This window comes from Vipera ursinii (assembly GCF_947247035.1).
Source record: "Vipera ursinii genome assembly, chromosome: 2".
NCBI lineage: Eukaryota > Metazoa > Chordata > Lepidosauria > Squamata > Viperidae > Vipera > Vipera ursinii.
The window spans coordinates 110,992,960-111,114,855 of NC_139513.1; the positions used below are offsets into that span (position 1 = coordinate 110,992,960).

Here is a 121,896-nt window from a genome sequence, read left to right on the forward strand (position 1 = left end):
AGCTCCCTTTGTAGTACAGCTAATTATAAAATGCTAGGAGTTCAGTCTGGCACTGTGGCATACTGGTTAATCATTTATCATGAGCTGTAGTTTATAGGTTTCTTGACTACCATAAGCTTCTTCCTTGTAGCACCTGCCAGATCTATGCCTTATTTTTGAATGGCAGGTTTAAAAGCAATGCTGTAGCCCTAGCAGTCTACACAAAGGTATCCTTAGGTGTAGATAATGTTTTCATACACAGCCTAGCCACACTTTTTTCATCTTTCCAAAGATACAGGACTTCCAGGAATGAATAACAATCTGAAATGGAGATTTCATGCAGCCAGAATACTTCTAAGCCTATACTAGCTGAGAGTTGATTTCACATTTGTTTATTATAGTGAAACATTTCAAGCTGCTATAGAATATATAATTAAATTTAGTATTTGATAATATAGTAATTTGGGACAGTGTGAGGTTTTAAAACTTCATTCAATTCATCTAGGCATACCCACAAGTTTCCACAACATTAAAATTTAGAGAGTAAATCCACAAACAATCTTGTATAGACTTAATCATAGATAAAGTCTGATTTAGTCCTGTGAGGCTTATCCTAAGAAAAGTGGTATAGCCTACAGCTTCTTTTCTGCATGTCAGATCATAATATGTGTAATATATATGTATTATTGGAACATCTCTTACATTGCTCTCCTACTAATCTGAATTTAGGGTTTCTCTTTCAAGGGGCACCATAGTGCCTTTCAGATGTAGATTAGAATTCTTGTAAGTCTTGCATCAATTAGCAAATTTATATCAATTTTCCCCACCAATCAAGTATCATTACATAGGCTTATCATAAAGAAAAAGTGCTGCTTTTACTAAGCATTTGAATTTTTGCTTTCTAGATATGAATACCTAGGCCAATAAGAATTGTGAGGATTATACTCCAATATAGCTGAAAAATATCAGATTATATAAGGCAGGTCTTTAATATTTAAAAGATATAATGCAAATTCATATAATACTTCCAAACAATGAATATATCAATCAAACATACCTTAAGATAGATTTCTGTATCGATTTAATATCTAATATATAAGGCAGGGCTATTACTACATACTGGATTTATTGAATATACAGTACAACCTCTATTCCCGCCAAAACCTCGCTAGCAAAAACTATAGCACTTATATAAATTAAACTATGAACTATGGTGCTGGAGAAGACTCCTGCGAGTCCCTTGGACTGCAAGGCGATCAAACCGGTCAGTCCTAGAGGAGATCAACCCTGACTGCTCTTTAGAAGGCCAGATCCTGAAGCTAAAACTCAAATACTTTGGCCACCTAATGAGAAGGAAGGACTCACTGGAGAAGAGCCTAATGCTGGGAAAGATTGAGGGCAATAGAAGAAGGGGACAATAGAGAATGAGGTGGCTGGATGGAGTCACTGAAGCAGTAGGTGTGAGCTTAAATGGACTCCAGAAGATGGTAGAGGACAGGAAGGCCTGGAGAAACATTGTCCATAGGGTTACGATGAGTCGGACACTACTTCACAGCTAACAACAACAACAAAATTAAACTATGAGCAAATGTGTTCTTTAACAGGAAACATTTATATTTACTGGAAGTATATACCTAGACATATGTATACTCCATACAGTAATAACACAATGCTATTATTTATTGATGTGCATCTTTGCTCCTGAACTAAGCAAGGATGAACCAGGAATAACTTGGAGATTTCCTGGGAAACGGACCCTTCTGCTCAGCAGTGGACCAAAAGCATCATCATGTCTTTAGGGTACTTTGTCCTCGGTGCAGAAATGAAGAAGCCACACAAAAGAATGGAGAAAAGGTTAAACAGATAGTATGGCTGCAGCTGTCTATTTGTGTATAGCATTTACAGCTTCCCGCTGAAAGAAAACAGATGATTTTATTCAGAAAGCTTTTTTTTCCAAAAAATTGCATATTATTATAATGCAAACATAAAATTCAAACAATAATTTGGCATGGCAGTCTTCACCACCTCACTATAGTTCACTCCCTTTCTGGGCTGACCTGAGTTTTTGGGTGGAAGCAGTGAATAGACAACTGCAGGAGAGCTATGTATATGCAAAAAGTAGAAAGGGCCGGTACTTGGGTGACTTCTTTGCTGAACTGACAAGGCAAAATTCAGCTTCTAGAATACTATGTGGGATGCTAGGACACTGGATGGACCTTGATAGCCTAGAATAATCAACAGTACTTAATAATTGGTCTTGAACTCTAGACATTCTTATACACTCAATATCTTTGGATTCTCTGATAAAAGATACCAATGTTTCTAATATCAAATTAAATATGAGGAAATAAGGGCCCACCTTCATGAAGTCCATATGACACCTTGATGGGTAAGAAAATATTTCCAACAGTGATAATCCCAGCTGAAGTTTAGACAGCATACAGTATTTTAATCCAGTGAATGAAAAAATGCAGATTATTTAGCCAAAGCGTACTTCCAAACTTTGATTATTTCTGCATGCAAGGAGAACACTGCTGCTAATTTCAGATTTTCTGAAAGTATATTCAATATATCAATTAATAATCTGGGATTATCCAAGACTTCTTACTCATTTTTAAAACTACTGTACATTGTAAACACCGAAAAGTAATACTGCCTGTAGTCTGTATAAAAAGGTTGGTGTCCACATTTTAGCACTGGGGTTTAACCTTCCTTCCACCCATTTTTTTTTCTCCAAACAGCAGAGCAAAGTAGTTTTGATTAAGAATGGCTGCCTCAAATTTAGCCAATGATTGTCTCTGACTGAGGAAACCCAGGTCTTCTCAGTCCTAGTCCAGCACCATCACTGTTAATTACTTTTGAGCTAGGATTACTTTTTCCTGTTTTCTTCCTGCCTTTCAGATATTCAGAAGAGAGTCAAACACACAGGATACTGCAGCAACATGACCATGTTGGTTGACTGCTTGTTCAACCTGTCCCACAGCATTCTCTGTCCCATGATCTGCTTGGCCATCATAACTGGTGACAGCAGGTTTGAAAACAGAACTATTACAAAATCCTGTGTGATATCTCTGGATGGTCATTTGGCACAGAGACTTTCTCAAGTGCTAAAACCCAAAGCCCTGCCTGTACTGTGTCACTGGGATGAAGGGGAAGAGAAAAAGAATGGATTGATATTTTTTTAATTGAACAGGGAAAGGATTATGTATTCTGAAAATAGTGAAACATAAACTTGTTGCATCTGGTGGAAGTTGTGAGTAATACAATTGCTTTAGTTAGAAAGCCATTAGAAAAACTCAAAAGATTTATAGTACAGCAATGACGTTCCAAAGAGGAGATTTGGTTGAAGATATTCATCAGATATGGCAAGCTCCATTTTATAGGGCATATGTGGTTATATTGGAAAGATTCATTTTGGTCAGCCCTGGTTATCTGTAGGCTCAGTTCAATTTTCTACAATGCTCTAGAGCAGAGCTCCCCAATCACTGGTCTGTGGACCAGTCAGGCCACAGCATGCCAGCAACTGGGCCGCACAAACAAGGGAAGCCCCATCCGTGGGATGCAGGCAGCATACAAAACCACGCCCCCTCCAGTCCATGGAAAAACCTCTCTCCACAGAACTGATCCCTGGTGTCATGGTTCCGACTAGTGAAACACTTCAAAGAACTTTCAGACACTGGATGTTTTTGCTTTGACACCTGGTGCCTAAAAGATTGGGGACCTCTGCTCTAGGTAAAGGTAAAGGTAAAGGTAAAGTTTCCTCCGCACATGCGTGCTAGTCGTTTCTGACTCTAGGGGCCGGTGCTCATCTCCGTTTCAAAGCCTAAGAGCCAGCTCTTATCCAAGGACGTCTCTGTGGTCATCTGGCCAGCATGACTAGATGCCAAAGGCGCATGGAACGCTGTTACCTTCCCACCGTAGTGGTCCCTATTTTTCTACTTGCATTTTTTACATGCTTTCGAACTGCTGGGACAAGTAACAGGCACTCACTCTGTTACGCGGCACTCGGGATTTGACCCGCCAAACTGCCGACCATCTGATCGACAAGCTCAGCGTCCTAACCCACTGAGCCACCACGTCCCTACCTCTGCTCTACAGGAGCTTTAAATCCAAGAATCAAAAGAAGAGACCAGAACCATTTGTTGATGCTCTGAGACTCTGGAGATACTGTACATGTTACAGTATTGGATGAAGTTATGATATGTCTAGACATTTTGAAAGAAATGTTACTTTATCACAGATGAACTCTTGATAAGTGATTGATTTAGACCTCTTTGAAGTGATCGGTACCTTTTCCACAGCTTGGAATAGAGGAGTGTGTCTAAGAAAAAAATGGCTGTAAGAAAGAAAGAAAAAATGTCTTTTTCTTATGGCCCTGGCCCCCTCCGAGTCCTGCTTCAGCCCCATCCTGTTTTGGCATGTTGTCTGCCATCTCCAAAAGAATGTTGCATTTCATCCTTTAAAAGATTGTCCGTTCCTGTTAAAGTTCATTGGAAAAGGCAAGGTTGGTTCCTTGAGATCAAACAAGTATTTCAGAAGAAGCTTTGGGAGATTGCATTCTCTCATAATCTACCTATTTACTTGCTGCCAGGATCAAAGAAGCTATCATAACCAGTATGTGCATGAGTAATATATGCACTGTGTCCATACTGGGCTCAAGCTAATCATTGCTTGACACTGCCTTCACACTAGCAACTTTTTTATCATTTATGGAGTGCAAATATTAGATTAGGAGGGGAAGGAAGCTTTGATACAAATCATTCTATTTGCGGCCATTCAGAGACAAAAGCAGCAGCTGCATAAATGTGCATGTTGGAATTGCGACTGTGACTCATGGGCTGATTCATGAATTGTGGCATGCTGCAGATCAGACCGGTTTACTTCCTATCATATCATGTAGAAGATTTCGTGCACTGGACTCCCATAACAACTTCTTTTTTAAAAGCAACAGATTGTTGTGATTCAGGGTCAGCCTGTGGGTTCGGCAGTTGGGTCGGACAATTCAGAGGAGGAGGAGGAGGGGGTGTTGGAGAGGTTGCTGAGGGGGTTGGACAGCTTGCTGATGAGAGCCCTCAGCCAGGCCCCTCCCACCTGGTCACGACGCAGACCCAGCTATGTGAGCCTGACAGCGTGGATGAAGATGACCCACAGCTGGCCCTGTTTATTTATTTATTTATTTTATTTTATTACATTTCTATACCGCCCTTTCCCGGAGGACTCAGGGCGGTTTACAGGGTAATTAAAAACCAAAAATACAAAAGTTAAAAACCAAGTTTAAAAAAGATTAAAGTTTAAGGACGCCCGACGCAGGAGGCAGTCAATCAGGAGTAAACAGAGGAAGGCAATGGGGCACCTCGGAAGGAGGCAGAGAGAAGCCACGCCCTGAACTGTATAAAAGGGGAATGCGTGGGAGGGCTGGTTTGCTGAAGGCAACCGTTTGAATAGTTCCTGTTTCATGGTTCGTGTTTGCTCTCTTTGCTCTCTTTGCTCTGTTTATGTTTTTATGTTAATAAATTTGGCAGGCTTAGTTCCAGCCTCTTGCCTTCTTGTAAAAGGGGTTGTCCCTGCCTTATCTGCAGGGCCGGTAGCAGGCTGGTACAGAACACAGATGTTCTCCCTGAATTATATAGCCAAGACAGCAAGTTCCTAAAGTGAGAGAAGGAAAGGGAAAACCAAACTGAAAGACAAAGAAGCAACACACAGTTAAGTATTAATTTATTATTTAAAATTTCATATAGTGTTCTCATTCAGTTAATGTTTGAAAGAAATGATTAAACCTTGACTCCTGAAAAGAATATTTATCCATTTTTATTAACTCACCAAACAACCAGATCATTGATTGAAAGCAACATATATCTATAATCAAACACCATAAATAAGTGGTAATTCAGTCTTTCCCACAGTGAATAGTTATCCTTTTAGCTGCCTCCCTGGCCCCACCTCCCCCCCCCCACACACACACACACCAATTGATGAATCCATAATTCTTACATAGTAAGTTTTATGTTTTGGATACCTAAAACAAAAATATATTTTAATCCTCATCTCCACCCTTTGTGGACATCAAAATTAAAAGACTAATAATAGACTATGCCTATACCATAAAACTCAGTGTCAACCTATCCATTTGACATTTCCAACATAATGAATAGTTGACCCTTTTTAAATATCCTCTGGCGTTCCAGTCAACAGGACAAAATAATCTTTTATTAAATTAATCTCAGTTTAAGCTAATAAGAAAAATACTTAATATTCATTAAGACCCTCAACTACTTGCTAATATACAACATTCCAACACTATTTGTGGATTGGAATTATCCCAGTTTATAATTCTGTTGCAAAATCTTTCAAATGTGCCTTGGAGTATTTAACGCAGGAAATACACTACAGCTATACAGTAGTTAAAAACAGAGCCAAGTCTTCACCATGATGTCAAAGGGATCACATAATAACTTTCTAATTGTGCTCATAATGGTTTTTTATCTTATAATTTGCATTCCCTAAAAAATTGAAGTCCAAATGTATACCCAATGATAAAACTGAAACCTCATATAGTAAGTATAATTTAGGCAAAGTACATCTAACCATAGTGATATTATAACATCAATTATATTTCATAGTTCTTCTGATAAAATGTTTATGACAAAAATGCATTTATATTTCATTCTGTCTATGATTACATTGTGGCTCTTTTCATTCCATAATCTACCCTTTTTATTCTATTCATCAAACCTGTAAATCATAAGTTCATTTTTTTTCCATTTTCAGCAAAATCCATAAAGGGCTTCCAGTCACTGATAAATGTTTTTCCAAACTAAATAAGTCTATTTTCCCTGTTCTGCAAATTGTGTAAAGATCAGAAGCTACCTCTTTATATCTTTTTTCATAGAAACATAGAAAACTGACAGCCAAAAGAGACCTGGTGGTCCATTGAGTCTACCCTTTGAGATTTTTTAATTTTTATTTTTTTTAAATTTCTTTTAATGTTTAAAATTTTTGTCAGACGGTGGACGTGTCATGCTTTATCTTAAGCATGTCTAAACTCAATTACTGATGATTGACCCACTACTCCACTTTTCCTTTTCTCTTTCTTTCTCTTTTTTTTTCATTTCTTTTCCATTTACTTATTACTTTTCTTTCTTTTCTTTCTTTTTGTCTTTAAACTGTACTGTTTTTACTTTGCAAAAATTTCTTCAACAAGAATGAATTAAAAATATTCACCATCTGTTTGAAATAACAACGGAATATAAGCAGTTCAAGAAACAACGCCCACCCACCCAGTTATTTACAACTATCCATAAATACACTACAGGCTATAGGAGATACATGACACTTACTTTTATTAACTAAAGTCACCTAATAAATTACCAAACTACTGCATTGTATCATGAGCTTTTGTACAGCAAATACATAATTGAGAGATAATGTATTAATACCATATGGTAACAGTTCATATGCTGCCCCAGACACTTTTATGCCTGAAATGTTCTCCATTTGTCTAATAAGATTAACTACTCCAATGTCGGATTAAAAATTAGAGATCTTAATCATTTTTTTAACAAAATGAAATTCAATGGTGAAAAAAGTAAGGCTCTACATTTAGGCAATAAAAAACAAATGTACAGGTATAGTAGAGGGGGTACCTTGCTCAATAGTAGTAACTGTGAGAGGGATCTCGGAGTCCTAGTGGACATTCAGTTAAATATGAGCCAGCAGTGTGGTGTAGCTGCGAAAAAAGCCAACACAGTGCTAGGCTGCATTAACAGAGGGATAGAATCAAGATCATATAAAAGTGTTAATACCACTTTATAATCCCTTGGTAAGGCTACACTTGGAATACTGCATCCAGTTTTGGTCACCACACTGTAAAAAAGATGCTAAGACTCTAGAAAGAGTACAGAGAAGAGAAACAAAGATTATTAGGGGACTGGAGGCTAAAACATATAAGGAACAGTTGCTGGAATTCGGTATGTCTAGTAGGATGAGGGGAGATATGATAGCAGTATTCCAATATTTCAGGGGCTGCCACAAAGTAGAGGGAGTCAAGCTATTCCCCAAAGCTCCTGAAGGCAGGACAAGAAGCAATGGATGGAAACTAATCAAGGAAAGAAGCAACCTAGAACTAAGGAGAAACTTCCTGACAGTTAGAACAATTAACCAGTGGAACAACCTGCCTCCAGAAGCTGTGAATGCTCCAACACTGGAAGTTTTTAAGAAGAGGACTGGACAGCCATTTGCCTGAAATGGGTTTCCTGCCTGAGCAGGGGGTTGGACTAGATGACTTCCAAGGTCCCTTCCAACTTTATTATTATTATTACTATCCTTGATCTAGATGTTTATCGACTTTGGTTAGATCTCATTTGGGCATTAAATAATCTTAGTTGCTGTGTAGATTATTTTTACTGGGAGAGTTAGTGCATATGTGTCAACTACCCAGGAACTATATATTTACGGTTGGTTTTTTAAATGTCTCTCTTGATATCAGCAACTATGATATCTTCAGAAGGGAACTGATGCCTCTTCAGTACATCTCAGAAAGCTGTTCTGCATTGCTTGATAGAAACTTCATAATGATGGGATTCAAGTGTTAAAGGAAGGAAGACATCTAAGCAATATTGTGTTCAACAGTTACCGTCTTCTGGAATAAAGGTAATTTAACACTGAAGGATTTTCGAACCTGCCCTCCATTTGGAGGTTGCAAGTCACGCTCTGAAATGAAATGAAATGGACAAAAGCAAAAATGACAGAACAGAAGTGATGTCATTATTAATTTCTAAGTCTTTATTGCTTGAAGAACATTTGTTTTGCCAGTAAATACTTCTTTGAATTCTTGCAAGCATAGGATTGTATCATGACAGCAACGATAATGTCAAGCCATCTTGTCTTCTGCTAGCTTCTTTTTTGTCTTGGATTCTTCCAAGCTTCAGTGTACTATAAATGTAAACTTAATTAAATTACATTAATTTAATACAGAGAGCCAGTTTAATGAATATATATATAATACACACACATATATATAATACACACACATATATATAATACACACACATGCATACATACATACATACATACATACATACATACACACACACACATGCTTCTGCCAGCCTGCCAGACAGGCTTTTTGTGGTGGCTTCATCTTTGAGGTTGCATATCTATATTGTAAACCATAAAAACTAAGAATGAGTGGAGCTGATGGAAGACCTATTTAATCCAGCATCCAATTTCCCACAGTGACCAATCAGATGCCCCTAGGAAATCTCTAAGGAGGACATTCATTCATTAGCACCCTCCTGTCTATGTTCCAAATTTTTAGGACAGGGCAATTAGAGTTTACTATAATAACAATAATATCCACTAGAACAATACATCAAAATAAAGTGTATCCTAGATCTGAAAGCCAAATCAGATGTGTTAATGTAGATGTGCTGTACTTAGGCTCTCCTTAAATTTTTACAAAAAGATTATATACATGATACAGCTGACTAACTAGAGATAACAACATTAACCCATTTGTCATGGTAAATTACTGCCCATCCCTAATATGTCATTATACTTCTGTGTATAGAACAAGCGTAATTGATTGATTGATCTGGCAGGCAGTTATGCCACTCCAATTCAGAGAAAACTTGTATTCCTCTCTTTCAGTGAGAAGACTGAAATAAATAAAACCATATCATAAAAAGATAACTAAGAAGTAAAATAATAAACTATATTAACCTGAAGGGTACAATTTAGATTAGGAGAAATTGCACAAGAGTTAGCCTGCCTCCTAGATCATTTGCCTCATCAGATTTGAACTTTTTCCCTATGGGTTGTTATTAATGTATATCTGAATATTAATGACTTAATGGGTTCCTCCCTCCATCATTCTGATTTTATGCCAAAGCAACTGCTAAATGAATTCATGGAATATGGTTGGTCTCTCCATTTCAAAGTTTCTCCTGATTCTCAGCATTCTTTAGACCATGTAGCATCTGCTGTTGTGAAGTATTTATGTATAAATGCAGCTAGTTTACTTAGCTGCACGTAGACAGTTTTTACTGATAAAACACTCACACACACACACAAACAAGCACACACAAGTGAAAGCTTTGTTACAAAATGCTTTTAATGAGTAATACTAGCCTGGGCTAGTTTAAACTAGGCAGGTTTCCTTCAGAATAAGCAGTGACCTATCTGCTAAAGTGTATAGTGACTTTAACTACAGGTAGTCCTTGACTTATGACCACAACTGAGCCCAGAATTTATGTTGCTAAGTGAGAAATTTGTTAAGTTTTGCCCCGTTTTACAACTTTCTTGCCACATTTGTTAAGTGAATCACTGCAGTTGTTAAATTAGTGGCACGGTGATTAAGTGAATCTGGCTTTCCCATTGATTTTGCTTGTCAGAAGGTCGCAAAAAGGAATCACATGACCCCAGGGATACTGCAACCGTCATAAAAATGAACCAGTTTTCAAGCATCTGAATGTAAGTCACATGACCATGAAGATATGGCAATGGCACAATTGTGAAAAATGGTCATAAGTCACTTTTTTCAATGATGTTTTAACTTCGGTCATTAAATGAACTGTTGTAAGTCAAGGACTACCTGTACTCAGCTTTTCTGGCTGTACGTGAAGGAAACTCATACTATGATGTTTCAGAGCAACTTGCTACTCTGCTTACCTGCTCAGGCTGCTGTGCTGAATTTAGAACAATTTTGATAAGCAGAGAACAAATTCTTACAAGAAGTATTTTTTTTTAGCCTAAACTCATTAATATGAAGTCTTGGGCTCAGACACTAATGTAGGTGATGAAATACAGAGTGTATTTGCTATATCATTTTCCATATCTAGGATGTTGGATGTTGGCTGAGCACTGCCCTTTTTCTCCACTTGGCCTAATGAAGTGGTGATGGTTTGACAAAGACAGCATACAATTCTTTTTAGAGAAGACAAAGTATATCACCATTTACGGGTGATCACTAATATGGGATTGGCCTCCTGGTAGATGGATTTTTTTTTATTCCAGAGCAGTTTTTCTTAGATTTTTAGTGTTACAGCAACATTTTAATAAGCTATCCACCTACACCAGTGGTGGGATTTGAATATGTGAACAACCAGTTCTCTGTGTGGATGCCACTTCCGGAAGTCCATTCTGGGCCTGGGCAACAAAAAATTAGCTACCTGTTCTGCCGAAGTGGTGCAAACCGGCTGAATCCCACCGCTGACCTACACTCAACAGCAACTAAAAAGAGAAAGATGCAAAACCCCTACTAAGTATCTGTGAGCGAATGATCAGCATCTGATCAATAATAGAGGTCAGATGGGGAAGAACTTGGTTTTAAGTGCATAACTTAAAAGATTCATTCCCTTGCGAAAGAAGCGGTTGCTAGGATTGCCAACAAGAGAAGGGTGTGTAGGAGGACAAAGTTTGATCTGTTTTTTACTAGTCATTAAGGTAAGAGATAGATCAAAAGATACAAGAGGACACGGACAGGTTGAGCCAGGATCTGAGTGTGTTTGTCTGTGTTTGTCTTTGTGAGTACACACACGCACATGTGTTGTATAGACACACATACAACTAAATGGCTTAAATCATTCTTTGAAGTTCTTGTATATAAACATAAAATGTCTGTTTCAGAGTTAGAGTGTTTTTTTATGGCTTGGTTGGTCTACTTCGCTTTCTCCCTCCCTCCCTCCCTCCCCCCACCCTCCCTCTCTCTCAATTTTTTCCTATTTGAAACTGAAATAATATTTTAGGAGTAATTCCTATAATAAAACAGCGCAAAATCAAAAGATTAGATACTGCAAAACAAACATTAAGTGAACAAGGATCTAAAATGCAATTTCTTCAATATCAGTGTGCTTCTCACCTAATGGAACAAGGTATTGATGCAACCTTTGCACCAGCTGTTCTTTACACACAGTAAGCAGGTGCATATACAATCTTCCATTTTCCTAAGTCTGTTTCTCTCTCATAAAACAGTAGGAATATATCATCAATCATTTTATATTTTCCATCTTGTGATTTTCTTGGTAAAATATAGGAGTAGTTGTCTTCTCCAATTCAGTTAAAAAAGGGGGCCTGTTGATGATGCTAAAATGACCTCCCCCTCTATCATCTTCCTTCATCCCAATGCAGGTGTTTGTTTGCTTTAACCAGTCAGTTGGGATGACCTTCATCTCTTCAGTGACTCTGCTAGGATTATTATGCTGGTGGCATGCACTCCCAGTATGCTTTGCCCTCCTGTCCCAGGTATTCCTTATCTCCTTGCGAATACCCGCGAGTGTAAGTCATCTCATTAGTGGAGGCCTGGGAAAAGGCTGCCACGGAGGCACTCGACCAAGTTGTACCCATGCGGCCCCTGACCCAGTGCAGATCCCAGTGGGCTCCGTGGTTTTCCGCGGAGCTCCGGGAAATGAAGCGTCGGAGACGGGGCCTAGAGAGCTGTTGGAGGTCCAGCCGGTCTGAATCCGACCGATTGCAATTAAGATCCTTCATGAGGTTTTATCTCGTGGCGATGAGGATGGCGAGGTCTAACTACTTTGCCACCCTCATCACGTCCGCAGAGAATCGCCCGGCCGCCCTGTTCAGGGTGACTCGCTCTCTCCTGAATCGGGAGGTGAGGGAGGAGCCCTTGCAGGGTCGTGCCGAGGAGTTTAGCCAGCATCTGTCAGACAAAATTACTCGGATCCGGACTGGTTTGGACTCTGACTGGGCAGAGTCTGACGGTGAGAACATGAGTGGTCTTGTCGATGTCATCTGGGAGGAGTTCGATCTTGTGACTCCAGAAGAGGTGGACAGGATTATGGGGAGGCTGAGCTCCACCATGTGTTTATTGGACCCGTGCCCCTCCTGGCTGGTATATTTGGCTCGGGAGGAGACACGAGGCTGGCTCCAGGCAGTGATAACTGCTTCTTTGAGCGAGGGTAGTTTTCCTACCACCTTGAAGGAGGCGGTGGTGAGACCCCTCCTCAAGAAGCCTGCCCTGGACCCTGCTGTGTTAAACAACTATCGTCTCCAACCTTTGCTTTCTTGCGAAGGTTGTCGAGAGTGTGGTGGCGCAGCAGCTTCCTTTGTTCCTGGAGGAAGCTGATTATCTAGACCCGTACCAATCGGGCTTCAGGCCCGGGTACAGCACGGAGACGGCATTGGTCATGCTGGTGAATGATCTCTGGCGGGCTCGGGACAGGGGTTGCTCCTCTGTCCTACTCCTGTTAGACCTCTCAGTGGCTTTTGATACCATCAACCATGGTATCTTACTGCGTCGTCTTCGGGGATTGGGAGTGGGAGGCACCGTCTTATGGTGGTTCTCCTCCTACCTCCTGGCACGTTCGCAGTCGGTGTTGGCAGGTGTTCTGAACCAGCCTGCTACCGGCCTTGCAATAAGGCAAACCCCTGTTCAAACAGTAGAGACTGGAGAGCGTCTGAGGCTGAAAAGCGTCTGCCAAGATTTATTACACGAACAACAGAACAAGAAACAAAACACTGGAACTTGAATCCTCAAACGGAAGGGTTGCTTTCAGCAACCAGCCCTTCCTCAAACACTCCTTTTATTTAGAGATCAGGGCGTGGCCTCCCTGTGCCTCCTCCTGAGGAGTCCCACAGCCTTTCTCTGTTTGGTCCTGCTCGACTGCCTCCTGCGTCGGGCGTCCTTGAACAGGGCCAGCTGTGGGTCATCATCCTCCGCACTATCGGGCTCACGCAGCTGAGAAGAGGGCCCCGGCTGGGGGCTCTACAAAGCCTCCAAGCCATCATCAGCCAGTTCGTCTCCCACACACTCCTCCTCCCCCTCATCTGAGTCATCCGACACATCTGAGCCGGCTGCCGGACCCACAGGCTGGCCCTGAGTCACAACACTATCCCGCACCGCAGGGCCCTTCCCCCGGGTCTGCCGATCCGGATGCGGTCGGGATGGGAATTGTTCGTGAAAAGCAGTCACCAACGCAGGGGCATGAACGGCGGTCGCGTCTTCCCATGTGAAGTCCTCCGGCCCGTACCCTTTCCACTCGATCAGGTACTGAAAGCGACCTTTCAGCCAACGGGAATCCCTGATGCTGGCGACCTCGTACTCGGGGGTGCTGCCTCCATCACGAGGTCCTGATGGGGGAGGTTCCGCTTGGCGAAGTGGACAAGCCGGTTGTTCGGGGACCAACAAGGACCGATGGAAGACGGGGTGCACGCGCAGGGAACGTGGCAGAGTTAAACGATAGGCGACCGGATTGATGACGGCCTCGACTGGGAACGGTCCAAGGTAACGGTGGTCCAGCTTCCTCGCCGGCCGTGTGGATGGTAGGTTCCTGGTGGACAGCCAGACCCGATCCCCCACCGATAGTGGAGGCGTATCCCTTCTCGACCAATCGGCGAACCTCTTGTAGTCGGCCTTGGCCTTCTCCAGCTGCCGTCGCACCAACCGATGGATCGCCTGTAACTCCGCCATGAAGTCGTTCGCTGCCGGCTCCGGTGAGTCCACGGGAGAAAGGGGGAAAAACCGGGGGTGATAACCCACATTGGCCAAGAACGGTGTCATCTGCGTGGAGGTATGCTGCGAGTTGTTAAAAGCAAACTCGGCTATGGCCAAATAGTCCACCCAATTGTCCTGCTGCAGGTTGACATAGCAGCGCAGATACTGCTCTAAGATACCGATGACCTTCTCGGTACCCCCGTCAGTTTGAGGATGATGCGCGGACGAGAGGCAAACCTTAATGTCCAACGCACGCATCAACTCCTGCCAGAAACGGGCTGTAAACTGGGCCCCCCTATCGGAGACGACTCTATCGGGGAGGCCGTGCAGCCGAAACACCTGTTGGATGAACATGCGGCTAGTGGCGCGAGCTGACGGTAAGCCGCGACAGGGGATGAAGTGCGCCATCTTGGGCAGCATGTCCACCACCACAAACACTGTCGTGAAGCCGGAGGATGGGGGTAGATCTGTCAGAAAGTCCATGGACACAGCCCCCCAGGGTCTCTTGGGTGTTGGCAAAGGCTGCAGTAAACCAGGCGGGGCCCCTGTCGCTGACTTGGCCTGTCTGCATGGGATGCAGGAGGTGACATAAGACTGGACGTCGTGTCGGACTCGGGGCCACCAGAAGGTACGGGAGACCAGGTTCAGAGTCTTGAACAGGCCAAAATGCCCCGCAGCCGGGTTATCATGACACTGGCTGAGGACGAGTCCCCTGAGTGGCCCTCCCGGAACATAGAGCTGGTCACGATAATACAAAAGTCTATCCGTGACCGACCAAGGCGAATATGGCCCCACCTCTTCCTTCCGCTGAGCCACCCACGCCTCCTGCTGTTGCGCCTCCCGGATCCGAGCCCGTATATCCACCAGCTCCCGCACCGCAACAAAAGACTCGACGGGGATCACTGTCCTGGGCAGAAGCTTGTCTTCCACTCGGGTGTATTCGGGCTTCCTGGACAGAGCATCCGCTCTCTGATTGTGCCCGCTTGGTATGTACCGCACCCGGAAGTCAAACCTCGCAAAGAAAAGGGACCACCGGATCTGGCGTTGGTTCAAATTCCGAGCGGTCTGCAGGCTTTCCAGATTCTTGTGGTCTGTCCGGACCTCGATTTGATGTCGCGCCCCCTCCAGATGATGCCTCCAAGCCTCGAACGCCGCCTTGATGGCCAGCAGCTCCTTCTCCCAGATGGTATAGTTGCGCTCCGAGGGGTTCAATTTCCGAGAGTGATACGCGCAAGGGAAAAGGGTACCGCTGGGCGTCGTTGCCTGGAGTAACACAGCCCCAATGGCAATGTCGGAGGCGTCCGCCTCCACGACAAACGGCCGTTGCGGGTCAGGATGCTTCAAGATGGGCTCCTTCATGAAGGCGTCCTTCAAAGCCTGGAACGCCTGTTGTTCGGGGGCGTTCCACTGGAACCGAGTCTTCTTCTGCAGGAGCCGGGTGAGGGGGGCTGTCAAGGCAGCAAAGCCAGGGATGAATGTTCGATAGTAGTTGGCAAATCCAAGAAGTCGCTGAACATCCTTCACGCGACGCGGGGGTTGCCAACTCTGCAACGACTCAACTTTACTCGGCTCCATGGCGATGCCCTCAGGAGAAATGCGGTGACCCAGGAAATCAATGGTCACCTGGTAGAACTGGCACTTCTCCAACTTGGCAAACAGCCGATGTTTCCGGAGGCGCTGCAGGACCGGACGGAGATGCTGAATGATGCGCTTCACGCGATGGGGAGTAAATCAGGATGTCGTCCAGGTAAATCACGACAAACTGGTCCAACAGATCCCGAAAGATGTCGTTCATAAAATACTGAAACACAGCGGGGGCGTTGGTCAGGCCAAACGGCATCACCGTGTACTCGAAATGTCCATAGCGAGTACCGAACGCCGTCTTCCACTCATCACCCGGCCGAACCCTGACGAGGTTGTAAGCTCCACGCAGGTCCAGTTTCGTGAAGATCTTAGCCTCCTGGAGTCAGTCCAAGAGCTCGGGGATGAGGGGCAGCGGGTAACGGTTACGCACCGTGATGGCGTTGAGTTTCCGGTAGTCACAGCAAAGCCGTAACTCGCCCGACTTCTTTTTGACGAAGAGCACGGGCGCAGACACTGGCGAGGACGAGGGCCGGATGAAACCACGAGCCAAGTTCTTTGTCAGGAAGTCCCGAAATGCAGCCAACTCGGGCTCCGACATGGAGTACAAACGCCCCACTGGGATAGGCGCATCCGGGACTAGGTCAATGGAGCAGTCGTAGGGCCTGTGCGGGGGTAATTGGTCCGCCTCTGACTCGCTGAACACATCAGCAAAGTCGGACAGTTCGGGAGGCAAGGAAACCCCTGGGGAACCCTCCACCTGGCCGGCACAGATATGGCGGGTGTGGTCCACGCACTGCAAACTTGGGAAGGTGACCAAGTTCTGAGACCAATAGATCTGTGGATCATGCGCCCGGAGCCACGCCAGTCCCAAGACCACGGGGAAGTGCAGATCCGAAGTGATGTAGAACTGGATGGCCTCCACATGGGAACTGATGGCCATACACACGGGTTGCGTGGCGGCCGTAATAGGCCCGGACAGGAGCACTCGACCATCGATGGTCTCCACTAGCATGGGCGGATCCACCGGACACTGGGGAACAGCCCATTTGGCCACAAAGGCCGAGTCCATAAAGTTAGTGGTAGCCCCAGAGTCAATTAAGGCATGGACCGGAATCCCCTCTGGCTTGCCAGGAAGGATCAGACGTGCCTCCAAAATCAAATGCCGTGGAGGTTCACAGGCACCGTCGGAACGGCGTCGCTCGGCGTGGTCGTTGTGGGTCGCCCGATCTATCACACCGTCTAGATCGGGCTCGGGCCGTTTCCCGACAGCAAAGTAGGGGACTTTCTCGGGGCAGGCTTGGTCACTGATGCCCGCTGACGCGTCTTTTTTTTTTTTTTTTTTTATTGAAAAGTTTTATAAAATACAATTTTCCTTAAAAAAAACCCCCCCTTCCCCCTCCCTCCTCCCCTCCCTACCTCCCCCCTATCTCCCCCCCTCCCCCTCTCCCTCCTCCCTCCCCTACCTCCCCCCCTCTACTTCCCCTCCTCCCCCCCTCCCCCCCCCGACTTCCCAGAGCAAAATACAAGGTATATATCTGAAAGGCAATCATAAACAATCATATACTAACAATTATAAACTCTAAAATCCATCACTCTCTAGCTTATATAAAGTAAACCAATCCTTAGTAATACTAAATATATATAAAAAACTAAAATAAAAGAAAACTAGCATCATTCCCATCTATGTTCTTCCACAATTCACTATTACCTAGACATACTCTCATTTACACATCACAAACACCTATCCCTGTTAACCTCTCTAGCCAAAATAGGCTATAATAGATAACTCTTACACAAATTAACCCGCATTAACCCACAAAACTTCCTTCCTCTTCCTCTGTAGTAAGTTATCCATTAATTCCAAATTAAAAAAAAATCTGTTACCATACATAGCATCCCAAAACTTTTAAAAACACAACTACCACTTAACTATAAATATATTGTGGAAGTTCAATAGATTTCTACTGATCTTATTTTTTTGTCTTTTTCGAGCGTTTTAAGGCAGCACGCGTCACCCTCCGTTCTCTAAAATCATCCAAAAAAGTTGCAGCTTGAACTCCTCCTGTACCCTTCTCGTCTATCTGTCCATCTTCATCCTCTTGATGCTCTCCTTCTCCAGATCCCTCTGCAGCTTCCAGAAGTGTTGATGGGGTTACTTTCAAAACATTGTTGTAGAAATCATGCGCTTGCTTCACATTACTCAAACAGTACCTTTTGCCATCATACATGAAGCTCAGCCCAGCTGGGATCTCCCATCTGAACCTTATATCTCTTTGCTTAAGCTCTTGCACCAGAAATATAAAATCCTTCCTTCTCTTTAAAATCTTTGGAGGAATTTCTTTTAGAACCAAAACTTGTTGACCAGCAATCATAACTTTAGTATCATAGGCAGCTTGTATAACTTCATCTCTAATTTCCCTTTTTACAAAGTAAACCACCACATCTCTAGGCAACTTTCTCTGTTTAGCAATCCACGAATTCACACGAAACACTTTGTCCATACCTTGTTTTAATTCAGATGCTGGATGGTTCAATACCCCCTCAAAAGCCTCAGAAACCAGCTGCTTTAAATCTTCCTTAATATTCTCTTTTAGGCCTCTAATTCTCACAGCAAACTGCATCTGGTAAAATTGGGCCAGACTCTGTTCACTATCCATTTTGTCTTTTAAATCTTCAAATTCCAATACTTTTGCTTCTAATAAAGCATTCTTTTGAGTTAAATCTTGCACTTGATCATCCAGCACCTCCACACATTTAGCAACTTTTTGTACTGAGGACAAAATGTCTACCTTCATCTCTCTAAGTTTCTGTTCCATCCTTTCTTCCATTCTCTGCTCCAATTTCTCCAATTTCTCCTCCATCTCTAGAAATTTAACACCCATTGACTCCAAAATTAACTGGGTATGTTTTTCCAGATCCTTCGATGTCAATACATCAGGAGAATGCAACGCCTGCAGTAATGATTGTTGTTGCACCGGAGAATTTCCAGCACTCCGAAAAGCTCTAGGGGGAGGTTTAGCCGCCATCTTTTACTTACAATTGTGACGCACTTTCACTTTAAGTTTTAAGCAAAGTCCATCAAGCTTGAGAGTAAAACAAAATAATCCTCTTCATCTCTTTATCATTCCTTCTTGCACTGCTCTGCCTGCTCTTTTCCTTTCATAGTCTCTCCTTCAAGCAGGGATGGTCGCAGACGCCTGGCTCTGCTCCATGAAATCCGGAGCAGAGACGCTGGCCAGCTGGGAGCAGCCCAGGCTACGGGGGAGTTCAATCCTTCAGCCGCCCAAGCTCAAAGCTCAGGCGGCCCTGGAGAACTCTACCCCTACCTGGGGGCTCACCCCCTCCTCTTCTCCCGAGGAGGGGGCTTCAAATTCGCCCGAACAGCTGATCGGCGCTGTTTCGGGCGAAAATCACTCAGCTGAGCCGCGGGCAGCCCGGGAAGGCTGTCTCCGGCGCCGGCGGAGCCACCGGAAGTCCTCCCGCTGACGCTTCTTTGGGCAAGAAGCGGCCAAATGTCCAGGGTCCCCACAGTAAAAACACAACCCCCCCGATCGTCGTCTGTCCATTTCCGACACCGAGAGACGGGACCTGGCGGCACCCAGCTCCATTGGCTCCTCCCTCTGGACTGGGGGCTCACGCTCAACAGGGGCGGCAGGGGTCTGTGGGGTGGCACGGCGACTCTTTCGCTGCTGCAGCCGGGCATCGATCCGCAGACAAAGATGGATCAGCCCATTCAGGTCTGAGGGAATGTCCACGCGGGCCAGCTCATCCAACATCTCCTCCGACAATCCATCCTGAAAGGCATCCACGAGCGCAGCCTCATTCCAGGCGGAATCCTGGCTAAGCAGCCGGAAATCGCTGATATAGGCCTGTAGGGGGCGCTGACCCTGCCTCAAAGCTTTCAGGCGTCGGGTGGCAGTCTGCGCCTTAATTGGGTCCTCGTACATGAGACGCATATGGTCACAAAACCCCCCAAAGTTATCCAACAAAGGGCTAGGTTGTGCCAGCAGAGGCGTGCCCCAACGAGCTGCATCCCCCGACAGAAGGCTTAACACGAATCCCACCTTATCCCGGTCAGTGGGGAAATCAGCTGCTCTCAAGCTGATAAAGAGCTGGCATTGTCCCAGGAAGGCAGGAAACAGTTCTGGATTGCCAGCAAATTTATCCGGCATTGCTATCTGACATTTCCTCCTGGGTGGGGGTGCAGCATGTACCTGAGCTTGCAGTTGAGCCACCTGAGCTGCCAGCAAAGTGAGTTGCTGGGTGAGCTGAGCATTCTCGGCATGAAGCTGCTCCATCGTAGTAGTAAGGGGTGGGAGGCTGAAAGCAAACTGTTCTGAACCAGCCTGCTACCGGCCTTGCAATAAGGCAAACCCCTGTTCAAACAGTAGAGACTGGAGAGCGTCTGAGGCTGAAAAGCATCTGCCAAGATTTATTACACGAACAACAGAACAAGAAACAAAACACTGGAACTTGAATCCTCAAACGGAAGGGTTGCTTTCAGCAACCAGCCCTTCCCCAAACACTCCTTTTATTTAGAGATCAGGGCGTGGCCTCCCGGTGCCTCCTCCCGAGGAGTCCCACAGCCTTTCTCTGTTTGGTCCTGCTCGACTGCCTCCTGCGTCGGGCGTCCTTGAACAGGGCCAGCTGTGGGTCATCATCCTCCGCACTATTGGGCTCACGCAGCTGAGAAGAGGGCCCCGGCTGGGGGCTCTGCAAAGCCTCCAAGCCATCATCAGCCAGTTCGTCTTCCACACGGTCCTCCTCCCCCTCATCTGAGTCATCCGACACATCTGAGCCGGCTGCCGGACCCACAGGCTGGCCCTGAGTCACAACACTATCCCGCACCGCAGGGCCCTTCCCCCGGGTCTGCCGATCCGGATGCGGTCGGGATGGGAACTGTTCGTGAAAAGCAGTCACCAACGCAGGGGCATGAACGGCGGTCGCGTCTTCCCATGTGAAGTCCTCCGGCCCGTACCCTTTCCACTCGATCAGGTACTGAAAGCGACCTTTCAGCCAATGGGAATCCCTGATGCTGGCGACCTCGTACTCGGGGGTGCTGCCTCCATCACGAGGTCCTGATGGGGGAGGTTCCGCTTGGCGAAGTGGACAAGCCGGTTGTTCGGGGACCAACAAGGACCGATGGAAGATGGGGTGCACGCGCAGGGAACGTGGCAGAGTCAAACGATAGGCGACCGGATTGATGACGGCCTCGACTGGGAACGGTCCAAGGTAACGGTGGTCCAGCTTCCTCGCCGGCCGTGTGGATGGTAGGTTCCTGGTGGACAGCCAGACCCAATCCCCCACCGATAGTGGAGGCGTATCCCTTCTCGACCGATCGGCGAACCTCTTGTAGTCGGCCTTGGCCTTCTCCAGCTGCCGTCGCACCAACCGATGGATCGCCTGTAACTCCGCCATGAAGTCGTTCGCTGCCGGCTCCGGTGAGTCCACGGGAGAAAGGGGGAAAAACCGGGGGTGATAACCCACATTGGCCAAGAACGGTGTCATCTGCGTGGAGGTGTGCTGCGAGTTGTTAAAGGCAAACTCGGCTATGGCCAAAAAGTCCACCCAATTGTCCTGCTGCAGATTAACGTAGCAGCGCAGATACTGCTCTAAGATACCGATGACCTTCTCGGTACCCCCGTCAGTTTGAGGATGATGCGCGGACGAGAGGCAAACCTTAATGTCCAACGCACGCATCAACTCCTGCCAGAAACGGGCTGTAAACTGGGCCCCTCTATCGGAGACGACTCTATCGGGAAGGCCGTGCAGCCGAAACACCTGTTGGATGAACATGCAGCTAGTGGCGCGAGCTGACGGTAAGCCGCGACAGGGGATGAAGTGCGCCATCTTGGTCAGCATGTCCACCACCACAAACACTGTCGTGAAGCCGGAGGATGGGGGTAGATCCGTCAGAAAGTCCATGGACACAGCCCCCCAGGGTCTCTTGGGTGTTGGCAAGGGCTGCAGTAAACCAGGCGGGGCCCCTGTCGCTGACTTGGCCTGCCTGCATGGGATGCAGGAGGTGACATAAGACTGGACGTCATGTCGGACTCGGGGCCACCAGAAGGTACGGGAGACCAGGTTCAGAGTCTTGAACAGGCCAAAATGCCCCGCAGCCGGGTTATCATGACACTGGCTGAGGACGAGTCCCCTGAGTGGCCCTCCCAGAACATAGAGCTGGTCACGATAATACAAAAGTCTATCCGTGACCGACCAAGGCGAATATGGCCCCACCTCTTCCTTCCGCTGAGCCACCCACGCCTCCTGCTGTTGCGCCTCCCGGATCCGAGCCCGTATATCCACCGGCTCCCGCACCGCAACAAAAGACTCGACGGGGATCACTGTCCTGGGCAGAAGCTTGTCTTCCACTCGGGTGTATTCGGGCTTCCTGGACAGAGCATCCGCTCTCTGATTGTGCCCGCTTGGTATGTACCGCACCCGGAAGTCAAACCTCGCAAAGAAAAGGGACCACCGGATCTGGCGTTGGTTCAAATTCCGAGCGGTCTGCAGGCTTTCCAGATTCTTGTGGTCTGTCCGGACCTCGATTTGATGTCGCGCCCCCTCCAGATGATGCCTCCAAGCCTCGAACGCCGCCTTGATGGCCAGCAGCTCCTTCTCCCAGATGGTATAGTTGCTCTCCGAGGGGTTCAATTTCCGAGAGTGATACGCGCAAGGGAAAAGGGTACCGCTGGGCGTCGTTGCCTGGAGTAACACAGCCCCAATGGCAATGTCGGAGGCGTCCGCCTCCACGACAAACGGCCGTTGCGGGTCAGGATGCTTCAAGATGGGCTCCTTCATGAAGGCGTCCTTCAAAGCCTGGAACGCCTGTTGTTCGGGGGCGTTCCACTGGAACCGAGTCTTCTTCTGCAGGAGCCGGGTGAGGGGGGCTGTCAAGGCAGCAAAGCCAGGGATGAATGTTCGATAGTAGTTGGCAAATCCAAGAAGTCGCTGAACATCCTTCACGCGACGCGGGGGTTGCCAACTCTGCAACGACTCAACTTTACTCGGCTCCATGGCGATGCCCTCAGGAGAAATGCGGTGACCCAGGAAATCGATGGTCACCTGGTAGAACTGGCACTTCTCCAACTTGGCAAACAGCCGATGTTTCCGGAGGCGCTGCAGGACCTGACGGAGATGCTGAATGATGCGCTTCACGCGATGGGGAGTAAATCAGGATGTCGTCCAGGTAAATCACGACAAACTGGTCCAACAGATCCCGAAAGATGTCGTTCATAAAATACTGAAACACAGCGGGGGCGTTGGTCAGGCCAAACGGCATCACCGTGTACTCGAAATGTCCATAGCGAGTACCAAACGCCGTCTTCCACTCATCACCCGGCCGAACCCTGACGAGGTTGTAAGCTCCACGCAGGTCCAGTTTCGTGAAGATCTTAGCCTCCCGGAGTCGGTCCAAGAGCTCGGGGATGAGGGGCAGCGGGTAACGGTTACGCACCGTGATGGCGTTGAGTTTCCGGTAGTCACAGCAAAGCCGTAACTCGCCCGACTTCTTTTTGACGAAGAGCATGGGCGCAGACACTGGCGAGGACGAGGGCCGGATGAAACCACGAGCCAAGTTCTTTGTCAGGAAGTCCCGAAATGCAGCCAACTCGGGCTCCGACATGGAGTACAAACGCCCCACTGGGATAGGCGCATCCGGGACTAGGTCAATGGAGCAGTCGTAGGGCCTGTGCGGGGGTAATTGGTCCGCCTCTGACTCGCTGAACACATCAGCAAAGTCGGACAGTTTGGGAGGCAAGGAAACCCCTGGGGAACCCTCCACCTGGCCGGCACAGATATGGCGGGTGTGGTCCACGCACTGCAAACTTGGGAAGGTGACCAAGTTCTGAGACCAATAGATCTGTGGATCATGCGCCCGGAGCCACGCCAGTCCCAAGACCACGGGGAAGTGCAGATCCGAAGTGATGTAGAACTGGATGGCCTCCACATGGGAACTGATGGCCATACACACTGGTTGCGTGGCGGCCGTAATAGGCCCGGACAGGAGCACTCGACCATCGATGGTCTCCACAAGCTTGGGCGGATCCACCGGACACTGGGGAACAGCCCATTTGGCCACAAAGGCCGAGTCCATAAAGTTAGTGGTAGCCCCAGAGTCAATTAAGGCATGGACCGGAATCCCCTCTGGCTTGCCAGGAAGGATCAGACGTGCCTCCAAAATCAAATGCCGTGGAGGTTCACAGGCACCGTCGGAACAGCGTCGCTCGGTGTGGTCGTTGTGGGTCGCCCGATCTATCACACCGTCTAGATTGGGCTCGGGCCGTTTCCCGACAGCAAAGTAGGGGACTTTCTCGGGGCAGGCTTGGTCACTGATGCCCGCTGACGCTTCTTCGGGCAAGAAGCAGCCAAATGTCCATGGTCCCCACAGTAAAAACACAACCCCCCCGATCGTCGTCTGTCCATTTCTGACACCAAGAGACGGGACCTGGCGGCACCCAGCTCCATTGGCTCCTCCCTCTGGACTGGGGGCTCACGCTCAACAGGGGCGGCAGGGGTCTGTGGGGTGGCACGGCGACTCTTTCGCTGCTGCAGCCGGGCATCGATCCGCAGACAAAGATGGATCAGCCCATTCAGGTCTGAGGGAATGTCCACGCGGGCCAGCTCATCCAACATCTCCTCCGACAATCCATCCTGGAAGGCATCCACGAGCGCAGCCTCATTCCAGGCGGAATCCTGGCTAAGCAGCCGGAAATCGCTGATATAGGCCTGTAGGGGGCGCTGACCCTGCCTCAAAGCTTTCAGGCGTCGGGTGGCAGTCTGCGCCTTAAGTGGGTCCTCGTACATTAGGCGCATATGGTCACAAAACCCCCCAAAGTTATCCAACAAAGGGCTAGGTTGTGCCAGCAGAGGCGTGCCCCAATGAGTTGCATCCCCCGACAGAAGGCTTAACACGAATCCCACCTTATCCCGGTCAGTGGGGAAATCAGCTGCTCTCAAGCTGATAAAAAGCTGGCATTGTCCCAGGAAGGCAGGAAACAGTTCTGGATTGCCAGCAAATTTATCCGGCATAGCTATCTGACATTTCCTCCTGGGTGGGGGTGCAGCATGTACCTGAGCTTGCAGTTGAGCCACCTGAGCTGCCAGCAAAGTGAGTTGCTGGGTGAGCTGAGCATTCTCGGCACGTAGCTGCTCCATCGTAGTAATAAGGGGTGGGAGGCTGAAAGCAAACTGTTCTGAACCAGCCTGCTACCGGCCTTGCAATAAGGCAAACCCCTGTTCAAACAGTAGAGACTGGAGAGCGTCTGAGGCTGAAAAGCGTCTGCCAAGATTTATTACACGAACAACAGAACAAGAAACAAAACACTGGAACTTGAATCCTCAAACGGAAGGGTTGCTTTCAGCAACCAGCCCTTCCTCAAACACTCCTTTTATTTAGAGATCAGGGCGTGGCCTCCCTGTGCCTCCTCCCGAGGAGTCCCACAGCCTTTCTCTGTTTGGTCCTGCTCGACTGCCTCCTGCGTCGGGCGTCCTTGAACAGGGCCAGCTGTGGGTCATCATCCTCCGCACTATCGGGCTCACGCAGCTGAGAAGAGGGCCCCGGCTGGGGGCTCTGCAAAGCCTCCAAGCCATCATCAGCCAGTTTGTCTCCCACATACTCCTCCTCCCCCTCATCTGAGTCATCCGACACATCTGAGCCGGCTGCCGGACCCACAGGCTGGCCCTGAGTCACAACAGCAGGAGGGCAGAGGTCGGCCTCGAGGCCTCTCATTTGTGGAGTCCCTCAGGGGTCGGTCCTCTCGCCTCTCCTGTTCAACATCTATATGAAGCCGCTGGGTGAGATCATTCGTGGTTTGGGGGTTGGGTATCATCAATATGCGGATGATACCCAGCTTTTTATTTCTTCCCCAAACCACCCCAGTGATGCCCTTGACGTGATGTCCCGATGCCTGGAGGTGGTTTGGGTCTGGATGGGGAGGAACAGGCTTCGGCTCAACCCTGACAAGACTGAGTGGCTGTGTGTGCCGGCGTCTCAGGAAATTCAGATTATTCCACCGTTAACTATGGGGGGTGAGATATTACCCCCCCGTAGATAGGGCTCGCAATTTGGGTGTCCTCCTAGACTCACAGCTCTCTTTGGAAGATCATATAGGAGCTGTGACTAGGGGGGCCTTCGCCCAGGTTCGCCTGGTGTGCCAGTTGTGGCCCTATCTGGACCGGGATGCCTTGCGCACAGTTACTCATGCACTCGTGACCTCCCGTTTGGACTACTGCAACGCTTTCTACATGGGGCTGCCCTTGAAGACTACTCGGAGGCTCCAACTGGTGCAGAATGCAGCCGCGCGAGTTGTGGTGGGGGTGTCCCGACACTCCCATGTAACACCTCTACTCCGCGAGCTGCATTGGCTTCCGGTTGTCCTCCGGGTAAGATTCAAGGTGCTGGTTACGACCTATAAAGCCCTAAATGGCATGGGTCTGGGTTACTTACGGGAGCACCTGCGGCCGGCATCAACTTCCCTTCGTCCAGTGCGCTCCCACAGAGAGGGCCTCCTTAGGGTGCCGTCGGTCAAAGAGTGTCGACTGGCGGCCCCCAGGGGGAGGGCATTCTCTGTGGGAGTGCCAGACCTGTGGAACCGTTTACTGGTGGAGCTCCGGATGGCTCCCGACCTTCGCTCCTTCTGACGTGACCTAAAAACATATTTATTTGAACAAGCCGGCCTGGTCTGATGGGTTTAGGGGTATTTTAATGTTATTGTATTAATTGTATTGAATTGGGCTGTAATATTTAATATTTTTTTAATTTTTGTACGTTGTATTTTATTGTATTGCCCTGTACACCACCCTGAGTCCTTCGGGAGAAGGGCGGTATAGAAATTAAATTATTATTATTATTATTATTATTATTATTATTATTATTATTATTATTATTATTATTATTATTATTATTATTATTATTATTATTATTATTATCTCAGTGGACCACGGGATCCAACTCACAGCCCATTGGAGAGAAATTATGCAAAGGAGCTTGGGATTCTATCTGTGGCTGGGTCAGCTTGTCAGAAGGCTAATTCGCCAAAAGTGGAACAGCTTCGAAGCTAGTAGAGTGGGAGAAGCCAGCAGAAGAAAAGATCAAGTTCAAAACCAGTCTGAGTTTGGTTTGAGGCTGCAGAGAAGAACATCCCGGCGGGGGGGGGGAGAATCTCCCCTTGCTTTTCTATGGAAGAGGAAATTGGACAGCAACTCAGATGTTGCTGACTGCTTCATGCCAAGGCCCTCCCTCTTTTTTACAAGTCATGTGATTTCAGCAGATCGTTGTTGTTGTTTTTTTTAGAATCCCAGAATCCCTCCCTGGTTGCCTAGTTTCTTCTTCTCAGCATGGAAGCGGTATCTTCACAAAGTGTGGAAGGCAGACAGATCAAAAGCTGACTGAGAGAAACTGAGCCATCATGCAACTTTTATGTTGTGTCCACTCTAAAGAGCTGCTACAACTCTTTCTTGGGCTGTTTGCAGTTGGAGACTCTGTGGCACGTCAGGCAGATTTGTTTTCTGAACAACCTTTCCCCAACCTGATGCTCTCCAGCTTCCGATCTGGCTAAGAATGATAGATATTGTTATAGATATCCCACTTGTGCCAACAGAGGAGGCATGCTGAGAGTCCCATCAGCCCGATTATTCTGGCTGGCTGTCCTCTGATGTTGCTCCTGGAACATCTTGCCCCTCCCCCTCCCGATGTGAGGCTGGCTGGCCCCAACCCTCCTATCCTTTCATAACAGCCTAAAGACATGGCTCTGCCATTTGACATGGGGCCCAGTGGGGGAACAGGAGAGTGGAGGTGGTTGATTGAGTAACAACAGATCCCACCTCCCCCCACTCAACCCCCGCCCACCCCACACGTCCTTAAATTTTAATGTTTGATTTTAATTTATTTGTATTTTAATGTTTGTGTGTGTTTGTGTTTGTGTTTGTGTGTGTGTGTGTGTGTATGTGTATGTGTATATATCTCTATCTCTGTCTCTGACTGTAAGCCCGCCAGAGATAACCTATGCTAGGATGGGTGGCCAATACATTAAATAAGGAAAGAAAGAAAGAAAGAAATAAAGAAAGAAAGAAAGAAAGAAAGAAAGAAAGAAAGGAAGGAAGGAAGGAAGAAGGAAGGAAGGAAGGAAGGAAGGAAGGAAGGAAGGAAGGAAGGAAGGAAGGAAGGAAGGAAGGAAGAAGAAGAAAGAAAGAAGAAAGAAAGAAAGAAAGAAAGAAAGAAAGAAAGAAAGAAAGAAGAGAAAGACACCAGTTTCAAAAAGATTCTTCTAAAAGCAGAAACATTAGCTTTTAATAGCAACAGCACTTAGACTTCTACAGTATACCGCTTCACAGTGTTTTACAGCCCTCTCTAAGCGGTTTACAGTCAGCATATGGCCCCCCAACAATCAGGGCTGATGGGCTACACCGACCATGCTTAATCATTTATATCTTCATCCCCTATAGTGAAGGCAGAGGATTGTTTTAATTGTTCACAATGTAGCTTGTATTAGCCAGATGACTATCAATTATTCCTAAATAATTACCAGATTTTTCACCCAACAACAAAATTATTCTTTTGCGATGTTCTAAATCTTTAATCACCAGGCAAAGGAACCTCTGCCCAAGAAGTGATAGATGGTTTAACCCAAACCACAGCAACAATCTTTAAGCTGGCAGGAGTCCATATAGGTTCCTAGGCAATAATGTCAGCTCCTAATTGATGTTAATTTGCAAATGGACACACAGTACAGAATGGGACAATTTGCCACAGCCAACTTGCCACAGTCAACTCGTCCGTGGGCAATTCCCCATGGCCAACTCATCACAGCCAGCTCACCGTGGGACAACTTGCTGCAGGAGAAATCAACAATTCAATTTAGTTATTTAAAATAATTAAATTTTAATTTTTGTCATTGACATTTTATTTTGTCCCTGCTTTGGCATCCTTTTTTTAATGATTCTATTCAACTATTTCTTCAATATCAGTGAAACTCTTGTCCCACAGCAAGTTGTCCTGTGACGAGTTGCCCACGGTGAGTTGGATGCAGCAAGTTGTGAGAAACCCCATGCAGTATTCATCACTGGGCTGCAGAGAAGCCCTTCTCACACAAAGATGACTAGATGGTGGCCCATGAGCCGAGCAGAGAGGCAAAAGTAAAGGACCCAGTGCAAATTCTCTTTCAAACTGCATTGGGGGGAGCCCTGTATGACAACAAAGAAACACGAGTTTTAGTCAGAACAACCGGACTTTGTGCCACACCCTTCACAGGCTTTCGGCAACACGGATTACAATCCTGTTAGTACGCCATCCATCATGAACGTTATATCAACAGATGTGACACAATTTTTGTCCAGTTCCACATGTTCCTGTCCTGAGTAACCCCAGTGGAGGGGTAGTCCCAGTGATTCAGGTCTTGAATCACTCCTGAATCTTCAGTCTTTGTTTCCGACAGCAATAACTCAGATGCAAGTGCAGAAAAATCTCTTTTTTTTCCCAGCCAGGCCCGAAGTCTTTGGAAAAAAAATCAGAGAAGAGCAACTGGAGGCTAAAACATCTGAAGAACGGCTGCCGGACTTGGGTTTGGATAGTCTAAAGAAAAGAAGAAATAGGGGAGACATGATAGCAGTATTCTGCCACAAGGCAGAAGGGGTCAGGTTGTTCACCAGCGCATCAGAGAGAAGGACAAGAAACAATGGCTGGTAACTGATCAAGGAGAGAAGCAACCTGGAATTAAGGAGAAACTTCCTGACGGTGAGGACAATCAACCAGTGGAACAGCTTACCCCCAGAAATCATGGGTGCTGCTCCATCACCGGAGATTTTAAAGAAAAGACTGGACAGTTACCTCTCCGAGATGGTGTAAGTTCTCCTGCTTGAGCAGAGGGCTGGACTAGAAGACCTCCAGAGTCCCTTCCAGCTCTATTCTATTCTTTGACTGCAGCCTTCTACAAATGAGTCCAATGCCTTTGGAAGTTCCGTGCAGAGTCTGGAGGAAGTATCTCATTAAGCAGATGATAAAGGATCTTCTCAGTTGCTTTCTAGTAGTGCAGAAAGCCTGCTGAGCTCCTGCTCAATTATTCAGCAGCTGAGCTGTAAAGTCAAGCAAGCTGAGTGCTGTCTAATGGGCCTCTCCGGTGCCTACCCCTGCCACTGATCAAGCAAGCAATTACCCTCAGGCTGCCTGCAATTCCCAAATCTGCCATTGCTAGGCTGTAAGGCAGCACCTTTGTCTCAATTCCTGGTGCTTTTCATTTCTTTTACCAGCTCCAGTACCTGGTCATTATGAGTCACATGTTTTCTCCATAGCTGCTGATGGCTACCCTGTACTGTGTTCATGAGTCCAGTTCTGCAAAATACAGGCCATGTGTGGACTTGGAAATTTCAGTGTACGTAAGCTCTTTTCTCCAAACATAATTCCAGTCTTACCTCCGACTACTGAATTATTGGACCAAGGAGGGAAGAAAGAGTGGAAACTAGATTGGGAGGAAAGGCAAATAATGGGGAACATGATAAAATCTCTGTCCTTTTCCCAGAGAAGATTGGGATGTTCATATCAGTAGGAGTTGATGGTTAACTATCAGGAGAGTTGGGACAAAGTGTACATCTTTATATGTAGCAGAATTAAATGATGGTGATTGTGGTCCCAGTTGTGGCCACACGTTAGTGTAGATAACGTTAAAGGGGGTTTAAACCGCTAATAAATAAGATTATCAATGGCTACAGTTTGGTATAGTGGTTAAGGCACCAGGCTAGAAAAAGGGAGACTGTGGGTTCTAATCCCCCATTAGGCCCAAAGCCAACTGGTTGGGACCAGTCCCTCCCTCTCAGCCCTAGGAAGGAGGCAAGAATAAACCACTAATAAAATCTTACAAAGAAGACTCCAGGGATTACTTCAGGCAGGAGTCAACCTTTTCTTGAAGGTGCACACGCTCACACTCACACGGGTGGAGAGAGAGAGAGAGAGAGAGAGAGAGAGAGAGAGAGAGAGAGAGAGGGGGGGGGGGGAGAGAGAGAGAGAGAATAGATAGAATGACTTTTCTATTACCCCCAGGATCAAAAACAGCCTCCCTCTGCACATCTCTTGTATAGATCTATGCACTCCTCTTTCCTCTGTTGTCATCCAGGAGTCATATTATTATTGGCCAGGAAAGAGAATGCCAGACTAGGTGGTCCTTAGATCTACTTCAGCAAAGCTGTTCTTATTCTTTTACTCCATTTTTATTTTTTCTCCAGTATCCTTCATTCTCATACATGCCTATTCATCTCATTTCTTCTTATCTGTATTTTTTGTTGTTGTTGTTTCAAAGTGTTAAATGTAATTAGTTCTTCACATTCAAGGGGCTCTTTCCCCTATACACTCACGGAAAAGCGCAGTGTCCTCTGGAAAGCCTATGTTGGAAGAGCCATGGAGATGCAGCGAAGGAAATTTTGGATCATTAATCCAACATTCGAATGGACAGCAGTGCCCAACTAAGCAGCGTTCAGTACAGATGAAGGGGTCGGGCGAGAGCTTGCACAGCTGATGGAGATAACCCAATCAGCCTGACTGACTGGGAGAGGCAATTACCGGAACAGCAATGACAGTGCTGCACTAAGCTGATTTTTCATCAATTGAATTATAGGCTATGAATTGGCCTTAAGGAGATTAGGTCTTTTCTTGAGATGAACGATTTATCAGGCTACGGTTCTGAGGATCTTGATCTTAAGAGCCAAGCAAGAATATGCACATATGCACGAGCTCTTTTAGATCGTGGATTCACAAGGCTAAAATGATAAACTAGAAAACAACATAGTGTTTAAGGTGGGCTTAGCACAAAGGTTCACTTATGGCCTGCCTGTGTAAGATGCATTCCTGTTTGCTATTCTCTTGTTTCTTCACTCTAAACCTGAGTGGAACCTTGTATTAGCTTTTTGCTAACCTATTGTAGCTCATTGTAAGAATGCCTAGGGTCATTTCCTCAGTTTCTCAAACACTCCTCCATTATTAAATAAGCATTGTCTGTGTATTTAATGTTAATTAGAAAAAGAGGAGATTATGGTCCAAAGTATCCATTTTTCTCTCCCTATGCCCTCTTATCCTACCAGTTCCTCCCTCCATCAGCTTCTTAGGGAAAAACAAAACTAAGGAGTTACAGTATTGTAACAATACACTAGCACCATCTTGTGGCTTCAGAGAGTGTTGACAGGTACAGTATATTGGTGTAGTTCAGATAAGAATAAGCTAGAGCAGCAGCTCCCAACCTTTCGGGAACCAGGGACCAATTCCACGGAAAGAGGTTTTTCTTCTGATCGGAGGGTGTGTGGCTTTTGTGTGTTGACTGCATCCCATGGGTGGGACTTCACTTATGTGCCCAGACCAGTTTCTGGCATGCCCTGGACCGGTGCCAGTCCAATGACTGGGGACTGGGGACCCCTGAGCTAGAGGGTGTATATCTATATAGTATGACTATGGCTAAAGTGCCATAAAATTGTGGAATCTGAAAAAAACAGATAAGACTTTGGACTGCACTCTACGCAGAAGATAGATAATGGCAATTGTGAGATGACTAAGATAACGCTAGGCAATTTTGTTTACTGATTTTAGAGTCCATGTTGACTTCGCTTACATATAATTGATTACTTGTCCAGTTTCATTCATATCAGTCAGTAATTAACTTGTATGATTTGATGAACAGAACAAGGTCATTCAGCATTCAGATGTCACTTAACTCCGGAATAAGAGAATCACTTGGAACCAGTGCTGCAGAAGAAGACTAGTTAGATTCAAGTGGGGGAGAAATGAGTCTCACTTTTGGCATTCTCTCAGGGCCCTTTCTTTGAGTGGCGCTTTCCTGAAAAAATTGTGCAATCCATCCAGCCACATGCACAAGCAGAAGGCAGGAGTTACTTTACACCAGAGGAGAATCCTCTCTAACTAACAGAACCATGACCTTTCTGATATATGGCTCCATAGGAAGCAAAATGGCTCTTGGTACTTTCTGTACCCATAAAATCACTGTTGGCTATTAGGAAGACAAAAACAGACAAACAAATGAATAGCCCCATAGTTCAGAGTAAAGCCCAGTCCTATCTTCTGTTTGCTAGAAGAACCAACCAGAGGCCTCAAGGAAATCCCCAAGTAACGTTTGAAAGGCAACGCTGCTCATTTGTCTTCAGTCATTTTATACTTTGGATGTAAGCCCACTTCTGTGCAATATCTAGTCGTGCATGTGTGTGTGTGGGAGAGGCACATCTCTGTTAATTAGCACTGGAAAAGTGACTAGCAAACAGCTGGTCCACTACATCCGTTCCAGACCTTTGCTGTTCAACCAGTTTTTATTAAATAAACCTGTCTACACAATGTTTATGTTTGCAGTAAATGTCCTACAGTTGGAGAGCTCACAATACCTTTTTAAAATAAAAAAGGAAGAATTTTTCCTTCCCTTTATTAAACTTCTTCAGAAGTTGAGAGGAATCCAGCTGGCCTCCTACAAGAAAAACACTTCCCTAGCCTTATCTGGAGACCGGATTCTGGACTGCTGGTGCTGAATAAGATAGCATAAACTTTATGTTACCCTTACCAAGACTGGTACTCTTGTGGCATTATTCCCATTAGCTGACACATACAGCGCTTCTGGAAGGCAGAAGTGGGAAAATCAATAGACAAGGGTGGGGAACTATGGCCCCTTTATGACTTGAGGCTCAGGAACTGAAGTTCACAAGTCATAAAGGGGCCATAGTTCCCCACCCCTGTTCTACACAGCATCTAAAATCACTGAGCAAGCTAGCTTTGTGCTGAGCAAAATGCTATCAACATGGATCTTAAAGAATTTATTTGACAAATATATGTGGCCACCCAATTCATATATGGTAACACCGGGCAGTGTACAGCATTAAAAATCCACAACATAAAACTTTGTCTCCCCACCTCCCCCAAGGCAGCAACCTGTATAATCACACAAGCCACTTGACCAGCTCCATAGTAGTCTGGGCGTCACAGGCCTGCTGACAAAACTACATCTTCAGGGCCTTCCAGAAAAGTAGCAAGGTGGAGACCAATCTTATTTTGAAGGGAATTGTATTTCATAGGGAAGGAGCCACCACTAAGAAGGCCTTTTTTCTTGGTCCCACAAGATGTACTTTTCCAATAGTTGGGACTTGCAACATATCCTGTTATTTTCCCCCTTGATGAACTGGAGAGAGGCTGTCCTTCAGATAACCCGCCCCCTAGCCGTGTAGGGCATTAAAGGTGATAACCAGCACCTTGAATTGTACTCAGAAGCAAATCAGCAACCAATGCATCTCTGGCAACAAAGATGACACATACATGAATATAGGTTTGCACAGGCTCTTTGAAGAGAAATGTAAACATTGCTTTTATCCAGAAGGTAAGAAAGAGGGGAGAATTATGATCCAATGTTGATTTCTCATGGAATTAATTTCAAAACCAGGCTTTGTGTAACACACTAGGTACGTTAGATGGGGAAAAAATGGGAGAATTAGGCCTCTCTGCTACAAGATCAGATCAGAATTTCTAAGAACAGCTCATGAAGAACTGCAGATGCCCTTGGACTTTGGTGCACCACAGTAATAAAAAATAAAAAATGTAAAAAAAATATCCTGCCAGCTTGATAACAGGCAATGAAATAAAACAACCACTCCAAAGCAACAATATCTCTCCTATCCCAGGGCCCCTTCTAAACTTAGCATTAGCAGCTTGTGCTCTCTAAGTGCATGCGGTATCTAGCATCATTTCAATGATCATCTTTGAATGTTTTGAAGAGTTGTGTTTCTCTGCAGATTTTTTTAAAAAAACTAATCTGAATACAATATTGTCTGTACCATGTAGCATCAACAAGAAAAACTTGATTAATACATTGTAATGCCCGTGGTATTTTGGACACTAATAAAATCTCCATATGAAATCTTGTTTTTTAGACCCAGCTTAATTTCTTAGTGCTTTTATGTCATAAGCATTGTGGTCAAAAGATTATTCCTGCATTATTGTTCATGTGAATCTTCAACAAAATCTTGCAGTTTTCATAGCAGTAGAGGAAATCTTCAGGATTAAAGAAATGAGAGTGGCTTGGAGGTTGGTCAAAAATGAAGTGATATAGTCTTTGTTATTGAATAAGCTTTGGAGTTGGATGGTTATAAGAGACTTAATGAGTGGAATATAATTGTTAGTTTAGAAGTAGATACAATATGAAATTTTTGAAATGGTTTTCAATTTTTTGATTTCTTCGTTTTTTTGTATATTGTAAATGTGTTTTTTTGTCTTTGTCGGTGTATGGTGTGTTTTTAACACGAAATGTAAATAAAGATTTATTTATTTAAAAAAAAGGAAATCTTCAGGACTATGATTTGTAGGCTAATTGCTCTTACAGTTAATGTCGTAGGTAAAAAGGTAAAGGTTCCCCCGCACATGCGTGCTAGTCGTTTCCAACTCTAGGGGCCGGTGCTCATCTCCGTTTCAAAGCCAAAGAGCCAGCGCTTGTCTGAGGATGTTTCCATGGCCCTCTCTTGGCTCTCCGACCGGGCTTTCGAGGCTGTCTGCGGGTGGAGCAATGCAGCACCCGGGTCCCCCCAAAGCGTCGCCTCTGGTGCAGCCGCTCTACGCTCCCAATAACGGCGATTTCACCTTCGTCTCCTCAGCCGATGCCGAAGATCTAAGTGGTTCAATAGCATCTACAGATGTGGCCGGCATGACTAGACGCCAAAGGTGCACAGAACGCTGTTACCTTCCCACCGTAGTGGTCCCTATTTTTCTACTTGCATTTTCGAACTGCTAGGTTGGCAGAAGCTGGGACGACTAACAGGCACTCACTCTGTTACGCGGCACTCGGGATTCAATCCACCAAACTGCCGACCTTCTGATCGACAAGCTCAGCGTCTTAACCCACTGAGCCACCATGTCCCTTTTAATGTCATAGGTATATATTTTATTTGTCAAGTCAGAGGAGTTGATGTTGAATGGAAATTGTCAATTGGACAATACAGCAAGAAGGAACATGATGTAACTCCCTTCTCTTGGCTTGTAGCAGTTGTCAAATGTGAGAAACAAAATGCTGGACTAGAGAGACTTTTGTCAGTTCTCATAGGACTCTTCTGATATTCATGCTACATTTTGCTGGTTTCCAGTCCTGTATCAAGTAGAGGAATAAAGATGTCTGGAGAAGTCATTCCTGGATCCCATTTTTAAATTTTAGGGACATTTATCAAGAATCCTTGCTATCTACCAGACCAAACCTTTTGACTTGGCTATTCAGTATCCTTCCAAGTGGCAACAGCCTGCACTTATAAAATTTTAAAAGGAATACAAGCATGTTCTCCAGTATGGAGATAACCTTCTCCCATTAAAAGTGGAACATTTAGAAATCATACCCAATTGTATTTATCTCCTCTTCTCTTTTCCCTCTTAAAAAAATGGTACAGCAGTTTTTTGCTCCCCATGGAGCTAATACTATTCATAGATATAGGGGACCGTGTCATTGCTGAAAAAACATACTTTCAGAAATTCCTCATCCTCCCAGAAGTCATTTGGGGGTGCATGTTTCTTCTTCATTTCAATTTTAAAGACCTGGAAGATCCTAATTATACCTTTCCAACCCCAGCTCTAATTTAGGTCTTGGTGAATATTTGACATCCAGGTTACATATTCTGACTCATCAAATGATAACTTGCATGTTATCAAATATGAGAAACTTCAGGATTTCTAAAGGTATTTTCCATGTTATTTTTAAGATGAAGCCCAGGATTTGCTGGGTAATTCACATTTACAGTACTCTTGCAGAATGTCTGAACTACTAACTAGCCTTTACATCAGGGGTCTTCAAACTTGGCTCTTTTATGACTTGTGGACTTCGACTCCCAGAATTCCTCAGCCAGGCCCCTGCTTTATATTACTGTTTTAAAAGGGCATGTATGGTATCAGGGAATTGGTGTAAGATATTTGACTTGGGATAAAAGTTGTGTATGTTGTATGAACTCGTCAGTTTGTTTTACTTTATTTTACAATTTTTGCAATTGTATATTGAATATTTGCAATTCTAACCATAGGTGAACAATTCCTTAGGTCACCATGGCAACTTCATTTCAATATACTGTATATCACAAGTATGACATGCATGTAAAAAGAAAAAGGGCTTCAATTGCCTAGTGGCACCTGCCATTATGATGCCAAGACACATGCACACTACAATTCTGCAGACTTCCCAAATCTGGTACCTCCTGATATACTAAGACTACAACTCCCAGGATTCCTAGCTAGTCTGGAGTTTCCCTGGTTGGGGAAAGCTGGCTTTGGAAATTATACATGTGATGTTCTTTTCATTGCCCATAAGGGGCAATTATTGACTGTATATTGAACAGTGAGATTCCCAAGAACTGCTACCTAGGCAAGTTAGGAAAATTTTTGGCAATATTAGGCTTTGGAATGAAGAAAAGACAATTTGGTAAAACTGCTCTTGAAAACTAAAGTAGACCACATATATGCTAAGACTGCAGCCAAAATGGAATATTTTATTAATATTAGTTGTAACAACAATTATCAAAAGTAGAAAACAAAACTTAGAAGCTACAAAAATACCATAAATCTGGCTTTAAAATATCACAGTGACTGATACTTTACACTTGTAGTACAATAGTAGGTAGCCTACCACAGCATCAGAAGAGATCAATAGCCACACAGTATAGAATGCATCTAAATGGCTCTTGCTCAGACGTGGTTCAACAGCATCCCAGCTAGCTACATTTGCCTTACCTTCACTGTGCTTTTGCCTTGAGAACAGAATAAGCAAGTAGCAATTTCTATGCCCAGAACATAAAGAAACATCTCAAAAGATCATTTCTGCCCAATTATATTTGTAGAAATTCAGGCCTTGCTAGTCTACAGGATAAAAATTGAGTTAGGATTTAGGGTTAGGGTTATTGCAGAACTATGTGATGGGAGAGTTGGAATTTGAGTGGAATAAACCCAAAATTTTCCTTACCGCCTCATCTGCAATAAGCTTTCTTTGAAGAGGATTTTTTATTTGATTACAGTGGAGGCTGAAATGAAAGGTAGAATTAATTTTTCAGTAGGCAAGAAGAGTTTGTGAAAACAACCTCCCTGTGCACAAGAGTTCAAGCTGATCTCCGAAAGCAAATGAGATACAAAGATTGTTGATAGGAAAGATTTCAATTCTTGAATAGCAAGGAATGTTGTTGGATAAACTTGAGAAATATTTCTATCTTTAATCTGATCTGACCTCATTGGGAATTGGAGAACTTTCATAAACTCAGAGGAAGGACAGATAAGCATCTGCCATATAACTAAGACCGTGAATAATTGTCATCCTATATCCTCCATCATCTCAGCATCCTCCAAATAGATCAGATTACAATATCCATAATTACTAGTGCAGCCATTAACCTGCTGTCTAGATGTCATGGAGTTGGAGACCAATACAATTAAACAAGACGATGCAATAGCAGTGGAAGCTATCTTAGTGTAAGGATCAATCATTTCTCTTGGTGGTCTTCCTTGCACCTCTGAAGTAAGGATACTATTAACCCTGACAAGGGAAGAATAACACAAATACCATTTTCTGCAATTCCCAGTTCTTTCGTAGACTTCCCATCCATCTGGACCCTGCAAACATTTGGGCTTCCATACTGTAGATGTAGCAGCGAGCAATTTTGATCATGGAATAGTCCCGTCTTGGAAACGGAATGATTCACCCAACATGTTCATTCATTACTTCTCACAAGCAGGAGCCAGGGAAGTACAGCCCCCAACAGAGCAACAGCAGAGATCAGGAAAACAGCCATCATTATAGGTGACTGGAAGCAGCCCATTCCAGGACATGTTTGTGACGCCTCTGAGTCATGACCTTCTCCGGTGCTGTAATCTTGAGCTATGGTAATATAGTCCTCTTCAATCAGTGGCATTCCCAATTGGGTAATAATGAAGATATGAGATTCACGTTCCAGGCCAGTGGGCCGTACAACGGAGTCCATGGTAGGATACCTCTGCAGACATTGGTGCCTGTCATAATTGTGCAGTGGCAAGAGGAAATGGCCAGGAACCACCAAAGTATTTGCAGAGCTGGGTGGCACTCCACAGGTGAGTGGCAACGAGGAAGGTGAGAGAGGCAACTCCAAAGAGGATGGACTCAGGGCTGGCTTGGAAGGCAGGCAGTCCCTTTTATTACAGAGAAAAGTCACAAAGCGACAGATGGGACATGTAAGGGTGTTTTGTAGAGGGCCTTCTTCCTGTGACAATAGACACTTGACCAAACAGTCATGGCAAAATGTGTGGCCGCAGCTCAGCATCCGGCGTGACACTTTTGGAGACTGAAATGTTTCATAACACACAGGGCACTCACCCGGGGTGGCAGCGGGAGCTTCTTTGCTAGCGTTGTTCTGAGACATCCCTGCCCTCTAAGATCACTTCTGTGAAGCAAGCTGGATGAAAGGCAGAGCATACAGATCTGTAATCAAACAGCTACAAATTGAAGAAGAAGAATATGTAAATGTAACACAAGGCTTGATTCCAGGCAGCTTGGAGGAGCTGCTGTCCCAAACCCAGAAGCTCTCTGTTCCATCCACGTGTGGATCCACAGAGATGCTCTTTAGACAAGGCTGTGCAACCTAATGTAACCTGGGACAGTATTTGGTCCCACAAAGCCTTGTCTGTAGCCCTTACGGCCCCACCAAACTGGCAAAACAGGGAAGTCATTAAACTTCATGGGAAGAAATCACATCAACTGTATTTAATTAATCTAATTTTAAATCCTGCTTGTGGTTGTTAGATACACACACACACACACAAACACATGGACACACATTTTTCTAACTCACTTTCCAGCCAAAATAGATTCACTTAACCCATCTCTTCCTATATCCAAGTTATTTATTTTATTTTAATTCCATTTATATCCTGCCCTTCTCCGAAGACTCAGGGTGGCTTACAAGCTTAGCAGTAGCCTTCATTCTATGTATATGCCTGCTTATTAGGGCTTTCACACACACCCCAAGTGGCATTATTACAAAGTCAGCTTAATTGCCCCCAACAATCTGGGTCCTTAGCTAACAATCAAAACCACAACAATACAATATAAATTACCACCACCACCACCCCCTTTCAAATGGCAGCAAAATCAAACAAAATGCAGGATAAAATACACATTAGCTACCCTCAATATATTATTGCATTAGTTGGTTGGTGTGACACCAATGTGTTACACAGTTAAATACATACATATCATAAGATGCTCAGATATGATTCATCCATAGAGATCATTTAAAGGAGATTGCTTTCTGAGGCTCCGGTGCTGTCCCATGAAGAGTGTCCTCAGAAGTAACTTCTTCCCAGGCACCAAGCCTTTCCCAAGCACCTTTCCATGCACTCAATCATTCTAGGTCTGATCTTCCCAGCTCCCTAGAAATCAGCTTGCCTATATAATGGGTGGCACACACACTAGAACTGTGCTCTGTCTTGCATCAGATCTTTAAGAGCTTAAAGGGTGGCTCCCAAGGAGTGAATGTGGAGGAACTTGTTTGTGAACTGAAGTTTTCTCCTTCTCTATTTGGGACTTGGGGAGGAGTCACCAGGAAGAAACCTTTTTCTGGGCCCTGCTGTGCCATGCCTATTAAATGAAATATACTGAAACTAAGTTACTTAGATCTACTGTATCTTAAACTTGTTTATTTCTGACTTATTGGAGAGCTAGGCAGATTTGTTACTCTGCTATAACAGAGTAAGACTACCGTCTCTGGGGTGCAAAAATTCAGATGGAAGCAGGTATCATTAATTTAATGAATTAAGATTCATTAACCAACCTTGGGGTTGGTTGGTGCCTTGATGTCCCTCCTCCCTCCTTTTAATTTTTAACTTTAATCATTCTGTTCCTGTTTTAATTACCTTCTGAAAGAATATAATATTTATATGATTTTTATCTTTTAATTGCACACTGCCCAGAGTTGCTCTGTTGAGTGGGATGGGCAGTCTCCACATTTAATATATAAATAGATTTTCAGGATGTTGTTGCTATTGCTTATATTGCCCATAGTCTGATAGTTGGGGAGGCATGCAGAAGAGCTTAGATACAAAATCAGAGATCTTCTAGTAGAGTTTGAAAATCTGCATGAATCCTCTGAAAGTCTATGACTATCGGTGTCAGCGATTTGGGGTTCAATATAAAGCAGATTATTGCATCGTTATATTGCCAGCAACTGTTCTAAAGACACTGATGAAGTTTTTATGCAATGTGTTGGACCTGGCTTGGTGGGATGTTCCAATAGAATAGACTATCTGTAGCTCAAGATTGATCTGTGAAGTTCTTGGTGCTCTCTGAGCTTGGTTGTTTACTTGCACACTTGTAATAATGTACTAAATTTCATATACAGTTCAAGAACTTCAGTTGGCCAAGAACGTAGCAGCTCTTTGCCAATTGATTGATTGGTTGGTTCTATATTTACATAAGTAACATAATTGCCTGAACACCTGAGTCTTAATTAAATCCTTGTAAGTTAAAGAAGAATTACTGATTGGGAAACTTGGAAAAGATTTCATATTCAAAATTATAGGTAAATCGATTGAAGATTAGGAGGGTATCCCCTCCCATCTTGACATAAAATGAGAGCTGGATTCAGGTACTAACTAGGCCATCTATGTTTAGATTGGCATGTTCTAAGATGCGGTAAACACTATCAGTTTCTTGCCAGAACCAAAGGATAAATTTTGACAGTCCTTTGAATAGGATTTTGGGAAGAGCACAGAATCCCCATCAAATAAGTGGAGAGAATTTTTACACGGCACTGCTCCATGTACTTTTTATTTTTTAATTTGCTACTTCAGACATCACAATAAATGAAAGTTAACAGGAGTTTTCTTGGTTGATAGTTAGTCTCCTGGCCATAATAAATATGCTTTACCAGTTGTAAAATTAAGATATTTAAGAACTAAACCGTTTTAATGTTTAATTTTAATATTTTTTTTACCCAGAATGGCATTTATACAAGCAAGGCTAATCTATTAGAAAAAGCATGACAATATATCTTATAAGTGGAAAATTATCCATAATTATCCATAATAGTTACTTTTTTGCTACTGCGTTAATTTTTCAACCAAAGTAAGTTCTTATATTTTTGAATACTTCTAATCCAAAGAAAAATTAGCTTTCCAGTTTTCTGCAGCAACTGACAACAGTAGTTGAATCCATTATTTGTGTTCCCTTAATTTTTATACTTAGGAAAATGAATAATAAAGCAATAACAGGACTTGATTGTGAAAGTCTGTTGAGTGATTTACTTGATTTCCTTGTGAAGGGTTTTCCAGAAGGAATGATTAAATGGGCATCGTGACCAAAGAGGGCAATAAGTATTCATATGTTTACAATCCCGCCAACACAATTTAGCCATGATCTCTTTCATAGTATTGTGACACTGCTAGGATTTTATAAATGTGATTCAGAAATGAATGACAATGAGGTTTACTCGTTTTCCTCAACTCTTGCTCTTTTCTGTTTCTTTCTGCTGAAAAGAAACACTGTCCCAATTTCTGCCCTCTAGGAAGTTTTTTAAAGTGGGACAATCGTTTCTATTAAGCACATGTGTGTTGCAATATTCCTAAAATCTAAAAGCAGGAAGGGGTCAAAACAGAGCAGCACTCTAGATAGTAAAGGAAAGCAAAGTTGAATGAAGTCTTGGCAAGTGTTATCTGGCTCTTTTGTGTGCGTAAGATGTTTGCACAATGACAGAACTGTTTGTTGCGTGGTGATGCCATCCTTCAGGAAAGAACCAGAGTATATGATTTGACTCTGGACAATATCCATAGTTATGTTTTCCTAGCTGATCTATTTTGATTTGTTAATTTTAATTTTAATTAAATATGGATTGCGATTACCACTATGATCTGAGCAATGACACGTATGGAAAAGATATGTTCCCTGTGCTAGTTTTTACAGGTCTTATTAGCCATACTTCCTACTACTTTTAAACCTGTTGAATAAAAATACTGTATCCATTTCCCCAGACCACACACTGAACATAGGGTACGCAGTATAAACCTATTTTATTTTCTCAGTGCCTGCAGGAATAATGTTCAGTGTTCCCTTAACCGATTTGCTATGAAGATATATTTCAAGAACCTTATGCAGCAGTTTATAGCTCTGGAGTATGACCACAATGTAGTTTACTGTTCTCACATGGAGCAGAGGAGAAGAAGTTCAAATTACAAATTCTCATAGAGAAGAACCCTTCTCAGCTAATAATGTTTTATATGTGCCAAATGTACACTATCCAATCATATTTGCACCCAGTCTCATGCCCACTCCTTCATGCGTATTATTTGCCAAAAGAAACAGAAACCTTATATTCATATAGTATATATACCAGTAGTTGGTTTAGGGTCTATATGTTAAGAGGGTCGGGGTAAGGGTGATGTGTCATCCAAGTACATTCAGCACCACACAGGCTTAGTTATTACCTAAAATATTGTTGAGGTTGTGTTGGTTTAAACTAACCCAAACTGAGGTCACCTAGTGGGGGGGATTCCAGGAGTTAAAGTCCACACATCTTAAAACTGCCAAGTTTGGGAAAGACTGGTTTAAACTAACCTCCTTGTGTCAACTGTGTTTTCCAGACATGGGAGGAAAGAGAATGAATCCTCTCTTCCTGATGTCAGTATGAGATAAGTTCTAATCTAGCGCATTCCCACAAAATCTGGCATTCTCTTTGAACTCTCAGAGTGGGTGTAAAAATGAGAAAATGAAAACACTCCATATAGCTGCAGTTGGGGGGATGAATGTGCACCAGAAAGAAGTGGGGATGAACATTCCTTCCCAACTCTATTGTAGCTCTGACCCCAGTGGTGCCATCACAGGAAATGACAATTTCCCGGGGCTCTTTGTGGTGGCTGAACTTCCTGTAAAGATGACCACTGCACATAAGTGTCACACCACCTTACAATGATTACCCTGGAATAGTGACAAGCAAGGTGACCTCTGGAGTGTGAGCGTATTTATTCATGCTGTGATGTCAATGAGTCATGTGCCAAATACAACCTCTTGGGCCAGACTGAATCTTCTACTGTGAGGAAACTGTTTCTGGTTGCTTCCCAGCAGGGCCAAAATTGGAGTTGCTCGGAAAAATAAGCTTCCTTATCACCTCCCATTTGAGAGCCTACGTGAAGCATCTTATATTTAAATGCTGCCCACATAACAGCATCCTAAAAGCTAATATCTGGAAAGGAAGAGAAATGTGTAAGTCTAGTATGGATTTATTTTTTTTTCTCTTCACACAACTCTATTTAATTATGTATGCATTAAACAAATTTATATGGTTGGCCAACTCACACACAGGTGGCAGCTTATAACATTTAAAAATCAACCACATAAAAATATGCAGTCCCCCATGGCAGCAACAACACAATCAAATCAACCATTTGATTGGTTCCTTCACCAGGCCCACTGACAAAACCATGTTTTTAGGGCCTTTTGAAAAAGCAACAGGGTGGGGGGGCAATCATACACAGGGGAAATGTCTCATGGAGAAATGGCAACCACCGAGCAGTCCCTTTTTTGTGATCCTATCAGATGTACATCATGTTTAAATGCATGTGACATTTTTATACGAAAACTAACAGGCTATCTCTCACCTATTGCTTGAAGTGGTAAAATCCAGAAATGCCTGGGCCTACTTTATAGCATTACTATTTGGGAGGTATTAGAAGAGATGCTGCATAATTCTCGACTCCATTTATAGGAGAAACTAAAATGCACAGAAAGAAAACACTCTGTCCTATACCAGCTATCCATAGGTGAGAAATTGGATCCATTATGGCCTACTAAAATTTCAAATAATCTACAGAGCCAAGAAAAAGGCATATTCTACCCTAGCAAGAGGTACATTGCTAAGTCACCTCATATTATGAATGTAATTCTTAGGCACAGCCTACTTATAATTTAAGCTCCACTCAGTTAGTAATCCAACTTTCAACCACCTACAGTACTTCCAACTTTAATCCTAAAAGTATATGTGAATTAGATGTATATCTAATCCATACATTGGCCTGTGATGTAGTTTTACTGAAATTACTAGCTGTGTGAATTGTCCTAAGTTATAGGTTCAAAAATGATAACATTCTTTCACAGGGTGAAAGTGTTTGTATGCCAAACTACTAGAGTCAAGAGAGAACAGAGGTTGGACCTTGTCTTTCATTTTAAATTTGAAAGTAACTAGAAAGTAGTTAAAAATGCTTCTCCCATGATATTTTTCCTATATAAATTCCTTCACCCCACCTTGCCCAGTCTCCCAATTTGTGCTACTAGGAAAACATACATACATACATACATACATACATACATACATACATACATACATACATATTTATAATCTGGCTCATAGAGAGCAAGCTTGTTAAGGAATAGATTAGATTAGAAACTTTCTCCCCACATACCAATTTTATATATCACTGGAATTGTTTTATATGAACAGGGCCCTGTTTTAGTTTAGTAAATATCACTTGTAGTCTAAAATGATGCAGTCCAGCTAAAGAACTACAACCCCAGTGAGAACTGGGTCATGTAGAAATAATGAACTCACCTTCGCATCTATATATAGATTCTGGCCAAACAGGCCAGTCAGCTCCTGCTATTCTATCAACAGTGGAAACCCAGATGCTTTAGCAGGTCAAGCATGTACCACCTTGATTCATCTGCCTAGATGGCTTATGTTTCCATTCTCAGCAGTATGAATGTATAGACTCCACCTCCTTGCTAGCAAGCAACTCTGAGGGATACAATTAAATCAGACAAACAAGTTACTAACAATTAATCAGCTCACATTATATGAACATATTTGCTCCAGCTTTCCCAGCCTGATATTTTTTTCAGATATGTTGGGACCACAAGCCCCCAAATCTGTAGACAACAAGAATGGGGATGATAGGACCTGTAAACAGAAATACCTCTAGGAGAAGCAGGTTAGGAAAATCTCAAAATACTGTGCCTCTTTATGTCTTGACAGGCACATTGTCTCATGTCACTGCCCCTTAGCACATTTTTATGAGAGAATTTGAAACTTCTTGTTTGAGTCTTAGGCATCTATAAAATAGTGAGGAATATTCTTTAGATGAAGGGATCCCTCAGATAAGAGTGAAACCTACTTTGCATATATGATCTTTTACAGCAGGCTTTGATAATCAGTGCTTCTCCAAATATTCCTGAATTCCTGGCAGCCAAACCAAGCATGGATTGTGATGTGACATATTGGGAGCCTAACCACATATGGAGAGTCACCATTTCCCCAACCTTAATTTACAGAATTCAAATTATATACCGTATGTTATATAAACAGGGCATTCAGCCAAGTATTCTATGTCTGAGCATGGTTGACCCTAGTTCAGTGGTTCTCAACCTGTGGTCAGCAGACCTCGGGGGGGGGGGTGATGCCTTCACGGGGGGTATTCCAAAGCTTGAAGAAATGTTATGATTTGAATGAACCTTTATTGTCAAAGTACAACCATGTATACACTGAGATTGGCTGAGCCTCCCTTCGTGCCCTCACCCCCAACTTACAGTGACACAAACCCTCCATCTTATTACACCCTGTGAGCTAATTGCACAACGCACCGGCCTCGCAAGTCAATTATGCATAAAGTTTATTAAGATTATATTATATTATATTATATTATATTATATTATATTATATTATATTATATTATATTATATTATATTATATTATATTATATTATATTATATTATATTATATTATATTATTATTATATTATTAATTTCCCATTCAAAAGCCTAACAGCCCATGGATAAAAGCTGTTCTTCAGCCTGTTAGTACGGCTGGCTATACTCCTATACTCTGCTACCCAATGGTAGGAGAGTAAAGAGATACCATCAAGGGTGTGAGTCATCCCTGAGAATTTTCCTCACTCTTCCAAGGCAGCGATGTCATCCAGTGGTGTCAGGGGACAGCCCACAATGTCTTGTGCTGTGCTCACCACCCCCTGTAATACTTTCCTATCCGTGGCTGTCAGACCAGCATACCAAACCACAATACCATACGAGAGGATGCTCTCTATAGTAGACCGGTAAAAGAGGGTCATAAGCCATTGTTCTACCCTGTTCTTCCGCAAGACCCTGAGGAAGTGTAGTCTCTGTTGGGCCTTTCTCGCCACCTGGGTTGTATTAACTTTCCAGGTCAGATCTTCGCAGAGGGAGACTCCCAGAAATTTAAAGGAGGAAACTCTCTCCACACAGTCCTCCCTGATGTAAAGTGGGGCAGGTTCCTCCTTTTTCCTCTGGAAGTCTAGCACCATCTCTTTTGTCTTGCCGATGTTCAGGTGCAAGTTGTTGTTACAACACCATATGGATAGTTTTTGTACCTCCGCCCTGTATGCTGTCTCATCCTCACCTGTAATAAGACCCGTAATTTAAATCTGAGTTAAGTCTTGGGGGATCCATGCCATGGTCCATGGCCACAAAATGTATTTAAAGGGAGTCTGTGATGAAGAAAAGGTTGAGAACCTTTACCCTAGTTAATTTTAGTCAGGCCTTAACATAAATTTGGGTCAATTTACACAAGGGTACTTTTACTTTTATGTCTAGTCATGCCGGCCACATGACTACGGAGATGTCCTTGGACAAGCACTGGCTCTTCGGCTTTGAAAGGGAGATGAGCACCGGCCCCTAGAGTCGGAAATGACTAGCACACATGTGTAGGGGAACCTTTACTTTTACTTTTATCAATATAATAAAGCTCAGATGTTTCTTAAGGCAATGTAGAACAAGGACTTTGGCCCATCCTTGTGTCTGTCACACTTACCATCATAGGATAGGATAGGATAGGATAGGATAGGATAGGATAGGATAGGATAGGATAGGATAGGATAGGATAGGATAGGATAGGGTAGGGTAGGGTAGGGTAGGGTAGGGTAGGGTAGGGTAGGGCAGGATAGGGTAGGGTAGGGTAGGGTAGGGTAGGGTAGAGTATTAGTTTAGGAGAGTTATGGCATGAGGGGGAAAACTGTTTCTAGTTGTTTTGGTGTGTAATGTCCCATAGCATCGTCTTGAGGGAAGAATTTGAAAAAGTTTATGTCCAGGATGTGAGGGGGTCTGTAGATATCTTCACAGCCCTCTTTCTGGCTTGTACAGTATACAGGTCCTCAATGGAAGGCAGGCTGGTAGCAATTATTTTTTCTGCAGTTCTCACTATCCATTGAAGTCTGTATCTGTCTTGTTTGGTTGCAGTGCCAAACCAGACAGTTATCGAAGTGCAAATGACAGACTAAAATAGCAATAGCATTTAGACTTATATATTGCTTCACAGTGCTTTAAAGCACTCTCTAAGTAGTTTACACATTCAGCCTATTGCCCCCCAACAATCTGGGCCCTCATTTTATCAACCTTGGAAGGATGGAAGGCTGAGTCAACTTTGAGCCGGTGATAATTCCTTTATAGAACTGTATCAGCAGCTCTTTGGGCAGTTTGAGCTTTCTGAGTTGGTGCAGGAACAGCTTTTTTTGTTATGCTTTTTTGATGACATTTTTGATGTTAGGTTTCCATTTTAAGTCTTGAGAAATCATAGAACCTAGAAACTTGAAGGTCTCTACTGTTGGCACTGTGCTGTCTAGTATTGTAAGAGGTGGTAGAATAGGAGGGTTTCTTCTAAAATCTACTATCCTTTCTACAGTTTTGAGTGTATTCAGTTCAAGATTGTTCCGGCTGCACCACAAGGCTAGTTGTTCAACTTCCCTTCTGTATACAGATTCGTCATTGTCTCGAATGATACCAATCACTGTTGTATCATCTGCAAACTTCAGTACTTTGACAGAGTACAGTACTTTGAGATGCAGTAGTTGGTAGAGAGAAAAAAGAGAAGTTGAGAGAGCATACGGCCTTGGGGCGCCCCTGTGCTAATTGTACAGGTATACAAGGTGATTTTGCCTACCTTCACCTGTTGTTTCCTGTTTGTTAGAAAGCTTATTATCCACTTACAAGTGTGGTCAGGCACGCCTAGCTGAATCAGTTTAGTTAGAAGAATATCTGGGATAATGACCTGAAGTCTACAAAAGGACCCTTGCATAGGTCCTTGGAGATTCAAGATGTTGCAGGATGTAGTTCAGAGCAATGGTAACAGCATCATCTGCCGATCTATTTGCTCGGTAGGCAAATTGCAAGGGGTTTAGCATCGGATACGTGATGGTTTTCAGGTGGGCTATCACTAACCTTTTAAAGGTTTTCATAACTACAGATGTCAGAGCAACCAGTCTATAGTTGTTCAGCTCCTTGATGGAGGGTTTCTTCGGCACTGGGATGATAGTAGAGCATTTGAAGCAAGAAGGAATCCCCATCTAGCTTTGTGCCTGAAAGACCAAAGAAATGCCAAGGTGTAGATAGGGGTGTCAAACTGCCGGCCTGCAAGCTGGATGTATCATAGCAAAACTGCCCCCACCCCATTGCTGGCAATGGCAAAAAAAAGTCACGATACGTCACGATATGTAATATAATAATAATAATAATAATAATAATAATAATAATAATAATAATAATAATAATAAACCTTTATTGTCAAAGTACAACATGTGTACATTGAGATTAGCTGAGCCTCCCCCCGTGCTCTCTCCCCCCAACACACAGTGACAACAAACCCTCCATCCCACCATACTATGTGAACCAACTACACCACACACCGGCCTCCCAAGTCAATTCTGCATAAGATTATGTCCCATTTAAAAGCCTAACAGCCCACGGATAAAAGCTATTTTTCAGCCTGTTGGTACGGCTGGCTATATTCCTATATCTCCTATGTCATGTGACGTTGTGAATTTGACACCCCTGGTGTAGATGACACATTGTAAGAAAACACAATTTGTAACACTAACACTACTCATTGTTATATGATTGTGGGATACGTTTAATAAGGTAATTATCCTTAACTTCTCATATTCTAGCATATAAAATCTGAAAATTAACTAGTCTTAACTTTGGTCTTAAGTCAGTGAAGGTTTTTTTATTATAGTATTCGAATTTCTCTAAGTCTGTCCCACCTGGCAGAAAGGGGAAATAAACAATTACAAACTATTTTCTTCCATCAAATGGTCATTATAGTTATTCTGGTTTTAATTACACTTACAATGGTTATTATAGCTTGGATCTGGGTAGCTGTAATTTATCCAGGTCAAAGTTGAGAAGTGTGGTTCTCTAGATACTGCTGAATTGCAAATAACAGCTTCCCTCGCCATTAGTCTAGGGAAGAGTCCTAGACTGCAGCAGCTAAGTGGTAAAATCTAATAACAGAAGTCTTACACACCATTTATCTTTCTAAATTCTACACAGTGAAATCTACTTTTTTGAACAAGTAATGTTCCGACCAGATTATTCATTTATGTGGTAAATTCATTCATTGGGTAAATTTATATAGCCTCCCCCCATTTCTACAGAGCAATTATATCTGGGTTGCAAAAGAAATCTTTAGATATCAGCAAAAAAACATAAAGCCATCTTTCCCTGCTTTCTAGTTGTCTTCCAAACTTTAACAGTGGTAGCCTTAATTAATGGCCATACTGAAAATCACCTCTAGCCTTTTGCTTCCCGCCATGACATGGAAAATTACCTTCTGGAAGTAAGAGGGTTATTTTGATCCGGGATACTTATTTCCTAGTTTATGATTTCCAAAACAGTTCAAAAATAGGCTTCATTTTCTAACTGGCACTGTTCTTTACTAATATATTGTATGGGCAGATTCTGAATGTCTATATTACCTTGATACACTTGAGCATGCTAGTGTGTTGATTGTGCCAACAGATTGTTATATCCATCAGTAGGGACTTCTTTGCAAAGACTATAATAAGGCTGTTCTTCCTACATTTTTTCTTCTTGGTCTTTAGTCTCATGCCACAAATAGAATAGAAATGCACTGAACTTGTGCATCAAAAGGACAAAAAATGCCTGCCTAGTATGCATTGGACTGCAGGAAGTCCTCAACTTACAAACATAAATGAGCCTGGAATTACAGTTGTAAGTTGTGTGGATCATTAAGTGGGTCACCACATGACCCCACCTGATTTTATGACCTTTTTTTGCGAACGTTCATTAAGTGAACAAGGCAGTCATTAAGCAAAAAACCATTTTAACCAATAGGTGTTTTTGCCGGAAACCAGAAGTAAACACTGGTGTCCAGCATGCATCATAAAGTGCAGTCACATGATTAAGGATGTTGCAAATGGCCATAAAAGCGGGCTGGTTGCCAAGCATCCAGAATGAGATCATGGGAACCTTGTTTGTGTGTGTGTGTGTGTGTGTGTGTGTGTGTGTGTGTGTGTGTGTGTGTATCAGAACTACAAAACTGAATTTTAAGTAGGTCAGAAGAAGTCTGCCATCATTTTGAATAGTCGTTAAGTGATAGATTATAAGTCAAGGACTAGCGGCATAACACTCTGAATTCCCAGGCAGCATAGCCAATAGCCACTTTGTTGTTGTTGTGAATTGCGAAGTCGTGTCCGACCCATCGCGACCCTAGGGACAATGTTCCTCCAGGCCTTCCTATCCTCTACCATCTTCTGGAGTCCATTTAAGCTCACGCCTACTGCTTCAGTGACTCCATCCAGCCACCTCAATAGCCACTTTACTGGACGCTTAAGGAGCTTGTTAAAGATTTGGCACCAACTGCTCCATTTCTGTGAGTGATTTTGATCTAAGACAATATGCATGCAATATTTTAATTTACTGTATATTAAGATGCAGTTAAGTCTACCATATTTCTGGACAAAATATAACTGAAAAACGCCGTCTTTTTTTTTAAAAAAAAAACAACACACCTTACAGAATCATTTTAAAGACTCAGTTTAATATATCAGGCTACCTACAGCATATCTGGGTATTTTTGAAAAAGTTCCTAGCTCTGTTAAGCCTTCCTAGACTATGACTGATTAGTCATAATGCATGCCAACATAGCAAGAGGCAAAACAAGTCAACACCAGAACTGATGTTATGACTGAATTAAAAAAAAAACAATCTTCTCGTGCATTCTTATAAAATGGGCTGCAAGCCAACAACAATAGTTGTTTCAGTTTTGAAATGGAAACCTTTCTAATAACAGAAGCTCCATGGAATGCCCTTGGTCACCTGCTTTGTTTCTAGCTTCCCTTTCTCAATGTTTGGAACCTCCTTTGTTTCACAGAAACCCAGTTTTTTTATATGAATATAGAACCAGCCTGACTTGTGACGGAACATAGAATAATAGAGTTGGAAGTAACCTTAGAGGTCTTCTATCTAGTCCAACCCCCTGCTCAAGCAGGAGACCCTGTACCATTTCAGCTAAATGGTCTTGCTTTGATTTTCTCCCTGCTGTTCTCTGATCCACAAAGCCACATCCAGCAGTTTTAATATATTATATTGTATTGTATTGTATTATTATTATTATATTATATTATTATATTATTATATTATATTATATTATATTATATTATATTATATTATATTATATTATATTATATTATATTATATTATATTATTATAATATAATATTATATTATATTATATTATATTATTATAATATTATATTATATTATATTATATTATATTATATTATATTATATTATATTATATTATATTATATTATATTATATTATATTATATTTATTATATTGCTGGAATTGGGTATGTGTACTTTAACGTAGAGAAGGGTGAGGGGTGACATGATAGCAGTGTTCCAATATCTCAGGGGCTGCCACAAAGAAGAGGGAGTCAAGCTATTCTCCAGGGCAGCTGAGGGCAGGACAAGAAGTAATGGATGGAAACTAGTCAAGGAGAGGAGCAACCTAGAACTAAGGAGAAACTTCCTGACAGTTAGAACAATTAACCAGTGGAACAACCTGCCTCCAAAAGTGGTGAATGCTCCAACACTGGAGGTTTTTAAGAAGAGACTGGACAGCCATTTGCCTGAAATGGTATAGGGTTTCCTGCCTGAGCAGGGGATTGGACTAGATGACCTCCAAGGTCCCTTCCAAATTATTATTATTATTATTATTATTATTATTATTATTATTATTATTATTATTGGCAAGAGAACTAGCATTGGTTAATATGTGATTTCACAATCACGTTGTTTTTACAGTTCATCGAATAAACACCTTACTTTCATGGTGATATTAGTGTTTATTCACGCATTTTTTGCATGAATAAATATTACATATTGCCCCCATTTCCTTAAGCAGGTAAATGAAAATAGTAGAAGAAAATGATTTACTTCCTATAGTTCAAATAATTTAATTTAATTTTAATTTATTAATATTTCTATACCGCCCTTCTCCCGAAGGACTCAGGGCGGTGAACAGGGCAAGAATAAAAAAACACAGAATTACAAAAGTTAAAAAAATGATTAAATAACAGATTTAATAAAGCAAAACACTGGAAAATTAAAATATACATTTCATTGGATTTTGTTATCTGATTTACCACCCCATTAAACTGTACCTCCTTTGGGGTTCACTGTTTATATCCCCTTAATTATAGAAAATCCAACAGGTCGAAAACACAAATTAACTGTTTTCTTCTACAATCAAACTGACATCTTAAGCACTAAAGCAAACCTATCAAGCTTGTCTAGTTGGAAAAAAGATCCCAGTTTGAGGAAAGCAAGGTATTTTCAATAGCCACCATATAGCAATTCTAGTATAGCAGCAGAAAATATATTTAAACAATGAAACAAAATGATGTTAGAAACAACCCAAGAATGATCTTAATTAAGATTGGGCAGATATCTGTCTCAAGTCTGCAATGCTGATGACTGGGTAAACCAAAATCTGATATAGTAGAATGATACTTGCATAAGTAACATTGTCAAAGGCACGAACCCTGAGTCACTTCTTTTGAAGTCAGAGCAATAGTCATGTGCTATTCCAGGTTTCACCCATTCTCTCACTCACTGAAAAAAAGCTTGGAAAATTCTCAGCACTATCAACACTTTTGCCAGGAAGAAAAGTATTATTTCAATGCAGTTACCTGGCTCAGCCTTTCTCTCCTTTTTAAAATCTCTTTTGGGGATTGACTAAGGCTATGTCCCCAATGTCCCGTGTTTCCAATTTGTCTCCAAAGTAGGTCTGCTTGGATTAGCAATGCTTATAAAAAAAGATAACTTTACTCATGTTGCAGGTTGAAGAGTTCTGGGTGTGGACATCAGCATATTTGAAAGTGGGAAGCTAACCTAAGCAATAATTAGTGAAGCAGGTTTTATCATTATTACATAAAGGGTTTTTATTTATAGAAACACATGATAGGCAAAGCATTGCACCTAATGCCATTGTATTTAGAAGAGAGTCAAAAGATATGTACTCTGAATCCAAATGTCTGGGAAGAAAAGCAAAAGGAAGAAATGTCAGATTAACAGTTTCTTAGAAGCTAGCAGAGTGATGAACAAAGAGAGACACAGAATATATCCTTTACTCTCTCAACACCTTGCTGCCCTCTTGTGGTCAGAAGATCCATGAAGTGCTTAAAGAGTCAGTGTCTTTGCATTGATGCCTCCAAGAACTCAGGATTCTCCTCTTTTTTTCTCCAACACTAGCCGAATTCCCTCAGGATACTTGCAGAGAGGGACTGAGATTTATCTCTCACTTGCAAGTCTTTTGATTATCCCAAAGAGAAAATATTTTGACTTGCTTGAAGCCAAACCTACTCACTCAATTGTAGACAGGCCTAGGACAATTCACTGCTGCCAACTTGCCATGGACATCTTGTCACGGCCAACTCACCATGGCCAACTCACCTCAGGATAACTCATTGCAAGACAAGAGTTGCACTAATATTGAAGAAATAGCGGAATAGAATCATTAAAAAAGGATACTAAAGGAGGGACAAAATTAAACATGAATAACAAAAAATAAAAATGTTTTAATTATTTTAAATAATTGAATTGAATTATCCTGTGACAAGTTGTCCTATGTCAAGATGGCCATGGCAAGTTGCAGTGGCAAGTTGGCTGTAGTGAGTTGTCCCATTCCATCATAAACCAACCTTGAGCCCTGCTAGTAGGCCCACCACCAGGAAGAAGCCTATCAGCTACTATACTGGATTTGCAGTACAGCTGCAAGAAGGTTGCTAGGCCTTATAGAAATTAAACCAACTGTAATGTATTGGGCTTTGTCTTGTTAAGGGAACACCATGTGGGTTAATTGCTGGAAGGTTGCTTAAGCAGGGAAGCTGGCTAATGGCTCCCAGCTCCTCACACAACCCATCTCCAGTGCCACCATTGGCTGCCTCTAGGGCATCAATAGGTTGCTTTAAACCTATTGGCCACCACCTAGAGGCCAGGATATAAATTGCTGCATTTGCAGCCCTGCTTCTCAGTTCAGATCCTGCAAGCAATAAACAATTATCTTTGCTGAACTCATTCGCCTTGTCTCATCATTGAAGCAACGAACCCACTGTCTAACACTGGCGATGAAGGTGGGATCCTGCTCCTCCAACTGAGCTGAAGAGTCACTAGGGGAAAGGCAGAGCACACCTGGCGGGAAAAAGCAATTCCCCCCCTACGGTTGGCTAGCACAGCCACGCTAGTGACCACGCACCCAGAGGACCAGTCCCTGGTCAATGGAGGAGCAGGACAAGAAGACACCGAGCACCAGCCATGAAGACCAGCAGAAATGGCCAAGGTCAGAAAGCTGGAAGAATTCAACATAACTCAGCAGAATGGTGGTCCTCTTACCTGTCCAGGGTCGAGAACTACCTTCAAGCGAACCAGGTTACTGAGGACAGACTGAAGGCTGCCACGCTCCTCTGTGTGTGCGGCCCAGCAACGTTCGACATAGCAGAGAACCTGTTTCCGCCAACGCCATTGGAGTCCATATCATTCACGGACTTGAAGAAGAAGCTCGGAGACCACTTTCAACCCAAGCTGTCAGTAATTGCTTGGCGCTATGCATTCAAGCAAAGAGTCCAGCAACCAGGTGAAACTGCGTCTGAGTTCATCGCGGCCTTGAGGCAGGCCGCACGCCTGTGCCAGTTCTCTGATGTCGAGGAGAGGCTACGAGACTGGCTCGTCTGTGGTCTCCACAATCGAGAGCTACAGCAAAAATTCTTTGCCAAAGAGACTGTGTTGTTTCCAGATGCACTGAAGGAAGTCATGGCAGACGAAGCCACCAGCGGGGCCATACGAGCCATATGGCCCACCAAAACTACAAAAAGTGAAGAAGCCATCCACACGGACGCTGAACACACAGAATACCCCGAAGATGACACAGAGGTTGGCAATCTTCACAGACACAACGACCAACAGCATCACAGTGACAAGCAACATGGGGCCACTTACAAGGCAGATCCCTTCCTTAGGTGCCCTGGGTGTGGCGGCCACCACTAATGCTTGGACTGTAGGTTCCAGATGGCCACATGCCGGGCCTGCAGAAAGACTGGCCACATCGCATCCGTCTGCAAAGGTCGCCAGAGGGACCTGCCATTGAATTGCCAGTCGAAGATCCGACCAGGAGAGGTACAAGGGCACCAGGACAGTATAGCGTGGGGTTTTGCTCCAGCTGCAGAAGTATTTGCCGCACTGGGGCTCACCGCCCAATTAAGCCAAAGTATAGACCAGGTGGAGCTGCAAGGGGTCCCCTGCAAGATGGAGCTGGACACAGGCTCCGCCATTTCTATTATTTCCCTTGAAACATTTCATTTCGTTTGTAGTCGCAATAAGAGATGGGCCAAGCTGAGGCCTTCTGATATTGTACTAACTGATTTCCAGAATGCCAGAGTCACAGTCAAGGGTGAGGCCAGACTAGCCGTTAAATTTAAGGGGCTTTCAGGGCACTGGATGTTGTCGTAGTAGGGGTTCAGCGAACGAGCCTGATCGGGCTCGATTGGTTTGATGCACTAGACATCCAAGTAACCGGGATCAACCGGACACAAGTCACGAGTCTAGCAACAGTATGTGAGAAATTTGCAGCTGTGTTTGATTCAGTTCTGGGGACATACACAGGCCCACCAATAGCATTTAAACTAGATCCAAATGTAGTTCCAGTCAGGATTAAACCTCGTAGGGTTCCATTTGCTCTCAAACACAAGATAGACACTGAACTAGATAAACTTGTTGAACAGGGCATACTTCAGCCAGTAGATGGGGGTGAGTGGGAAACCCCAATTGTAACGCCACTAAAAGCCAACGGGGAGGTCAGAATCTCTGCCGATTATAAATGCACAATAAACCGTGCACTCAAACAGCATGCTTACCCAGTGCCAGTAGTAAGCCACATCCTGGCATCCTTGCAGGGTGGCACCATTTTTGCAAAATTAGATTTGGCTCAGGCCTACCAGCAGCTCCCTGTTGATGAAGCCACAGCTGCGTCACAGACAATCGTAACCCACAGGGGGGTGTTTAATGTAAAATGCTTGCAATTTGGGGTCAGTGTAGCCCCCGGCATTTTTCAGGGCATCATGGAACGTATACTCAAGGGCATTCCAGGGGTTTGCCCCTATTTTCATGACATGCTCATCACTGGTGAATCCACTGAGGAGCTAGCAAGGAGGCTCAGAGCCATCCTGCAAAGGCTGCATGAAGCAGGCCTCAAGCTTAAAAAGAATAAGTGCAGAATTGGAGTTCCTTCAACTGAGTTCTTAGGGTTTTGCATTGATACTGACGGCATCCACCCTGCTGAGTCTAAAGTAAAAGCCATTCAGATGGCACCCAGCCCTAAAACAAAAGGAGAGCTGCAGGCATTCCTAGGCCTCCTAAATTTTTACCACACGTTCCTTCCTAACAAGGCCACAGTGGCAGAGCCGCTACACCGGCTCTTGGATAAAAATGCTACATGGAAGTGGACTAGTGTTCACGAAAAGAGTTTCCAGGAATTGAAGTCCCTTCTGTCCATTAGTTCCACTATCACTCATTTCAAGGAGTCAAAGCCAGTTTGCTTAGCATGTGACATGTCCCCATACGGGGTGGGTGCATCCTAAGTCACTTAGAAAGAGATGGAACTCAAGTTCCAATTGCTTTTTATTCAAGGACACTGTCCTCAGCCGAGCGTAATTACGCTCAAATTGACAAAGAGGCACTGGCTGGAGTAAAAAAAATTCCACAACTACTTATACGGCAGGGGCTTCACGGTCTTCACAGACCATAAACTGCAATTGGGGTTATTCACTACAGACAGACACCCCACATTTTATCCCCTAGGATTCTTAGATGGTCCATTTTCTTATCAGCTTATACTTTTAAGTTAATTCACAAACCCAGCAAGGATATGGGCCATGCAGATTGCCTGAGCAGGCTTCCACTGCCTCAAATCAAACCAGATCCAGCTCCAGTGGCATTTTGTCCATTAAGGACTTGCCGGAGTTTCCCCTCCATGCGAGGGACATTGCTGCAGAAACGGCAGCAGACAAGACTCTAAGTAGAGTGCTATCTTGAGTATACACAGGGTGGCTAGATAAAAGCCCAGGTCCTGAGTTTCAGAGCTATTTTACTAGGAGACACGAGCTTTCAGCTCACAAGGGTTGTATTCTTTGGGGGAACAGGGTCATAGTTCCTACCTCACTAAGAGACAGGGTTTTGCAATCACTGCATGAAGGCTATCCAGGTATTGTTCGCATGAAAGCTTTGGCAAGAAGCTATTTATGGTGGCCAGGATTAGATAAAGCCATTGAGGCCCAGGTGCTATACATGCCAGCAATCAAGGCCTGAAATGCCACACACTCCAGTTCAAGGTGGGAGGAGACTCACACTCCCTGGTCTAGGATTCATATAGACTTCGCTGGGCCTTTCAGGGACAGCTCTTTCTGATGGAGGTCGACAGCCATTCTAAATGGCTAGAAGTTATACCAATCGCAAATATGACTACTGCTAGGACCATCCAGGTGCTTAGGAAACTCTTTGCCATGCACGGGCTGCCAGACGTCATAGTGTCAGATAATGGGGCCCAATTTACTGCAGCAGAATTTCAGGCGTTCCTTAGAGGAAACCTCTTTAGGCATGTGACATTGGCTCCATTTCACCCATCTACTAATGGTCAAGCCGAACGTATGGTTTGCACCACAAAAGAATCATTGAGGCGTATAGTGACTGGGGACTGGCACCACAGACTGACCGACCTTTTGCTTTGCAAACATTCCATGCCATGCACGGCTACAGGGAAAAGCCCAGGGCTGCGCTGGGGAAAGCAACTAATCACGAAACTGGATAGGTTGTACCCAGACCAGGTGGCAGCGGGGGTCTCTTGCCGAAAACCTCTGAGGGGGCTGCAAGTGGGTGACAGGGTGTGGGCCAGGAACTATGGGCATGGGAACTTGTGGGTGCCAGGGAAAATCACCAAAACATCAGGCCCTCTGTCATACGAAATGGGCCTAGAGGGCGGGCGAGTTGTCTGTCACCATATCGATCAGCTTAGAAAGCGTTTTCCAGAACGGCCACAAAGTGAGGACTTCATCATAGGTCCTTTTCACAGACCGCAAACCGGCAGCCAGGCCGATCATTCCATAGGCTCTGAGGGCCCAAGCAGCCAGAGCAACGGGGAGATGGCTGTAGGGGAAGAAAGCCCAGGAGTGCAACATGGGTCCCCTGATGGAGAAAGCCAACCAGAACACTACAGCCACTGTGCTAACTCTGTGGAGCAAACTGACTCTGGGGTGGGCCAACCTGGAAGGGCCAGCCAGAGAATTCCGAGTCAACCAGACTCACTTGAACTTAAAGACACTGGTCGGCCCGGTGGGCAAGCTGGTAGACCAGGAAGTGCCTGGGTCCCCCAGGTGTTCCACAAGGGTTCACAAGCCTCCTGCATATCGACAAGATTTTGTTCTGAAATAACAAAGCTATAATTTTGTATGTATCATTATTGTACTGCTAGCTAGGAAGCATCTGTATTAGCCAGGATAGAAAACGTGTAAATGCACACTATTGTTGTATCTTGGTAAACTTGTATTGCTGTAATCATTTTCCTTTTGTTGTTATAATGTTTGTACATTCTAGGGGGGAGGGGTGTAATGTATTGGGCTTTGTCTTGTTAAGGGAACACCATGTGGGTTAATTGCTGGAAGGTTGCTTAAGGAGGGAAGCTGGCTAATGGCTCCCAGCTCCTCACACAACCCATCTCCAGCGCTGCCATTGGCTGCTTCTAGGGTGGCAATAGGTTGCTTTAAACCTATTGGCCGCCACCTAGAGGCCAGGGTATAAATTGCTGCATTCGCAGCCCTGTTTCTCAGTTCAGATCCTGCAAGCAATAAACAATGATCTTTGCTGAACTCACTCGCCTCGTCTCATCATTGAAGTAACAAACCCAGTATCTAACACCAACTTCCCTCTAGTACAGTTTTGCCTTAGAGATTACAAGCATGGCCTAACATTTCCCTGAAATGGCCTTGTTGTGTTGGGTTTCACGGGCTGGAAGAGACAGCCAGCTTCATCTGACTACTGGAATAGTAGATCAATATTGGTCTTCAAACTGGTCTCAGACCTCAGTTCCAGGAGAACTATGGCTTTAGGATGCTAAATAATATTCCAAACAGACCTAGTGAAAGAGCATTGGTAATAGCAACTGACAAGAGCCTGCATCTTTTTTTCACCTCTAACTGCTGGAGAATCCTTGTAACACTGACCTTTAATGACCAAAATTTGGTACCCAGGCTGCAAAGGAAGGTAGTTCCTTTTCCCTTTGCTCTCTCCCTTTTATTCTTCAATCCAGAAATATTCTATTTTTTTTTTTTGTTTTCTGTTCCCAAGTGAACTGTCTCTGTGCAAAAGCTCTCTCTCTCTCTCTCTCTCTCTCTCTCTCTCTCTCTCTCTCTCTCTCTCTCTCTCTCTCTCTCTCTCTCTCTTTCTCTCTCTCTCTCTCTTTCTCTCTCTCTCTCTCTCTCTCTCCCTCTCTCCCTCTCTCCCTCTCTCTCTCTCCCTCTCTCTCTCTCTCTCTCTCTCTCTCTCTCTCTCTGTGTGTGTGTGTGTGTGTGTGTGTGTGTATGTGTTTGTGTACATCATCTAGTAAAATGTACTGGGGGAGAGAGCTGTCAGGCTTTCAAGATTGTCTTACTATCCTCATAACAATAGAGTTCCAGTAGTTCATGTGGTGTCTGTTTCCTGACCTGATCTCCTCAAAAGGTTGACAGCCACTCTCTTAATTGCTTGCCTTCTTCTCACTGAACTCATTGTATTCCATTCTCCATAGGTTACGTGGAGGCAGGGAAAAGAATGGAAAAAGATAGCAGCAGGCATGTCGGTTGACAGCTTATCTAATAAATGGCAACTTGGGCCAAAAATAGTTTCTTATACTAAAAAACTTCCATTTTAAATAATTCATTATAAATTATTTTTATTAAGCAAAAAATCAAGAACATGGGGGCTTAACCTTAAACTGGCAAGGGAAGGGAAATTCAAAAGGAGGTTAGAAAGTATTACTTCACAGAAGGAGTAGTGGAAGTTTGGAAGCAACTTCCAGCACAAGTACAGTAGTGGATCAGTCATCAGTAACTGAGTTTAAACATGCTTAGGATAAACATGTCCATCATGGAATAAAAAATGGAAAAAAAACATACAAAACATAAAAAAACCCCTCAAAGTGCAGACTCAGTGGACCACTAGGTCTTTTTCTGCCATTAGTTTTCCATGTTTCTATGAAACTGGGAAATTCCTATTACAGTGTCCAAGATTCTGTGTTTATTTCTGCCATCAGCCACTATATCCACCTTGGGAGCATTTTGTTACAGGTAATCCCCGAGTTACGAGCGTTCACTTAATGCTCGTTTGAAGTTACGTGATCAGCGCCCCCTAGTGTTTACAAGCAAGTCCCAAAATAACGAATATTGCAGCACCACAGCAGCCGTTCGCCCTTACGAGCAACTTCAGTGGCACTGCAACATTCACTCTATGCTCCCCCCACTCCTCACAAATGCTTCCCCCTCCCTTCCTGCCACACCGGACTCACTTACCTTGCAAAAATCCTTTCTGCCACGGTTTCTTTCCCTTTGAGGGAGAGAAGAGTCAGCTTGGAAATGTTTTTCGTGCTGAGAATGGAAGTTTCTGGAGTCCATGATCTCGCACGAGTGTTTGAAGTTGCGCCAAATCACAGACTTCAGAAACGTTCATTCTCTACCCGAAAGGTGCCTGTCTCCTCCTCCTGGCCACAACTCCTTTTTGCCTGAGGGCAGGACTGAGGCCTTCAACTGAGGGAGAAGGCCAGGGCTGTTGCACCCAAGAAAGTGACCCTGCTGGCCCCGGAGCCTCGGAGGCCTCCTCCAAGTGGCCTAGAACAGAGGCCGGGGGAGGCTTCTGCTTGCCTTCGGAGGTTGGGTCCAGCCCTTGGAGGACTGCTCCAAGCTGCTGCCACCTGGAACAGAGCTTCGGAGGGCTGGATCCAGGCCTCAGAGGGGTCCTCCAAGCCATTTGCGCCCAGAAAGTGCAATATACTACAAACCATAATGACAGCTGTCATAGGCCGCATTTACGCGGCCGCACTGACAGCTGTCAAAGTTAACACATGCGCAGATGCTCCCGCGGCCTACTAGTACACGCGGCCGTTTGACAGCTGTCAAACGCCGCGCATGCGCATTAAGCCGCGAGCTGTCAAAACCGCGGCTATCCCACAGCGGCAGCCGCGAGCTGTCAAAACTGACGCATGCGCAGTACCGGCGGCTAGCTGTCAAAGCTCCGGCCGCCCGCCAAAATCAGCTGAAGGGATTCCCTCCCTAGCTAAAGCACTCGCACTATCACTAGGGAGATTCTGACCCATTGGCCCTGCTCCTTGGCGGGAAAAACGCCCACTACTGATTCGCTGCCCCGTTTGACAGCTACCTATATAAAGCATGTTTCTCCGTTCTGTGTTTGTCCGGGCTGACTAAATAAACCTGTTAACGAAGACGCGTCTCCCTTGTCCTTCCTGCCGATAATCCACCTGGCGACGAAGGTGGGATAGCCGGTACTAGCTGAAGTCACGGGCCAGGAGCGTTGCTGTCCGGTCAACCGCTGAAGTCACTAGCTAAGTCACCGACTGGACAAGCCAACCTTCCAGGTGCCCGAAGTACCGCGTACCCAGAATGGCAAACCTAGGACACATAAGGGAGTTCGATGTCCGGCACCCTGAAGGATGGGAGTCCCATTTGGGCCAGGTCGAGGGGTACCTCCTTGTGAATAAAATCACGGAGGACCGCCACAAGGCCGCCGCGCTCCTATGCCTGAGCGGGCCAGCAGTATACGATGTCGCCGTTGGCCTCTGCAGCCCGGACCCGGTCGCCACCATACCGTATGCCGAGCTCACAGACCGCCTCAGCAAACACTTCATGCCAAGGCGGTCAGAACTCTATTTCGCCCGACGAAAGCAGCAGCCTGGTGAAACCTCCACCGCTTTCATCGCAACCGTCAGGCACGCCGCCCGCAAGTGCCATTTCCCCGACCTGGAGGACCGGATCCGCGATCAAGTTATCGCCGGTCTCCAGAACGCGCGTCTGCAGAGGAAGCTTGTGGCAAAGCCCACAATGGACCTCGCAGAGCTCACGCTGGAGATAATGGCGTTCGAAGACAGCCATCGCGACGAAACCGAGATGTTTGGCGAAAACTCAGGCAACTCTGTCCATCAGGCCAGGGAGCTCGACCAAGGGCCGCCGGAGCCCGAATCCAGGGTCAATGCTATCCTCTCCCGCTTCAACCGGATGACCGCCGGCCGGGAAAGGAACCGCAACCAAGACCGACAGACGGGCCCCAACACGAAGAAACTGCAGACCAACACCAGGGCGAAGTGTGCCAGCTGTGGCGGAAGCCATGCCAGAGCTACCTGCAAGTTTAGGAATGCGAAGTGCCACGGCTGTGGCAAGACCGGCCACATCCGATCAGCTTGTCGCAGCCTAAACCGGGAGACCCTCCACGACCTTGACGAGACCCCCGCAGGTAGGACTGCCCCTCCCCGCCCTCTCAAGGGAATTGTAGGGTCTGTATTTTCCTTAACTAAATCGCCCGCAAACAACATTCCCCGTGCCAAGGTGAGAGCATGGGTCAAAATCCAGGGAATCCCCTGTGAAATGGAGGTCGACTCAGGATCCTCCGTTTCCATCCTGTCAGGGGACACCCTCCAAAAAATAGCTAGCAAAACCAATCACCGCATCCCCATCCAACCCTCCAAGGTTATGCTGGCAGATTTTCAAGGGGCACAAATAGATTTAAAGGGACAAGCCACCCTGAAGGTCGATTTTAAAAAATTCTCAGGACACTTAACAGCGCAAATAACAAAACAGCCCAGGACCAACCTAATCGGATTAGACTGGTTCGAGGCATTAGGCATTCGCCTCGAAGGAACGAATCGTATTCACACCAACTCCCTAGAAAATATCTGCAAAAATTTTGCAGATGTATTTGATGGCTCGTTGGGGAAATACAACGGAGCCCCCATCGACCTCAAATTCAAACCGGAGATAGGACCAATCAGGATAAAAGCTAGAAAAGTCCCTTTCGCCCTAAAACAAAAAATAGACAGGGAGCTAGACCGCTTACTGAAATTAGGAGTCATTGAACCCACTGACAGCGGAACATGGGAAACCCCCATCGTGACACCTGTCAAACCCAATGGGGACATGAGAATATGTGCGGACTACAAAGCGACCCTGAACCGCGCACTCAATCCCCACGCATACCCAGTCCCATCAGTAAGGGATGTCCTCTCAGAAATAGGCTCCGGCTCCATTTTTGCCAAATTGGACCTAGCACACGCTTTCCTTCAACTCCCAGTAACTAGGGAAACAGCAGATGCCCAAACTATAGTAATGCACAGGGGGGCGTTCAAAGTGAACCGCCTCCAATTCGGCATCTCTGTGGCACCTGGAATATTCCAAGAAGTAATGGAACGTACCCTCAAGGGCATCCCCGGAGTCTGCCCGTATTTTGATGACGTTCTCATCGCGGGCGACTCCACCCACTCACTAGCAACCAGACTCCACAAGGTCCTTACTAGGTTCAGGGCAGCTGGGCTAAAACTAAAACGGGAAAAATGCTCAATAGGAGTTCCCTCCACAGAGTTCCTAGGGTACAGAATAGACGGCAAAGGCATTCACCCGACCAACGCCAAAATTCAAGCAATCCAAGCCACACCCCCCCCAAAAAATAAAACGGAGCTCCAGGCATTCCTAGGGCTCCTGAATTTTTACCACTCCTTCTTGCCCAGAAAAGCCACCATAGCAGAGCCACTCCATAGGCTCTTAGATAAAGGAGCCCCCTGGCAGTGGACCTCAGTTCAAAATGACAGTTTCAAAAAGCTAAAACAATTACTCTCTAGCGATACAACCATATCGCATTATAACGAATCTAAACCCCTATGCATCGCCTGCGATGCCTCACCTTATGGCATTGGGGCAGTCCTCAGCCACTCCCTTAACGATGGCTCGCAAGCCCCAATCGCTTATTACTCTAGGACTCTATCAAAATCCGAGCGCAACTATGCGCAAATAGATAAAGAAGCCCTGGCCATAGTAGCTGGAATTAAAAAATTCCACGATTACCTTTATGGCAGACCTTTTACAATTTATACAGATCACAAACCCCTCCTAGGCATATTCACATGGGACCGCCAAACCCCGCAAATCTTGTCCCCACGAATGCTACGCTGGACCACATTTCTATCCGCTTATTCTTTTAAATTAGTCTACAAACCCGGAAAGGAAATGTCCCACGCTGACGGCCTCAGCAGGCTCCCACTGCCTCAGATAGACCCCGACCCAGCCCCAGCCGGCCATGTCCTGGCTATACAAGAACTGTCGGAGTGCCCAGTAACAGCAACCGACATCGCACATGCCACGAGCAGGGACCCCACCCTCAGCAGGGTACTCTCATGGGTCACATCAGGATGGCAATCATCCTGCCCCTGCCCCCTCATCCAACCATATTTCACCAAACGCCACGAGCTTTCAACCCATTTAGGCTGCATCCTCTGGGGATGCAGAGTGATAGTCCCAAGATGCCACAGAACCAAAGTTTTACAAACACTCCACGAGGGCCACCCGGGCATCTCTAAAATGAAGGCCCTGGCACGCACTTATGTTTGGTGGCCATCCTTAGACAAAGACATCGAGCAGCATGTAGCCGGCTGCTATCTCTGCCAGCAAACCAGACCCGCCCCACCCCACGCCCCAGTTCACAAGTGGGAAATCACATCCAACCCCTGGTCCCGCATACACCTCGATTTTGCTGGACCATTCCAGGGCCAAACCTTTTTGATTATTGTAGATAGCTACTCTAAATGGCTGGAGGTTCTCCCGGTTTCAAGCACCACCTCAACTGCCACCATTCAAGCTTTAAGGGGAATCTTTGCAACCCACGGTCTTCCAGACGTAATAATTACTGACAATGGCCCCCAATTTACCTCCCGTGACTTCCAGATCTTCACGAGGAGGAACTGTATTAGGCACGCAACATCGGCCCCGTTCCACCCGTCCAGTAATGGCCTCGCAGAGGTCATGGTGAAGACCACTAAAGACTCTCTACGCAGACTGGTCGTCGGAAACTGGCACCGTCGCCTCGCCCGCTTCCTCCTCGCACATCACACCACCCCCATCTCCACCACCGGGAAATCTCCAGCAGAACTAAGATGGGGCCGCCGGCTGGTAACCCGCCTCGACAGACTGCACCCAGACAGGCCAGCGGCAGAAAACACAAACACCCTGCCACGCAAAACATTCAAGCAGGGACAAAATGTCTGGGCCCGAAATTATGGGGGAAGGGATAAATGGACACAAGGGGTGGTTATCGAACAAACCGGCCCCTTGTCTTACACCATCAATGCTGGCAGGGGACTCACACTACGGAGACACGCAGATCAACTCCGACCCAGGTCACCCCCCAACACCTCCACGCCAGAAACAGCGGCGGAAACACCTGCACCCCCCAGCACCGTTCACCCAGAGGATGTCCCCGCTCCAGCCGATCTTCCTCCAATCACTCCCGAGGAAGCCCCCGCAACAATAGAAAAACCTTCACCTCGCAGATCCACGCGACAGAAGAGGCCGCCAGCATACTTATCGGACTTCGAATGGGCCGGAAGTGCGCCAACAAGTTCCAACACCAGTTAAAAGTTAATTCAAGTTACTTGTTCAGTTCAAGGGGGGGGGAAAGGGGTGCAATATACTACAAACCATAATGACAGCTGTCATAGGCCGCATTTACGCGGCCGCACTGACAGCTGTCAAAGTTAACACATGCGTAGACACTCCCGCGGCCTACTAGTACACGCGGCCGTTTGACAGCTGTCAAACGCCGCGCATGCGCATTAAGCCGCGAGCTGTCAAAACCGCGGCTATCCCACAGCGGCAGCCACGAGCTGTCAAAACTGACGCATGCGCAGTACCGGCGGCTAGCTGTCAAAGCTCTGGCCGCCCGCCAAAATCAGCTGAAGGGATTCCCTCCCTAGCTAAAGCACTCGCACTATCACTAGGGAGATTCTGACCTACAAGCTGACCCATTGGCCCTGCTCCTTGGCGGGAAAAACGCCCACTACTGATTCGCTGCCCCGTTTGACAGCTACCTATATAAAGCATGTTTCTCCGTTCTGTGTTTGTCCGGGCTGACTAAATAAACCTGTTAACGAAGACGCGTCTCCCTTGTCCTTCCTGCCGATAATCCAGAAAGGAGCTTCCAGAGGTTGGATCCAAGCCTCGGAGGGGTCTTCCAAGTTGTTTGTGCCAGGAATGGAGGTTGGGGGGGGAGGCTTTGGAAGCTCCTTTCTGGACACGAACAGTTTGGAGCAGTCCTTCGAGGCCTGGATCCAGCCCTCAGAAGCTCCGTTCTGGGCAGCAGCAGCTTGGAGCAGTCCTCTGAGGGCTGGATCCAACCTCTGGAGGCATGCAGAAGCCCCTCCCCCCAAAAACCTCCATTCCTGGTGCAAATGACTTGGAAGTCCCCTCTGAGGCCTGGATCCAGCCCTCGGAAGCTCTGCTCCAGGTGGCAGCCGCATGGCTACAGAATTGGGGGGAAGCAGGAGGCAGGCACCACAAACAGTGCAGGAATTCAGGCACCCATTCTCTGCAAAAGAGGATCACTGCCTGGATTTGGACAATAATACGGCATCCAGGGGCTTCCATCGACTCTCCTGTCCCTCAAAAGTAGGAACCGTAGCAGAGAGGAGGTGGATCTTTTTAAGGTAGGTGAGTCTGGCATGGCAGGAAGGGAAGGGGAAGCATGAGGTATCTCAGTGGGTCTAGGAAGCCTTGGGGGCCTGTTCCATCAGTAGGCCCCCTATGGCCTTACCCACCCTGAGATATATCATGTGCATTTAATGAGCCGCGTGCATTTTAACAAGCAAGGGAGTGATCTCATTTGAGGTCCAAGATTCACTCTACGAGTTTTCAAGTTTCAGGTGGAATGAGCAGGTTCCATTACACTCGTAACTCAAGGACTACCTGTAATTACAGTATACACCTAGGTTTTAGGAGATGACATTTACTACATTTATTGCTATAATGTTGCTGTATTTCTACTGGGTAATATTTTTTAGTTTTGGTCATAGGCTGTATTGGCTTATGCTGTATTTATTATGTGAGAAGCATTGTGGGAAAGCAAAACAGGTATTAGGTCCACATGGCTGGCAAAGGAGGGATTGCTGGCACCGTTATTGCCCCAGGGCTTACCACAGGTATACAAAGTGTACTTTGCAAGGCCCCTCCTAAACCAAGAAACTGGCATGAAGGCAACCGTAGGAGATGGATTACACTGAAAGGCAGCAATTGGCCTAAACTTTTCATAAGAGTTTTGGGACTGAATGGATGTTAGTTCAAATATTTTAGTACTGGAGCACCCTGAGAGCTAACACTGAATTTCAGTGGGTTGGCAAGTTATGGTTAAATAGGCACTTCCAGTGGTTAAAAATGTTACATTTCTGCTTGCCCATCCATCTATTTGCCCTTGGAAAACTTTGGGAGACTAATTAAGAGATAATGGAGAATACTCATGATTGCTGTGCACTGTCTTCCTCAGAATAATTATCTACAGATATAATTCCTGTTTCAACCCCTATTTCACTCCCAATTCTCAGAAACCTGCCTTTAAACTTTCCAGAATTCTGCACAACACAAAATCTAGGTTTATTTATCTTGAAAATTGGCTGGCTTGGCTTGGTCTGGCCTGCTATCTGCTGTCACATTTGCAGCTTCAAATACACTGAAGATGTCCTTGGGTTGGAACATTTCAGGAGGTGAATGGCTGGCCCTGTTCAATGTTCAAGTTTTCTACTTCTTCTGAAGCCAAGTTTTCCCCTTAATAAACACTCTAACCCTTAACGAATACTCTTTTCTAGGCTTTTACACAAGATCTGACAGATAAAGTTTGATTTTTGTATGACAAAGTAATGAATCTAATTATATAAAATGCCAGTGAAGTAAATGCAAATGTGATTCTTGCTTCATTACACACAAAGCTGATTAATTATTAAATTGGGATTTGTACAAATCCCGTTTTTTTTTAAATCTGTTCTCTACTACTTTATGAATTTGCAGCCACCGCCTGCTTTCACTTCACATTACATGCCACAAGATGGCACTACAGATTATCATTTCTTATCCAGTGTTCACTTTTGCACCCTGACAAATCCAGGACTTTATAGTTACTGTAAAAACATTTGATATAAAAATGCTTACAGTCTTTTAGTGATGTTCCACAGCAAATAACAGCAGCAAGAATAACAACTATTTTGACTATATTTGACTCTTAAGAACTACCAGATGTCATAACTATTTTCAGGAATGTCAGAAAAATAAAAAATGGTCCCTTTGAGCATTCTACAACTGAGACCCCACCAAAAGAAGCCTTTTGCCCAGATTATAAGGGCCGCTATAAGAGGCCATCCTTAAATATCTTAATCTTCCATGAAGTACAGTCTGAAGCTATTTGGGTTTTAATGGTCCCAAACTAATTGGATCAAGAAGGAAGCAAACAATAGTGCAGGCAACATAACAAATTTCAAGTACAATCAGTTAGTTGTTTAGCAGCTGGTTTTTTAGCATTATTTCTCAGCTTTCCCTCATAAGTTAACCAGTATAGAAGTCCCACCCAAGAATCTATGAATAACTAGATTATAGAAATGTGACTTTATTTTGCACCAGTTCATTTAGAAATTCCTCTGATCTGTGCAGGTAATAAAAGGAAATATTCTGGAATGTATTCCAGGGTAGATAAATGCAAAGAACAAAGGTTCAGATAATTTGGAATGGAGGATGGGACTGTTCTCTACTTTTAGGACAGTTGTCAAACAGCAAGTATGACACAAATGCTGAAGACACAAGAAAGAAGAATGTTCCAATTTTAAATATAGAATGTATTGTGTCATGGGGGTGTTTTCTCATGCTAAACATCCTAACTTTAATTCCTGGCAATTCCTAGTTTTGCTGGGTAGAAAACCAGTAGTTGGGCTAGAGGGGAATTTACTCTTCAGTCTTACAGGACAAAAAATAATAATTTTCTCACTGAAATGTTGCACTAGTGACTAACTACTAAGACTCAAGACTTTACAATGTAAATGTATGTTCCTGAAGCTTAGTTTCAAATTTGGTCTAGAGCCAGTGTGGGGAACTATGACCCTTTTATGACTTATGGAATTTAACTCCCAGAATTCAGGAGCCAGCCATACTGGCTCAGGAATTCTGGGAGTTGAAGTCCAAAAGTCATAAAGAGGCCATTGTCCCCTCCCCCTCTGATTTAAAGCATGTGCTAATGCAGGGGTATCAAACTGCCAGCCCACGGGCCAGATGCGTCATGGCGAAACCGTGCCCATCCCATTGCTGGCAAAGGGAAAAAAGTCACAATACATCTTTACACATCACGTGACGTTGCGAGTTTGACACCCCTGTACCAATGCTTGCTGCCTTCTCAAAAGTTCTGCAGAGAAAATGGAGGCTAGAGCTGGACTGGTGTATAGTCTAGCATGGACTTCAATTTGAAGTAGGGCTTCTGAGGTTAAGCTTCTACAGTTCTGTTTTTCCTCTTTTGGGAGAAAGTATTGGGGTCCAGATATGATGTTTTGTAATATGCTGACTGGGATCACATGTTAAGCCATGATTTGTTTTAATCATGGTTTGTTGTACAAGTCACAACTGATTTTTTTTAATCTCTTGCCAAGATACAAACCGCACTCCCAAGGTTCACATAACACACTAAGCTGCACTAAAAAAAATCCTTAAGGTTTAGCACAGAGGTCTTCAAACTTGGCCCTTTTATGACTTGTGGACTTTAACTCCCAGAATTCCTCAGCCAGCAAGTTTGAAGACCCCTGGTTAGCATGTTGCAAATCCAAATCATGTCTGCCCTAGATTTAATATGAGGTAAGACTCAAAGCAATGCTCTTTGATGTGTGCTAATCTTCACAATACCCAAAATAGGAATTTAGGTCATAGTAAGCATTTGGTATTTGCTATTCTCTATTCTCTGTAATAATGAAATCTTAGCTGTAGGCAGTTAGTATCAATGAAAGGCTGGTTTGATGGCCATTCGTAACTAGATTGCATCACTCCAGTTAACTGCAATAGTAGACAGCAGGAAGAGAATAAGAAAGATAAAGATAGGGGAGAAGCAAAAGAAAATGTGATCTTGATGGAAGTTGGTTTAGATTATGTGGATTTTGAATGTAGGTAGATATTAGGTATCGAGCTGGTTGGTTTGTTGTTGTTTTAGTTTGACTTTGGCTTATAGAGGAGGTGGGCTTCCTCTCCAATTCATATTCAGTTCTAGTTTAGGCATTAACCAAATATGGTGAGATGATCAGTTGAGCAACCTTGAATCACTTGAACAAGTTCATCAGATATATTTGAGTAAAGAACATAGCTATCTGTTTGTAACCGTGATGACAAAAGGATATAGCATTGTGTCAGATGTTCTGCCCTACTATAGTTATGTTGCAATGTTACACACAAGTATGCAAGCCACATACATTTCATCACCTCTACCTCCACTCTGTCCTCTGGATGCCTGTGGTAAAAATTCACCCAAAATGAAAAATATGGATAATCCAATACTTATCTTGAAAACTGTCTCTGCCTGCTTGGGTGTCCAGCTAATGGTAACTTCAAATATAGTAATAGCACTGGGGGCTATATTAAAGTGGAAGTAAATACCTCAGGGTACCGTCGGCTAGACAATGTCGGCTGGCGACCCCCAGGGGGAGGGCCTTCTCTGTGGGAGCGCCAGCCCTGTGGAACCAGCTCCCCCATGAGCTTCGGATGGCCCAAGATCTCCAGTCCTTTCACCTCAAAACACTCCTTTTCCACCTGGCTGACGTGGACTGACAGGGATTTTAATTATGTTTTTAATTTTTAACTCTAATTTTTTTAAATGCCCTGTAAACCGCCCTGAGTCCTTCGGGAAAGGGCGGTATATAAATCTAAATAAAATAAAATAAATAAATAAAATAAAACTCTAATTTTTAATTTATTTTAATTTTAATTTTAATTTATTGCACAGAGGCCTTTAATTTTAATTTTATCTTAACTTCTGTATTTATTATATGTTATTGTTGTTAGCCGCCCTGAGTCCTTCAGGAGATAGGGCGGCATATAAGTCCCAATAATAAATAAATAAATAAATAAAATAGGTCTGTGACACACGGTGAGTGACAGTATGTTTCTGTGTACAAGATGCCAAGGATAAAACAGGACCTGGCTACAGTATCATGCTAACTGGAGTTGGCAGTCCTAGCAAATTTGATTCTTGTTGAAAAGCCAATTTGACAGGTCTTGTCTTATATAGCAAGACAATTTTTATCATGCTGTTGTTATTGAACTGACAGTGGGCTTTTCTTGTTTTTTGTTTCCTGGAATCCTGATGATCAAAGAATAGTTTAAAATCATAATTTGAAGTTGCAGGTTTCTAGAAAATATAGGTCTCTATATCAACACTAGAAAAATTGTGGTTGTATGTAGTTTACTAGCACCTCTGTTGTTGACTGCTCCCTGAAGCATTTGATTCATCATCATCATCATCATCATCATCATCATCATCATCATCATCATCATCATCATTATTATTATTATTATTATTATTATTATTATTATTATTATTTTGCATTGAAGGGATATGCAGGGAAGAGAGAAAAAAATAGATGGCAAGATTTGTAGATTTTCAAGGCACATATTTTACCTTTTAAAATGCAGGAAGCTTTTTTCTCAGGATGGTTCCTGGGCCCATTTTTCTGGGAGTATGTCTCTCCCTTGATAAAATTAGCCTCAAATGTATTGATGAGGAGCAGAGAACATGTTAAGATCACAGTAAATACTTGAGAGAGAGAAGTTCCCGTTCTCTCCATTTTATCAAAAGTGTGTATCTACCAAATAGAATAACTTTTGGTAGACAACCCATAATTTGCAGGTATCAACTTTGCAAGGTAGCTAAGACAGGAAGCACACCCAAAGGTACTGTAAGATTGCACTAACAAAATCCTGCAGGTCTGGAAGTACATTTCTTGCCTTTATAGGCCCCTTCTGACATATTTGCCATGCCCACATTCCTGCTGTGGGCTAAGCTGCCTGCTATTTGACTGTTGTCTAAAATGCAGCTCTTCCCCCTGTCTCCCAATGTCATACTATTATAGCAGGCCATATTCATCTCTAGTGAATGTGGCCCCTTTGCCACATATATCAGTATCCCAAGATCATGCTGCTGAAATGTAGTCACAAAAAGGAAGATTTTTGAAGATGCAAAATTGTTCCTAACTGCTTCAGTCTGGCAGTAAAAAGAATATTTTGGTTTCATGCTTACTTCAAACTGTACAGTGGTATTTCTGCTTCTTCTCCCAAAACTCAGTTTCCCTGGGTGCATTTGGTAAAGCCATATTCCTCCAATGGCTTATTCCATTTTTGGAATTCAGTTATTTTTCTTTACCTTCTTTTCACATATATTCCAGAAATTACTGTTGGAAGTTTGTTCTATTTATTTGCTTATTATAGAATTGATGCCTGTGCAATCAACTAGACTCTCAATGGTTTACAGAAAGAAGAACATAAAACAAGAATTTCCCACTAAAATATCCAGAATAGATAAATAAAGTATCTCATTCTTCACCCTATGGACCTATATCATTTAAATCTCTATTCTTCGTTCCTATTATTGCCAAGTTTCTTTTTTTTTTTTTATTGAAAAGTTTTACAATACAATTTTCCATTAAAAACCCCCATCCCCCTCCACCCTCCCCTCCCCACCTCCCCCCTCCCTCTTCCCTCCCTTACCTCCCCCCTTCCCCCCTCCCTCTTCCCTCCCCTACCTCCCCCCCACCCCCCTCCCCCCCCGGACTTCCCAGAGCTAAATACAAGGTATATATATATAAAAACAATCATAAGCAACCATATACTAACAACCATAAATTCTAAAATCCATCACTCTCTAACTTGTATAAGAACAAACAAAACTTAACATTATTAAATATATATAAAAAAGAAAATTAGAAAAGAAAAGAAAAAACACGAAAGAAGACTTATTCAAATGCTAGATAAAACTTCTTAACCCTATACTTATTCTGGATAAACTCAATCCACTTTCTCCATTCCATAATATAACGTTCTTGCGAGTGATCTTTCAAATAAGCCGATATCTTCGCCATCTCTGCCAGGTCGGAAACCTTTAAAGTCCATTCTTCTATAGTCGGCAGCTCCTCCTTCTTCCAATATTGTCCTATCAAAAGTCTTGCTGCCGTAATTAAATTCAGCATCAACTTAGAGTCCACCACTATTATTGCCAAGTTTCATGGCATTTAGTATCATTTATAGTCTGAAACCTAAATGTCTGTCCATATCCACTTGAATTTTTTTTCCCCTGGAAACAATGATTGTCAATAGTACATTCCCCTGTCAACAGTACATTAACTTGGCATACTTCAGGCTAATGTAATATTTTTACATGGATTTCTCCAATGAAAACATTTAGGCACTGAAAGCTATATCCCATCAGCCTGGGTGGCCTGTCAGTTAAAAGAATAAATTCAGCCAAGACAAAAATAAGGAAAATCTATGATGTTTTTTCAAACACCAATAATTAAAATGTTCCTTTATTCTTAAATACAGGGCTTTTTTTCTCATAGAATGCTCAGAACGGAGTTCCGGCACCTTTTTTGGATGGAACCTTATAGCATAGGCAAGGCGGATTGTATGACATGTGTGAGTTCTGGCACCTGTTTCTTTTACAAAAAAAGCACTGCTTAAATAAATATTCCTTTGTTTATATTTTAATAGGTATTACCTTGAAATTTGAGCGATCCTGATTCTCCTTTTTTATTTAAAACTCCTTTGCCAGATTATTTCATGCTTTAAAAGAGATTCATGCATACAGCTTGGACTTAGGTGTTAAACAAGATTTGAGTTGGAAGTAGATTCTTTACAGATTAACAGTGCACGTTCTCCAAAAAACATCATAATGAAAAGAGAGATTGGGTGAAAATTTAATCTTTAACCAAGCAGGAGAGATTTTATAAAGTTTTTGAGTTTTAAATTAAGCATGCAAAAATCCTGAGATTCTGAGCTGTTATAAAATCATCTTCTCTGAATCAGCAGTAGAAAATGTAAGGATAGAGAAATGATAACTCCAGAGCCACGAATCAAGAAGCTGCTCTAAGAGGGCCTTTGTGCTATTGAACATGACATTGTATTAGATACCAGGATGAAATTTAAGTGGCATGTTGCTCTACTCTTCTGAGGGGTGAAAGATAGTAAAATCAATAAAGTCTTTAGAGAGTTTCCAAAGTTATCTCAAATCAGGTACTTCTAGAAAATTATGATCAAGCTTTAAAGGGAACTTCTAACTTACCTGCCTAGACATGAAACCAAAGAGAATGAGTCATTTGAGAAAAATCATGATATCTCACTAAGGATCTACCTTATACCATATAGAACTTGCTATTGATGCCAGCTGGCATTGAGGGCTGGCAGAAAAAGGGAACCCCAGGCTATCTTCATGCTACAGCAAATCCCTACAAAGTTAATAATACTGACACCTGTTTCCAGAGGCATCAACAACAGTTGCCCAGTGATTTTCAGATATGTTCCTGTCTATTGCATGGGGTAGAAACAACTGAAAGACAAAATTTATGCCAGTCTTTGGCTTGGAATTTTACAGGACTCCATGCAGTGTTGACATGGGTGTTTCTATCATTACTCCATGCATGCTACTCTTTATATGGTGTATTTCTGGGGCTTTTCCAACAGAGAAGTACCAAGAAAAAGCTAATATGGAACAACTGCCAGGGGCTCTAGCTGTCCTTTGTTGTTTACAGGCATTTTCTCATTTCCCCATGACACAGAGGGTGTATTTCACAATCCTTTTCGATCCTTCAGTCACCAGTTGAAGGGGAATGCTTCTGCTTGTCCAGGAAAGATAACTGCTGTATAGCCCAACGTTTTCTTTAGGAAGGTTTAGAATCAAGAAAGGTAAGAAAACATCAGCTAGGTAAAAATTATGGCCAGGTTGGCTAATTTTTTTTAAAAAATGCAACATTTTGCACGCAGACAGAATCACTGATTGCTTCAAGAAGAAAAAGCCAAATGGGACTAAAAAGTTCCATTTAGCTAATGAGTAGATTTTAGAGGGATATTGTTATTGGTACTTTGCATGTACGGTAGTTATGTTAAAGGGGAGTTAAAGCACATTATGAATTTGGTTAATTGTATATTATGCATGATTTTTATTTACAATATGATTATTATAACTATAATCCTGTATTTAGCTCTGGGAAGTGGGGGGGGGGAAGTGGGCGGGTTTGGGGTGGGGGGGATTTGGGGATATATTGTAAAATCTTGTTTTTGTAAAACTCTTTAATAAAAAAAAGAAGCCAAGAAAGGTTAAAGCCAAGCCTGCTGTCTATATACGTCTGAGTCTGAGTGAGAAAATAGAGTGAGAGAGCAAGAACCCAAAGAATTTTATCTCAAAAGGCTATCCAACACCATGGTAATTGCATTACACACTTAAATACTTTAGATATTACACAGATTAGCAAGCTTTTTCTGTTTCATTACTGTGCAAAGTTATGGGATATGAATCCAGTTTCTCATTCCCCATTTGGAAAAAGAATGGTAGCATTATAGTAATATTTATAATTTTCACACATTTCAATCCCCAGTATCTTGAAGTAAAATAACAAAAAAACAAAAGGTAAATATTCCCTCAAATCAAGCTTGACTTTTAACAATAATATATACATTTCCATGTAGTTTTCTGGACAACAATATGGTGAAATGTCCAGGATCTTACATAACATCTTACATAACTTTCCTAGTTTACCCTACAGCTCTGAGGTTTCCGGCAGTCTCCATTCAAAGTAAAACACAGGGAAAATTCATGCTGGCAGAAGAATTTTGGGTGTTGAAGTCAGCATATGTTGAAGTTCCCAAGGTTGAGAAACACTGGTGTATATAATACTGAGCTAAATAGTCCAATAATTTGGTTTCCTATTCCCTTCTCTCAGACTATGGGTCATTTAGGGCTGGCTTCTCTAAAGGTTACTCCAAAAAGTTTTATAGCTGGTGGTGATTCAATAGAAAACATTCGTTGCTTGGCTATGTTAGATGTCAGATTAGGGCAGGATGTGGTTGCATAAGCTACCCAAAGCTACACTAGTAGTTGCTGCCTTGATCTAAACCCACATGTGCAAAATAAGACACGAGGAGCAGCATTTCATTGCAGCAAACGGAATGAGGCTGTTAGTTTACAAAAATCTCTGATGCTTTGCCTGAAACCCCAAATAAAAATCCGCAAAAAGCACACATATTCATTTCTCTGACCTTGTGGCTTCCAGAGAAGTTGTGCTATAACTCAGGGGTCTCCAACCCTCGGTCTGTGGACTGGTACTGGGCTGCGGAATGCCAGCAACTGGTCCGCATAAACAACAAAGCCCATCTGCGGGATGTAGGCAGCACACAAAACCACACACTCTCCGGTCCGTGGAAAAGCCTTTCTCCACAGAACTGGTCCCTGGTACCCAAAAGGTTGGGGACCTCTGCTATAACTCACATATTTTGAAGCCAGGGTAATTGTTTCCAATAAACATGTTGATTCCTCCTTCTTTCTGGCTAAAGGAACTAATACTCTTTCTTTTCTTTTTTTTCCTTCTCTATCTATCCCTTATAAGACTTTAAAAAAACAATTATGAAAGCACATTCTGCCTTTTTCTTAATGCAGCGAGCTGTTTAGGAAGAAATAATTGTTCCAACAGCAGCACAGAAATACAGCAATCACTTAAAATTTAGAAAAAGTGTTTTCTCCCTTTATGGTTAAAACATTTGAAATAATATAGGGAATTCTTTTAATATAAATTACGGTATGATAGTTTACAAAAATTAATAAGTAAACAGAAGCATACTGTATACTATTCCCCACAGCAAGGAAAAGCAGAGATGGTTAAATTGATTCCTTCATCCAAAGAAGAGAATATATTTAATTTTGTTTCTATTTGGAAATTGCTTCCAGATTTTGTGCTTGCAATGGGGGAAAATAGAACTTTGATTTTGTTTCTGCTGATTAGATAGGTTTGTTGTTATAGAAATGGCTAGTATATGCTATTGTGTAAAGTTCAGGTTGTAACATTATTAATTCCTACTGTGCTAAAGCAAGTTGGAAGTCAATGCTTTTTTCTTTCTTCTTCCCTCTTTCTTCCCTTCCCCCCCTTCCTAGTTTTCTATTACTTTTTTATTTCTCTTCATATTTTACATTTTAATAAATCAATAAAACGTGATTAAAAAATACAGTAATCACGCACACATTTGGAAGACATTAGTCTAAGAAATCCTGACCTACAATTCTGAAAGGCTAAACCTGAAGATTCAGATAATTGCATCAGACTGGAACTCACACTAAACAGAGTGTATAAAGGATGTTTCTGTGCTGTATAAAGATCCTGGTTTAATAATTGTGCCCCCCCTTCCTTGTGGAATCCTGGGAATGGGGTTTCTGTGAAGAAAGCAGATAAGGCCATCTTAAGAGAGTGTTCAGAATTCTTGAACCCCAGCTCCAAATTGACAGAAAAGAAAATAGTTTTTGTTTCTGAGAGGAAAGGCCAAGGAGCATTTCAGTAAATGAAGGGAAACAGCTACTCCTGTAAGGGTTGACTTAATCTGTAAATCCAGCATGCTAACAGTTACTTTTTGTAGATGGTACAGTCACAGAATTTATGCTTATAGGTCTCCTATTCTATGTTGGTCAGAGAAGAGGGCTTAATGCAGAGCTGATCCAATTGTCTGCTTTACTAGCTGGCGCTAGCATATGCTTGAAGCAGCAGATGCTCCATACTTTTTGCTCTCTGAAATTCATGACATGGAAGGACTAATCTTTACTTATGCTATCTGGAGAGAAATCCAACCCCAGCCATCCAATAGCTACATCAGGCCACATTTATGTTTATTGATAATATAATGGAGTACAAAGGAGGCTAGCCGTTCAAAATCAGGCCCATTCTGTAAATTTGATAAAACCACTTCTTTTCTCTCTTCGTCTTTACAAAATAACATGAGTAGCTATATCTCTATGATTGGCCGATACCCATTTATGACAACTAAGATTATACTTATCGTTTATTTTATTTAATCTTATCAAATGTTACCAAATCAGATTGTACTATTGTTCATTTGGCCCCATCCAGCAAGTAAAGCTAAATAAGCAAATACATTAAGAGTGCACATACCCACACATGCATAATTTGCACGCACAGAGTATATATACTGTGTCAAATTTATCCAGAATCACCAAAACGATGGAGTTTGGTTGCTTTGGGCCTTATAAATGCACGTGTACCTGTATATGTAGCCATGCATCCTTTCAACCACACCCACATAAGAACAAAAATGAAGCATATACCAATCCAATTATTTAATCCATCAGCATCTGCTTTTCCAAACCCTGGCAGCTCACCCCTGGGCAGCATGCCTGCTGCTGCATGTTAGCTGAACAAGGTGAACAGGAATGTAGCATCTCCCTCCATTTTCTCACCTTTAGTACTTTTTCTGGTGGGAATATTGAAAAAGTGGAGATGCTGCTGGTGAAGAAATAAAAAAAGCCAATGAAATCTAACCAGCACACTAGAAGATAAAAAATTAACATTTGTAATGGTTTGGACCAGCTTGAAAACTAGACTGAAAATTAAAAATGAAATTTTAACAGTAATAGACACAAATGAAAAGCAGTATATTTAGAAAACAGAACTTGAGTGTACAGATATAGGAGGAGGGATACCCCATGATTGTGAACATGTCCAGTATTGTGCGGTAATAGTAACAGGAGAATAATCAGATCACAGCACCTCCTATGATATGTGATTAATTCGGTCCCATAATCTATCCTAGAACTCTGTGTCAGCTCAGGAGAACATCCACAAAAATGTAGATAAGGATTCTGGAAGAACTGGCAACTTGACTCTCCCCTCTTCCTGGTTTACTTCTGGCCGCTTCCTTCGTACCTTTCTACATCTGTGCACTCTCTAACATGGTCAACAAAATGAGTTTCTTTTCCCAAGACTTAGATAGTATTATCCCTGATTATTTACCCAGAAAAGATAACTCCAGTTAAATCAGTATCCAGCTGAACACAATTAGGAGTCCCTCCAGAAACTCTAGTTATTGTTGCTACAGCAGCAAATGGGATTGTTATTGGTGGCTGTGAAGAAGTTGATTGAAGAAGATTCACTCCACAGGGGCCCCCAAGGGGTGCTTCCCTCAGCATCAAATAAATAACCAATGTTGTACTAGCCACTTCGTAGAGATGTAGCACCCCAGCAGCATTTTTTAATGCTTGAGGTCAGATTATAATAATAGAAGACAGGCTTCAGGGGAGCGATACAGATTCTTAGGATATTCATCCTGCTAATCCAGTGAGCTGGGGAAATTGAGACCTACAATTGTTCTTCCTGGCACTGTTGCATCTTATGAAGGTTCATCTGCTTTCCAAATCTAAAAGTAACTTCAGATAAATGTAATTGGCATTGCTTCTCTTCTCCCCCCCCAAAGAATTCTAGGCTTTGTAGTTTAATTAAGATACTGTAAAGATTAAACCTTTATCCTTATCATCCTTCCTCTGGAACAAATCACAACAATCAAACTAGTTTAGGGTAATTTTTTAATAAACATATACTATCTGTAATAATGGCTAAAGCTATTGCTCATCCCATATACCTCTAAATTTCATTCGTTTGCATCTTACATAGAGAATTTCATTGTAGGCAAGGAGAAAGGACCACATGCCTTGTTATCTGGGAGGAGTTCAACCTGGTTGCTCTTAAGGAAATGGAGAGGGTTCTTGTGCTATGAGCTTGGCCACCTGTGTTTTGGATCTATGGCCCTCCTGGCTGGTTAAGGTCTCCTAGGAGATGGCATGTAGTGGGGCCCAAGAGATGATTAATGTCTATTTCAGGAAGGAGGCGACATTGCTCCCCTGTAGAAGGCCGTGTGCACCCGCTTCCCAAGAAAACTCCCTTGAACCCCACAGTACTGGACACTTTTTGTCCAGTATCCAATCTTTTTAAGGAAAATTGTTAAGAGGTTGGTGTACAGCTACAAAGGAGCTTGGATGAAGCAGATTATTTGGACCCTTTGCAGTCCAGCCCCAGGCAGAGCACTGAAACAGCATTGGTTGCACTTGTTGATGACCTCTGGTGAGCTTGGGATGGAAGTGGTGAAGCTATTCTGACCCTCCTGGACCTTTCAGTGGCTTTCAACACCTTCTGGAACAGCTTCAGAGGTTGGGAGTGTGAAGCATAATGCTATGGTGGCTCTCCTTCTTCCTCCATGGCTATTCAGTCTTGGTAGGAGACGAGAGGTCAAGCCACAAGCCCCTGTTATGCGGGGTGTCCTAGGGCTTGAGCCTTTTTTTGCTCCTTTTTACTATCTACATCAAACTTCTAGGGGAAAACGTCTGTTGGTATATGGTCTTGTATTGTGAGTATGTTGATGATACCCAATTATATATATCCACCCCAAGTGATGCTGTGGTAGTGTTGATCAAGTATCTGGTGGCTGTAAGGGTCTGGCTTCAACTGAACCCTGGCAAGATGGAATGGCTATGGGGTTTTGGCCCTTTATGCCCAGCAATATCTGAATCTGGACAGGTTGGCACTTTCCTAGATGGAGCTGGTGAGCAATTTGGGGGTCCCCCTGGACTCACAGTTCTTGCTTGAGGAACACATGGCACCTGTAGCTAGTGGTGGTCTTTGCATGGATTCCTCTACTGCATCAATTGCACTTTTTCCAGGACCAAGAGTAGTCACTCATGTCTTGGTCACCTCCCATTTGGATTGCTGGAATGCACTTTACATGGGGCTGCCCTTGAAGACCACTTAAAAACTGGCACAGAATATAGGTAGCAGTGTGCACAGTGATAGTTCCCCATATTTTACCTATATAACACCTCTGTTGCATGAGCTGCACTGACTTCCAGTCTCCTTTTGGGTGCAATTTAAGGTGCTAGTCCATCACCTTTAAAGCAATTTCCAATCTACCCATCTACCTATCCAATCAGGTCAGTTAAGATGGGCACGTTCCTAATCCTTTCCTTTAAACATTGCCATTTGATGGGAACTAGGACGCATGCCTTTTCTGGGGCAGCCCCTGCCCTATGGAACACCCTTTCCTTTGAGGTGTTCAGCAGCCTCCACCCTTTTTAGCCTTACATAAAGCACTGAAGACTTGGCTGTTTTCCCCAAGTCCTGGGGTAAGAGGAGGTGACTACATATTGGAAGCTTGACTTGGCATCAAGTATTTGTTCCTAACATGTTTGGGTTTTATAGTTTAAATGTGGTTTTAATTTTTGATTAGGAGCAGCCCAGAATTTGTTATAGCATGGGTGGCTACATACATGTTTTAAATAAATAAAATGTAGAAAACAGCAGAAGCACATTTTAAAAGATACAAAGAAATCCATTATTTGGGCTACCTTTCAAAAACATCCTTCAGCAGAAGTTCCCAGAATAATGTGTAAATTGCCAGAGAGGGCTACTAGGGCTGCACTTCAGTTATTTTAGTACAACCAAATTAAATACTTCCATTTAGAAAAGACACAAGGACTATTTTAATCTCTGTCTTTTGGGAATCAGTTGGGTCCTCTGTAGATCTGAAGAGATGAATCCAAACAGATTGGAGACTAAATTGCTGCTCCTCGCACCCGCTTCTTTGGTGCAAAGAGCAATTGCACTATCTGTGCATTGCTTACAGAAATTGTTACCCAGTAACAGGGAGGCTCATCTCTCTGGCAAAATTCCACAATCATTCCTGTGAACTGATTTGCATGTGAAAAGTGAGCTTCCTTCCATGGCTAGAGTCTATTATGCAAGCTCTGAAATATCCTTGCCTGGGAACTGGCATTCTATTACTCTAAGTTGGCCTGTGCTCATTGGTCCTAGAAGTAAGCGGCTCTCGTGCCATATGGTGGCACAGGAACCCCCCACCAGAGGGTACAATTAATTGTTTGTAGGCTTTTCCTTTATAGCAACGCTTCAGAAACGCACCCACTGACTTTTCTCTCAAGGCCACGTGCTTAGGCACCACATCCAAGTGGCAGAAAGCCAATGATATTGAGAATTCTGCAGCTTTCCCCATCTTCACTGGAAACCAAAGAAAATAAAACAGGCTGTGAGAAGTTTTGGTAGAAGCAGTTTCCTGTATGAAATTGAATCCTATACCTAATCAGGAATGTCATTCCATAACAGATCTAATGTGTCCAGTGAGATTTACTCTGCTGGGAATAAGAAAATTGTGTCCAGAATTTGCTTTGTGTAATATATATTGCATTCCAGTTCATGAACCTAAGTATTAAACATATATGCATAATTCACTAGAAATTATTCTTTTTAAATAGATTATAATTTTTCATTTTATGATACATGCAAGCTATAAGGGAAAAAGGAAACAGTGGGAATTTATGTATGTGACACGTCTTGATTTCCATAAATTTGGCTTAATTAAGCAATTCATTAAATATAGTAAACGTGAATATGAGACAGCGATTTCAGTTCAAATCACATTTCTTGCATAAAGAGTTTCCAAAAGGGTTAAAAGAGACTTCAAAACACTGACATCCAAATTATAAAATTTGAATAATGGTATTTGTGCTTTTGGTGGTTATAAAATGTTGAACTTCGTAAAATAAGGTTTTTCACCAGCAATGCAAAATTAGGCTTCACCTTGTTTTAAATTATTTGAAAGTAAGCATTCTGAACTGATAATATTTATATCAAAACATATGTTTTGCTCTGGCTTTTTATAAAATGATTTCTTTATTAGGCATCTTTGTAGACAAATTAATATTATGGCTTACTATTAACTAGGAGCAGATCCTTTAATTTTTTTTTTTCATTTGCATCAAGGAGAAATAAAAGTTTGGTCTGAAGTTAAATATTGTTTATTTTCAATTTTTAAGGAAGCTTTTTAGAATGTAGCCCCTATTTTCATACTTTATATCAGAGTTCCCCAAAGTTTCCGTGTTTGAGGACTGGCGGGAGGGAGGGGATGTTTCCATGCGAGCGGCACCTCTATTTGCACAAGCAGCGTGCATGTGTGTGTGCCGCTCATGCAAATGGGGCAACCGCATACACTCACCTGCTGCTCGCACAAGTGGGGATGCACCTGCGCGCGCTCTCGCCGGCTGTTTCCGCAGCTCGGTTGCAACCCCTCATGGCCCACAGGTTGGGAACCCCTGCTTTACATGTATAAATGTTGTATCATTGTCATATCTGCATCTTTGTAAACATACACAATCATTATGTGCAATAGTATCCATGAATGCTCCTGTGCAATTGGATGAATTGATTAATACTTTTACTTGGCACTGATTTTACAACTTTATTTTAAGTTTTCAACTTTATTACTGTAAACCAGCAATGGAGTAATGTGCAGATGTATGATTTTACACTAACTGAAAATAGATTCAGGTGTCCTAATGGTAAGTGTCCATTAACAAACTGGATACCATGGATGAAATCTCCCCCTTTTCACCAACACCATCTTCCCTCATTATCTCTGGAGAATCAAGGCATTCTTCAGAGTAGACGCAGTAATAAACTGAAGGAGAAAATGGAAGCTCAACTCTTGAGTGACCTCAGAATGGATATAAAAGTTCATGAAAGTGCACTGGAAGAACGGAAGGGTCAAAGAACTAAAACTTCCACTGCAAAAGCAAAAGCCACCTGCTGAAACTGGAAAAAGACTGATAGAATATTCTTGCCAACTTAGATGTGGAAGTTTTGGAACAAATCCACTTTCTGGATTTTTCACAATGGAAAGTAGACCTGATTTGTTTCTGTTTGGTAGATTAACTAACACAAGCAGTCACCATATAAGTAGCTTCAGATCTTATAAAAATAATAAATATATAATGCCAGTACCTTTTATTGAGCTACTCCAAGTGCAGAAAGTGGAACCAGGAAATATTAGTAGGAGGAGCTGCAATCACTTCTCCAGCTTCCCAAATCTTTTAGAATACCAGATCAATAACCCACTATCAAAACTGACCCTGCCACGTGATAACATTTCAAACAACCAATTTTTGCTCCATTTGGCTTCTGTACTGGAATGAGGGGATGGGCAGAATGCCTGTCCTTTGCTCCGAAATAAAATATTTGGGATTAGCTACATTATAAGAAACAGCACAGAAGTACAGATCTCTATTAGATGCATCACTGGAAGACCTGAAGGACTAAGTTGTGATTACTAAGAATTTACTCTGGTTTGAAGCCGCATAATCAATCAATCACTTTTTAAATCTTGTAGGCCATATGAAAGCATTCCTAATATTGGTGCTGTATTTCTAGCTGTTGTCACAGATGAAATTTATGTATTGCTGTTCAAAATAATACCTTATAATACAAACATAACATTGTTCTTAGCACTCCTGACAATTCAAGAAAAAGCAAATACGGTGCACGTGATAGCAGGAAGGGCAAATTTTACACATAACTTCCAAGAATGTTGCTGGCTTATCTAAACAATGAACTTTTTCACATGGTAACTTTAAAACAGAAGATTGTGTACAAACTAGGAATCCCGTTTTGTAGTTACAAAATAGGCCCATTGTTGCTATTTTGCAGCATTCCAGTTTTAAGATGCCCACATATTTAAAATCTGGTTTCCAGTAATAAAGTTGCAAGCTAAAAATAAAAGTTGTAAAACCAGCCCGAAGGAAAAGCATTAAGCGTTCCTCACAAGCAAAACATCTGTAAAGCATCAAGTGAAAGTGCCAGCAGGCTCTGAAGGCACCATTTCCCACCAGGCTCAGTTCCTCAAGTAGACGCCCATGAGAATGAAGCAGAGGGAAAGAAAGCTTTGTGAGACTCCTGACCCCAAATTTCATGAGACACTCCTTCATTTCTGCTCTCAGGCCACTCTGCATTCCTATTCACCCCACCCCATGAGACTGATCTCACTTCAATACACTCCATTATGTCTCTTTTCTTTGGTCTCCTTTTCAGCGACTGACTTGGCTCTGCCTGGGAAGAACAGCCTCACCGTGGCTCCGAGGGAGTACTGGCTGCCCCGCGCAGGAAACAATTAATGCTAAGTGACTGTGCCTTTGTAAGCCCAAGGACTCAAAACCTGTTGAGAAGGCATGGGAACAACTGCAGATTGCAACAGGGGCAAGCAGAAGAAAATAAAAACCTTTCAAAACAAACATCGATTTTAAATCAGTGTTCACCAGACAGGCAGCCTCTATAAGGCCAGTCTGGAAAGGGAGGCCCTAACACTGTCTCTTTGTTAACACTATGAAAGCCCTGCCAGTATTAGACAAAGGCAGAGTTGCAAGGGATGTTGCCATGTGTCAGGTGCAATAGCTAAGTAGGGGAATGCAGGGGAAAGAAAGTGAATATAACCTCAGAGGAAAGGGACGCATTGCGTCAGTCCTGCCTTTCCTTAGCCATAGCTGGCTTTATAGCTGGGCACAGGGCACAACTGCATTCGTACAATTTCCGATCTGGCAGGGAGAACTATCACGCACAGGAATGTAGTAAAAAAAAAGAAAAGAAAAAGGTAGGGATGTTCTTACAAACCTGAGAAACACTGTAAACAATTAATTGCCATTAATTAGGCTGGAGCTTTTCAAGATGCTTGGAATTAATTAAGCTTAGATAATTGGTCAACAAGGAAATCACTGACAACGCATCCTACAGCACCCAAGGTTATTAGAGAGTTGCACAAAGGCTGAAGCAGGTGCTTCCATTGGCTCCCAGGTTCTATCGCAGCAGGCCTTGGTTGCCAGGTAGTCCTCGACTTACAAACGTTCGTTTTGGGACCTTTCGAAGTTACAATGACACGGAAAAAACCGACTTATGAACCATTTTTCAACTTATGACCCATGTCATGAGATTTACATTCGGATGCTTGACAACTGGTTCATGTTTAGGACGGATGCCACGTCCCACGCTTTTGCAACCTTCTTACAAGCAAAGTCAATGGGGAAGCCAGAGTCACTTAATTTAACAACTGCAACGATTCACGTGGCAAGAAAAGTTGTAAAATGCGGCAAAGCTCACTTTAACAAATTTCTCACTTAGCAACATAAATTCTGGCCGCAGAAAAAAGTAGGATCGGGAGCTCCTCTGGGTAGGCAGCGTCCATCTTGAAAACTGCTTCTCGGCCTTCTCCTCAATCTCCTGATGACCAACCAGCCTTTGAGCCATTGTTCTGCACTTGACTCTGCTGATCTTGATCCAGGCCACACTTGCACAATCCGTAGAAAAGACTGCATGACAAATTAATTGTGGGGCACAAAGGAATAGCTGGCCTGCTAATCACCTGTTCAGCAACCACCGAAGAGGTGGCAATGATAGAATTGGTGACGTAGGCAAAGCCTGGAGGCATGGGAAGGGCTTTGGGACAGGGCCTCAAATCCTTCGTTAGTGGCATGATGCCTGCTGGTGGTAAATTTACCGTATTTAAAAAAGAAAAACATTGGTGGGCCACACAGGAGTGCTCGATGGGCTGCCTACCACCACTATGTTGTAAGGCCTGATCTAGTCAATGGGCTAGATAAAAATCCCAATTGGCTAAGCAGACAACCACAGGTAAATTTGAAGGCTTTGTATCAGCTGGTAGAGTGGTCTTGGCCAGCCAAAGACCACTCTTTGGAACTCAGTCAGCTGTGATCCCCCTGCCCCCTTGGGCACTTTAGATTTGCCAGTTCAACCTGAATTGGGAGCTCTTTGTGATCAGTCAAATGGGCAGATATTAAAATGTCGGTTGTAGCTGCATAGATTGAAGCAGCTGCTCCGCCTGAAATGGAAACTCTGCATGGAGACTCATGTGGATGTGCAAGAAACTCTGGATTTGTGGATGGCAGGTCTGTATATGGCAGGACTGCTTTGGCAAGGAAAATACAGCCAGAAAAAAAAACCCAGTAGCAATTCCTCTTCCTGAACCCTAACCCCATAACAAGCCTACTTTCCCACAATTCTTGCGCTAGAGCAGGTTCCTCCCTTCTCAGTGTTCTTGCTCAGTGCTAAATACCGAACTCAAGCTGACCAGGCTTTCTTGGATAAAAGAAATGTATATTGATCCTGAAAGCTGCATTTCCCCAGAAAATATTCCAGATGATAATGGCAGCAAGCCTTTGGAGTCTCCAGACCTGTCCAAAAACAGGTTCAGGAAACCAACTGTAAGTTGTTTACTTGATGGTAGACAATGCTGTGTGGGAGGAGGAAGGGAAACAGGGATTCTGCCAATTACTGTCCCACATTGCATTACAGCACTGTGTATTCAGACAGTAATTATGAGCGGGCCACATTGCCAGAGTGAGGTAAAGACAGATTGTAGAGACAATATTTTTCATACCAACATACTTTTCTTTTGATTGAAGAATAGAAAGAAAATACATTATGCCAGACAAGCTCTGAATATGACAAATTAAATGGGGGCCTGTATGAATGGAATTTATGCAAAAACATGCTTGTAAAGATGTAAAGACAACATGAATCGGGTATGTGTTTGTACAATAGATCAGAATGGAATATGTAATTATAAGAAAACAAAGTGTACACTGTGTGTGCATATATGTGGAGTTTGAGAGAATATGTGAGCAAGAACAGCGAATATATATGCTACATAGACCTGTATGTGTGGGGGGGGGAGAAACTATTTTGTAGTGCAATGTCTTCACTGGCATTGTTTTCATATTTACTCCAGTTACTCTGTCGGACAACAATTCCATTCCATTTTAAGGCATGAAGCAGTGGTGAGTTTTCAAGGAAACTACTGGTGGTCCTCAAATTACAACAATTGAGCCCAAAATTTCTGTTGCTGAGTGAGACAGTTAAGTGAATTTTGCCCCATTTTACAACCTTTCTTGCCACAGTTGTTAAGTGAATTACTATAGCTGTTCTGTTAGTAGCATGGTTGATAAGTGACTCTGGCTATCCTATGGACTTTGCTTGTCAGAAGGTTACAAAAACTGATCAAATGACCCCAGGACATCATCATAGATATGTGTCAGTTTCCAAGCCTCTGAATTTTCACCACATGACCATGGTGATGCTGCAATGGTTGTGTGAAAGATGGTCACAAGTCAGTTTTTTCTGTGCTGTTGTAACTTCGAATCGTCACTAAGTGAACTATTGTAAGGCAAGGACTACCTGTACAAAATTGGGGAACATTAGCTTTTTGCTACTGAGCAGGGATTCTGGCCATCTATTCTGTAAATCTTCATTCTATGTCAAACGGAGTTCGAACAACTGCATAAAGTACATTGAAAAGGATTAGAATACAGAGTAGGATTAATTGCCAATAAAGGAAGGCCAAAGAAGAAAATGTTCAGTTGGCAAACAGGAATCACAAGTGTGCAATAAAAATCAAATAAAGCTATCAATCTAACAATGTGAGAAACAATGATAATGGAAGAAAAGGTAGGGATTCTTACATTCAAAAGTACCCCCTTTTACTCTCCCCAAATTTAGTCAATTTATCCCATTCTTGCTAAGTAACTTTCTGAAATAAATTGCCACAGAAGAATTGGTGATACCAAGGGACTTTTCCATTCCAAAATAAATGAGATTTAAACATTTATGTATTCATTCGATTTACGTGCTACCTTAGACCAAATCTATTGGGCAGCTTATCATATAAAAATAGAATTAAAATATATAACTGAAATGGAAAACACTAAACAAGATAGCAAAGCTGGTCAATGGTGGGAAAACATACATCACCCACTCATCCTGGGCTGGAACCAAAAGAAGCAGCTGGACTTTTAAGGTTCTCCCCAATGCTTATAAAGAGATCAGAGACAGGAAAAAAATTATCTATTTATCCAAGGAGGGCCTTATAAGGAGGACATGCACCACCTTCTCCTTTAAAGCTGGAGACACCAACTCCTTCCTCAGAGGGCAACACCATCACATGGATCCAACTAGAGGTCAGCTCCCTGGCCCATTTTCATGACTTAGGACTGGAATTGGAATCTAGTTCAAGGCCTTAGTCACCTGGCCATTCCAAATGACAACTAGTGTTTGGCTGAACATCCATCAGATCCTTGGAGAAAATCTCAAAATCTCTTAGGAAGCCCATTGAGTTTATCAATCACTTCTTGTGGGCAGATCAATCCATCATTCTGTGGAAGATTGTGGTAAAATGACATAAAACTGCACACCCACCCACCCATAAAGAACTGAATTAGCATAAGTCCCCAAATCCAGCTTACCAGTCATTGTATTTGAACAAATGCCTTTTCTTGATCTCTTTTTATTTTTGATGTGCACAGCATAGCACTAATATATCACTCTCAGGAAAACTTTGCTGCATTCAAGAATTCTGGAGATAGGCACACTTACAAAACACTTTTTAGTCTGTTTCCTGTACTCCTTCCGGTCTTAACTTCCTGTGAACAAATCAGCTCTCCCACACAGATAAGCTTGATCTACATCCCCTTTTACCACATTCATTGCTCTCTTGTGATGATGTATACTCCTTTCTCTTTGGAGAGAATCCCCAGACCTGCATGGGAAAGCATTATCTTTTACTTCCAGCCCATATAGTTAATTCAGAATAATATGACACTTTAAGGAGACATTGCTCTTTAGAAAAATCAGAGACGTGAGACTTATAGCTATAGCATACTTATTTCTGTATTATTTAATATACAATAAAAGCATCAAGTATTCATTGCAGGACATCTACAAATATAAATGTTGCACGGATCTGAAAAACAACTAATGACCAAGCTTAAAAGCGTAAAAAATATCTAGATGCCATCACTAAGATCCCAATACTACAGGTAGTCCTCAATTTATGACGTTTTAGCCCAGAATTTATGTTGCTAAGTGAGAAATTTGTTCAGTGAGTTTTACCCCATTTTACAACTTTTCTTGCCACATTTGTTATGTGAACCACTGCAGTTGTTAATAGCAAGGTTAAGTGAAGCTGGCTTCCCCATTGATTTTTCCTATCAGAAGGTTGTAAAAGGAGATTATATGACCCCGGGAAACTGTAACTGTCTTAAACATGAGTCAGTTGTCAAGCATCCAAAATGTAAATCACATTGCAATGGTCATAAGTGTGAAAAATAGTCATAAGTCACTTTTTTCAGTGCCATTATAACTTTAAAATGTCACTAAATGAGCTACCTGTAATCCTCAACATACATTCATTCATTTAGCAACCATTCAAAGCACTGAAACACCGTTGGAAAAAGTGACTTATTACCAGTCCTCATAAAAGTTACTGGAGGAACCGCCAGGTCTGGCGTTCTTTACGAACTAACACATAGGAAACGGTTGCTGGAATTGGGTATGTGTAGTTTAATGAAGAGAAGGGTGAGGGGTGACATGATAGCAGTGTTCCAATATCTCAGGGGCTGCCACAAAGAAGAGGGAGCCAAGCTATTCTCCAAAGCACCTGAAAGCAGGACAAGAAGCAATGGATGGAAACTAGTCAAGGAGAGAAGCAGCCTAGAACTAAGGAGAAACTTCCTGACAGTTAGAACAATTAACCAGTGGAACAATCTGCCTCCAGAAGTGGTGAATGCTCCAACACTGGAGGTTTTTAAGAAGAGACTGGACAGCCATTTGCCTGAAATGGTATAAGGTTTCCTGCCTGAGCAGGGGGTTGGACTAGATGACCTCCAAGTTCCCTTCCAACTTAATAATAATAATAATAATAATAATAATAATAATAATAATAATAATAATAATAATAATTATTATTATTATTATTATTATTCATTGCATCCTTAACTTTTCTCATTAGAAAATCTGTACCAAAAACTCTACATCCAGCTGTAGTTAAACACATGCTTTTTGAAAGGCGAGCAGGCACAATAAGGAACCACATTTTGCAGGCTCATTCCCAATAAAAGTCCATTCATTAACATTTCGCATCTTCCCAAATATCAGCCCACCGACGAACAACGTCCCCAGTCAACGGCGGACTAAAAAAAAAAAAAAACATCTCGCGAGACGCGAAACAACTGCACAAACGCACACGGCGCGTCACTCAAGTACGCTGCCCCGCCTTTAAAGGGGGTTGTTCTCGTCTCGTCGTGGCCTCGCCCTCTCTGTGACGTGTTTTTTTTCTTTCTTTTTTTTGCCGGTGAATGCCCGGATGAGGTAGGGTTCGGAGCCGTGTCAGCGAGTAAGGCGATGCAGCTACGTTGGCGGCCGGAGCAAGCAGCGGTCGTGACAGAACGCTGGACGGGTAAGGAAGAGCGCGAGGAGTAAAGGCGGGGGAGGGGGCGCGCGGGAGATATGGCGTCTCTCCATGCACGCGCCCGGTGCATTCCTAGCTCAAGGCAGCCTGAGGCACCGTAAGAACCAAGTGACTCCCCCCTCCTCCTCTTCCCCCCCCCCCCCACCACCACAAGCCCACGAGTTCGGCCGCTTCACTCCCTCTCCGCGAGCTGACGCCGGATTGGCTGCGAACTGACAACGGGGCAGATTTCGCCCGTCGGCTGGTTTCCTATTAGTCAGAGCGGGAGCCCCTGAGCGGCGGCGACTGGCTGTTGACTGTGCGTGTCACTCAGCACGTAGGGAGCGGCGGGGCGGGGTCAGAATCTCTCTCCCCCCCCCCCCCCCCGCCGCCACCACCACCCTCACTCCCCGAAGAAGCGAGGGAGACGCGTTGCTCTTCTCCCCTGTGGTCCTCGGGCGGCTGAGGAAAAGGGCCGAAATTCTAGGTCTTTTCGGGAAAGGGTCGCTATTTCTAGGCTCTTTCGCCGCCACCTCACGGCCAGCGCCGCCCGGCGACACTTTTCGGCGTCTTCTCCGGATCTGCCCTTCTTCAGGACCTGCGTAATCCGCCCTAGGTCTCTTGTTAATGCTGAAGATTTCCGGCCGTTAGCCCCGTGACTCGCCTCAGGGCCCAGGTCTGTTTTTCCGCCATTAGCCCGTAACCTCGGATAAAGCCCGGTTTTCGTCTTTTCCCCTGCTTCACAGGGTCGTCAGAGCTGCTTATCTAGCGCAGGCGCCAGACGTCCTGTTAACCTCTGTTTGTGCCGGCATGCTCTCCTGACAGGCTGCTCCCTTTGAAACCCACCCTGTATCGCAGGGGTCTTCAAACTTGGCCCTTTTATGACTTGTGGACTTCAACTCCCAGAATTCCTCAGCCAGCTTTGCTGGCTGAGGAATTCTGGGAGTTGAAGTCCACAAGTCATAAAAGGGCCAAGTTTGAAGACCCCTGCTGTATCGAGTGTGGGTGATGGGTTTTCTTTCACCTCTCGTCTTTTGCCTCCTTGGGACTAACGAAATTTGGAAATAGCCCGCGTAAACCAGCATTCTCTTTTCCACAGATACCAGCAAGATATTGAGTTGGTTTAAAGAAGCAGTAGTCCCTGGTTTAACAGGTGCGCTCAGCCACACTTTCCCACTCCTCTTGTTGCAGTAGGAATTGAACAGTGTGTGTGTGTGTGTAGCGCCTCTGGTGCTGTGGGGGTCTGTTTTGTAAAGTCATCGTGGCTAGTAGTAACCATTGCTTCTAATGTTATCCTCCCATGAAAATGGCCAATTCAGTTTTGAGCCTGGTCAGATAGGTCGTCAGCTTTATCGTATATTCTGTGAAGTAACTCATCTGTGCGTATCAAATCTTAGGCGGCTTAAATTCCTTCCGGTATTGTAAGCCTGCTTTCATGACTAATTTTGAATGTGGTTTCCTTATGAGTAACATGCCAGAAAAGAGAAGCTTTTTTTTTTACAGTTAAGGTGACATGACTACAAAAATATACAGTATTTATGCTTTTTATTGCAGTCTTAAACTTTGACTTTATATTTTTAGAATCAAACAAAGAACAACCTCGTTTGTTGACATATTTTGCCCTGTTTATGTATAAAGGCATATATGGTGTTTGTAACAGATACCAGAGCTATAACTTCCTTTTAAATTCCAAAGGCTAGAGATCTAGGTTTTGTTCCACAGAGCTCTTTCATCTTTTGCTCTGAAAGGTAGATTTCACTGTCATCGTTCATTATATGTGATTGGGTCAGAGAGCAACAAACATGGTTACTCCTATCACATTTGATTGAATTGCAGGCATACCATTTTCATCATTCTTACTTGTATCTTCCAATCTCTCTACATTCCTCTCCCAAGTAAAAGGGAAAACAAATGGCATGTAAATTAGAATAGGCCTGTATTTTTTCATAAGTTTCTGCAGGGGGCACAAGGGGCAGATGAAGAAATGTACATGAAGATAGCATGCAAATGCTATTTATATACTCGGATCATCAGACGTTGGGACACAATATATTATAGTGGCATTTATTTGATAATATCATTGCATACATGTTGTCCTTTTGGTGTCACTGCAGTCTTGTGGACACTTTAAATCTAAAGTACCGTTGTTTCTGATGCTTAATAATCGCTTTTTAGGACCAACTTGTTGATATTTAGAATCCTCATAACAATATTCTGTCATGCTGGGAAAATGAAAAGTGTTTTGCTGTCAGATGGTTGCTAAGATACACAAATATACTGCTGATGTCAGAAGACTTACGTTTCCCCTGAGTCACTGAGTCTAAGTCAATTCCAATTGCTTAGAAGGAAGAAGTGCCAGGTACAATATTGTTCGATACTGAGTTTCTAGAAGGTGATTATGAGAAATACTTATGATGCAAAATAGACATCAGCAAAACTAAATTAACCTAAATATTAACTTTTCCTTAAAAGATCTTGACCTTTGTTGAGATACACTTAGTAACAGTTGAAAAACCATCAAGTAATTTGTAAAATATTCAGAAAAATATTCCTCACTGAGAATTTTAATAATAAATCTTTAACATGTTATAAATCTATTACTTTTGTCACTTGGATTCTTCCAAGTGAAAGAAAAGTTGTTACTTTTTAAAAAGAATGCCTGAATTTCCTAAATGAATTTAGTGGAAGTTTTTTATGGTTGAAGAATCTACTCTCTGTGACCCTATAAGCATACTCAATGTGTTCTATAGATTTCATAGGAAGAATAAGCTAAATATTTTGAAAATAGTACTAAAGAGGCAGTGATATCTGTTAATTTTGTCGCTGTACTCAAAACCTATGTTCTAAAATTATCCATCTTAAGGTGGATCAACAATAGGCCCATAATTACAGTCTGCCACAATAAAAGTTGGATTGAAAAGTATTGATATTTCAGTTTTAAAACCAGCTTTTTACATGCTTGTTTAAAAGTAACAGCTGTTTGTCAGGCTGGAGAGAGGTGCTTCTACTTTGAACAGATTCCAAGCGAAAGTATCCACTGAAAACTCAGTATCATCTTTCTGGCAAAACCAACAAGAACGAAAATTCTAAACATGTATCTCCTATATAGGCTGAGTTAGCATTCCTGTATAGTAGTGATTTTAAAGAAAAATCACTCTCATGAAAAATCCTCAATTGTTTTATTTATCATACTCATATTCCACCTTTCTTCTGCCGTTGAATGAGTTTATCCACTTTTTATTGCCACCCCACTGGTTGCTTTTCATTTCTTAAAGTCTGTATAAAGATGTTGAGCTTTTAGTATGTAGTGTATGGTAGCTATTTCAGTTCCCATACATTTTAAAAAGTGCAGGGTTTTGTAAAATATACTTAAAAATGTCAGAGGTCATTCCTTTAACTTCCTGCTTGGAAATAATTAGACCAAGCTGGGAAGAGTACCTGGCTCATTCTGATGTTTACTCAAGAGGGAATGAGTCTCTGTAGATCTGAGGTCACATGAATTAAAACTTGCATCATTCACAGAAAATCTCTTTTGCTAGTATTACTTACATCTGTATTATGCTTCTGTATTATAACATTTTGGGATTGCTCTGTGAGAATCCAATACATAATGGGCTCTTCTGTTTGAATGCTACTGAACTGCACATTGCTTACCTGTGCTATTTCTGAGCACGAAAACATAATGACAGGAGTATGGAAATTGGTTAATTTCTTGTAACTGGAAGACATTGCCCAGTTAGGTTCTTGAGCCAAGAATAGTTTTTCTGCTTGGCTGCTTTTCAGCAGCTATTTTCCATGCAAGAGAATCTACGTACACTAGCCATGGAACAGTGTTAGGTCCATACTTTGTTCAATTTTTACTTCTATTTATTATTTAAATAAACGCTAAAAGGATTCTTAAGAGATTTCATACATATGTAGGTGTTCTTGGCCAATATTAATCACTCAGGTGAAATGGACAGTATAGAAATTTAACAAATAATTTTTTGGGGGAAATCACAATATTTGAATATGCAGTATTGCTGTTTTTAGTCTTGTTTGATGCTCCAAGAAATCTTTGTAGAGAATGAAACATAGTAATAATTTACTTTGGTATATCAGTTTTATTCTTTTCTGTATGTACAGTATTAATAGCTCTTTGATACATGTACTTGAAGGGGGAGATGTCAGATACTTGAACTCTTATTTTGTGACATCCCGAACTCAAGCAGTTTTCAACCGAAGATTGTTTTTTTGCTCAATTGTAGCAATCCCTGAAGTGGTTATTTAAAGGGTGAACTTTAGAGAAATTATTTTGGTATGTCTTCTAGGTTCTATAGGTTAGCATTTTTATTTTAATAAACACCCACTATTATTGTTACTCCCTGATTACATAGAATGAATCTCTTCAATGAATCAAGATAGTGATTATTCTTTTTGTTTTGCCCCAAACCTATTTTCACTATATTTCCTAAAGTGTAACATGTGTTCCTTTTGGTTTCTTGTCAGTTTCATGCTATTTTAAAAAAATAATACTTTTTAAAAAATAGAGACCCCATAGCAATATTTCTTCATTAATTACATTGACTAATATGCATGGGGGGTGGTAAGAAAAAAAGCACTATTTTGTTTGAAATTTTTAGTTCAAGCCATGAGTTTTTTGGATTTTAACCTAAGCAGTGTTAATATGACTTCTCTCTCATTCAGATTTCATTGTCATCATATTCACTTCTAGGGTGTAATATTTAACTAATTGTGTTATTTCCAGACCCTGTGATTGAGTTTATATATTTTTGCTAAGCCATAGCTTAATGAATGAAAACAATTGGTTTCTAATATTTTTCATATTTTTAGCTGTAATCCACAGTTGACCAATGACTTTATCTAGATTCAAATAATATCCTGTGTTGTGGTTTGTTTGATTTTGTTCAGCAGAGTATGCAAACCTATTTTTAGATGCTTTACTGAAAGCAAATTAATGTTGCACTACTTAACTGTATTATTTTGGAGTTTTTCTGTATTACTGACTTGGTACTACTGACTTTTTTAAAATTGCAAAAGTCAAGTAAAGACTTTAGTGATAAAAGCAGAACTATAGTGATTTAGAAGCTTGTCAGTAGTTTGTTTTTAGTATGGTGCAAATTGCTTTAAATAGCACTTTGACTAAGAAGCACTGATACTATTATAGTAATAAGGGAGATAAGATTTATCAAGACCAAAGCTTCCACTGAACAATTAGAACTTTCCCTGATATCTTTTTACTTGCAAGGTTTCTGTGTCCTCTCGAAGAAAGGTTTGTGTTCTAGTTCAGGGAGTTTATGTTGGTTTGCTTAGACCATGTACAGTGGTGTATGGCTGGAAGGAAAATGGCAAAACACAAACAGTAGTTCATTCACTATTTCTTTTCACTGTTTATCTGAAGGCTATTTAGTTATACTGAGTTCAAAAACTACTGTACTGCTTTTTGTTACAGTTTCAACTTGCCTTTTTTGCTTGTTTGGGGGTAGGGGCTTGGACATTTCTCTGTTGTACATGACACTGTTCAGTCATGTACAATAGAGTATCTAGTGTTTGTCCTTCATTGCTTGAATAAAAAATGCGGGTCACAAAACTGAAAAGTGCTAGATTTTCTGTCTGAAGGGGAAATGGCTGATGGTTATCAGAAATCACTGTGGTTTTTTTTAGCTGATAGCTTTAGGTGTGAGATCTGAGGAAGTCTGTAATTCTTCTCTGAAAATTTAAGGTGAATCTAATTTATTTTTGTTTATGTTAAAAATAGAAAGAATATTTAGGAAAACAATAGTATTGCAGTGTAAGATCTGGTGTTTTTTTTATTCCACAGCTAGTATTCATTTAGCTAACCTTGGGATTTGCACAATTCTGTGGCAGGAAGCAATTAGCAATGTACTAATTATTTGACTGATTTACTTTACAAGCTGGTCTAAGAATATGATTGAAGGGCAGTGGAACAATTATAATGAATTAAAAGAATGAGTTGCTGCTTAATATGATTGAAAATGAGATTAATGTGATATATCTATGAAGAGGACCCTCCTCCCAAAGATCCCTAATTTAAATGTTTCTGCAGGTGATACATCTCTTGTAAAAGGGAATTTCTGGTTGTAATTTTTGTAAAACTAATAGGAACATGACTGAAACTGGGGAAATAATTGATGTCCCTCTTTGGATACTGTGACTCTGATTTAATTCTTTCAGATATTCATATGCATGCATCCAAAAGTTTTTGTTTTAATTTGGCTGGATGAAAAAATATAATAATACTTCTGCCCTTCATTGAAAAAAACTTGGATTTGCTGGTTAATTATTTCTGGAAATGGAAACTAGTATAACTATATTCATGTGAGGTCAGGAATAGAAGATGTGCCTTGTAGCTTTCAAAAACTGACGAGACTTTCTGTGTCCTCTCAAAGAAAGATTTTTGTTCTAGTTCAGGGAAGTTGTGTTGGTTTGCTTAGGCCATGTACAGTGTACGGCTGGAAGGAAAATGGAAATGCTTTTATTAACTAAATAATAAAATAACAAAATATTAGCTAAATAATGTGTCCCTAATTTTTTATAGTTAATTCTTATCATGGATTGTGAAGAAATCCCAGAGTTTTCAACTTCAGAGGAAGAAGCTGCATACTGGAAAGAGCTGACTTTAAAATATAAACAAAGGTATAGTTCTGATACTGGGTTATTATGAGTTTTATTCTGATATATGACTGCATTAACAATGTTCTCTTTGTGATCCAGAAGCCTGCAGATGGAAGCCAAGTATCTCAAAAAATAGCATTATACTTGAATTGACTAGTCTTAATACTGTAGGATACATGAATAGAATCTCTATTGGAAGTGACCTTGCCCTATATGGAATCTCTTTTTCCAAACAATGGGGCCTTTATCACTTCAGAAACACTGCTAATTCAGATTCTTGTGACACTTGTCTATTTTACTGGGTGTATTCTTTTCTAAAAGTTATGCTTTTATTGAAGTATGGTTTTACTTCCAAGGCTATCTAATTTTGATAATCTCTATTCTTCGGTAGTTGAGAGACTTTGCCTGTGTCTTAAAGGCAGCTGGGAGAATCAGCATTATAAAACACTCCATGTCTATCTTCCAGTATAGATTTCTACTAAATAATCAAGGTGGGTTCATCTGCAACCACTCTTGAAGAAATCTGCTTGGATTTAATTTGTTCAGAATTATCTCTTTTAACATGACTTTACAATATGTCAGTAGTGGCAGTCTCTTAGATAAATGGCAAAGGACTTTCAAAAGAACTAATTTTACATTGTATATATATGAAAAGTTATATATGTAAAGTTCTGATCAGCTTTAATAAAAAATGTTGCAATTGATAGAGAAATGCAGTGCTTACTAATATTTTGACAAATAGAGATATGTAGCTATTTGAATTCACAAGTCTAATAGATACTTCAGAGGAAAGTGGGTGCATTGGCAGCATCCGTTGGTATTGCTATAAAGAACTATGCCTTTTCCTGGCTTGACAGCAGCCTTAAAAATGTGTACTAGAGTTAAAGATACAATATGCCAATAGAATGTGACACGGTCATTATACCCTCTCACTATTGTCTCTATTCCCTTGCAAGTTGGGAAAAAGATGCACCTTCATTAAGAAGATGCCAATATGTGCAGTGTGGGTGCTCATGTCACCTCAAAAATAATTCTGCTTCAGAACTAAATGGCCTCATATCTCTAATAAAAGCATCTTCCTGGAAAAAAAACTCTACTCACTACTATTATTCCTGTTATAGTTTTCAAGAGGCCCATGAAGAGCTGGCAGAATTTCAGGAAGGCAGCAGAGAATTGGAAGCAGAGTTAGAAGCCCAACTGGTACAGGCCGAACAAAGAAACCGAGATTTACAAGCAGACAACCAAAGATTAAAACAGGAAGTGGAAACCTTAAAGGTATGGCTTGGGAAGGAAAAATGTCTTCTGCTGTAGAACAATTTTTGCTGTAGGACAGAGCACTTAGATTGTATATCTAAGTGCATATCACTCTTGTTTTAGGATTTTTGCAGTCTTTGATTGATAAAATTGGAAGTCGTTTAATTTCAACCCAAGTCAGAGGGTTGTTGAAAAAGTGAAGTTTCCTAGGTTGTGTCTTGTAACCTTAAGAGGTCCAGTTAACTGTTTCCTCTTCAGTTCAACTGTTAACCTGAATATTTCATGCTAAGTCCAACAATTGTTTGTAGCCTGAATCTTCCAGAGCTTTTTTTTTCCTTTGAGATCTAAAGCACTCCATAGCTATATTTGGACAGTAGCATAGAAATGTATTTAAACTTCTTGGATTAATTTCAGTGGTATAGAATTGTTCATGTCCTATATTTTCAGGAAAAACTTGAACACCAGTATGCACAAAATTATAAGCAAGTGTCTTTATTGGAAGATGACTTGAGCCAGACTCGGGCAATTAAAGATCAATTGCATAAATATGTGAGAGAGCTAGAACAAGCCAATGATGATCTTGAGCGTGCTAAAAGGTAAGGAATGTTGGTGGTTGCCAGTTATCTGACTGAAGAAAGCATTTATTGCTCAGGTTTTTATTTCTTTAGTGCTATAAATAGTTACTTAATATTGATGCAGTTCTGTAACTAGAACAATTATAGGGTTTGTCAGATTCCAGAAACCACTTTCATTTGTTATATTTTCTGCTGAATTAATGTTAAAAAAGTAAGCATCACATTTGCATTTGCTTTTTATTTAAATTCTCCTACATAGTTTTTATTTAACAAAGTTAATAATTGAGTAGACAGCAATGATTATGGGTAATAGAGTACTTTCTCCTAACTAATATTCAGAACATTTTTAAGAAAACTAGTCAATTGGTTTAATTTTCTAAGCTATGGGAGCAGATTTTATATCATACATACTAAGGTATCACTTGGACTACTTTATTATCTAAAATAGCATCTCGCAAGCAGGCATGTGTGTGTGTATTTGATATAGAATATTAAGAATAAGATTATGATAATGGCTTGAAACAATTTTTGATTTCACTATACTTATTACAGGCTTAGAGATCTATTGAATCCTCTGTTTTTTTATCTCCCATAGCTAGATGTCTGCCAAAGAGTTTTTTTTCTTCTGATTTTTTTTTAATTTCTAGGGCCACAATTGTTTCTTTAGAAGATTTTGAACAAAGGCTGAATCAAGCCATAGAGAGAAATGCTTTTTTGGAAAGTGAACTGGATGACAAGGAATCTCTGCTAGTTTCTGTACAAAGACTGAAAGATGAAGCCAGAGGTACTACTTAATATATAGCTTCTAATTAATGTTGTAATAATGGTGAACTCTGATTTTCTAGGTTATAAGAACATTGCAAGAGAATTTCTAGTTCTGAAGCTAAAGTTCATCTAATGTATTCATATTTTATGGCTATTTCATGAACTGTCAAACAAGCATATATCTGATTGACAAGAAGCATATTCATTTAGGCTTATTTGACATTGGATCATGGGATCAATCCATCCTTATCCCCGCTTAGGCTGTGAAATCAAGTTAAGCAACTCCAAGGCCTCCAATTTGATCTTGTTGACCCTTTGTGAGGCAGAGGAGTGTCTCAGGAATGAACAGAATAGTAGAATGCATGGACCGGGGAGAGGGGAAGGATTTTTATACTCATAGCTAAAATACTCAACTTTGCCATTTTTTTCCTTAAAATTTACAGATTTAAGGCAAGAACTAGCAGTACGAGAAAGACAACAAGAAGTAACTAGGAAATCTGCTCCTAGTTCTCCTACCTTGGATTGTGAAAAGATGGATTCAGCAGTACAAGCTTCACTGTCATTGCCAGCAACACCTGTTGGGAAAAGCTGTGAAAACAGCTTTCCCTCTCCAAAAGGTAGAACATATACATGTGTATTTTCTGAAATACTGAATGCTTATATTACAAGTGGAAATTGAGCCAGGTTCACCGCCCTGAGTCCTTCAGGAGAAGGGCGGTATACAAATATAATAAACTTAAACTTTATATCCCCATATATAGCTGTTTTTTGTTCTCAAAACATTGGTTCAGAGAACAATTGAGTAACATAAGGAAACAAATCCATTTTATCTATAACATTTTTCCCTTTGTCTTCAGCTATAAAATCTGACCTATCTAACAGCAAGGTGGGTTAGGAGTTTAGAACACTAACAGTAAGAATTTGGTGACAAGCCGAGAGATGCCCACCCTTAAAAGGTGGTAAATTGCAATCATGTGACTACAGGACACTGCAAATGGTCCTGAATATGAGCCAGTTGCTAAGTGCCCAAATTGCGATCACATAAACACAAGGGTAATAATTTCACAGTCATAAGTATGAGTACTGGTTGTAAGTCACTTTTTACCAGGGCCCTTGTAACTTTGATTTTTATATAAGTTTTATTGATTTTTTAATATTTACATATACATGTATTTGTGAAGCAATATGGTGGTTGGGTAGTTAAAATAAGAAATAACCAGTTGTAAATAGTTCAGGTTACATCAACAGAGGTGCCCTCTCTGATTCCCTTAGTTATTACATAGTCAGAATAGGCAAGTTAATACACTTCTAGTTGTAACCTAGTCAATTAATAAAATTTAAAATATATTTTCACTAATACATATCAATATCCTGTTTTTAAATTTTATCTAATTGCAATAGAATATTCTAGAGTAGCCTATAGTATATAGGAGAAAGCTTAATTGTTGGGTAACCCACAATTCCCTATTTTAATAAAGCATAATTCTCTTGTCTACAAAACTTACATTGTTCATTACAAAACATTCTTATGCTTTACCATTAAAGTCTAGATTTCATCTTAACAAATCACGTTATTAGAAATATATTTTTTGTCTTAACCGTTCAACAATGATTAAGATACTACTTTTATATATAAAATTCTAGATTCTATACTATAGTTCAAAAGTAAGCAATGATATATTCTATCTTGACCGTACATCAATTATAAAATACTGTCTTTTGATATGTCATTCCAAGTTCTATAATATAGTTCACAGTTATATTCTAGCAGCTTAGTTTTGTTTTCCTTTACAAATCTAAAAGCTAAATGTAAAATCAATTATATTTTTTAGAGATTCTCCTTAATCCATTGAAAGATATTTTTATAGTCTATCTTTAGGAATCCCAAAAAAAGAAACAAGTTCAGTTTTTTAAATCTAACTCTTGCCTTCCTTTTGTGCCAATCAAGCTTCCGTCTTGCCATCTTTAAATTCTCAAATGTATCTTCCTTTCTTCCTATACCCCTTATTTAAATCCAGGGAGCATATCCAAATGTCAGTTTTGCAAGGAAGCTGTCCCCTTTGTAACCCTTGTAATTTTGCTTTGATAATTCAGTTTTTGATGATTGATATAATATAGTTGTCATAGATCAGTCAAGTCTTTTTGTTCTTCCCATTTTATCTGGGTTAGGTGGAAAGTAGTAGCTGGTATTATGGTTGTCATTTGATTAGTTGAATTCTCAATATAGTGTATTTGAAGGCCTTTAGTGTCTTCACTCTTGGTATTGCTTTCTTCAGGTGCTGTTGCTTTTTGAATTGTAAGTTTTGTAGTTGCCATTAAAGTTTAGACTTTAAGGTTTTCTGTAGATTGCTTTTGTTGTTCTTTTAAATCTCCTATTTTAGTGTTAGTTTCCACTTCTTCTATTTGGTTTAAATTTAAATTCAGAGTTTGATTTGGTGGCTTTAAGTTGTCAGATTTTTCTTGTAGTTTGGCTTTAATTTGCTCTGTCATTGCCAAGATTGTGTCTAGTATCAGTTTATAATCAAGTGGTGGGATGTATTTATCCATTTCGTTGTTTGCAGCTAAATCTTCCTTGGAGGCTGTTTTAATAATAGTCCAGGATTTTCGACTTCCTGAAGAATTGTATTCAGTGCCAGGTGTTCCCACACTTATCTTTAAGCATAATGTCAAGGACAACTCTGTTATTCAGTCAGCTCTCACAACAGAAAAAAGAAATTTACTTGCTGTACCATGTTTCGCCACAAGATGTCATCATTAACATATAACATGCAATGTAAGAATTTTCTTTTCTTCCCCCCCCAAATTAATATAGGACTTTTGTAGGATTAGTCCAGATTTTTTCCTTAATTCACAGCTTAGAGAAAAAATAGGATAGTGGATCCCCAGCAACAAATAGAAGCTTTTTAGTAAATACAGATGAAATTGCTTAATTTCTTTGCTGAATTAATTGAATTTCTTTTGAAGCTTTGAGGCTTTAAGATTTGTTCCCAAAGTAGATATTCGCCGTTTTCTCAAAACAAGAGGAAGGAGATTTTCAGGAAAGTCCCACAGGAGGATGGTTAAGGGAATAGGAAAGGTAAAAGCTCACCCAGGTCCTCCAGATTGCTTCTTAGTTCTAGGTCAGGGGTCAGCAACCTGAAACAGTGAAAGAGCCACTCGGAACCGGTTCCCTCACAAAAGGAAAAACTGGGAGCCGCAAAAAATGTGTGCACATGCGCGTACATGCACGCATGCGCAGAACAGGGTTTGACTGAAGAGTGGAGCCAAGGCAAGAGATGCACCTACCCTGCATATTTGAATTGATAGGTTGAACTTTTTTAGTCCCACCTTTTTTTAGGGGGGGACTGCACATGGCAGAGGACTGGGAGCCGCAGGAGACGGCTGAAAGAGCCACATGTGGCTCCGGAGCCGCGGGTTGCAGACCTGTGTTCTAGGTAGTGCTTTTGGCTTTTGGCAGGGAGCGGCTTAGTAATCGGCCATCTTTATGGACGGTCTCTTCGGGTCAAAGGAGATTCCAGTGAAGGGCTCCACCAGATTCCAGTGAAGGGCTGCTGCCCTTCCACGATTGCAGGGAAATCCTCCTCTCAGTAATTGCCCTCCAAAGTGATTTTTGACCCTTTTCAGGGTCCTCCAAAAAAGAAAGAAATGGACAGCAGGAAGCAGACTGTTCCTACACGTCCGGAAGCACTGCGCGCGTGAACCGGAAGCCGCCCTTTTAACTTTGAACTGTCCTTAAATGTACAGTCATAAGTCAAGGACTACCTGTGTTTTTACCGTTGAATTACGCTGGGTAATATGCATGTTCAGCCTTAGAGGAAGGTGTGGGAAATCATTTTATGGAAATAAGATTTTATATAAATCAGTGTTGTATATAGAATTGTTTCTTTCCTGACCATCATAACTTCAGACAAAATATATTGCTACAGTACTTATTCTTTGAAACACAGAGGATCCTGGTATGGGGTTGCTCTTTATTCCTTTTGTTGTTGTTTTAATGCTTGAGTTTTGACATTGTTACTATGTGACTATTCTGTTGTTTTTGTGGGTTTGTTGCAGCTATTCCCAATGGCTTTGGTACCAGCCCCCTTACTCCATCTGCCCGAATATCAGCTCTCAACATTGTAGGTGATCTTCTAAGGAAAGTGGGGGTAAGAACTATGCTCTGCATCATACTATCTTGCTATGGCTGTTTCTAGATGCTGACTGTGTGACATACAGTGCAATTCCTTACATGCATTGAAATCAGTTGAAGCACTAGTGGGTTTATTTCATCACTGCAAACAAATGTTTCTGTACTATTATACTAAGGAAAAATGAACTCATTGGGGCTTATTTTAGAGAAATTTAGAATTGTGCTAGATTGAATGACTACAGAAAATTTGTATATACAAAGGAGGGAGGGATTATATATGTTCATTGGAAAGAACTGGCCTGGGAACCAAGCATGTACTGCTAGGATCAATAGCTCTGTGGTTTCATGTAGGGAGAAATGACAGTAAAATCTAGCATAGTAAGATTAATATTATTTATAGGGTTCAGCGTCTTAAAACTTAGCTTTTACTAATTCTTTTTAAAACAGTTCATGGCTGTGTTAAAAGATGAACAATAGGTACACACTGTATGAAATTTTACAAATGTTATATCTTACGATCAATAAAGTGAGGTGCATATATTTTCAACACTCCACTCCCAATTCCTGTATTGCAAATACTTGTACAATACATCTTTATTAGCTATTATCATTTTTTAATGTTTTCTTAAAGTATACAGATTGCAGTTTCCGCTATTAAAGACGTTGATGGATAGTAAATAACTGGTTACTGTTTAGAGAATTTCTCTGTAGAAGAATATTTAAAGCCAGTTTCAATTAATGAGCATACCTTTTTTTTTATTAAAAAGTTTTAAAGTACATTTTAAAAAAAAAACATAAACCCCATCCCCCCCTAACCCATACCCTAACCCACCCAATACCCCTACCACCCCCACATGCACCACCCCCCCAACTTCCCAAACCTGAATACAGGGTATTATTTTCACAATCTTAATCTAAAATATACTAACTAAATATAATTACACTTTAAATCCAATCGCGCTTTAACTCTCTTTAAACATCACAATATATCTCCATTACAAATATTCTTCACATATTCCAAATTCTACCTTTTCTACCTAATTGAAAACTTTCAAAATCCGTTCTTCTATAATAAACAAATCAGCCTTCTTCCAATATAACAGTATCAAAAATTCTACTATAGTTATTAAATTTAATTTCTATAACAATACAATCTATAATAGTACCCTACAAAAATAGTTATACAAAGAAAAAAGAAAAGAAAAACCTTATCTTTTTCTTAAAAATCTTACATATTCCACTAAATTACTTTAACTTTTAAAATTGTAATCTTGTACAATTCAACCATACATAATAATACATTGCATCATCACAACCACATCTCCAACATTTAGACTAGCAATTTAAATACATACATACTAATTTTTAAGATCTACTGTAAACACCATGCCCAAATATCCACCATTATTAGTTCTTGATGATCCTACTATCTTTAACAAATTCCATTACTAAATCTTGTTTCTATCAATGTCCTCCTTACATACACTTGATTTTAATCTCTACTGTTATTATTATTGTTATTCCTTGAATCTCGATGCAGCCCATGTCATTCTTTGAATCTTAAGATCTTTAAATAAAACCAAGGATTGCACAGTTTCCGAAACTATTTCTTGTAACTGTTGCTCTTCTTCTTCCTTTCCTTTTTTAACTTCTGAGGATGACGGTAAGCCTGCTTTCAATACATTAGAATAAAAATCACGTGCCATCCCTACTGTATTAAGGCAATATCTTTCTCCAGAATGATTCACCACAATCCCCATTGGTATCTCCCACCTGAACCGAAGCTGTTGTTTCTTTAATTCATCTGCCAAAAAGAAAAAATCCTTCCTTTTTCTGAAGATTCTTGGAGGAATCTCTTTCAGAATCAAAACCTCCTGATTAGCCACTTTAAGTCTTTTATTATAAGAGATTTGAATGATCTCATTTCTAATCTTTCTCTTTGTAAAATACACAACCACATCCCTTGGCAGTTTCCTTTGTTTAGCAATCCAAGAATTAACACGAAATACTTTATCTTCCCAAAAAAATCTTCAGGTTGAAACCCCAAAATAGGCGCCAAAGCATCCACCAACGTCTCTTCCAGATTCTCCTGCGGGTTCTCTTTCAAACCTCTGATCCTCAAAGCAAATTCCATATCTCTATATTGCGTCATCATCATTTCATCTTCAAGTTTTTCCATTTTATTCTCCACTTCACCTATTTTAGCTTCCAGCATCAGATTATTTTGTTTCACTTCTTCCACACGTTCATCCAGGTTCTCAATACAGCCTGAAAACACTTGAAGTGCCATCAAAGTATCCTCCCTTATTTTCTTGCATTCATTTTCAATGAATTCTGCCACCTTCTCAAATATTTTTTCAGACTGGATTTTTAAGGCATTGTTTAAAGCATATTGTAAATCTTTTAAAGTCAATACAGATGCAGCAGCTTCGGGGGGTAACTTCAAAGACTGCGTTCCAGACTGCTGAACAAGCAATGCCTCCGTACTTTTAAAAACGGGTCTATACGGTTTGGGAGCCATTTTTGCAACTAATGACTTTCAATACACACTTTCACTTTCTAGTCCATTTATTACTTTGTAGATAAACTGTGAAATAACCAGATCTTGAAAATAACTTTTTAGCACCTCCAAATTACAGCAAGCTCTTTTAAGGTTTGATAGTCCATTTTACATATTTCCACTCAATTCAAGCAGTCACTTTACTTTGAAGAACACTTTCACTTCTTATTAGGAAAAAAAAGGCGCCATCTTCCCCTTCTTTAAAACAATCGTTGGAGTAGGAAGAGTTTGAGATTCAGAGTTAAAGCTTTGTACTTGCTATTTATACTGCTTCTGCATCAGCTCTGCTGCTACCGTAACTCAAGATGACAATCAAATCCGTCAGGAGTGGATTCAGCGTCTTGTTCTGCCTAAGCAGAAGAGTCCTTCGTTCAGGAGCATTCCCAGGCTTCGGGGGGGCTCTCACCCTTCATGCCCCAGAACAAATGTTCTGGGCCACTAGGGGAGCTCTACCCCTACCTGGAAGCTCCCCCTCCCCTCTTCGCCCGAGGAGAGGGGTTTTTGAGTGGCGGAACAGCTGATCGTCGGCTATTCTGCCGCTTCAATGGGATCGAAGGGCCGGCGGTCGAATCCGACCGTCCTTGCCGCTGAAGCGCCACCCAGAAGTTTTCCTTAATGAGCATACTTTTAAACTGGGTTCTTAACTAAAAATTTACGTTAAGAGCACTTAGCATTTCTTTGCAAATAATTTGCCCCAAGTGATTCTTTGTACTTTTCATTGTGATGTGGCTCCTGATGATTCTACCGTCTCTAATCTTTCACCCACACTGATAATACATTCTGTTTTTTTCATTCCTTCTCAGGCTTTAGAATCCAAATTAGCTGCTTGTAGGAACTTTGCAAAGGACCAGGCATCACGTAAATCATATGTTGCAGGAAACATAAATAACAGTATGATCAACAGCAATGGCATGAAGTTCTGTCATCCAGGACATACAACATTTTATGACAAAGCGTAAGTTTCACTTTTACATGAAGTTTTAGAGAGTTGCTTTGCACAGGTTTTCCCACTTTGATTCATAAACATCTTTATTTTTTTTTTCTTCTTTGGTTCAAACAAATTTTGACTCCTGCATTAACTAGTCCCTTCAGTTTTCCTAGCAAGATTTACACACATGGTTTGCAATTGTCTCCTTCCTAGGACTGAGAGTGAATGACTGGGCCAAAGTCACCCAGGTCTACAACTCATGGTCTCCCGGTTTTTAGCCTGATGCCTTACTACTGCACCAAACTGGGTCTCTCTCTTTTTTGGGGGCATAGGCTCAAACTTAGCTTGTTACACCTTTTCCTTATGAATGAAAAAATGGGAATTTGTACATCTTCCATTTGACAGCATTGCAAGAAAGATGACAAGACAGCCCAAAACAACTTTATATTTTGACTTTGAACATTTTTACAAATGGGAGAAATGTTCCTAACAATAAGAGCCATCTCCTACCAAAAGAAATCAGAATTGCTTGACTTACTATACTTCACATTTGGCTTCCAAATATAAGCAATATTTAAAAGTGAATAACCCTGAAGTCTTCAACTGCCATTCATTAAAATTGTAGAATACTAGTTTCATCTACCCAAAAAATATATTATTATACACAAGGCTTAAGAGTCTGTGGCTGTGCCACTTTCCTTATTTGAATTAATGGTTTCCTGTATTTCTTTTTTTATTCTTCAGAATCAGTGTTTTTGATATGAGCTTATTGAAAAATAAGTTAGATTTGGATGATTCCTAATTATAATCATCCAAATAATTAAATATATTACTAGAAGTAATATATTTACTTTTTACTTTACTTTTATTAAATTTGTATACCGCCCTTCTGCCGAAGGACTCAGGGCGGTGAACAGGGCATATATAAATAGCAAATACAAAAATTAAAAGGGAATTAAACAAGTGCCCAGTTAAAAATACAATAACAATATAAGAAACCCATTAAAAAACCCTAACATCCCCCATCAGGCCAGACCAGCTAGTTCAAATAAATGGGTCTTCAGACCGCGCCGGAAGGAGCGAAGGTCCGATGCCATCCGGAGCTCAACCGGCAGTTGGTTCCATAGAGCTGGAGCGCCTACAGAGAAGGCCCTCCCCCTGGGGGCCACCAGTCGACATTCCCTGACTGGAGGCACCCTGAGGAGGCCCTCTCTGTGGGAACGCACAGGGCGGAAGGAAGTTGACGCCGGCAGCAGGTGGTCCTCGAGGTACCCTGGACCCATGCCATGTAAGGACTTGAAGATCATAACCAAAACCTTGAATCTCACCCGGAAGACAACTGGTAACCAATGTAGCTCGCGGAGCAAAGGTGTAACATGGGAGTACCGAGAAACTCCCAAGACAACTCTCGCGGCCGCATTCTGTACCAGTTGGAGACTCCGAGTGGTCTTCAAGGGAAGCCCCATGTAAAGAGCATTGCAGTAGTCCAGGCGAGAGGTCACGAGCGCATGAGTGACCGTACACAGGGCATCCCGGTCCAGATAGGGCCGCAACTGGCGCACCAGGCGAACCTGGGCGAAAGCCCCCCTAGTCACGGCTACTATATGGTCTTCCAGAGTAAGCCGTGAATCTAGGAGGACTCCCAAGTTGCGAGCCCTATCCACGGGGGGTAAGGACTCACCCCCCATAGAAAGAGGTGGAATATTTTGAATGTCCCGGGATGCCGGAATGCACAGCCACTCAGTCTTGTCAGGGTTGAGCTGAAGTCTGTTCCTCCCCATCCAGGCCCGAACCGCCTCCAGGCAACGGGACATCACATCGAGGGCATCACTGGGGTGGTTTGGGGTCGAAATGAAAAGCTGGGTATCATCGGCGTACTGATGATACCCAACTCCAAAACCACAAATGATCTCACCCAGCGGTTTCATGTAGATGTTGAACAGGAGAGGCGAGAGGACCGACCCCTGAGGAACTCCACAAACGAGAGTCCTAGGGATCGACCTCTGCCCCCCTGCCAACACCGACTGCGAGCGTCCCAGGAGATAGGAGGAGAACCACTGAAGAACTGTGCCTCCCACTCCCAATCCCCTGAGACGCCGCAGCAGGATACCATGGTCGATAGTATCGAAAGCCGCCGAGAGGTCTAATAGGACAAGGACAGAGGAATGTCCTCTGTCCCGGGCCCTCCAGAGATCATTCACCAGAGCGACCAATGCCGTCTCCGTGCTGTACCCGGGCCTGAAACCCGATTGGAACGGGTCTAGATAATCCGTTTCATCCAGGACCAGGGGGAGCTGATGCGCCACCACACTCTCAACAACCTTCGCAAGAAAGCGAAGGTTGGAGACTGGACAAAAGTTATTCAACACAGCTGGGTTCAGGGCAGGCTTCTTGAGGAGAGGTCTCACCACCGCCTCCTTCAAGACGGTGGGGAAATAACCCTCACTCAAAGAAGCAGATATAACTGCCTGGAACCAGCCTCGTGTCCTCTCCCGAGCTGCATAAACCAGCCAAGAAGGGCACGGGTCCAATAAACATGTGGTGGAGCTCAACCTCCCCATAATCCTGTCCACTTCCTCAGGGGTCACAGAATCAAACTCTTCCCAGATAACATTGACAAGACCGCCCGTGTCCTGATCGTCAGACTCTGCCCAGTTGGAGTCCAGACTGGTCCGAGCGATTTTATCCAGCAGATGTTGACCAAACTCCTCGGCACGACCCTGCAAGGGTTCCTCCCTCACCTCCTGATTAAGGAGGGAGTGGGTCACCCTAAACAGGGCGGCCGGGTAATTATCTGCGGACGCGATGAGGGCAGAGAAGTAATTACACCTCGCCGCCCTCATCGCTGCGAGATAAGACCTAATAAAGGTTCTTAGTCGCAACCGGTCGGATTCAGATCGGCTGGACCTCCAACAGCTCTCTAGGCCCCATTTCCGACGCTTCATCTCCCGGAGCTCCGTAGAGAACCTTGGAGCTCGTTGGGATCTGCACCGGGTCAGGGGCCGCAAGGGTACAACTCGGTCAAGTGCCCCAGTGGCCGCCCTTTCCCAGGCTTCCACTAGGGCATCCGCCGAGTTGTGAGCAACGGAGGCAGGTGGGGACCCCAGCGCTGCCTGGAACCTATTAGGATCCATTAAGCGTCTGGGGCGGTACCATCTAGTTGGTTCCGTACCCCCACGGCGGAGGGTGGCAAAACGGAAGACCAGCCGCAGGAGGTAATGATCGGTCCATGACAGGGGCATAATGAATGGAGAGCCCCCACCAAGATCATCAAACCACCGTCCAGATAAGAAAACCAGGTCAAGGGTGTGGCCTCCCTCATGAGTTGGTTTAGAAATTACTTGCGTCAGGTCCATGGCCGTCATGGAAGCCATGAACTCCCGAGCTAACTCAGATGAACCTCCCAGGGATGGTAGATTGAAGTCACCCAAAACTATAAGTTTGGGGAACTCAATCACCAACCCAGAGAGGACATCGAGTAGCTTGGGCAGGGCTGCCGCTGCGCGACTAGGCGAAAAGTACACCAGCAGCAAGCCCAACTGCGCCCCCGGACCAAATCTCAAAAAGAGAGACTCACACCCGACTATCTGAGGAATGGTGGTCTCCCGCGGACATAAGGTCTCCCTAATAGCTACCGCCACACCCCCGCCCCTACCTTGAGCCCGGGGCCAGTGTAGCACCCGGAAACCTGGTGGGCAAAGATCAACCAAAGGGACCCCACCCTCTGGGCCCAACCAAGTCTCCGTGATGAAAGCCAGGTCTGCATGCTCACCCTCAACTAAATCCCGAACGAGGGGAGCTTTATTAACCACGGACGTGGCATTCAGGTACACCAGCCGGAGCTCAGGACGCTGCACATTCTCGCTCCCGGGACCTCAGGGAAGAAACAGAGGGTCTGAGCGCCTCACCGCTTGTAAGTAGCGGAGACGACCCCCCCCCCCCGGTAACAATACGGCCCTCTGTTTATGCACCTGCTGCCATTCCCCAACGTTGTGGATATATTAGAGTGCAGTCTGAACCTTTGCAAGTACTTGCAAATACTGAACAATGCAAGTACCTTTTAAAGATAGTCCCTCACAGAGTACATAAAAGCAGTAACTTTGGCATGAATACCTATCTAAGGCTGATGAATAATAAATCCATATTAAAAATTGAGTTCTTCAAAATATTATGAAGAAATTGGAGAGAAGTCTCTGTAGGCTCCTATGCCTAGCCAAATGTGCAACTTGCAGAATAAGGATATGTCTTAGCTGTTTGCACATGGGCAGGATAGAAATGATTTATTCATTCTGCATAAAGATCTATTTATTGTCATGACCCTTATGCTTTCTACAATGTTGGTTAGTCTGGCTTCTTCCAGATCTCACTCTTTCCCCTTTGGAAAACTTGTCTCCCTTAACTTGGAGCCTACACTTCTGCAACCAGTAAACATCTTTCAGTCTGTCAGTAATCAATCCTTTTTCTTATTGACTCTTGATGTAGTATACAAAAACTTTGTGTTTATCAATAGCATAAATTTAGAGTTTAAAAAAAATGTACATTGCAGTAGAAAATTACGGTTTTCTCTTAAACAATAGTTCAGACTTCACATGGTAAGCAGAGATTATTTAAATACATTTAAAGTTAAAACAGCAGCATCTAAGTATTGTAAACATCTTGCTATTTAAGTGATCCGGAAGCATCAACACCCATTTTCTCTGCACTGCTTCTGCTTTTGGTTAGTGTTGTTGACATGTCATCATGGTATTGTGTACTGTGTAGCTCTTCCTGTGCTGTTTCCACTTCCTCTCTATCTGCTGTCTCCACTCCCAGCCCAGAATCTGTACTTAAATTTGAGCATCCAAATATGAACGGGTGAGAATGACTGCCTAGGGCTGAACTTCTTACAACATGGAAAGTGAGCTCAGGCATACCCGTTCTTCTCCTCCTTCCTTTTCTTTCTTTCTCTCTATAGCCCCTGTAGTGTTCTCCCTGCCCCCAATTGTCGCTGGATCCTGAAACAGCCACGTTTGCTTGTGAACCCGACCCAATCTGCTGCCGCTGCTGCCTTATGAATGGCCTATAGTTGGGTGGTGGGACTGACTGAGGTAATTTGCTCATTGCTGTACTGCAGCTTTTGCTGCTATTGTGTTGTTTGCTTTGAATTCTCTGTTGGCTTTCTGTGGAGTTACATGTTAGCTAATTCAGCATGATAAGACATATAGTAAGCTGATGTCAGATTTACAAGCACAATACATCGCTTGCATAGGAAGTTTATTGAAGATGATGTCAGAGCTGTAGAGGCTTAGAACTAAGAAAATTGAGGAGGAATTTAAGGTACATGTTTGAATTAATGGATGGTAGCTGAGTCACAATGAACTTGCTTTTTAGACTTTGTTGTGAAAAAAGTTAAATTGGATGTTTGCTTTGGACTTAACCCAAGACACAATTGTTATCTTCTAATAGCTTGGCATTATTGTACCAGTTACTTATATTCCAAACAATTATCTTGATAACTTCATTTAACCGTTGCTGAAAATTCATTTGAATAGGCCTTCTCCACAGAATTAACTAGGGATATATAAATGTACATAGATGTAAGCAAAAACAGCTTACACTGAATGGCACAACCAACTAGCTGGCATTGTTTACAGGAACATCTGCACAGTGTATGGTGCTCTAAGTGCAAGATGGTGGAGAATAAGAGAGTTAAGATCCTGTGGGACTTCCAGATCCAGACAGGTAGGCAGGTACTTGCCAGTCAGACATTGTGGTAATTGACAAGTAGCAGAAGACAATGGTGGTGATAGATGTAGTGGTGCTAAGCCATGTCAAGATGGAGGAATATGAAAAACTGGAGAAATATCATGCTCAAACACATCCCAGGAACAATGTCAGAGCTCTGTGTCCAGAAGACTGCAGTGTTAGGAACAGCTAAGATACTGCAGAACCCTCAAACTTTGAGGCAGAGGACATGAGCTTGAACACATGATTCATGAACATCTATAGGCACAACTGCTGTACACCATCAGCAAAGATTCTTTCTCTGTTCTCAAAGTAAAGGCAGGCATATAGATGATAAAAGTGCCTGAATATTAACAATTCCATGTTAGAATGTGGAAAGCAATTCCTCCTTTCATGACTGGAAAACTGGGTTCTAAAACAAAACTTCCTGGGCATTTGTGAAATGAAATTCATTTCCAACTTCCAGCGGTCATGTCTTGGACAAAAACGATTTTTTCTATCTCTCCCATATGTTTAGGTCAGATTCCCTACGTATTTCATGGGTAATTGTGCCTGGTTTGGTGTGATGAGCTTGTCTTCGTGCTTGGAGATTATTGTTTATGTGTATTGTCCATAATGGATTTGGAATTGACATTATTAGTCTAATAGCCTCTCTTTGAATTTAATTTTCTAATATTTATGAGTTTCAGTAATAAGCTGTACTTTTCTCTTGATCCTTTCTATGCATGTTACTTGAATGGAACACATGGTATACATTGGATTGAACTGTAATATAAAAATTTGGGAGGCATAACAATCTGCTCCTTCAAAAGGGAAAGTGGAAATTCTGTTGCAAAATAAATTCTTATTACACATTTTAACCTTGAAAAATGCACATCCTATAAATTCATATAAATTGGTGCTTAAGCTTGACAAATGTCATATAAATTTTATATAGGATTCAGGTAATTGCTACAAATATATCATGAATTGAATAGTGAAATACTGATTCATTAGTTTTTAATTATAGTCTTGTTTTCTCTTCTGCTCCCTTGAAATAAGACAAAAATGAAATTTACAACAGATACCGATTTTATGATAAAATATTTTATTACTTGATCTGAAACCATCTATTTTATACAATCAGCACTACTGAAGAAATATTCCAAAAAATCCAGTACCACGAGTAAAAGTGACTGAACACTGTCCATACCACAAAGAATAATCTCTTTTACAAGATGATTCAAAACTGTCTTCAAAAGACAATGTTAGTTGAAGGCCCAGCCATGAATAAGATTATTATTTTATAGTGGCATTGAATTGTTTAGTTACTATCATTTATTTATTCATTCAATTTAAACACAACCCAACTCCAGACTAACACTGGGCAAGTTGCAATAAAATTAAGCAGGCAGAATGTATAAAATAAATACAGAAAAGAAAAATAAAAACAGTATCCATGCATACAAACATCTGAGAGGGCCCCAGCCGCTCTAACTCAAGGCCTGGGAGAACAAGTAGGTCTTTAGGACATTCTGGAATGCCATTAGTATAGAGCCACACGGATCTCCAGCAGAATTTCACTTCAGAGGGCAGATTCTGCAACAGAGAAGGGCACGCTTTCTGGGTCCCAATATGTAACACTGTTTAATTGAAGGGATCTGAATCTTGCCAGCTTTATCAGCTCTCATCAGCCACAGAAGCTAGGCAGTCCCTCAAGTAAAACAGACCCTAGGCCATGTAGGGCTTTATAGATCGTAACAGCAGCTTGAATGATTTCCACAAGCATACTGGTGCAGTTTGTGGAACAGGAGTGGCACATGGGCATACTGAGGCATGTTCTTCACTGCCCACTCCACTGCATTCTGGAGCAGTTGGAGCTTCCAAGTGACCTTCAAGGGCAGCTCCATGTAGACACTGAATTGCCATAGTCAAGCTGCAGGTTAACTAGGCCTAAATAACTGTCAGGCATGTGGGAAGCTCCTTTAACTGATTATTGGGCACTTAAGTAAAATGAAACATTTGTTCTTTGCCTTTGCATGTTTGCTTGTTTCTTGATTTAATCTGTACATTTCCTAACATACTTTGCTTTGTCACTAGTTGCAAAAGATGCAGGGATCTAAACAAACTTTTGAGAGTTTTATAACTGCTTGCAGCACAATTTTTTAAATAGGTTACTAAATTATAGAAGTAGAAGAGTATAAGGCATGACCAGATCAATTTTTAAAACATTTCATTCATTCTAGAAGAAAATAATTCAAAAGGATTTCTTTTCAGTTTTCCCCAAAATGACATAAATTCCACTGAATAAATTGGAGATCTGGGGGATCATTTGTTCTGTCTTCTTTCTGATACCATACCTTGTGTTACTAGCAGTCTTTATTAGTACTATTGCCTGCCGTGAGTTGCTCAGTATGGAATCTACAATGTAGGTGTTTTCAATTGCAGTTTTTTATTTCAGGTTTTGTGTGTGTGTGTGTGTGTGTGTGTGCTTCAGTTCTTGACAAGTTGTATTGCTTAACAGTGTGGTTTTCTCATTGTTTAACAGTAAGAATAGGTCTTTTTACTTTTCTTAGGGAAGCTTTAAAGTACCAGCAAGATAGAAAAAAAATTTCCAAGATTTGTGTCACTATCATTTAGCTTATTCTGGGAAAACCCAGCTGCTCTTGGATTTCATTATTATGTTTGCTAGATCTGATGACTTATACAGTAGCTGGCGAATTAGAGCTGATTAATTTGTATTTTGTATTGGTATGATTTTAAAATGTCCTGTAAACCGCCCTGAGTCCTTCGGGAAAGGGCGGTATATAAATCTAATAAATCTAAATCTAAATCTAATTGTACAACGGATCAGTGCAGGCTAACAGTTTTGATTCTATTCCAACCTTAATACCTCATGAATTTCCTTACTTGAGATATAGCTTATAACTGAAATCTTGATGAGAATAGGTAGGGTCGAGTTAATGTAATGTTACTGGGAAAATGTTTTTCGTCAGAATTTCATTTTGGTGATATGCTTATATTTTCGTTATGTAATTGGGCAATGCATTTTAAGATTTTAAATCAGTTTTAAACCTAAAAATAATACCAGATATAGAAGAATTGCACAAACTATTATTTGTTTGGACTAGGCAGACTGTGATCCTGGAACTTAGTAGTATAATCATGCTGGAACTTTGGAATCCATTTTCTAGACAAAAATCTCACATCTTTGTTTCTGTTTTTGAAAATATAATATAAAAAATTAGTCATTCTGAAAAGAGAGAATAAAAAATTAGACAAAAGGCTGTTTCTGCTGATTTGTTTGAAATATATAAGAGTTAGAGAATATAATATACTTTTTCATAACACTACATTTTTTTTCAAAGGGTCTCAATTAATCTTCCTTAGCATAGCTTGCTGCAACTGTATATACATGCAAACTGGTTTTTACATCAAGTAAACATTTTACTTATTCTGCAATCCTTCAATTATTCTTATTTTATTGCCCTGAGTCCTTCGGGAGAAGGGCGGTATATAAATCAAATAAATGAGCCTTGGTGGAGCAGTGGGCTAATGCCTCCTTAAGTAACACCAGCTGCCTGCAATTAGTGCAGGTTCGAGTCCCACCAGGCTCAAGGTTGACTCAGCCTTCCATCCTTCCGAGGTAGGTAAAATGAGGACCCAGATTGTTGAGGGCAATAAGCTGACTTTGTAATAATGCCACTTGGGGTGTGCGTGAAAGCCCTAATAAGCAGGCATATACATAGAATGAAGGCTACTGCTAAGCTTGTAAGCCGCCCTGAGTCTTCGGAGAAGGGCGGGATATAAATGGAATTAAAAAAATAAATAAATAAAATAAATAATTATAGCTTTTAATCTACAACTCTGTAAAGGGTTGATTATGAGCATCTTACGGTAGTATCCTGATAGTCTTTTTAAATAATGTTTTTATATTATTTATTTATTATTTATTTTATATCCCTGTGGAATCAACTTCCCCTTGAGCTCCGGATGGCCCCGGACCTCCGGTCCTTTCATCACGGCCTTAAAACATTTCTTTTCCATCAGGCTGACCTGGACTGACAATAGGGATTTTAAAAAATGTTTTTAATATTTTATCATTGGGGCTTTAATTTTTTTTAAACATTTGTATTATTGTCTTTTATTGTTGTTAGCCGCCGAGTCCTTCGGGAGATAGGGTGGCATATAAGTCCCAAAAATAAATAAATAAATAAATATTGTCAGCCAGAATTGCAGTAAAAGAGGTTGTCACATTCACAGGTAGGCTAGCTTTGGGACATGTAGCAATCACTATGTCAAGTTTGTGTGTCATCATTATCAAATTGAATCTTGATAAAGCAATGGAAACAGAAGCTGGTTTGGCTACTAGGAGGCCAAGGTTTCTAAGGAAGATGCTAAACATACTAAAGCAAGTTAGCATATTTGGGTTGTGACTGGATGACTAGGCAGCAGTATTTCCTGATGAGCCAAGTGTTTATGTATCTCACATGTTCCCAATGAAGCAGCCCCAAATATTAACACCTTTTTTAAAATGTCTTTTTTATTTGTGTGGAGCATTATCCTTTACTGTTGTTCTCTCTCTAGACAACTTGCAGTATATGGATGGATTTGTTGCTTGAGTTTTGGAAGTCAATCAATTTTCCTTGCTGTCGTTATAGGACTAACATAATCCTGTTAGAGAGGAGGGATAACTGGTCAAAGCTACTTGTTAACGATTTTTTCTTATTGTCTTGTAGGGCAGTCAACGGGTTTGACCAAGGCCCGCCACCAGGTCTAGGAGCATCCAGACCATCATCTGCACCTGGCATGCTCCCTCTGAGCGTATGAATGGATTGCAAAGCTATGATGGGACTTGGGTTTGATTCTTGAAGGAATAAGAAAAAAGCTGCGATAGTTTTCTGTTGGCACCCCCTCCTGGAGCTGAGTGGGTGTTGCAGAATGCGGAAACTGCTCAGAAAACCAAGCACATATAGAGCACTCCTTGTTAATACAGTCTATTTTCTTCTATTTCCATCATGGACATTCTTAAAATGGTCACCACTGGTGTCTCTCTCACAGATTGCAGGAGTTGCACTTGCCCAAATCACTTCCTTTTTTCCCCATCTCCTCTGTTTTGTATGTTGGCTAGCTAGGGACTGCTTTGATGCTGGGTATCCTACATCTTTCACACTGTACACAAGACCCCTGCTCTCCCCCCACTTTTATTTTTTTGAATAAGTCAATTCATTTTCAAGGGAAGGTTTAGAAACCTTCTGGCCAATGGATGGATTTGGAATGAATTTTTAACAAGTTTCTATGAAGGGGTCTTTGTACCTAGCAGCGCCCTGCAAAATATTTGGGTTGTGGTCATGGAGAATATATGTGGCATCTCCCTATGAAGCATAATACATAATGCAAATATGCCAAAGTTGCTCTTTTCTAAAATGGAGACATACCCTCAGTTCGGCAATTCCTTGGTAGTCAGCTTTCTCCTATTAAGTTGGCTTTCCTTATTTTTATTTCAAGAAAACTGTGGATTGGACTTTAGTTGCTTGGTGACAATTGCCCAAAAGCAAAGGAAGCAGGAAGGAATCAAAGCCAAGAAAGACTAGGGGCACATTGCTACTCATAGCTTGAATTTTGTCATCCCTTTCTTGTGTCCCCTTTGCTGCGTTAACTGTTTACATTTGTTTTATTGTACATAGATTTGTAAACATATTTGCCTAAGATATTTGTATATAACTTGGGCTTTCTAACTTTATTTATTAAGACTTCTGAGGCATGTTTCCCGTAGGACAGTATGTCAACTTTATGTGGTGACTGCCATCCTGTGGTTTCACAAGAGAGATGGTCCTAAAATAAAAATCTTTTAATGTGGATATATTTGCTTTTTAGAAAAAATGCTTCTCCTTTGCTTTGTTTATGGTCTTATACTTTTGAAATTTTGCTTTGTATTGTAAGTGCACATACACAAAAAACCTAATTTGTATCATTATCCTGATGAACAAATAGTGGGGCACTGGATATCCACATTTTTTTTGTTGATACATGCTCTTCACAATATAAAGAAATGTTTTCTCCTGATAATGACTGGCTGCAAGTTCAAAACAAGTGTGCAAGTGATTGTGCCAGCTGAATGGGCAGAAAAAAGCTGCATCATACTTGTCTTGAGAATAAAACTGGTTGGTGGGGGGGAAAACTTAATTGTCCTTACCGTAACTAGTGAGCTGCAAATAAAGGTAAAGGTAAAGGTTCCCCCGCACATGCGTGCTAGTCGTTTCCAACTCCAGGGGCCGGTGCTCATCTCCGTTTCAAAGCCAAAGAGCCAGCGTTTGTCTGAGGACGTCTCCGTGGTCATGTGGCCGGCATGACTAGACACCAAAGGCGCACGGAACGCTGTTACCTTCCCACCGTAGTGGTCCCTATTTTTCTACTTGCATTTTTTACGTGCTTTCGAACTGCTAGGTTGGCAGAAGCTGGGACGAGTAACAGGCGCTCACTCTGTTACGCGGCACTCGGGATTCAACCCGCCAAACTGCCGACCTTCTGATCGACAAGCTCAGCGTCCTAACCCACTGAGCCACCGCGTCCCTTGTTTGCGTCCCTGCAAATATTAGCTCTAAAACACCTTTGAATATATCCCAACTTTTCCAGGAAGACAGTACGTTAGATGCTGTGTTACTGTTAAAGGCATTGAAGAATCTGGTAAGGAAATAATCTGAAAGTATGAGCCAGGCAGTCATGGTGTCCACTACATGAAAAACTTGATGCAAAGATAATGTCTCTCAGGAAGGTGTAGTGGATGGGCAGGAAGTAAAATGAGAGATTGCTAGCAGGA

At 42.3% G+C, this 121,896-nt stretch overlaps 2 protein-coding genes across 7 annotated transcripts; one reads left to right on the forward strand and one right to left on the reverse strand.

The window, feature by feature from the left end:
* Positions 1–38,701: 38,701 nt before the first annotated feature.
* RNF222 (ring finger protein 222) lies at positions 38,702–90,634 on the reverse strand (the record flags this gene model as incomplete). 2 transcript variants are annotated; one of them, XM_083356963.1, is made up of 2 exons in its annotated part: positions 90,542–90,634; positions 38,702–39,418 (listed from the first exon to the last, which is right to left on the reverse strand). In XM_083356963.1, exon 2 carries the CDS (start codon positions 39,383–39,385, stop codon positions 38,702–38,704), a length of 684 nt encoding a protein of 227 aa, XP_083213089.1. In that variant the 5' UTR covers positions 39,386–39,418; positions 90,542–90,634. The 2 variants fall into 2 exon arrangements, with proteins under 2 accessions (XP_083213089.1, XP_083213090.1); XM_083356964.1 differs by lacking the exon at positions 90,542–90,634 and adding an exon at positions 40,215–40,249.
* A 1,667-nt stretch (positions 90,635–92,301) lies between these two features.
* NDEL1 (nudE neurodevelopment protein 1 like 1) lies at positions 92,302–120,937 on the forward strand. 5 transcript variants are annotated; one of them, XR_014491578.1, is made up of 11 exons: positions 92,302–92,532; positions 99,083–99,180; positions 100,281–100,434; positions 100,861–101,009; positions 101,636–101,772; positions 102,197–102,370; positions 105,810–105,901; positions 109,249–109,400; positions 114,328–114,460; positions 115,615–115,639; positions 119,816–119,899. XR_014491578.1 is itself a non-coding variant. In XM_083355392.1 (10 exons), the coding sequence occupies exons 2-9, from the start codon at positions 99,095–99,097 to the stop codon at positions 114,425–114,427; spliced, it is 1,044 nt and encodes a 347-aa protein (XP_083211518.1). In that variant the 5' UTR covers positions 92,302–92,532; positions 99,083–99,094; the 3' UTR covers positions 114,428–114,460; positions 119,816–120,937. The 5 variants fall into 5 exon arrangements, 4 of the variants coding, with proteins under 4 accessions (XP_083211518.1, XP_083211521.1, XP_083211520.1 ...); XM_083355392.1 differs by lacking the exon at positions 115,615–115,639 and having other exon boundaries at positions 119,816–120,937; XM_083355395.1 differs by lacking the exon at positions 114,328–114,460 and having other exon boundaries at positions 119,816–120,937.
* The last annotated feature ends 959 nt before the right edge of the window (positions 120,938–121,896 follow it).

Bases quoted from the DNA above. Each gene is read 5' to 3' on its own strand.
- NDEL1 (XM_083355392.1), top strand. From the start codon at position 99,095: ATGGATTGTGAAGAAATCCCAGAGTTTTCAACTTCAGAGGAAGAAGCT. The intron at 101,773-102,196 runs GTACTACTTAAT...TAAAATTTACAG, and splicing joins ACTGAAAGATGAAGCCAGAG to ATTTAAGGCAAGAACTAGCA. The intron at 109,401-114,327 runs GTAAGTTTCACT...TTCTCTCTATAG, and splicing joins ACAACATTTTATGACAAAGC to CCCCTGTAGTGTTCTCCCTG.